Source organism: Cetorhinus maximus, chromosome 4, assembly GCF_964194155.1.
Source record: "Cetorhinus maximus chromosome 4, sCetMax3.hap1.1, whole genome shotgun sequence".
NCBI classification, from domain to species: domain Eukaryota; kingdom Metazoa; phylum Chordata; class Chondrichthyes; order Lamniformes; family Cetorhinidae; genus Cetorhinus; species Cetorhinus maximus.
In genome coordinates, this window is record NC_135882.1 from 90,911,514 (window position 1) to 91,044,601 (window position 133,088).

A 133,088-nucleotide genomic window follows, 5' to 3' on the forward strand; every position below is an offset into this window, starting at 1 on the left:
CTATCCCTGATCAAACCTTGCCTCTCCAACTGGAGATAGATTCTCTCCTTCAGAATTTTCTCCAATAGTTTCCCTACCACTGACATGAGACTCACTGGTCTGTAGTTTCCTGGCTTATCTCTACAGCCCTTCTTAAATAGCGGAACCACATGAGCTGTTCTCCAGTCCTCTGGCACCTCCCTCGTGGCCAGAGAAGAATTAAAAATTTGGGTCAGAGCCCCTGCGATCTCCTCCCTTGCCTCCCTCAGCAGTCTGGGGCACAAATCATCTGGATCTGGAGATTTGTCCACTTTTAAACCTGCCAACACCTCCAGTACCTTGTTACTCCCTATATCAATTTGCTCAAGAACCTCGCAGTATCTCTCCCCGAGTTCCATACCTTCATCCTCATTCTCTTGAGTGAAGACGAATGTGAAGTATTCATTCAACACTCTACTGATGTCCTCTGGCTCCACCCATAGATTGCCCCCTTGGTCCCTAATGGGCCCTACTCTTTCCTTGGTTATCCTCTTCCCATTGATATACTTATAGAATATCTTAAGATTTTCCCTACTTTTACCAGCCGGAGCTTTCTCATATCCCCTCTTTGCTCTCCTGATTGATTCCTTAAGCTCCACCCTGCACTTTCTGTGTTCCGCTAATGCCTCCGCTGATTTGCTCCCCTTATACCTGCTAAAAGCCTCTCTTTTCCTTCTCCTCGTATCCTGAATATCTCTGGTTATCCATGGTTCTCTGGGCTTGTTACTCCTTCCTATCACCCTAGAGGGAACATGTTGAGCCTGTACCCTCCCCATTTCCTTTTTGAACACCCCCCACTGCTCCTCTGTAGATTTCTCCACAAGTAGCTGTTCCCAGTCTACCTTGGCCAGATCCTGCCTTATTTTACTAAAATCTGCTCTCCCCCAATTCAAAACATCATGACTTCAAATATACCATCATTACTTCATTGTCACTGGGTCAATGTATGACAATTCCCCACCTAACAGCATTGTTGCAACAATATCACCATAAGAACTCAAGTGGATCAAAGAGAAGTCTCACCATTGTCTCAGGGTTGGGCGATGGATGGACATTGCCTTTCCACACTGCCCAAGTCCCATAAACAAATAAAAGCAAATCCTGACAATGACAGAAACAGTTCATTGACTGACTGCTTTAAGACTAACATTCCTCCCCTTGGAACTACTGCTATTGACCTCTCAATTCCTAGCTCCTTCTTCTACTCAAGGCCTGAGGTTCCAAGTGGCTACCTGGTGTTTTGTAGCAGGGCTCTTATGGGATTGGCATGATGATCTTTAACTTTGTTGTTATTTCCTCTTTAATTAGAAAGGGAAGAGCTCAAAGGCACTCTGCATGCCGTTGTATACAAGACAGTTATGTTTAGAAGCCACACTTAATGCAGTTATGAACAGAAACTGACAAGGAAGTAAATTTCATCATGTTTCCCTTCATATTCAGTTGTGCATAAAGGAACAATTGCAGGAAAAGAAAATGAACATGGACGGAAGCGTGCCAGATTGCCATCTTGAAGGGGTTTATGCATGCACACCTAACTATCATCAGCAGCATGAAGAGCAGGCATATTATGCTGTCATTCATTGTGAAATGCTGATTCATGCCAGTGCTACCACTCTCGAGCACCATAATCCCCCTCTATGTCCTCTCATAACCCTACACAGTTGAAGAACATGAAGGAACTCCCAACCACTGCTACTGAAAGGGATTATGAACTACTTATGGTTAGTTGGTGGATTATTTCTTCAAGCTGCTGGTGCAACAAAACATATTGGAACTTTTCTAAAGTGGCCTAAAGTTTTAGTCTTCAGGGAGTGGTCTGGTTGGTGATGAAGTACTTTATGGGTGATTTAAAAGCTTGTGCTGAAACAGTTGCTTCCAGACATTGGTGGTCTGGTAGGACTTCCTTTTGGAACTGAGCATGAATGGGAGAATGAACAGTGGCCACACAGAGCAGGACAAGCTGCTGGAAGTTCTTGGGTATCCAAAATGAAAAAGGAACAAGGTAGGGTTGTGGTGAAGGGAGGGGGGAAAGTGACAAGTGTGAGCTTACACACTCAGCAGCTTCTCAGTTAAAATGAATTGGGGAATTAGGGAGAAGCAGGATGATAAGAAGAGGATTAGCCATGCAGATACCTTCATTATTAATCTCTTCACTGCTGCAGTGGTCATGGCTTGAGTGATGCCCTTCCAATGACACCTCCTCCAAGGGTGTTTAAAAAAAAGCAATCATACTATTCCTGCTCCAGTTTATTGCTGCTGTTTGCTGTTATGTGCCACCTCCTCCTGCAAAAAAGAAGATAGTATGTCAAAGAGTACGTGAATTTTGTTTTGATGATCTGGCTGTTATGGATGAATAGCTACCAGTGTATGTGAACTGTGAATTGTAGGTGCTAGGCTTGGAACAGTGTGAAATGTGTGACAGTGTGACAAAGCATATGAATTGTAGGGTTGAGTACTGATTGAGAGAGTTTGTTGATAGGTAGATGATGGGAGTTTAGTGAATTGAGCACTGGATGAGCCCATTGGTGCAGTTGTAGGAAGTGCCACTTAATGATGAACTCATTTACTTTGACCACTTGTGTGAGATAGTTAAACGTTTTGCTGCACTGCATCCAAATTCTTGGACCAACACTCCTGGCAATGACTTCTGTGATTCTTGTTCCCACCCCCACCTGAGTATGTCTGGAGAGCCTCTTGCCCCTTTGTAAATACAGGATATCTCTCCTTCTTTCTACCTCTTCCATCAAGACTTCCAGTGTAATATCTGAAAAACCTGGTGCATGATGTCTCACATGTTCAGCCATTGTTTAAGGTAATAGAGCACAGATTCTGTTTACAGAGGACTAGTACCATTTCTTGCAACCATGATGCACCTCCCCTTTAAGAGCTGCACTCCATTTTTCAGTAGCACTGACCACTTGTGATATTAGGCCACCAGTTGATTCATGGAGTCAATGAACAGAGCATCACGTAAATCAGCAGGCAACACAGAATTACTATGTTTCCTGCAATGCAATCTACTGATGTGTGTTAATCATGTACCATAATTCCTGTGCCCATTTTTGGAGGTTAGCCAATTTCTCCCCCTATGGCTATTACAACATGCTGAGTAGAAATTTTCACTCGGCGGGCGGGCATGCGCCCAACCCACTCAAGCGTGAAATGAAGCGCATTGACATTGGCCAAGTGTGCCGACGTCAACTCGTAGTCGCGCGATAGTTCAGTCGGCGGGCATGCGCCAGAGATGGTAGCGCACCCGCCAACAATTAAAAGGCCTGTTAAGGACATTAAGTAATAAATTAACGTAAATTACGGCCTTTGCAATTTTTTGGAAACCTCATTTCCAAAAGCAAATAAAAATAAAAACTTTAATTTTTCGTTAATAACTTGTCCCTGTTCATGTGACAGAGTCACGAGGGGACAAGTTTTATTACATTTTCATTTTCTTTATTACATTTTTATATCTCTTCATCTCCCTGAGGCAGCTCCGTGCCTCAGAGAGATTATGAATCGCTCACTTGCACGCATGCGCGAAGTTCACGCTCGGCACACTTGCACGCCTCCCACCCCACCCCCCCCCCCCCGCCCCTCCCCCGCACACGTTTCACGTTGGGCGGGCCTTAATTGTCTTGCCAACATGAAATCGTGGTGCAGTGCCGATCGCAGGCGGCGGTCATCTTCCCAACTGCCCCCACTAAACCCGCCCACCAAGGGCAAAATTCTGCCCGCTGTTGCAAGATATGACTACTTCCTATCACTATGGCTCCCCTGGACCAGTTAGTAACCTTCGTTTGGTATTTAGCAGTTGTGCACAAGTTCCTGAAATTGGAATTCACTGAGAAGACCACCTTGTCCATGGCACAATATCATGACCATTGTGAGTCTCCATGCCTCAGGATCAAAAGCTAGGTCCTCCTTTGCTAGGTGACAGACAATAATCCTTCAGCTGGTGAATCTTTAAATTTGTGGGCAGGTGAGATGAATATGCACCATTTTCAGCCATTACAGTAAAATTGTTAGAAAACAGCTGCCGTGGCCAATTTAAGCTGCTGCAAGTGTCATATTCTTGTCCCCCTCTGTTGCCACTGCAGGGTTGCCTATAGAGGGCACTAACGGTCCACTATGAATATATCATTAATGTGTACAAAGAAAATTGGGCTGGTTTTGGTAGAAATCATACAGATATGTGTTATTCTGGTGCACATCCACCATTGAGGAAAACTTTCCTTCAGTCTCCCCTGCATAATATTCTTTATACTGTAACATTTTTCATATCTTTTGGGTCATTTCATATTGTTATGTTTAAATATTTGCAGACTTGACTAAAAAAGTTATAAAGCTGATTAATATTTCTACCAAATTGTGGGTTTCTGCGTGTCAAATGATGCTACATTCTGGTTTTAGAAGTTATTTTCATACTAAGGGAGTTCATTGGTTGTAATGCAATGTTGTTATTTTAACCAAAACTTGCTCCAACGATTCATCAATGGCATCAGTGATTAATATCAAATTCAAGAACTGTGCGATTTGATTTTTGTCTTTCCCAATAATTGACACCCCATTCAAAACACAACAGTGCAGCTCTCCATTCATCATTAATTGATCAATAGAGACAGTTCTTTTAAAGCAGCAGATATTGGGAAACCAAAGCACTGGTTTCCAAGGAAGGCAAAGAGAAAGATTATTTTCCTCAATGCTCTAATATGAATCAATCTTTTCTAATGAATATATCCTGCAATATTTACCAGATTGCTTGTAGTGAATTGCCTATGTATTAAAGTAAAAAACTAGCAACAACTAGATTTAAGAAAGCTTATATAGCATCCGACAGTTTGGAAATATCTTATGATGTAGTAGGCCTTATGACACATAAAAGATTACAAGATAGATTGTTCCTGATCAGAAGCATGCTCCACTGAACCCCAATTTTGCACCCTAGTTTTGCTTTGGAGCTAACTTTCATGATGTGCCCACACCTATAGTGCCACATTATTGGGCACATGTCACAAGGAAGAAGAAATCCAAATATCAATGGGGCCTCAAAGTTTGCAGCTTCCTTTATGGAGCAGGTCCAGAAGTGAGTGGAACAAGTGCTTTGACCAAATGTATTAATTATTAGTAGGGTTTAATCAGTATTAGTAAGGTTTATTAATAGCAATAAGGTTTATTAGCATTGGTAAGGTTTATCACCAGTAGTAAAGTTTATTAGTGGTAACAAGGTTATACATTAACAAATAATGAAATGACAAGGCTACTTCCTGGATAACCATTTATGCAGGAAGTCTCATCAGTTGCAGCAGTTGAACTCTGGGTGTTAAGAACTTGAGCAGCAGCTGGTGTCACTGCAGTACATCCATGAGGTTGAGAGCTTCGTGGATAGCACGTTTATAGATGCGGTCACCCCGTAGCTTAACAATAAGCAGAGAGAGAGGGAATCGGTAACCACAGACAGTCAAAAAGGAACAGGCAAGTAGTACAGAAGTCCCCTGAGTGCATCCCGCTCTCCAATAAGTATTCAGTTCTGAATACTGATGAGAGTGATGATTCATCTGTGGAGTTCAGCCACAGCCAAGTCCATGGCACCACAGATGTGTTGCCTCCCTGGTGCCAAAGTCAAGGGTGTCACTGAGTGGCTGCAGAGCACCCGGGGGTGGGGGGGAGGGTGAACAGCCAGCAGTCATACTCCACATTGATACAAATGACATAGGCAGAAAGAGGGATGTGATCCTACAGTCAGAATTTAGGGAGCTAGGTAGGAAATTAGCAATTAGGTCCTTAAAAGTAGTAATCTCTAGATTACTCCAGTAGCACGTGCAAGTGAGTACAGAAATAGTAGGATACATATGGGCCCATTACAGGCAGAGATTGGAGAATTTATAATGGGATTAAGGAAATGGCAGAGAAACTAAACAAATATTTTTTGTCTGTCTTCATGGAGGAAGAAACAAAATATCTCCCAGAAATACTAGAGAACCAAGTGACTAGTGGGAATTAGGAACTGAAAGAAATTATTAGTAAAAAAGTAGTACTGGAGAAATTAATGGGACTGAAAGTTGATAAATCCTGGCCCTGATGATCTACATCCCAGAGTGTTGAAAGAGGTGGCTGTAGAGATACTAGATGGATTGGTGGTCATCTTCCAAAATTCTAAAGATACTGGAATGGTTCCTGCAGATTGGAAGGTAGCAAATGTAATCCCACTTTAAGAAAAAAGGGAGAGATAAAACAGGGAACTACATACATGTTAGCCTGACATCAGTAGGGAAAATGCTAGAATCTATTCTAAAGGATTTGATAACTGAATGCTTGGAAAATAATGGGAGGATTGGGCAATGTCAACATGGATTTGTGAAAGGGAAATCATATTTGACAAAGCTGTTGGAGTTTTTTGAGGATGTAACAAATAGAATAGATAAGGGGGAAGCAGTTTGGATTTTCAGAAGGCTTTCAAAAAGTTCCCACACAAGGGGCAGAATTTTGACCTTGATGGGCGGGCGGGCCTCACCGGCTTGGCAGCGGGCAGGCAGCCAATCGCCGCCGCCGAAACGGGCCCCGCTGACATTTTGAGTGGGCGGGCCAATTAAGGCCCACCCAGCGGGCCACCCGACAGGAAGCACTAGAAAACTAAAAAAATTATTAACATGTCCCCCTCATGTGACAATGTCACATGAGATGGGACATGTTAACAAATATCACATAAAGTTTATTACTAAGTTTTTTAAAACAGACATGAAACCTCATCCCGCCGATGGATGAGGTTTCATGCTTTTCAGAAGCCCACAGTGGGGGGGGGGTGCAGTCTAAAACCAGGGGACATGGTGTCAGAATAAGGACTAGGCCATTTAGGACAGAGATGAGGAGGAATTTCTTCACCATAAATCTTTGGAATTCTCTACACCAGAGGGCTGTGGAAGCTGAGTAATTGAATGTGTTCAAGACAGGGATCGATAGATTTCTAGATAAAGATATCAAGGGATATGGGGAAGTGTAGGAAATGGCACTGCGATAGATCATCCATGATTTAATTGAATGGCAGAGCAAGCTCAAGGGGCTGAATGGCCCACTCCTGGTCCTATGTGGGAGTATGAAAAGGCACTAGAAGCCAACGTAAAAGGGAATCCCAAAGTCGTCTGTAGGCATATTAATAGTAAAAGGATGGTGAAAGGAGGAGTAGGGCCAATTAAGGACCAAAAAGAGGATTTACACAAAGAAGCAGAGGGCATAGCTGAGGTATTAAATAAATACTTTGCATTTGACTTTACCAAGGAATAAGATGCTAGAAGATGGTGAAACAGGAGGCAATTCAGAAACTAGGAAAGTTTAAAATTGATAAGGAGGTCTTTTTTTTAATATTTGCTCATGGGATGTGAGCATTGCTGGCTAGGCCAGGATTTATTGCCCCATCCCTAATGACCCTTGTTCACAGGGCATTTATGAGTCAACCACATTGCTGTGGGTCTGAAATCACATGTAGGCCAGACCAGCAGATTTCCTTCCCTAAAGGACATTAGCGAACCAGATGGGCTTTTATGACAATCGGCAATGGTTTTTGTGGTCATTATCAGACTTTTAACAGAGTCAAATTTAACCATCTGCCATGGTGGAATTTGAACCCAGGTCCCCAGAGCATTACGCTGGGTCTCTGGAATACTACACTAGTGACAATACCACTACACCACTGCCACCGCCACCCCATAGAATGGATAGGCTATCTCCACTTAAAATTGATACTCTTTCGAGTTATCAACAGTCACAGATTGCAACTATTTTCGAGTACAATCACAGTTCTTGGTTTCCAGGAGTGGGACATGAACCCACAACCCTCTGATTCAAAGGCGAAGGTGCTATGAACTGAGCCACAGCTGACACCTCCCACTTAAAATTGATAAGGCACCAAGATCTGATGACAGTTAATTAAGGTGACCCAGCATGGATTTCTTAAGGAAAAATCATGTTTAATTAACTTGGAGATTTTTGATGAGGTAACCAAGAGGGTTGGTGAGAGTAATGCTGTTGATGTGGTGTACATGGACCTCCAAAAGGCATTTGATACAGTGCCGCACAGACTTGTGAGCAAAGCTATAACTCATGGAATAAAAGGGACATTAACAACATGGGTACAAAATGGGCTGAGTGACAGGAAAGAGTGAGTAGTGGTTAATGGATGTTCTTCCAGACTAAAGGAATGTACATAGTGGAGTTCCCCAGGGGTCAGTGTTGGGACCATTGCTTTTCCAGATATAAACTGATGACCTAGATCTTGGTATACAGAGCACAATTTCAAAGTTTGTGAATGATACAAAACTTGGAAGCATTGTGAACTATGAGGAGGATAGTGTAGAACTTCAAAAGGGCATAGACAAGTTGATGGAATAGGCGGACAGGTGGCAGATGAAGTTCAATGCAGAGAAATGTGAACTGATTGATTTTGGTAGGAAGAACATGGAGACATCATACAAAATAAGGGTACATTTCTAAAAGGGCTGCAAGAGCAGAGGGACCCAAGTGTATATGTACATAAGTAACTGCCCTTGACATCAAGGCAGCATTTGACAGAGTGTGGCATCAAGGAGCCTCAGCAAAACTGGAGTCAATGGGAATCAGGGGGAAACCTCCCCGCTGGTTGGAGTCATAACCAGTACAACCAGCTGGTTGTGCTTGTTAGAGGTCAGTCATCTCAGCTCCAAGACATCACTGCAGGAGTTCTTCAGGGTAGTGTCCTCGGCCCAACCATCTTCAGCTGCTTCATCAATGATCTTCCTTCCAACATAAGGTCAGAAGTGGGGATGTTTGCTGATGATTGCACAATGTTCAGCACCATTCGCGACTCCTCAGATACTGGAGCAGTCTATGTCCAAATGCAGCAAGACCTGGATGATATCTAGGCTTAGGCTGACAAGTGGCAAGTAACATATGCACCACACAAGTGTCAGGCAATGACCATCTCCAACAAGAGAGAATCCAACCATTACCCTTTGATGTTCAATGGCATTACCATCACTTCTTCCCCCACTATCAACATCCTGGGGATTACAGTTGACCAGAAACTGAACTGGACTAGCCATATAAATACTGTGGCTACAAGGGCAGGTCAGAGGCTATGAGTAGCACGACGAGTAACCCACCTCCTGGCTCCCCAAGGTCTGTCCACTATCTACAAGGCACAAGTCAGGCATGCAATGGAATACTCCACACTTGTCTGGATGAGTGCAGCTACCACAACACTCAAGAAGCTTGACACCATCCAGGACAAAGCAGCCTGCTTGATTGGCATCACATCCACAAACATTCGCTCCCTTCACCACCAACACACATAAGCAGCAGTGTGTACCACTTACAAGATGCACTGCAGGAATTCACCAAGGCTCCTTCGACAGCACCTTCCAAACTCACAACCAGCACCATCTAGAAGGACAAGGACAGCAGATAGATGGGAACACCACCACCTGGAAGTTCCCCTCCAAGTCACTCACCATCCTGACTTGGAAATATATTGCCCTTCCTTCACTGTCGCTGGGTCAAAATCCTGGAACTCCCTTCTGAACAGCACTGTGGGTGTACCCACAACACGTGGACTGCAGCAGTTCAAGAAGGCAGCTCATCACCACCTTCTCAAGGGCAACTAGGGATGGGCAATATATGCTGGCCCAGCCAGTGAAGCCCACATCCCATGAATGAATAAAAAAAACGTTGTTGAGGGTGGCAGGACAGGTTGCGAGAGCAATTAATATAGTATTATCATTACCACATAAAGGTACTTCCTCAAAGTGGTCCGTGAACTGAGAATTTGTGTGTGTATATGTAGCCCCCTTTTAATTTGGGAATGATTCAGATTAAAAACAACCAGCACAAAGCTTTATTCTTAAACAGAATAAAAGTTAGTTTATTACAAAAACACTGCTGTAAGTTACTTAAGTAAAAGTGATAAAGTTATTAACTAGAATACAAAGACAGAGATCAAAATACAGGTAAAGGGGAAAAAAGATACTTAAAGGTGAGATTTCAAATGAGTCTCCGAGATATCATTGATGGCGCATTGCTTGAATTCCTTCTTTCCAAATTGAAGGAGTTGAAATTAGCAGCTGCAATGGCTTCTACAGTGAACAAATCAGTGTTTGCCTTTTTCAGGTGGACTCAGCAGGTTTTAGGCAAAGTAGAAGGTTTCTTGTGGTTATGACACAAAGTCTAGATTATTCTCAGCAGAACAACTGTTGATTTCTAGGTAACATTCCTCTTTGATTCCTGGTGACAGAGAAAATACCCCACTGATGACGTCCCTCAAGAGTTCTTCCTGGGGGTTCTGCACATATAGGGTGGAATTTTACAGCCCCGCTATGACAGGGTGGAGCCGTAAAATGCAGCAGGACGTTCAAAAGTCCATTGACTTTGACAGGACCGGAAAATCCTGTTGACAGGAGAGGCCATAAAATTCCACCCATAATGGTTGTTCTCAGTCATATTTTATACAGTTTGTGAAGGGATGCAGCTATAAAGAGAGTTGTAAGATTTTTAAAAAGAGTGATTCTCCTATGAAGTAAGAATTAAAAATTAAAAGCAGAGTTCATCTGCTGGATGAAGGTTCAGAAGCTTATAAAGATGCCTGGGCATAACTGTTTGCTCAAGGGCACTAACATCCTGTGGCATAGGATGTAGTATATCCTCTAACACAAGATGATCCCTAAGAAACAGGAACTGTCCTCTACATCACCTCAGCAAGGCATTAATAAATTATAAAATACCACAATCAATAATAGATAACCTTAAGGATGCCCTAAATCATTTGTCAACTGAATCCTAGAAACTGAGTATAGCAAGGAAGTGACCACCATCTGCAACTCTAGGGCCAGGATTTTCCCCTTGGCGATTTTGGGGTGGGACCCACTCGCCGAGGGGAAAATGACGTCGGGAGGAACCCCCATTGGCCCGCCCACTCAAAATGGCGGCGGGCCCTGTTTCGGCGGCAGGGGTCGGCTGCCCATCCACCGTCGAGCCGGTGGGGCCCGCTCGCCCACCAAGAGCAAAATTCTGCCCAAGGTATCTTGTTTGCTCAAAGGATGTTGACTAAAAGAAGGATGTTGTCCAGCATGTGTGCTTACATGCTTCCTGCTGGTTCAGCTTTTTTATGGCATAAATATTGGAACCACACAGTAGGAATTTTAGATTTGTTGGATTCACTCCATCATCTCTCATGGTAAAGGTATAGCTACTGTAATATAGCAACCTTAGTTCTCCCCTCAATTGGGATAGAGATATCTTGCTAGACTCTGTAGCTTTCTACTCTGTGATTTAAGGTTAGTACTACTTTAAATATTGATGGATATCTTAAAAATATCTCTATAACATTGGCCAGGATTTTCCCCTCAGCGATTTAGGGGCGGGGCCAGGTCGCCGAGGGGAAAATGACGCGGGATGACGTCGGGAGGAATCCCCGGCGTCATCCCGGTCCCTTTAAATTTTTAGGAAGGCGAGCGGACAGTGAAATCAGCTGTCCGCCCGCCGACCTGTCAATGGCTAATTGAGGCCATTGACAGGCTAGTTAAGATAATTAAAGACCTGCCCGTCGAAGCTTAAGGCTGGCGGGCAGGCCAGGAGCCCCAGCAGGCTCCAGATTATTCATGAAACTTCATCCACTGGCGGGATGAAGTTTCATGTCCGTTTTTTAAAAATGTAATAAATTTTAAGTGTTTATTATTAACATGTCCCATCTTCTGTGACATTGTCACATGAGGGGGACATGTTAATAATTTTAATATTTTTCTATTTTTAGACTTTACTTACCTGTCATGAATCTCCCTGAGACAGGATTTTGCCCCAGGGAGCAGTGCGCTCTTTCGCCCACATGCGTGAAAGAGTGCACGTTGACAGATGGGGATTCCCTCCCCCCCGGAACAGGAAGCGCAAAGTACTTCCTGTTGGGCAGGCCGCTGGGCGAGCCTTAATTGGCCCGCCCACTCAAAATGGCGGCGGGCCCCGTTTCTGTGGCGGGGGTCGACTGCCCATCCGTCGCCGAGCTGGTGGGGCCTGCACGCCATCCGAGGGCAAAATTCTGCCCATTATTTAGACAGAAGACTTGGATTCTCTAATAGAAACAAGCTTATACTATCTTTTCATAGAACTATCAATGTTGCAATCGACTTAACATCAAATGTGAATTGCACGTTCAATTCTTCAATAAACTTTTATATTATTTATATATGTTGTCTCATATAGCCTTCTGTATCCAAACTCAAGAACCCATCTCCATACACTCTTCAGTGGAGAGGTACAATGAGGACAGATGCCCGGATGCTTATAATATCCACATTGTTATAATGTGACTAAAACACACTAAGAGCCTATCTGGGGGATGATAATATTCCCTGGTGGTTCCTTTCCTTCAGGGGGGTGTTAGATCAGTTCTTCAGATCCATTTCAGTGCCAGTGAAGCCTGCCTTTTTCAACCTTAAGGGAGAGTGATCATCGATTGGAGTGATTTGGAATAATCCCAAAAAGGGGATAGGATTATAATTCACTTCAAGTTCAAAACTTAGACCAGAATTTTTCCCGGTCGGGTGGGCTCAGTGGGAGCGAGCGGGGGCGGTTGCAGAGCCAACCGCCGCCCACGATCAGCTCTGTGCCACCATTTTATGCGGATGGGCCAATTAAGGCCCACCCAGTGTAAGACATGAGAGGTAGCGCTCAGCGCAACCTGTGCAGGCGGAGGGTAGAGGGAGAGTAGGGCCAGTACTGTTTCACGCATGCGCGCGAAAGAGCACTTCAATCTCCCTGAGGCATGGAGCTGCCTCAGGGAGATTGAAGTGGTTTGTAAAAACATTTTAACAGACATTAAAAATTTAATGAGACATGTCCCCTCATGCGACTTTGTCACATGAGATGGGACATGTTTTCATTTTTCATATAAAATTTTTATTTTAGCAGTAAAAGCTTTAGGAAATCGTGGATGAGGTTTCCTAAAAAACGTGAAGGCTACTTGGCCTTTTCACCTGCCTGCCAACCTTAAGGTTGGGCGGGCAGCGTAAACAATGATATTAATTAATTCATTAATGGCCTTAATAGGCCTATCAGTTATTGGCAGGCGCGCAGCCAACTCTGGCGCACGCCTGCCAAACTAAACATCTGGATGCATGCCTGATGTCATCACGCGTCATTTTACACACCAGCATGTTGGACCCGCCTGTGTGTGTGTGTGTGTGTGTGCGTGTGCATGTGTGTCCACAATTAATTAAACTGGGGGGAAGGTTCATAGAGACAGCTTGTCTGTAGGAGTTGAGCGATAAAAGGGTAAAGGTGTTAGATGCTTGCATTTGTAATGAGAGGCTCTGGTGAAGTGGATTTACAAGTAAATAGGCTGGGTTTTAAAATTTGCATTAGATGATAGGTAGGGACTTAACTTTTCAGCTGTTAAATTTCAAAGGGGGGTTAGAAGTGATAAGGGACTTTTACAACATACAAAAGGTTCATAAGTAAACAAGGGAAGGTTATTAAATTTTATTTGACCCAAAAGTGGAGGCAATAGGATAACATGAAAGATTTTTATATTTTGGAAAAGTTGAAAAGAGGTGCTGAGAACAATGAAATCTAAGATGAAAGGAGGAGAAGATATTGTGAAGATGGACGTTATTTTTTCTAAATATTTTTGGGAATATGGTGGTATTCTATAAGGGGGTTTTGAGTGTGCATGTGTGTAATTAAACTGGGGGAAGATTAGTAAAGACAGTTTGTCTGTGGGAGCAGAGAGATGAAAGGTCAAGGTGCTAAATGTATGTATTTGTAATTGGAGGCTATTGTGAAGTGGAATGAACAAGTAAACAGATAAAAGCAAAATACTGCAGATGTTGGAAATATGAAATAAAAATAGAAAAGGCTGGAAAAACTCAGCAGGTCTGGCAGCATTTGTGGAAAGAGAAACAGAGTTAATATTTTGAATTCGTATGACTCTTCTTCAGAGCTCGGAAGAGTCATACAGACTTGAAACGTTAACTCTGTTTCTCTCTCCACAAATGCTGCCAGACCTGCTGAGTTTTTCCAGCATTTTCTGTTTTTAGTACAAGTAAATAAGTTGGGTTTGAAATTTTCATTATAAGATAAGTAGGAACTTGACTTTTCAGATATTAAATTTCAAAGAGAATTTAGAAGTGGCAAGGGACTTTTACAACTTACAAAGGTTTCATAGGTAAACAAGGGAAGGTTATTAAATTTTGTGTTGCCCAAAAATGGAGGCAGTAGGAAGACATGAAAGATTTTTATATTTTGGGAAAATTCACTTCAAAGAGGTGCTTAAAACAATGGAGTTTAAGATCAAAGGAGAAAAGGATATTTAAGGAAAGATGTTTAATTGAGTTGTGTTGGCTCTGTGGCTGTCCTAAGACCAGCTCTGTGCTGAGAAAAGTTGTGAATTTGAGCAGCCATCCAATTCCAAGCAAGAGAAGTCTTTGGATTCAGATAACAGTCTGTTCCTTTGGTTCCCTTCCACAGCAGAGTGGAAAAGAGTGAGAAGTCGTGTGGTATACCTTTACTAAGGTAAAAACAGTTTTTGCCTTGGCTCATATTACTGAATTTTTATGGTTAAAAATCTGTAAGGGAGCTGTTGACAAGTAGTTTACTTGTGTGTTTTGACCAAGTGGGTTTGTTGGGTTAATGTTTTGTAAGACTGTTAAATTTTAATCTTGTGTGCTTATGTTTTTTTTTTCTTCTTGTTAATAAATCTTCTAATTTTAAAATCCTAAATGTGTTACTGGGATTCTATGCTTCTGGGATTAGTAGTTATCCCCTGATTTTCCAAATTCAAAACAAAAAAGTTATGATCAGTAAGACAAGTTTCCCTCTGAGATTTGGCTTGCTCAGCAAATAACATCGGCTGCGGTCGTAACAATGTTTAAGGAAAGATGTTAAGTTCAGTTGTGGTGGCTGTGTTGGGGAGATGACCTGAGACCAGCTCTGCGCTGAGAAAAGGTGTGAAATCTGAAACAGCCATCCCGTGGGACCAGAAAATTCTTTGTCTCAGTCCATTTTCTTGGATTTCCACAGCAGAGTGGAAGACAGTGAGAAATCATGTATACCTCTACTAAAGTGACAGCAGTTTTTGCCTTGGGTCATATTACTGGATTTTTATGGTTAAAAATCTGGAAGGGAGCTGTTGACAAGTAGTTTACTTGTGTATTCTAACCGAGGGGTTATTTTGGGTGGGGGGGATTTTTTGTAAGACTGTTTTAACTGTGTAACTTTAATCTTGTGTGCTTAAGTTTTTTTTCTTCTTGTTAATAAAACTTTTAATTTTTAAATCCTACAAGTGTTATTGGGATTCTATGCTTCTGGGATCAGTAGTTCCCTACCTCTGTTTTTTTCAATTTGAAAATGTTATGATCAGTAAGACTTTTCCCTTTGGGATTTGGCTTGCTCAACAAATAATATTGACTGTGGTTGTAACACCTGAGAAGTAAAAAGGTTTTTCACAGCTTTTAGAAGATTCAATAGATATGGATATTCAATGGAGGAGTCTTTGCATTTTTAAAGACTCTTCATAGCCAGCTCTAGCAGCACGAGTCTGACAAGGTTTGAATAAACACAGAAAGGTGCCCTGTTGTCTGTCCATACTTCCATTTTAAAAAGGCTTTTAAACTCAATGGCCAAAATTTTCCCCCCGTCGGAGGGGGAAGTGCAGGTGCGGGCATGGGTGGGCAGCCCTTCGATTGGCATCTCCAATCGGGGCGGTGCTGCCATTTTTAGTGGGCGGGCCAATTAAGCCCTATGCGCTTCCTGTGCGGGGGGGGTGGTGGGGACGGGGGATTCCTAAAATTGGAAGTGCGATCCTTCGCGCACGTGCATGAAGGAGCGCTCCGATCTCCCTGAGACTAAGTGCTGCCTCAGGGAGATCGGTTCCCAAAGTAAAAAAGTTACTGCAGTGAAAATTTCATTCAGAATCCATGTCCCCTCATGTGACAATGTCACATGAGTTGGGACATGGATGTAATGTTAATTAAAAGTGTCTCTTAATTTTTAGATTCAGCAAACCTCATCCCGCCCGTGAATGAGGTTTCATGCTTTTTCATGTGGCTGCCAGCGCTCCCAACCTGCCCGCCAACCTTAAGATTGGACGGGCAGGTCCACTAATGAGCTTAATTGATTTTTAAATGGCCTAAATAGGCCCTTGACAGGTCGGTGGGCGCACAGCTGACTCGGCTGTGCCCCCCTCCGCCTACCTGAAAATGCAAATGACACGGGATGACATTGGGAGTTCTGCCCGACATCATTCCACATCATTTTACATGTCGGCAAACGGGCCCCGCCCCCGCTCGCCGACGGGAAATTTCTTGCCAATGTAAAGGTTTGAAAACAGAAATGTGCCTTTAAAACAGTTGTTCTTAAAATCTATAATATCATAATTACATGTTCATGACACTATCGTGGGCTTTATTAATAGGGGCATCTTCTTCTTAGGCTGTCCTTCGGCGTTGAGGATGACTTGCTTCAACACTAAAAATGAGTTCTCAGATGACGAAAGAGTCCAATGCATGACGTACAGTCTCTGTCATAGGTGGGGCAGATGGTGGTGGGGGGAAAACAGGTGGATGGGGTGCCAGGGTTCGCCAGGCTGCTGATGTTTGGTTTCAGCTAGCCCTTGGCAATGAGACTAGAGGTGTACAACTCCTTCCTGAATGCTTTCCCTCCACTTCGGGCGGTCTTGGGCCAGGGATTCCCAGATGTTGGTGGGGATGTTGCACTTTTTCAGGGAGGCTTTGAGGGTGTCCTTGAAGCATTTCATCTGCCCTCCTGAGGCTCACTTGCCGTGGCGAAGTTCTGAGTAGACCGCTTGTTTTGGGAGTCTCATGTCAGGCATGCAGACGATGTGGCCTGCCTAGCAGAGCTATCGAGCGTGCTCAATGCTTCGATGCTGGGGATGTTGGCCTGAGCGAGAACTCTGATGTTGGTGCGCCTATCCTGTCAATGGATATGCAAGATCTTGCAGAGGCAACATTGGTGGTACTTCTCCAGAGTTTTGAGGTGCCTGCTGTATGTAGTCCACGTCTCTGAGCCATATAGAAGGCTGGGTATCACTACTGCTCTATAGACCATGAGCTTGGTGCTGGATTTGAGGTCCTGGTGTCTTCAAACACTCTCTTCCTCAGGCAGCCAAAGGCTACACTGGCACACTGTTCTGTTGAAGGGTCGTGTGGACCCGAAACGTCAACTCTTTTCTTCTCCACCGATGCTGCCAGACCTGCTGAGTTTTTCCAGGTAATTCTGTTTTTGTTTTGGATTTCCAGCATCCGCAGTAGTTCTTTGTTTTTAACACTGAAGGCAGTGTTGAACCTCATCGATATCTGCCCTTGTTGACAGTAGGTTTCCAAAGTTCGGAAAGTGGTCCACATTATCCAAGCCCTCATCTTTTGATAACCAGGTTGGGGGGGGGCGGGGGGGGGGGGGGGGGGGGGGGGCGGCTGGAGAAAGGGGTGGGGGCAGTGCAGTGTGGAGGGAGCAGGTTGGTAAAGGATCCTTGTGTTACAGATGTTTGGCATAAGGCCCATGCCCTCGTATGCCTTGGGGAAGGTGTTGATGATGGCTTGGAGCTCGGCCTCCGAATGTGCGCAGATGCAAGCATCGTCGGAATACTGTAGTTCAATGACAGAGGATGGGACGACTTTGGATCTGGCCTGCAGGCGGCGGAGGTTGAACAGGTTCCTGTTTGTTCTGTAGTTTAGCTCCAATCAACTGAAGGTGAGAAGGAGCATTGCGACAAGGAAGATTGAGAAGAGTGTCGGTGCGATGACACAGCCTTGCTTGACCCCGGTCCGAATGTGGATTGGGTCTGTGGTGGATCCATTGGTCAGGATCACAGCTTGCATGTCATCATGGAGCAGGTGGAGGATGGTGACAAACTTTTAGAGGCAGCCAAAACAGAGCAGAATTCTCCATAACCCTTTGAGGTTGACAGTGCTAAATGCTATTGTGAGGTCAAAGAAGGCCATGTATAAGGGTTGCTGCTGTTCCCTGCATTTCTCTTGCCTGCCTGTTGTGTCCCTTGCTGGGCGAAATCCACATTGCAACTCTGGGAGGAGCTCTTCAACCACTGGGAGAAAGTCAATTGAAGAGGATTCTTGCAATGACCTTCCCTGTGGCCGACAGCAGGGAGATTCCTCTATAGTTACCGCAGTCAGGCTTGTCACCTTTCTTGAAATTGGTCACGATTATGGCCTCTCTGAGATTTCCTGGCATGCTCTCCTCCTCCCAGATAAGGGAGATGAGGCCAAGTATTCATACCAATAGTGCTTCTCTGCCATGCTTTAGTGCTTCGGCGGGGATTCCATCTATTCCTGATGCCTTGTGACTCTTTAGCTGTCAAATGGCCTTTTCTACCTCGTGCTGGGTTGGGGTTGTGCTGTGATGATGGCAGGTAGCATGCTGTGGGATGGAGTCAAGGCACTCACATTGTAGACAGAGTCTGTCAAAAAGATCTTCAAAGTGCACCTTCCAGCGGTTGCTAACTGCCTCTCTGTCCTTGATGAGCACCTCTCCATTCTTAGCCAGCAGTGAAGTGGGGTCTTGGGTGCCTGGACCATAGGTGGTCTTGACTGCGCTTAAAAAACCTCGCATGTCATGGTTGCTAGCTAACTGCTGGATCTCCTGCGCTTTCTCCATCCTCCATCTGTTCTTTAGATTGTAGATTTTTAGCTGGACCTCAGCCTTCAGCCGTCTGTAGAGCTGCTTATTTGCTCTCGAATTGGGTTGCTGTTTCAGATTCAGAAATGTCTTGCACTTGTGGCTTATCAGCTCCTGGATCTCCTGGTCGTTCTCATCAAACCAGTCTTGGTATTTCCTGGTTGAGTGACCAAGCGTCTCTTCGCAGGTGCTGATGATGGAGGCCTTGAGGGCAGACCAGGTGCTGTGGACGCTCTGCGTCTCTGGGTCACCGAGAGTCGCCAGGTTGGCAGTGAGGCGCTGGCTGAATAGGGCTCTCTTATCAGGGTCCTTGAGTGCCTCAGTGTTGATTTTCTTGCGGCATTGTTTCCATTGCCATCGCTGCTTTGGGGCCACATTGATGTTGATACAGCGAATTAGGCAGTGGTCCATCCAGCAGTTGTCAGCTCCTGTCATGGCACAGGTGATACACACATCCTTGCAGCCCCTCACTTGGGCAATGACATAGTGGAGCAAGGCCTTGTACTTGTCTCTCTGACAGAACGGGGTGTTGGTTATGACAAGGCTGTGTTCTAGGCATTTTGTCAGGAGTAGGGTACCGTTGGTGTTCGATTTTCCTACCCCTTCTCTGCCATAATAGGGGCATAGAGTACATAAGAAAGGAGGTTATGTTGAATTTGTATTGGACACTAGTTCTGCCTCAGCTGGTGTATTGTATCTAGTTCTGGGTGCCACACTTCTGGAAGGATGTAAAGGCACTGGAGGAGTTCAGAAAAGATTCATGAGAATGATTCCAGAGATGAGGAACTTCAATTATGAAGATAGATTAGAGAAGTTGGATCTGTTTTCCTCAGAGAAAAGAAGTTTGAGAGGGGGCTTGATAGAGGGATTCAAAATTATGAGGGATCCGGACAGAGTAGATAGGGAGAAACTGTTCCCACTTGTGAAAGGATTGAGAATGAGAAGGCACAGATTTAAAATAATTAGCAAAAGTGATACAAGAAAAAACTTTTTTATGCAGCGAGTGGTTAAGGTCTGGAATGCGCTGCCCGTGAGTTTGGTGGAGGCAGGTTCAATTAAAGCTTCTAAAAGGGAATTAGACTTATCTAAAAAGGAACAAAGTGCAGGGCTACAGGAAGAAGGCGGGAGAATGGCACTAAACTAATTGCTCATTTGGAGAACTAGTGCAGACGTTGGATTGAAAGGCCTCCTTCTGTGCTGTAACAATTCTGTGATGAGAATGTAGGAACTCACTGCAATGAGAAATGATTGAAGCTGATGGCATGAAACATTTAAGAGGAGGTTTGATGCACAAGAGGTAATTATGAATAATGGGATAGGATATTCTACTTACTTCTCCCCCTATTATATTATTACCTGTCAGCAAACTTGATCATAAAACCTTCATGTCACTGCTGCTGAAAGTGACAGATTTTGCAGCAACCTATTCTAACCTTACATTTTTCCCTCTAGATATGCCTGGAGAAGAAGAAGCAGAGCACCAAAATGAAGAACCAGGCTCCTCTGTTTTCTCCTATGTCAACACTTTTTTCACAAAAGCAATTGCTCTCTCCCTCAAGCACCAGCAAAGACATCCACCTAAGGAGAGCCAGAGAGAAATCCATGGAACACAAGCATACAAGAACAGCTGGGGTTGGAATGTAAGAAAAATATTGCAGTACGGAGGCTCTGGAGAGATTATTCTCTGCTGAAGAGTTTGGGGATTCAGATTTCATAGGCCTTGCTTTTAAGAGAAAGTTCTTGCAGAACAGCAAACATGTGCCTAAGCACTGGGGATGATCTTCAACTGTGGCCATCAGATGGCAGGTCAATTGAAGTATCCCATTATTCACTTTTCTAGTATCCTGATGGGTGACTTCTCAGGATTACAATCTGTCCTGGACTATGTGGCAGTTCCAGGCAGATTTACAGCATAGATCCTCATGACAGAAGTCCTAATGGCAATCTGTCCTTCATCTTTAGATGTTCAGATTGCTACCTTAGAGATCTGCATTATCAGATTGGAGAGGATTTCACATCCAGCCTTCTTGTTTTTGAGGCTGGAATACAGACCAGTATCAAATAATGCTTCACTGATATCATTAATATTATTAAGGCTGCTTTCCTACAGATAGGTAGCTATGCAGAGCCAGTGCCTGCTAATGATGGCATGGTAGAAATGTGTTCAGGTGATGGAACTGTCATTCAGATCAGATGTACATACATGCTCTTCTACCACCCGCCAAGGGTGATGCATATATAACACAAAGAAGGCAAGGCCAGACCAGCCATGCAGCAAACAACACAAGAGATGTTAGGACTTAGCTGCTACAAGGCAAGAGCCACATCAATCCAAAGAGGCTCATATCAACACCAGGCAGCTAGTCATCCCACAATCTCCTGCCCCTCATGCACCTAAGAGGAACATTCAGTTAGCACTAGGTACATATACATTGAGCTCTGATTAAAATTTCTCTAAAGTTGTGCACACATGTTATTACTAGCAAGATTTGAAGTGACTTTGAATAGGTAATGTAACTTGAAATTGTGTGAATTGACGCACATCAAAAGGATTCTGTAGATGTTATGTTAGTGATGGGAAGGGGGAAGATGTACATGGCAAAGTGGCTAAATGTGATATTCAAGGGAATAGCTGTATCAGTATGGCCTAACTGTTACTTGCAACCAAGAAAAGGTTGTATTCCACATCTTCAAGCTGTTACTGCTGCTCCTCTGACAAATATAGGTCGAAATACTTTTACCTGTGAAGATACCAGCTGGATGACATCTTTCTCCAATACAACCTCAACATTTTGGCTCAGGAGTCTGCAACCTCCAGCTCAGGATAATTTGAATTCAACATTACCCTTCTTTTAATATCCTTTCCACCATTTCCCATTCTGGCATGTTTTTAACCCGATTATTTAGTCTATACATGAAATTTTCAATATAAGCTACACTGCAATTCAGCCTTCCAGCCCTGAATATTTCTTGAAAAAAAAACATAACTCATCATGCTCTAAATCAACCTGCTCAAGTGGTATACCTGCACCATGGTTATAGATAATGCCTTTGGTTGGAGGTACAGGTTTCACGGTTAAGAACCATTATTACTTTTAATATAGCGGAGATGGTAAATGATTCCGAACGCGGTATTCGAAGCTCTTTTTGTACCAGAATCAGGAACCGAAAAAAAGTCTTAATTCCACGCATCTGAAGTCCGTTTTAAAGGTGATGTTAGTAGCAAAGTTGGAGTTAAAAAAAGCAAGTCAAAAAAGAAAATTCAGAGTTAGGTCTATTTTAATTTCTCTTTTTTTTTCTATTGATACATTCAATGCATACACATTATATATGCAAATTATGCATTCTAGAAGAGCTACTTGGCAATTTGCCAACTGTTTGGTTTATGGATGCCGAACTTTCGTTTTGTGGTTCTCTTATTTTACGATAAAATAAAGCGTTTTATTTTAGCCATTTCTTTTTAAAAAAAGGCTCTCCAGGTTAAAAAAAAGTTTGAGACCTCTCCCTACCTCTCTGTTCCCTTTCTTATTATTCCAAGAAACCGGGGGATGGGAGAAAGAAATCCCCAATTTGAAACCCATATCGTGTACTGTTTGGAGATTAAAGGAATCCCTCAGCAAACGGCAGAAAGGCAAATATTAAATGAGCCGTCGGAAATTTAAAAAAAATTAAACTAGTGGACCACAAAGTTTAAAATAGTTGGTTCGCTCTTAATATTGATTTCTGCCTTATCCAACAATATAAGCACGTTTGCCGCTGAGAGGAAAAGAGGCGACGCTGAAAGAATTATTAGCTTTATTTCAGTTTATTTAAATACACACCCATTTAATGATAGGAACTTCTATTGTCTGTTGGAGAGAAAGTTAAAAAAGGTGGGTACTAAAATGGATGGGAATCTGGGTCGCAGATCACCCACCAAAAATCAAACAGCATAGGGAGAAAATACTATAGGGATCCAAATCTGAAGTATAGTTTGAATTATCCACACTTTCATGGAGTTACTGTAAACGGGGATGGGTATTTAACCATTTCAATTATTTAATTAACTAAAAACGCATTATATTTTCAGACCTTTATGGTCATTCGATGTTTTTTGAATATCACTTATTTAAATGTGTTGCTAATTAACCAGCAGTTTGCTCTGAACGAAGAATGACCCGAGATGTACTGGTTCGAAATAAAACGTTTAATTGCAACTGGTCTCTACTACTGAGTCCTACCTGTTCGTTTTTGGACTTAGCCAATTCCCTGGATGTGTTCAACGAGCGCCTGACTTTGCTAACAATCTGCAGATGTAACTCGTTGACACATCAATTAATGGTCAGCAATAAAAGATGCTGCACCTTTCAGTGTATACTACGGGGAAATAATGCCGTCGCCTATCCCAATTCACCGGATTTTACCGAGAGGATTTTCGCCTGCTGTAACTCTAAGGCCTTGCAGCAGCCCCAACCAACTCCCAGGAAAGGGTCAACAGTTCTCTTTCACAAAGCCATATAAGGCGTTAGTGCGATGTTCTTGGTACACGGTAATCTGGGATGAACTAAAGTTACTTGATCTTTTGGGTTCAGGAGGTTTCGGGTGGGTTTATAGAGGCACTTATTATGGTCAAACTGTAGCAATAAAGAAAGTGAGAAAATGTACTAAGAACAAACTGGCTGCTAGGCAGAGTTTCTGGGCAGAGCTGAATGTCGCTCACCTGATCCATGAGAACATTGTGAAAGTTGTAGCAGCCACTACATCTGTCCCCACAGATCCAGAGGTTGAGGATAGTGTGGGCACGATCATCATGGAATATGCCGGAGGAACAAGCCTGGACCACAGGATTTATAACTGTACAGACCCGCTAGATATGAGAGGGTGTTTAACATTTTCTAATGACATCATGAGTGGATTGACTTTCCTCCACTCGCATCACATTGTTCACCTGGATCTAAAACCAGCTAACGTCTTGATTACAGAGGCGGGACGGTGTAAAATTGGAGATTTTGGATGTTCTCTCAAACTGACGACTGGCAATGACTTTACTCCCAATGTCCAATTGCGGCACCTTGCTGGGACCTACACTCACCGGGCGCCCGAACTGCTGAGGGGTTGTAGTGCTACTTTAAAGGCGGATATTTACTCTTTTGCGATCACACTGTGGCAGATGATGAGCAGAGATCAGCCTTATTCTGGCGATCGCCAATGTGTAATGTATGCAGTAGTGGCTTACAACCGACGTCCGTCTTTTTCAGCTATTTTCAATGAATCCCCGATGGGCCGGAAAATTCGATCAATCATCAACCACTGCTGGGAAGTTAAACCAAATGATAGACCTAGTGCAAAACAATTATTGGAAAGTATTAATTTCCTTAAAGCACAGTTATAGCATTAAGTTAATACATATGTTTTCTTTAAAATATAAATATATTGTAGTTTTTTTTCAGTAAAGGGCGACATTTTAAAAAGAACTGACAATGTCTAAATAAAGAAAAGCCTAAAGTCCTAATGTCCCATTCTGTTCAACTCATTGTTTTATATTAGCCGAGTAACGGCAATTGGGCGTGAAGTAGGAACTTAGTATCAGTATTATTCGTTTTTTTTTTGTGTGTCTGTTTATTCTATAGAAAAACAAGTCTATGTACCCTGTTAATGAAATTTCTTGGCTTTCGGTATGGGCTCCTCTGCCCATACAGAAATTTGTGCTGATTTTCCAATTGCCTGAAGTGTCTTTATCTGAACTAAAGCTGTAATAAAGAATGCAGTTATACTGATGCTATACATTTTACTAGTGCCATATTTACAACTGCTATGATCTGTGTCTGAACATAATGCTTAAAAAGTTAAATTTGTAAATTTTGAGCTTGGATGGAAATGTATTTTGGCTGTAGTTTGAGGAGTGTTGTGAAACTGCTCCCTCCATTGTAAGGGATGGAGTGTCTTGCCTCATTCAGTATGGTAAAGCTAATGCTGAATGGATTGGTTTCTTAGGCCTTGGGAAACCTGACGGCTAAAAGGTGGTAGTGACTGTAGCAGTCAAGTCGTGCAGAGTATTCTTTGTGGGACAGTAGGAGTAGTCTCTCTTGGATCCTTAGTAAATCTTTTGCCCTGAGTGTCCTACCCTCTGCTTCAAAACTGTAACCCTTAGCATTCCTGTGATCTATCTCTTTTTTGCTCTGGCTTGGTTTTGTTATCACTCCCTGGTTGCTGGGAATCTCCCCCGATCTTGTTGGCTGGGAAATTGAACTTCAAGGTCCTGATAAAGGCAGCATTGGCAGAGAACAAGAGCAGGGGAACAGTGCAGACCTAAGATGTTTTTTTTTCAAGGAGTGACATAACGGCAGCAGGTGATTGGGTAGATTTTTTACACTCAACTAGGCAGTGGTTTAAGCTAAGACTGGGAAACTATAAAGTAGTCAGTTGGTAGTACAGAACTTAGTATTGCTGAAACAGAGAGATGTCAAAGCTTTTTGTCTTGCACTCACCAGGACACTTCACAAGAATACCAATATAAGGGAAAAACAGCCATGCCCCTGGCCTTGGATAATGTTAGGGTCAGCTTCTAAATTTTTTCCTTGCAAAGTCTGTGCCACCTTAATATCCTTCAATAGTCCCTCTGCTTTGTCAGCCCTCCAATTCTTGACACTTTCCTCCTGTTGAGCCTGACGCTCCTTTTACTCTGACCTGATGTTGCAGATATTCTATCACATTCCTGGAAGTTTCCTCCTGTGCTTTCTTCTCCTGCCTTTCATCAGCCAACTCACTACAGCCTTTCTGTCACTTGCCCTGATTTCTAATTCCCTTTTTTCTTCTAATCTCTTGACTCTGAGAATCTCTATTTGTTTCTGCATATACCATAACCAAATTCCCTTTCTTTTGATTTCCTATGTAGGCTACTACCTGCCCATTCTGCCACCCTCTCCTGGGGACTGTCAGAGTACATCATTCCCAGCACCCACTATATGGAAATATTTACCTTGCCCAATGCATATGAGGATATCCTATCCTCCATTGAGGGGTTTCTTGCCCTTGACCCTGTCCAGCTTTTTGTTAACTTTAATATCAGTTATCATTGTATGAACAACTCTCCTATTTGAGGTAACACAGTAATAGCACCTGGATCCAGGGCTGATAAAGGTTTGAATGATCCTATTCCTCTTGGGAGGAACCAATCGTAGTTGCAATGCTAGATTCCAGTACTATATTGTGGTGCAGACCTCAGTGGCATTATCATTCCTTGTGCCATAGTATTGATAATCAGTCTCTTAATTGCTTGAGGTAATGGCATTTCCCTGGTACCATAAACACTGATAGCAACCAGTCAACGTCCAAACCATTTTGATGAACCACTGTTTTTACCAAATGTCTGAATTAACTCCTGCTGCCCGACCCTGTGCTGCTGACTGCAGCTGGGCTTTTGTATTTTATAGTTCTAAACACGAGGTCAAAACCTCTGTGGGTTTGGATTATTTTATTCCACAAATATCCCAGTTGGAGGGGATTCTGATCTTCCAATGCAAAGAGTGCTGATTGGTTAGCAAGGGGAATTGCCATAGAGAATGCACTAATTATGGTGGCTGACAGTTAACTGCCAAGCATTGTTTGAAATTTAAACTAGGCAGATTGACCTTGATTGATCAAGGCATTCCCCTGAGGAATGAGTTGCTGGTTAATGAGGTATTCAATGCACTATCACATTGTTTCTAGATGAAACAGGTGGAATGTATGTACATGTTCTTTGTCTGCAAAGAACAGGGCCCTGTGTATTAATATATGTAGCTTCCAGTACACACATGTGCCACACTGAGCTCGAATGATCTTAAATTGGTTGTCAGCATAATTCTTAGCACACTGAGGGATTATTAGCAAATGTTATACGTTCGTGGAATCACATCTAATGTTGGACACTTTTGAGCTTTGCAAGCACGGGCTGGTTGGGTAAGGTTTGCACCCTGCTTGTTGCAAACAGCGGCTGGGACATGCTGTTTGATATGATCTGCCAGTCTTTGGGATGTATGCCTACATACCCAGCATTACACTGGCACTGAATTTCCTATACCACATTACTTATTTGTGTGATAGGCAGAATGTCTTTTAGGCTTGACAGTAGCATCCAGTTAACGGTGAATACCACTCGTGAAACAGCTAGCTTCACCTGTTGCTCAAATTTTTGAGATACCTTGCCCTTCTAGGATAATTGGAGGTAGACTGGGCACTTTTCAGGGCTGAAAGTGATGGCCTGAGGCCTGTTCATGAGCTTATGTAATATACAGCGTGAAATGATCTGATCAGGGTAGCCATTATACTGCAGAGTGCCTTTGATGCATACTTTTTTCAGCAATAAAGTACTGTTACATTTATAGCATACCCTGGTTATTAGTTTAACCAGTTAAGTGAATTAGCATTGGAGTATTAACACAACAGGTCTAGAGGCATCAAGAATAATTTGTGAACTAGATCCTATAAGAAGGGATAGATTTCTAAGATCATGAATGGACTGCAAATCAAAGTAGGAGGGAGAGGGGAGCTTGGTGAAATTGAAATCACTTGGGGGAAATGGTACTGAGCGGCGGGCGGGCAAGTCTCGGTCTCAATGGACTACATCCTAGGGTCTTAAAAGAGGTGGCTAATGAGGTATTCAATTAGGTACTAATTTTCGAAAATTCGCTAGACTCTGGAAAGGTTCCATCAGACTGGAAAGTAGCAAATAACCCTCTATTCAAGAAGGGAGGGAGGTGGGAAACTATAGGCCAGTTATCTTGACATCTGTCGTGGGGTAATTCTTAGAATCTATCATGAAGTTATAGCTGAGCACTTAGTGTTTGAGGCAATCAGGAAGAGTCAGCATGGTTTTGTGAAAGGAAAATCATGTTTAACCAATTTATCAGAGTTTGAAGAAGTAACATGCGTGGTGGATAAAGGGAAGCCTATAGACATACTGTACTTGGATTTCTAGAAGGCACCTGAAAGTGCCACATCAAAGTTTTTTACAGAAAATAAAAGCGCATGGAGTCGGGGTAACATATTAGCATGGATAGAAGATTGGCTGGCAGAAAGCAGAGTATGCATAAATTGGTCTTTTTCAGATTGGCAGGCTGTGATGAGTGGAGACCCACAGGGGTCTGTGCTGGGGCCTCCTTTTTGATTTGCATCAATAACTTGGATATGGGGAGTGAAGACATGGTAGCTAAATTTGCAGATGAGACAAAGATAGGTAGGAAAGTATGTTGTGAAGAGGACATGAGGCTGCAGATGGATATAGATGGTTGAGTGAGTGGGCAAAGATCTGGCAAATGGAGTTTAATGTGGGGAAAATGTGAAGCTCTTCACTTTGGCAGGAAGAACAAAAAAGGGTATTACTTAAATGGAGAACAGTTGGATAATTCAGAGGTGCAAAGGGGTCTAGGTGTTCTAGTACATGAGTCACAGTTAGTATCTAGGTACAGAAAGTAATTAAGAAGGATCATGGAACCCTTTATTACGAGAGGGATTGAACACAAGTAAAGATGTTATGCTTCAGTTCTACAGGGCATTGAGGAGACTGCACTTCGAAAACTATGTGTAGTTTTGGCCTCCTTAATTAGGGAAGGATGTATGCATTGGAGGCAGTTCAAAGGAGGTTTACTGGATTGATACCTGGAATGAGTGGGTTGTCTTATGAGGAAAGGTTGGGCAGACTGGGCTTGTTTCCACTGGAGTTTAGAAGAGTGTGGGGTGATTTGATTGAAGTATACAAGATCCTGAAAGGCCTTGACAAGGTGGACATCAAAAGGATGTTTTCTTTTATGGGTGGGTCCAGGACTAAGGGGCACTGTTTTAAAATTGAAGGTTGCCCTTTTAGGATAGAGATGAGTAGAAATCTTTTGAGGGTTGAGACTTTGGAACTCTCTGCCAGATGGCAGTGGAGGTGGGGTCATTGAATATTTTTAAGGCAGAGGTAGATAGATCTGGTTATGCAAGGGAATCAAAGGTTATCGGGGGTAGATGGGAATGTGGAAATTGGAACGACCAGCCATGATCTTTATTGAATGGTGGAGCAGGCTCGAAGGGCCGAATGGTCTACTCCTGTTCCTATTTCTTATGTTAATCTGAGACCTGTTTGCCATTTTTGTGCCATGTGGGAACTTAAACACTTCATATCTTTGGGGTCCACAGGTGGGAATTATCTCCAGGTCATGATTTCAGAACTTGAGCAGCTGAAGCTACTGTAGAGCATCAGGGAGGATGAGAGTTTCCTGGATGATAGGAGCTGCTTACCCCACAGGCAGTGTTCAGGATAGGACATGGGTGGTCATCTGGAAGCGGGACCACATGGAAGAGGTAGGAAGTGCAGCAGTCTTTGGGGTATGCAGTACTTCACGCAGACTGCTAGATATGATGACACCTTGGCATATGGTTCAGACCACGATATCAATGGGCATGGGAGAGAATAACTAAGAATAGAAATGCAGGTCTGAATTTCTGTAGAGACAGGGAACCTCCTTCATTAGGAAAATGATAGTAGATGCCAGAATCTGAAGTCCTGCCCCTGAACTGGACACCTACCTTTTGGTGGGGAGAGAGGAAGGAAGGAAATGGGGGCAGATCGTAGTTTGTGCATCTGTGGTTAACGGAGGCAACTACACGTTAAAGTACAGCTGCCCCAGGCTGATCTGTTTTTTTTTTTTGCTATTGGGATGTCTTTATTTTCCAAAATATGACTTCTACACTTTTAGACTTGGAAGAAGGGTTTAAAGCTGCTGGAATTCTTTGGAGAGATGGGGTATCCTTTTGGATATGGTCTCAGGACACATTTGGGGAATGTCATGTGTTCTTTGGGAGAGTTAAAATGAAACATGAATATGTGTAAAACCAGCATAAACTCAATGGAATTGTCAAGGCATTAAAGCTCTTGCCCTTATAAATATTTGGGGGAAAAAACTCAGTGTTTTAAAACAAATCATTGCTTGCTATTTCACTTGGCTGGCAAAAGCCTGAGAGTTATCATTACAGGATTAGTGCTGCATTACTGATTTCACAGCCTTTCATTATCACCAGTGGGGTGCCTGTTGGTTCAATTTGATTTACAGCTCCAAGTGATTGTTAAAGTCTTTGAAGTGGGACTGCTCAATTCTTGTTTTTTTTTTAAGGGATTAAAGGAAGTTAAATGTAATGAAATGGGTTTTTAATCAAGTGAGCTTTATTTTGAAATAGTGAATTCAGCATTACATACCAAAGAACTTAATTTAAGAACTTAATCTCAGCATCGGTCCTGATGTCTGCCTATGGATATTGGGTGAGTTGACATTTTTGGTATAAAAGCAAAGGATGGTGGGTGGAGTGTTTGGTTGTCATGAGTTGGCACTAAGTTGGCATAGGGGTTATAAAAGGCCATGGGGGTGCACAAAGGTGCATAGGTTGGAATGGTGGGGGGAGGGCATGACGTGACATGAATGGGGAGTGTGTGGGAGAAGTGAGGGCTTTTTGTTTCATTGCTTTGGCAAAGTGCTGGTGCACTGAAACATGCTTTCCACCCACCCCACTTCTGCACCTGGCAGCCTCGATGCTGATTCTGGGTCACCCAACAAACGCCCATAAACCCAGCCTCCTGGAATGAAGATCCAAAGTTCCGGGGCACTTTTCCCATGTCGGGTTTGTGGAGCTGGGAATTGTCTTGACTTATCAAAAGTTCAGGCCACGATCGTTATAGGAATTTCAATAGTTGGGGGGATGAGATGGGCATTTCTGTAATGTCAGATCTGCATGATGTGTGCCACATAGCTGATGGTACAAGGACTAAGGGACACAAATATAAGGTTTTGGGCAAGAGATGCAGGGGGAATGTGAAGAATTTTGTTCACACAGCTTGTGATAATGACCTAGAACTCACTGGCAAGGAGGCTGGTAGTCCATTTATAGGTGCACCTACACAAAACTGACTGCAGTAGTTCAGAAAGTTGGCTCTTGGCTCACCACTACCTTCCCCAAGGGCAATTTGGAAAGAACAAATGTTGGCCTTTCCATCAACGCCCCTATCCCATGAAAGAATCAAAAAGCAGAGATGATGATTTCAAAAGGAAATCGGATCGGCATTTCAGGGAAATAAATTTGTGGGCCACAGGTATAGGGGCAAGTGACTGACTGAATTGTTCTGCAGTGTCAGCATAGATTTGATGGGCTGAAAGGCCTCCTTTTCTCTGATTCTGACATTAAATTCAGCAGGACCTCTCCATTTCTTGCTTTACACCTATTCCATGTAAATCAGAGCATAAATCTTTGTTTATTATACTACAATATTTTTAGTGAATTGGTTAATCACCATCTGACAATTGAGGGGCTGTATAAATACTGCCTTGTAATCATTTATACTACATTTCTAGGTATGACTTCAAAGGGAAAAAGGCCACAGGGGAGAAATTACTTAGCTTGACTTGTAACCTCCATTGAAAGCTATTTTCAAATCCTAGGCAGGAATTTTACGCCCCGTCGAGGCTGGGATGGGGCCGTAAAATGTGTTGAGCGATTCTAAACTCCATTGACTTCAGCAGGACTAAAATCCTGCTGGTGTAAAGTTTCTGCCCCTAGAAAGAGCACAAGCATTAAGAAGCCTTCATGCGTTTTTGAAGGATGGAGAATAGGTTCGGTATCAAAAGTTTGTGTGACCAGAAATCAGTGAATTACATGCCTTGCTCAATGAAGCATGAGGCTCATTTGATTATTCTGTTGTAGAGGATGCCTGCTGTAGAATGTGCCTGTGAAGCTTGACGTAATGCTTATATGAAGAAACTGAAGCAGTGAATAAACTGAATTCAAGATTGCAACGAGCAAAGAAAGGTTGATATAAAAAGCAAGTAAATCCCTTTGGATCCATGCACTTTTGATGAAAGGTAAATCTATTTCTCCCTTAAGTAAGGTTGAACAAAAGCTCTACTTGTCCCACCCTCCCCTTAAACCAGCTTATATTTCACCCCTTTTCTATTTTTACTTAGTTCTGTTGAAGGGTCATTCGGGCTCAAAACGTTAACTGTGCTCCTCTCCGCAGATGCTGCCAGACCTATTGAATTTTTCCAGGTATTTTTGTTTTTGTTTTGGATTTCCAGCATCTGCAGTTTTTTGCTTTTACCTTTGAGTTACATTTATGTAGCACTTTTCACGACTACTGGACATCTCAAAGTACAATTCAGCCAATTACATAAGAATATAAGAAATAGGAGTGGGCCATTTGGCCCCTCAAGCCTGCCCAGCCATTCAATAAGATCATGTCTGATCATTTTTTTAATTCATTCAAGAGATGTGGCTTCACTGGCTGGGCCAGCATTTATTGCCCATCCCTAGTTGTCCTTGAGGAGGTGGTGCTGAGCTGCCTTTTGAACTGCTGCAGTCCATGTGGTGTAGGTACACCCACAGTGCTGTTAGGAAGGGAGTTCCAGGATTTTGACCCAGCGACAGTGAAGGAACGGTGATATATTTCCAAGCCAGGATGGTGAGTGGCTTGGAGGAGAACTTCCAGGTGGTGGTGTTCCCATCTATCTGCTGTCCTTGTCCTTCTAGTGGTCATGGGTTTGCAAGGTGCTGTTGAAGGAGCTTTGGTAAATTCCTGCAGTGCATCTTGTAGATGGTACACACTGCTGCTACTGTGCATCAGTGGTGGAGGGAGTGATTGTTTGTGGATGTGGTGCCGGTCAAGAAGGCTGCTTTGACCTGGATTGTGTCAAGCTTCTTGTGTTGTAGTAGCTGCACTCATCCAGGCAAATGGGAGTATTCCATCACATGCCTGACTTGGGCCTTGTAGATGGTGGACAAACCTTGTAGATGGTGGATATTGTCTACATCTTGCTGCATTTGGACATGGACTGCTTCAGTATCTAAGGAGTTGCAAATGGTGCTGAATATTGTGCAATCATCAGTGAACATTCCCACTTCTGACATTATGATGGAAGGAAGGTCATTGGTAAAGCAGCTGAAGATGGTTGGGCTGAGGACATTACCCTGAGGAACTCCTGCAGTGATGTCCTGGAGCTGAGATGACTGATCTCCAACAACCACAACCATCTGCCTTTGTGCTAGGTATGACTCCAACCAGCGGAGAGATTTCCCCCTGATTCCCATTGACCCCTGTTTTGCTAGGGCTCCTTGATGCCACACTCTGTCAAATGTTGCCTTGATGTCAAGGGCAGTTACTCTCACCTTAACTCAGAAGTTCAGCTCTTTTGTCTGTTTTTGAACCAAGGCTGTAATGGGGTCAGGAGCTGAGTGGCCCTGGCAGAACCCAAACTCGGCATCAGTGAGCAGGTTATTGCTAAGCAAGTGCCACTTGATAACACTGTTGATGACCCCTTCCATTACTTTACTGATGATGGAGAAGAGACTGATGGGGTGGTAATTGGCTGGGTTGGATTTGTCCTGCTTTTTGAGTACAGGACATACCTGTACCACATAGCCAAGTAGATGCTAGTGTTGTAGCTGTACTGGAATAGCCTGGCTAGGGGTGTGGCCAGTTCTGGCACCCAAGTCTTCAGTACTATACCAGAATATTGTCAGGACCTATAGTCTTTTGCAGTATCCAGTGCCTTCAGCCGTTTCTTGATATCACGGAGTGAAGCGAATTGGCTAAAGACTGGCATCTGTGATGCTGGGGATGTCCGGAGGAGCCCGAGATGGATCATCCACTCGGCACTGGCTGAAGATTGTAGCAAATGCTTCAGCCTTATCTTTTGCACTGATGTGCTGGGCTCCTCCATCATTGAGGATGGGGATATTTGTGGAGTCTTCTCCAGTGAGTTGTTTAATTGTCCACCACCATTCACGACAGGATGTGACAGGACTGCGGAGCTTAGATCTGATCCGCTGGTTGTGGGATCACTTAGCCCTGTATCAGTTGCTGCTTATGCTGTTTGGAATGCAAGTAGTCCTGTGTTATAGCTTCACCAGGTTGATAACTCCATTTTTAGGTATGCCTGGCACTGCTCCTGGCATACCCTCCTGTACTCTTCTTTGAACCAGGGTTGATCTCCTGGCTTGATGGTAATGGTAGAGTGGGGGATATGCTGGGCCATGAGGTTACAGATTGTGTTTGAGTACAATTCTGCTGCTGCGGATGGCCCACAGTGCCTCATGGATGCCCAGTCTCGAGTTACTAGATCTGTTCGAAATCTATCCCATTAGCATGGTGGTAGTGCCACACAACATGTTTGGGGGTATCCTCAATGTGAAGCTGGGACTTCGTCTCCACAATAACAGTATCGGTAGGAGTGACCACTACAGTCATTAGACAAATGCATCTGCAGCAGATAGGTTGGTGAGGATGAGGTCAAGTATGGCTTCCCTCTTGTTGGCTCCCTCACCACTTGCCACAGACCCAGTCTAGCAGCTATGTCCTTTGGGACTCGGTCAGTAGTGGTGCTACTGAGACACTCTTGGTGATGGTCATTGACGTCCCCACCCAGAGTACATTCTGGGCTCTTGCCACCCTCAGTGCTTCTTCCCAGTGGCGTTCAACATGGAGCACTGATTAATTTGCTGAGGGAGGGTGGTACTTGGTAATCAGCAGGAGATTTCCTTGCCCATGTTTGACCTGATGCTATGAGACTTCATGGAGTCTGGAGTCAATTGTTGAGGACTCCCAGGGCAACTCCCTTCTGACTGGTGGGACAGGACATACCCAGGGATGGTGATGGCAGTGTTTGGGACATTATCTGTAAGGTATGATTCCATGAGGCTGGTGCTTGACTAGTCTGTGACAGCTCTCCCAATTTTGGCACCAGCCCCCAGATGTTAGTAAGGAGGACTTTGCAGGGTTGACAGGGCTGAGATTGCCATTGTCGTTTCAGGTGCCTAGGTCGATGCCGGGTGGTCTGTTGTAGCGGTTTGTTACAACTGAGAAGCTTGTTAGGCCGTTTCAGAGGGTATTTAAGAGTCAACCACGTCACTGTGGGCCTGGAGTCACACATAGGCTAGACCAGGTAAGGACAACAGATTTCTTTCCCTAAAGGGGCATGAGTGAACCAGATGGCTTTTTACAACAATCAACAATGGTTTCATTGTCATCATTAGACTTTTAGTTCCAGCATCTGCCGTGGCGGGCTTTGAACCCAGGTCCCCAGGCATTATCCTGGGTCCCTGGATCACTAGACCAGCGACAATACCACTACGCCATTGCCTCAGCTCCTCATAGCCCTCAACTCCCCGATATTTCAAAAATCTATCTACCTCCACAATTTCAATGATCTAGCCTCCACAACTGAGGCAGAGAATTCCAGACATTCACTACCCTCAGGAAATTTCTTCGCATCTCAGTTTTAAATCAGTATCCCCTTATTCTGTAACTCTGTCCCCTAGTTGGAGATTCCCTCACTAGTGGAAACATCTTCTCAACATCTACCCTGTCAAGCCCCTTCAATCTTGTACGTCTCAATAAGATCACCCCTCATTCTTCTAAACTCTAATGAATAAAGACCTAACCTGTTTAGCTGTTCTTGATAAGTCAACCCCTTCATCGCAGGAATCAACCTAGTGAATCTCTTGAACTACTTCCAATGCCAGTATATCCTTTCTTAAATATGGGTACCAAAATTGTGCATTGTACTCCAGGTGCAGCCTCTCCAACACCCTGTACAGTTGTAACAAGACTACCCTATTTTTAAACTCCAACCCTCTAGCAATACAGGCCAAAATTCCATTTGCCTTCTTAATTACTTACTGCACTTGCTTACTAACTTTGTTTAATGCACAAGAATACTCAGATCCCTCTCTGCTGTACTTCTTTGGAGTCTCCATTTAAATAATAGTCTGCTTTTTTTATTTTTCCTGCCAAAGTGCATGACCTCTCTCTTTCTGACATTAAACTCCATCTGCCAAGATTTTGCTCACTCACTCAACCTATCTATATCCCTTTGCAGATTCCTTATGTCCTCATCATAACATGCCCTCCCACCTATTTTTGTATCATCAGCAAATTTGGATACATTACACTCTGCCCCTTCCTCCAAGTCATTAATATAGATAGTAAATAATTGAGGCCCTAGGACTGATCCTTATGGCAATCCACTAGTTACCTCTTTCCAACCTGAAAAAGACCCATTAATTCCGACCCTGTCTTCTGTGTGTTAACCAATCCTCAATCCATGCTAATACGTTATCCCCAATACCATGAGCTCTCATCTTGTGCAACAACCTTTTATGTGGTACCTTATCGAATGCCTTCTGGAAATCCAAAAACACCACCTACCAGTTTCTCTTTATCAACTCTGCTTGTTATATCCTTAAAGAACTCGAGCAAATTTGTCAAACATGATTTCCCTTTCACAAAAACATGTTGACTCTGTTTGATTACGTTAAGCTTTTCTAAATGTCGTGCTATTTCTTCCTTAATAATGAACTCTAGCATTTTCCCAACAACAGACGTTAGGCTGACTGGCCTATAGTTTCCTGTTTTTTGACTCCCTCCCTCCTTGAACAGGGGCATCAGATTAGCAGTTTTCCAATCTGCTGGGAACGTCCTGGAATCCAATTAGTTCTGGAATATTTCCACCAATGCCTCCACTATCTCTGCAGCCACTTCCTTTAGAACCCTTGGATGCAGGCCATCAGGTCCTGGCGACTTGTCTGTGTTTAGTTCCATTAGTTTGTCAAATACTATGTCCCTGGTGATAGAGACTATTACAAGATCTTTCCTCCCATTACCTCCTTGCTTATCTGATATCTTTGGGATGTTTATAGTGTCCTCCACCATGAAGACTGATGCAAAATATTGGTTTAAATTATCTGCCATTTCCCTGTTCCTTGTTATCAATTCTCTAGTCGCATCCTCCAAGGGTCCCACGCTCACTTTAGCTACTCATTTTTTTAATATACCCATAGAAGCTCTTGCTGTTTGTTTTTATTTCTTGCCAATTTACTTTCATAATCAATTTTCTCCTTTATTAGCTTTTTAGTCATCCGCTGTTAGTTCCTAAACAAAAAAAAATCCTCTGGCCTACCACTAGTTTTCGCCACTTTGTATGCCTTAGTTTTTGACTGGATATTCTCCCTGACTGCCTTTGTTAACCATGGTAATTCATCTTTCTCATCAAGTCCTTCTTTTTGGCTGGGATAAATTTTGCTGAGCATTATGAAATATCTGCTTAAATGTCTGCCACTGCTCATCCACTGACCTTCCCCTTAGTCTATTTTCCCAACCTGCTTTAGACAACTCATTCTTAATACCTCTAATTGCCCTTATTTAAGTTGAGGACACTGGTTTGAGATCTGAGTTGCTTGCCCTCAAACTGAATTTTAAATTTTACCATGTTGTGATCGTTACTCCCTAGAGGATCTGTTATTAATCCTACCTCATTACTAGATCTAAAATAGCCTGTTCCTGGGTAGGTTCTACAATGTATTGCTCTAAGAAACAATCCCTAATGCACTCTACAAATTCGTCTTCCATGTTACCCCTGCCAATCTTATTTGTCTAGCCAATATGCAGACTAAAATCACTCATAACAATTGTAGCGCCCTTCTTACATGCCTCCATTATTTCCAGATTTATACTTTGTCCTATGGTGAGGCAACTCTTTGGGGGCCTATAGGCAACTCCCACCTGCGACTTCTTCCCCTTGCCATTCCTTATTTTCAGCCAAACTGATTCCATGTCACAATCTATTGCATCTGTATCATGACTCACCACTGCACTGATGCCTTCCTTTATTAACAAAGCTACCCTTGAACATCGAGTTCCCAGTCTTGGTCACCCTGCAACCACGTCTCTGTAATAGCTATCAAGTCATGTTCATTTATTTCTTGTTCTGCCTTTAAATCTATCTTGTTACAAGTGCTGCGTTCATTCAGATAAAGAGCGTTAAGCTTTGACTTTTTACCATTATTACTCATTCTGGTTCTAATTTCTGCTGCACTCCTCTTCTGCTTATATTTTCTGCCCCTTCCTGTCACACTGATTATCATTCACCTCTTCACTACCCTGCACCTCTACTCTCATTTTTGGTTTTCTAAACTTCCCTTCAATTGAACCCAACCCTCCCCACCCCACCACTTATTAGTTTAAAGTCCTATCAACCACCCTACTTATACAATTCACCAGGACACTGATCCCAGCATGGTTCAAATGAAGCTCGTCCCAATGGAACAGTTCTCTCCTTCCCCATCACTGGTGCCAGAGCCCCATTAATCAGAACCCATTTCTCCCATACCAGTCTTGAGAATGCATTTACCTCTCTAATTTTATTTACCTTATGCCAATTTGCATGCAGCTCAGGTAGTAATCCAGAGATTATTACCTTTGTGGTTCTGCTTTTTAATTTAGCCCCAAGCTGCTGGTAGTCCCTCAGCGGAACCTCTTTCCTAGTCCTACCTATGTCATTGGTACCTATGTGGACCATGACAACTGGATCCTTCCCCTCCCACTTCAAGTTCCACTCCAGCCCAGAAGAGATTCTTAACCTTGGCACCAGGTAGTTAACACAGCTTCAGGACTCTGCCTTTGCTGCAGAGAACAGTATCTATTCCCCTAACTATGCTGTCCCCTATTACTACTACATTTCTCTTTTCTCCCCCCACTTGATTGGCACTCTGTACCACAATGCTATGGTCAGTTCACTCATCCTCCCTGAAGCCTGTGCCCTCGTCCACACTGGGACCAAGAATCTTGTACCTACTGGATAAGGGCACTGGCTGAGGCTAAATTCTGGATCCCCTTGCCTGCCTCACTCAGTCACACCCTCCTGTCCTTGGCCACAGACCAAATTTTATGTAATTAATCCAAGGGGCGTGACTGCCTCCTGAAACAGTGTCCAGGTAACACTTTTTTCCTACCCCCCCCACCTCCCTGCAGCTCAGACTTCAGCTCATCAACTCTTAGCCAAAGTTCCTCAAGCAGCCAACGCTTGCTGCAGATGTAGTCACCGCAGATTGCACCGGTGTCCACCAGCACCCACACATTACAGCTGCAACACATCACCTGCCCAGCCATCTCTATATTCTATTTAATTGATTTAATTTAGATGTTAAATTTTATAAAAGTGAATTTCTTAACTGTACTTTATAGCTGTAATAACATCTCCTGATTTAAACCATTTGGCCAATAAAAAAGACATGGAAGAGATACCCACCAATCAATCACCTACCTGTTTTCTTGTGACATCATACATTGGCTCCGATAGGTTGAAGGGGCTCTCGCTGCCAGTTATCTCCTGGTTCCGCTGCCCTTCTCATGCAGGTCTTCTCTCGGAGTGCTCCCAGCTCTCGTTTCACTGTTTTAAACTGTGAAAATCCTGGCTCTTGTCTCGCTGTTTTAAACTAAGTATTTTTGAAGTGTAGTAACTGTCCTAATGTAGTAAACACAGCAGCCAAATTATGCGCAACAATTTCTCTCAAGCAGCAAAGTGATAATCTGTTTTTGTGATGTTGATGGGGGGGATAAATGTTGGCCAGGACTACACTGAAATAGTGCCATGATCTCTTTTGCATCTATCTGAGGGAACTGGCAGATCCTCGGTTAACGTGTCATCAGGAAAATGGTGCCTTAGCGTGCAGCACTCCTTCAGTACTGAAATGGAATGACAGCCTTGATGTTTGTGCTCCAGTTTTGGAGTGAGATTTGAACCCGGAACCTTGTGACTCAGGCGAGGGTAGTACAAACTGAGGCAAAAGAGATGGTGGTGTGAATTGAAGGACACGGGGAACTGGAAAGGAGATCTGCTTGTGATATGGTTGTCTTTTAAAGGAAAAAAATCACTTGGGAGTGCTAACATTACAAAAGAGAAACAAAGTCAATGGGACTCAAGAAGCAGTAAAATCAAAAGGTGCAAATAGGACAAACAAATGCAGGTAGTATCTGATAAAATTAAGATGGAGGTTATGAAGTGTCCTTGTTTTGCAATGTTTATGAACAAAAAACAAAAGCCAGACACGTAAGCTCTTCTAGCCCTGGAAGGGACAAGGACAGACACTCAGTTATCAATACTAATAACTACAGATCCATTACTCTAGAATTCTATGTATTAAAAAGTAAATCAGGAATAAATTTGTATCTGTATAATAACCTACTAATAAACAGCAGTCACCTCCTTTAGGTGGGAAGATTTTACCTGACCATTCTCACTGATTTCTTGAAGTGATAACACATTGTCTGTGGAAAAATCCCAGGCTGTGTACTTGGAATTCAAAAGGTGTTTGATAAAGTTCCACATAAAAAAATTAAGGAAGGTCAAAATAGTGGAGACAAAAGTTGGATGTAGATTTTGAAGAAGTGCCAAAGGGGTTTTGAAAACAAAAAAAAAAGCAGTAGAGGACTCCTGTGGGGATGTAAGAATGAGAATAGATCATTAAACCCCTCAAGCAATTCAATTAAATTATGACTCATCTGTGCCTTACCTCAATTTGCCTGCCTTGGCTCCAAGTGCCTTAACTTTGCTCAACGAAAATCTATCTGTAAATCAGGAGGTGGAAGGGAGACAGGAACTTCATGAAATTACAATTGCTAGGGAAGTGGTACTGAGCAAACTGATGGAGCTGTGGCCTGACAAGTCTCTGGGTTCTGATGGACTTCATCCTGGGGCCTTAAAAGAGGTGGTTAATGAGGTAGTAGATGTGTTGGTGTTAATTTTCCAAAATTTGCTAGATTCTTAAAGTTCCATCAAACTGGAAAGTATCAAATACAACTCCTCCCTTCAAGAAGGGAGGGAGGCAGAAAACAGGAAACCATAGGCCAGTTAGCTTGACGTCTGTCATGGGGAAGATCTTAGAATTGATCGTTAAGGAGGTTATAGCTGGGCATTTGGAAAAACTCAAGGTAATCAGAAAGAGTCAGCATGGTTTTGTGAAAGGAAAATCATGTTTAACCAATTTCTTGGAGTTCTTTGAAGGAATAACATGCGCTGTGGATAAAAAGGGAGCCTGTAGATGTGCTGTACTTGGATTTCCAGAAGAGATTTGATAAGATACCACATCAAAGGTTATTGCAGAAAAGCTCATGGTGTAGGAGGTAACATATTAGTGTGGATAGAAGATTGATTGGCTGAAAAAATACAGTATGCATAAATGGGTCTTTTTTCTGATTGGCAGGATGTGATGAGTGCAGTCCTGCAGGGGTCTGTGCTGGGGCCTCAACTTTTTACAATTTATATTAATGACTTGGATGAGATGAGTGAAGACATGATAGCTAAATTTGCAGATGACACAAAGACAGGTAGGAAAGTAGGTTGTGAAGAGGACATAAGGAGGTTGCAGACGAATCTAGATAGGTTGAGTGAGTGGGCAAAAGTCTGGCAGCTGGAGTATAATGTGGTAAAATGTGAAGATTAAAAATGCAGAGTATTACTTAAATAGAGAACAACTGCAGAATTCTGAGGTGCAGAGGGATCCAGGTATTCTAGTGCATGAGTCACAAAGTTAGTATACAGGTACAGCAAGTAATTAAGAATGCTAATGGATGCTATACTTTATTATGAAAGGAACTGAACATAAAAGTAAGAATGTGTTTCAGTTATACAGGGAATTTGTGAGTCCACATCTCAAATACTATGTGCAGTTTTGATCTCCTTATTTAAAGGAAGGTCATTGTTGGTGAATCTGCACTGTACTCCCTCCAAGGCTAATATGTTTTGGACCCTGGTTTTAAAATTGAGTGTAGTTTTCCCAAATGGAGTATGACCAAGGCTCTGAACAACAGGAGCATCCCCATCCTCACTTACGCATTTCAACTTCTCTAGATGTTAAATTTCAACATTCCATTAACCTATTTGATTATTTTTTGTGCTTGAGAACTAGCTTTTGATAATTTGTGTAGCTGGGCAATCCCTTTTCTCTTGCACAGCTCCCAGCCATTAAAAACAATCTGACTTATTTCTCCTCCAATGGATGACCTAATTTCCACACATTGCACTCCATCTTCTATAGCTTTGTTAAATCAATTAGTCAGTCTATGGCCCTTGCTCCTTTAACTTTTTTCTCCCATTTATACAACTATTTGCACTTTCCAGCTTAATGTATTGCAATCTTGGATAATTTGACTTCCTTCATTCAAATCATTACAAATATGCTGAAAAGCTGAAGACCCAGTCTTCAGATCTTTAGGAAGCATGACATGTCATATGCTGCCACTTGTATAGTTGATTTATTCTACTCTCTCCTACCTTCCAGCCAATGACTGCCCCATGTTAGAAAATTTACCTCTAATTCTGTGCACTTTCATTTTTGCTATATTTTTTTGTGGAGTCATATCCAATGCAATCTAGAAGTCCATAAATAACATCCATTACATTTGCCTATGCTAGTGCCTTCCTCAAAAGATTCAACTAGTTATTCGGGCAAGACCTATATTTTACAAATCCAAGCAGTTTTGTTGATCTACTGATATTTGTCTCCATGCTCAGTCACTCTTGTTAATGTTAAATTCTAGAAACATCCCCACAATTGATGTTAAATTGATGGGTCTATGGTTGTCTGGTTTCTCCCTCCTCTCTTTTAAAATAGTTGTCTAATTCCGTACTAATGGAAGGAAGAAACTCCATTAAGGACCCAATCCTCAATGATGGTCGAGGCCAGCATACAAATGTAAAAGATGAGGCTGAAACATTTGCGACCACCTTTAGCTATAAAAGTCAGATGGATGATACATCTCGACCTACTTCTGATATTCATACCATCATAAAAGCCAGTCTTCAGCCAATTCAATTCACTCCGTGTGACATTAAGAAATGGCTGAAAGGACAGGATAATCAAGCCAAGCTATTCCAGTACAGCTACAACACTGGCATCTACCCAACAATATGCAAAATTGCACAGGCATGTCCAGTCCACTAAATGTAGGACAAATCCAATCCAGCCAATTGCTGCCTCATAATCTCAATCATAAGCAGTATTGGCTAGTGTGATGGTACCTGTGCTTTTGGGGGAGAACCCATGTTTTGTGTTGGGGTGATAATCCCTTAAGAACTAGCTTTCTCTAGGATATGATTTCGGGTAAAGCACCTGGCTTCCAGTTACTAATCATGTGACCAAGTTGCCTGGGAGGTGAACAATAGAAAAAGGGTCAACAAGAAGTTAATTATAGGGGTGAGTAGATTAATGGTGTGACTCTGGTTTTAAGCAAGGTTTTAGTTTTTAAACTTAGAACAAGCTACCTACTATCAAAGAAAAGAATTATGTTTTGCTTTGTACTTCACCATTTAGCACAAATCCATTTAACACTGAATATGTATATGCATCTGTACATTCATTATCATCTGGGTCCATTCATTCATAAATTAGAGCCTTTAAAGAAATAAATTTAAGAATTCTTGCTTTGATGTTCTCAGAAAAAGACCTAATGTGAAACTGTTGCTAGTTCCATTACATACAAACTATCTGGAAGCAAAAATATAGTTTTAATTCAATGTGTTCACCTTGAAATATAAAACTTTTAAAAAGTTAAGGCTTTAGAGGAATGGCTGGTACATCTCTTTTCCCAATTGCTGTTATTTTCCCCTTTGTTTATTTCTGTGTATATGGATTTAAAGAGGCATTTCATACAATGACACACAACAGACTTGTGAGAAAAATTCTAACTCATGGAATAAAATGGAAAATAGGCATTTCGTTACGATTTTGGCTGAGTGATAGGAAACAGTAGTGATAAATGGCTGTTTTTCAGATTGGAGGAAGATTTGACATGGAGTTCCCCAGGGGTCAGTGAAGGGACCCTTGCTCTTCCTGATATGTATTAATGATTCAGACTGGTGTTCAGGGCATGATTTCAGAATTTGTAGATGATATGAAGGTTGGAAATGTCAACTGTGATGAGGATGGTCTTGAACTTCAGAAGGACATAGACATGTTAGTGGATTGGCAGACAAGTGGCAGATGAAGTTCAATGCAGAGAAGTATGAGGTTATTCATTTTGGCAGGAAGAATATGATGAGACAGTATAAAATAAAGGGAGAAACTCTAAAGGAGATACAGGAACAGAGGGACCTTGGTGTATATGTACATAAGTCATTGAAGATGGCAAGGCATGTTGAGAGAGCAGTTAATAAAGCATATAGTATCTTAGGCTTTATTAATAGGGACATTGAGTACAAGAGTAAGGAGGTCAGGTTGAACTTGATTTAGACACTAGTTAGGCCTCAGCTGGAGTTCTGCGTCCAGTTCTGGGCACCACACTTGAAGGATGTGAAGGCATTGGGGTGAGTACAGAGGAGATTCACAAGAATGATTCTAGGAATGAAGAATTGTAGCTATGAGGATAGATTGGAGAGGTTGGACTGTTTCCCTTGGAGAAAAGAAAGCTGATAGGAGATTTGATAGAGGTATTCAAGATCCTGAGGGGTATGGATAGAGTAAATAGTGAGAAACTGTTCCCACTCAAGAGAACATCAATAACTAGAGGGCACAGATTTAAAATAATTAGCAAAAGGAGTAAAAGTGATGAGGAAAATATTTTTCACCCAGAGGGTGGTTGGAGGTTGGAACGAACTTCCTGTGAGGGTGGTGGAGGCAGGTTCAATCGAGGTATTCAAAAGAGAAAATGTGAAAGGTTACGGGATAAGGCAGCGGAGTGGGGCTAGGTAGAATGCTCTTTCAGAGAGCCAGCGCAGACTCAATGGGCCAAATGGCTCCTGCACTGTAAAGATTCTGTGATTCTTCCTCTGATTCTGTCTCTTTATGGTCTAAATACTACATGGCCAATCTTCTGTCAATGCCACTGTAATTACCACTTGAGGTGAATGAGAGTGAATTAAATTCATTTGCCTAATAGCTGTTCATCCATTCTCCATTTAGGGAAATCTTCTGCTTGTACTATCTTGCTTGATGCCAATATGTAAGATAATACTGCCCACTCACAGAATGGAAGGATAGCACCATTAGTGCACAATCTGGGAAATTCACAGTTACACACAGTCACGGCATTGTTCAGTTTGGTAACATATAGGAGAACAAAACTATGCATGGCAACAGCTATATGGAAGACATAAGGTGGGCAGAGTTATGGAAACTTTTGTTTTGTCCTTGAAAAATCAAGTATTATTAATTGTAATTTTTTTCTCTCCTTAATGTGTCACACTTTGATCTTATGAGACTGTTGTACAGATTCCAATTGTTAATGTAATTTGCATTAAAAATGTACAAGCTATAAGTCTATTTCAATAAGCCTGTGGCCTATTATATTATTCAGCAATGGGTGCATGCATATGTAGGTCTGCTGTCACTATGCATTATTTCCTGATTCTACAGAAGTTGAATTAATTGTAACTTGTAACAACTAATCTACTTAATAATTTAGATATTTCAAACTCCTGCATGGGGTTATTTTTGCCTTGAAAGATAGAACTACAATGTTTCCAGTCCAATGAGAAAGGAGGTACTGCTTCACCAGGTTCTTGGGAATGAGGTGGGCCAAGTGGATCAAGTGTTAGTAGCAGAACATTTAGGGGACAGTGATCATTGTATCATAAGGTTTAGGCTGACATTGGAAAAGGACAGAACAATCCAAAATAAGAATAAATAACTGAGGGAAGGCCAACTTCAATGGGTTAAAAACAGATCTGGGCTGAATAAATTTGAGTCAAAGGCTGGCAGGAAAAACAGGCTGACTAATGAGCTACCTTCAAAGAAGTGATAGTTCAGGCACAGTCTAGATATATTCCCTTGAAAGGGAAATGTAGGGCAGGTAAGAGTTCCCTGGATGACGAGATAGAAATTAAGGTAAAGAAGAAAAAGTGTGCTTATGACCGGTGTCAGGTAGAAAATACAATTGAGAACCAGGCTGAATATACAAGTTTCAGAGGAAAGGTGAAAAAGCAAATAAGAGAAGCAAAGGGGGAGTATGAAAAAAGACTGGCAGCCAACATAAAAAGGAATCCCAAAGTCTTCTATAGACATATAAATGGTAAAAGGAGGAGTAGGGCCAATTAGGGACCAAAAAGGGGATTTACACATGGAAGCAGAGGGCATAGCTGAGGTATCAAATGAATACTTTGCAAATGTATTTACCAAGGAAGATGATGTTACCCAGGCCATGATGAAAGAGGAGGTAATTCAGACACCAGAAGAGTTTAAAATTGATGAGGTGGTATTGGATAGGCTGTTTTTACTTTAAAGTTGATAAGGCACCAGGGCCGGATGAGAATCATCTAAGGGTACTGAGGGTGGAAAATACGGAAGCACTGGCCATAATTTTTCAGTCTTCCTTAGACTCGGGTGGTATCAGAGGACTGGAGATTTGTAAACATTACACTTTTTTTTTTTGAACAAGGTTGGAAAGATAAGCCCAGCAACTACAGACCAGTCAGTTTAACTTGGTGGTGGGGAAATTATAAACAATTTGGCACAAAATTAATAGCCACATAGACATATGCGGTTTAGTTAAGGAAAGCCAACATAGATTTCTTATGGGAAAATTGTGTTTAACTAACCTGGAGTTTTTTTGAATAGGTAACAGAGGATTGAACGGGGCAAGAACAAAGAAAAGTACAGCACAGGAACAGGCCCTTTGGCCCTCCAAGCCTGCGCCAATCATATTGCCCATCAACTAAAACATTTTGAGCTTCCGGGGTCCGTATCCCTCTATTCCCATCCTATTCATGTATTTGTCAAGCTGCCTCTTAAACACCACTATTGTACCTGCTTCCACCACCTCCTCTGGCAGCGAATTCCAGACACTCACTACCCTCAGCGTAAAAAAAACTTGCCCCGCACATCTCCTCTATAGTTTTCTCCTCTCACCTTAAATATGTCCCCTAGTAATTGACTCTTCCACCCTGGGGAAAAAGCTTCTGACTATCTACTGTCTATGCCACTCATAATTTTGTAAACTTCTATCAAGTCGCCCCTCAATCTCCGTCGCTCTAGTGAGAACAATCCAAGTTTCTCCAACCTCTCCTCATAGCTAATAACCTCCAGACCAGGCAGCATCCTGGTAAACCTCCTCTGCACCCTCTCCAACGCCCCCATATCCTTCTGGCAATGTGGCGACCAGAATTGCACGCAATATTCCAAGTGTGGCCTAACCAAGGTTCTATACAGCTGCAGCATGACTTCCCAGCTTTTATACTCAATACCCCTGCCAATGAAGGCAAGCATGCCAATTGCCTTCCTGACTACCTTATCCACCTGCGTTGCCACTTTCAGTGACCTGTGGACCTGTACACCCAGATCCCTCTGCCTGTCAATGCACTTAAGGGTTCTGCCATTTACTGTATAATTCCTGCCTGTATTATACCTTCCAAAATGCATTACCTCACATTTGTCCAGATTAAACTCCATCTGCCATTTCTCCACCCAAGTCTCCAACCGATCTATATCCTGTTGTATCCTTTGACAACCCTCTTCACTATCTGCAACTCCTCCAACCTTAGTGTTGTCTGCAAACTTACTAATTAGTCCAGTTACATTTTCCTCCAAATCATTTATGTATACTACAAACAGCAAAGGTCCCAGCACTGATCCCTGCGGAACTCCACTAGTCACAGCTCTCCATTCAGAAAAGCACCCTTCTACTGCTACTCTGTCTTCTATGACCAAGCCACCTCTGATCCTGTGCGACTTTACCTTCTGTACCAGTCTGCCATGAGGGACCTTGTCAAAGGCCTTACTGAAATCCATGTAGATAACATCCACTGCCCTTCCATCGTCGATCATCTTTCTCACTTCTTCGAAAAACTCGATCAAGTTAGTGAGACACGACCTCCCCTTCACAAAACCATGCTGCTTCTCACTAATACGCCCATTTGCTTCCAAATGGTAGTAAACCCTGTCACGAAGAATCTTCTCCAATAATTTCCCTACCACTGACGTAAGGTTCACTGGCCTGTAATTTCCTGGATTATCCCTGCTACCCTTCTTAAACAATGGAACAACATTGGCCATTCTCCAGTCCTCTGGGACCTCACTCGTAGCCAGTGAGGATGCAAAGATTTCTGTCAAGGCCCCAGCAATCTCCTCCCTTGCCTCCCTCAGTACTCTGGGGTAGATCCCATCTGGCCCAGGGGACTTATCCACCTTAATATTCTTCAAGACGCCTAACATCTCTTTTTGGATCTCAACATGATCCAGGCTATCTACACACTCTTCCCTAGACAAATCGACCGCTAAGTCCTTCTCTTTGGTGAATACTGATGAGAAGTATTCATTTAGTATCTCTCCCATTTCTTCCGGCTCCACACGCACATTCCCACCTCTGTCCCTGAGTGGGCTTATCCTTTCCCTGGCTAACCTCTTGCTTTTACATATGTATAAAAGGCCTTGGGATTTTCCTTAATCCTGGTTGCCAGTGACTTTTCATGATCCCTTTTAGCCCTCCTGACTCCTTGCTTAAGTTTCTTCCTACTTTCTTTATATTCTCCACGGGCTTCTTCTGTTCCCAGCCTTCTAGCCCTTATGAATGCTTCCCTTTTCTCTTTGACTAATCTCGCAATATCCTTCGTTATCCAAGGTTCCTGAAACTTGCCATGCTTATCCTTCATCCTAGCAGGAACATGCCGGTCCTGAATACTGTTGATTGTATCAAATTCTCACATACACTACAGTGCCACACGACACTTATGAGCAAAGTTATAGCTCATGGAATAAAAGGGACACTAACAACATGGCTACAAAATGGCTGACTGACAAGAAACAGAGTAGTGGTTAATGAATGTCTTTCAGGCTGGAGGAGTATTTGTAGTGGAGTTTCCCAGGGGTCAGTGTTTGGGACCCTTGATTTTCCTGATATATATTAATGACCTAGACCTTGGTGTACAAGACACAATTTGCAAATAAGAAACTTGGGAAGCATTATGAACTGTGAGGAGGATAGCGTAGAACTTCAAAAGGGCACAGAGAAGTTGGTGGAATGGGTGGACAGGTGGCAGATGAAGTTCAATGTGGAGAAACATGAAGTAATTAATTTTGGTAGGAAGAACGTGGAGGGACAATATAAAATAAAGGGTACGTGCAAAAGGGGGTGCAGGAGCAGAGGGACCTGTATGTATGTGTGCATAAGTCATTGAAGGTGGGAGGGCAGATTGAGGACATGGTTAATAAAGTGTACAGTATCCTAGGCTTTAATAGGGGCATAGAGTACAAGAGCAAAGAGGTTATGTTGAACTTGCATAGGACACTAGTTTGTCCTCAGCTGGAGCATTGTGTCCAGTTCTGAGTGCTGCGCTTTGTAAAGGATGTGAAGGCATTGGACAGAGTGTAGAAAAGATCTATGAGAGTGATACCTGGGATGGGGAACTTCAGTTATGAAGACAGATTGGAGCAGTTGGAACTGTGTTTCTTTGAGAAAAGAAGGCAGAGAGGAGATTTGAGGGGTCTGGGCTGAGTTGATAGGGAGAAACTGTTCTCACTCATAAAAGGATCGAGAACAAGAGGGCACAGGTTGAAGATGATTTGCAAAGAAAGCAAAAGCAATATGAGAAAAAGCTTTCACAGCGAGTGGTTAATGTCTGGAATGCACTGCTTGAGAGTGTGGTGGAAGCGGGTTCAATCAAAGCATTCAAAAGGAAATTAGACTGTTATCTGAAAAGGAATAAATTGCAGGGTAACAGGAAGAAGGCAGGAGAATGGCACAAGGTAAATTGCTCATTTGGTGAGCCGGTGACTTCTTTCTGTGTTGTAGCGTTTAAGATTCTGTGCGACCATTAGGAGAGGTAATTTTGTAGCTATGGGTCCTCCGACTGTCAGAGGGTGCTCCAGTCCTTCCCTTGCTAACTTTAGTCTATATGCAGGCCGGGCACCGGCAAGGTGCGGCACTGGAGTAAATTCCCTCACACTCCAGGAAGCTGCGGCACTAGAATAAAAACAGAAAATGTGGGACAAACTCAACAGGTCTGGCAGCATCTGTAGAGAGAGAGAAACAGAGTTAATGTTTCGAGTCCAATAAGACTCTTCTTCGGAACTGGCCTGGGTTGACTCACAGTCGACACTGGACTCAGTCCACTTCAATTCCGCTCCGGGTTTTCCGTTCTATCAATGACGGCTCCACCTCCGCCGCCCCTCCCCGGGAAGTTGTCTCCATCCGGGAGGGAGGGCCGTCTCTGGATTTAAGGGCCGACGAAGCTCCGCCACTTCCTCTTCAGCTGTGACTGCGGTCCGACTGGAGGTTGGTCGGGTCCGTGCGCTCCTGGCTCACCGCTGTTCGTTCACTTTCAAAGTCTCAAGCGAAGAAGTCGACGGATAAGTCGGTCAGGAGGTTACCATGGTGAGAGTGGGGGGAGGGGATGGCGGGGGGCAGTTGCGCGGGTTTGAGGGAGCGGGAGGGTGGCGCGCGCGCGCCCCAGGCCCGGGGGCCCGCGCCGGATTTGCCCACGTGTTGCGCTCCCCCCCTACCTCGCGCTGTAGCTCTAGGAGCTAGCGAGCTAGCTAGCTGCTGGGGGCTTTGCTGACCAGCTTTTGGTACATTGAATCCAACCGGACTTAGCTTCAGTGGCTCCGGGTAGCTGATGCAATTCTTGTGCAGGGTAGAAGAAACACTGATCTAACACGATGCACTAGATAAAACAAAAAAAATACTGCAAGTATTTAGTAACTGGGAGGATCTGAGAGAACCAATCTCTACGTTTCAGGTCGATCATCTTTCCAGGAGCTAATTGTGTTCGCTCTGGATTTAATTTAATTTAATTTGTCCTATTTAAAACAAATAAACCCCCACGCCCATTTATGCAAGTTATTTTGACCTGTTTTGATGTGTGGTTCGTTTTGGGTGCTTCAAATTGGGTCACCGGATGTGTTTCATGGGAGATACATTTTAATGGAGAAGTTACTCATTCAGACAATGCGGGCCTGGTATATTATAAAATGCCAAATTGCCCCTTTAGATAAATGCAGTTGATGAAATGAAAGCTCAAGTTGTTTGGTCACACTTTCAAATTTTTGTGGGTACTTTTTAAGGAAAAATATTGGTTATAAGCTCATCCAGGGGTTTCCCCATAGCACGCTGAAGTTTTCCAGGTTATTAAATTGTAAGTGAACTGTACGTGTGTAAACAGTTTAGATGGGCATTAAGTTTTTAACTTAAAAACTGGTGGTAATATGAACAGGTACGTTTCCAGATTGGCTTCTTCACCTTGGGGCGAAAAGTTACATAACTTTTGAGAATTTTGTTTAGTTTACATCTGATTTTTTTTTGAGCAGGCATTTAAAGATCCTGGCAAAGCACCTGTAGAACAGGAGGTTGCAATTCACCGCATTAGAATTACCTTGACCAGCCGGAATGTAAAATCACTTGAGAAAGGTAAGTATAACTTAATATAATGGGGGTGTGTGGAAGAAAGTGTGTCATTAATTAGTTTTTACCAACCTATAATAAATGCCCACATCCTATGAAAGAATAAAAATGAATCAGTAAACATTTGAGGAAATTGATTGTTATGTTTTCTTATCAAAAGCCTGGTCTGTGGCATCAGCAGAAACATGTTGTGTACCATGCTTTGTCATGGATGCAGCACACACAAATTAGCACTTTTCAGTAGGGAGAAAATGGAGGCTGTGCAATTGGATTTTTAAAGCAACCTAGATGATGTCTATTTGGAGTTTGATTCAAAATGTAAAGTCTTTTTTCTCCATTTTACTTGGGGTCCAGTTATTTTTCACTGATGTTTTGTCCACAAGAAAACCTCAGAATTTTAAATTGGCAAAACAAATTGATTCTGACTCGTGCAACTGGATGAAGTAGTAAACTTGCCCTGGAGATGCGATACCTTTGGGAAAAGTTTTTTTTAAATAAAGAGAAACAAAGTTTTTGTGCCTTAAAATTAAGCATCTAGGAGCTATAGGACAAAAATTTTGTAAAGCACAACCCTGTAATGAACTACTGGGTTTTGCATTTGCTGGCAAGGAGGATATTATTGTAAATGAAACAGCATGATTGCTTCATACGCTATTCTGAGCCAGCTTTGGTGCTGATAGCATAAATTATGATGATGGATGCTTTCTACTCTAATAATTTTACTTTTCTCCAGTTTGTGCTGATCTAATTCGTGGTGCCAAAGAGAAGAATCTGAAGGTCAAGGGACCTGTTCGCATGCCCACCAAGGTAAGGTCTTCTCCAGAGAAAGGGCTGGTGGGAAGTCAGGTGTTTTCAGCAACATTTTATTTTATAACATTGCATTTTCCTAAAGAAGTTATTGGAAAGTAAGAGCATTGATGAAAGTTTGTTGTGGGGGGATATGGGAAAGGTTGCAATTGCATTGGAGGCTGTGAAAGATTGTCTATCAGTTGATCAGCTTTTCCATTCAATCTTGGCTCGGTGGTAGAACATGCTTGTGTCAGAATGTCCCTTTCCAGAGACTTGTGCAGATTATCTAGGTATTTTGGTGTTGTAATGGCAGCAATGTAATCTGCAAGAGATCTCGTGGCGATGTTAAAAGAGCAGGCCCAGCCCAGCCAACCTTTATTCCTCCCCAATATTGTTTAAACTTATCTGGTCATTTATTATCTCATTGCTGTACTCTGTGTGGATTGTCATGCACACTTGCCTGCATTACAGAATGGTGTTTACTTGGTGAGGGGAGAGAATGTATCCCAAGGTGCTGGGGGTGTTAAAAGATGCTAAATCAACGTCTTTGTATGGGTTGGTTTTTGTTTATTCTAGTCTTTGACAATCTAGAAAATGGTGGTTCTTGGAAGCACATTTTAGCAGTGAAGTGATGTGACTTGCATTTAAAGCTGGTGTGGCAAGAGTGGATGTAGGTGAAGCGATTCAACAGTAGGCTGGTGGCTGGACTTTGAAAAGTCTGCCTAAGGAATTTAAAGACTTCAATTTGCTATGGAGCTCAGGATGATTCTACCATCCTGAGGTTAATGCATTGAGGAATTGCAATCAGAAAGATGTAGGTATAGAAACTTAAGCAGGTGCAATAAGCACTTAGGAAGGTAAGAGAGATGTTACTTTTACCACGGGGAGCTTGTGATTTAGGAGTAACGACGTCTTGCTGCAATTTTATATAGGGCTTTGGTGAGAACACAGCTGGAGAAATATGTACAGCTTTGGTGGCCTTTCCTAAGGAAGATTACGTTTGCCTTAGAGGAGATGCAATGAAGGTTTGCTAGATTGATCCTTCGGGTGAGGGATGTCCTGTGAAGAGAGGTTGTGTAGAATTGCCCTGTACTTTGTAGTTTAAAATAAACAATCTTGATAAAACAATTCTTGGAGGCCCTGCAGGATAGATGCTTGAGAGGTTTTAACCTCTCGCTGAAGTCTAGAACTGGTGTTATTGTCTCAGGATAAGGGCCATTTAGAAGTTTCTTCACTTGAGGGTTGTGAATTCTCAACCCAAGAGGGCTGTGAATGCTCAGCTACTGCCTTTATTCAAGACATTGAACGGTTTTGGGCATTAAGGGATATGGCAAGAAAGTGAAGTTGAAGTTCAGCTGTGATCTTGCTGATGGAGAAGGTGAGAAGGACTGTATGGCCTATGTTTTTTCTTGGCAAAAGTAGAATTGGTAGACAAATACCATGACTGACATTACAATAATGACTAATTTTTAAAAGTTTTACTGTAATGAGCTTTGGGACATCCTGAGGTTGTGAAGGTGCTATATAATGCATTTCTTTTGATGTGGAGGAATTGAATTACATTAGGTTGAGCCTTGAAAGTCAATAGAAAAGGCTAATGGATCAGCTATAATATTTATGATTTTAAAATCTGGGTTGCAGGAATATGTAGCTTTGGTGAAATGTCATTCATTTGTTCAGCAGAGTACTGTGCCTGACTGCAAACCCTAAAAAAGGCATTGGCAATTTCTGATCTCCGGCATATTCAATGTTTAAGAAACCTTGCATAGGGAGTGATTCAACTGTGCTGACATAACTATTTTTGAAGTGCTGTGTGGTTTTTTTTTTGTTTAGTGTTCAAACTTGTGTTCTCTCGTGTTTAAGTAACTTGCTATGTAAATTGTGCTAATTATGGGTGTCCCCTGGTTAGATGCTATTGTGTTGGTCACTTTAAGGGTTGGTCACCATTATCCTTTTTGGTTTTGCGCATTAAAATTAATTTGACATTACACCTCTGGTATTTAAGTGCTAATGTTTGACTCCAATTGATTTTTTGTCAACTGGGGGATAAAATGAGAAACTTAGCTGTAATGAGAAGTTGAGTGTCTCCAGAATTGAGGATTGGAACCCAACCTTGCCTCCAATTTGAAGCCCTGTTGGGAGATGTTAAACTACTGTTATATACATATGATAATTAACTGCTAATTATTGGTTGGGTTGTAGCATTACTGTTGTGCAGTGATGACAGCCATTCTTTTTATCAACAAGGTCCCAATAGTAGTGTGGCAATGGAAACACCTTTTGGTGAGCAATAAAATCAGATCTTGTCACTCTGTAGAAATTGCCAGTACAGAATTGAAATATCTGACAGCACTTGAGGTTGTCTGAACTTTGTTGTGTAAAATAATTCTACGGGAGAACATGTTGATCAGTCACCAGCCTGATGTAGCTTTGCTTTGCTTTTCTTTTCTGCCCCTGCCACTTCACTTGGATGTTCCTCCTTCAGATGATGTAATCACTGCATAATCTGTTATATATTTTATTTCAGACTCTGCGTATCACAACAAGAAAGACTCCATGTGGTGAAGGTTCCAAAACCTGGGATCGCTTCCAAATGAGGATCCACAAACGTCTAATTGATTTACACAGTCCATCTGAAATTGTGAAACAGATCACCTCCATCAGTATCGAGCCTGGTGTTGAAGTGGAGGTTACAATTGCCGATGCTTAAATGTCTATGGAAATAAGTACAATAAAAGAAATTTAAAATCCTATGATTTTTCTAGTCTAAATTCATTAATCTTACAAGGGTATTCAAATCCAAATTAAGGTAATTGGTAAAAGAAACAAAGATGATGTGAGGGAAAACTTTTTTTATTCAGCAAGTGGTTAGGATCTGGAATGCACTGCCTGAGTGGTGGAAGCGGATTCAAACAAGATTTCAGAAGATAATTGGATAATTGAGTGGAGAATTTGAATGGCTATAGGGAAAATGCTGGGGATGGGCCTAGATGAGTTGCTATAGCAGAGCTGGCACAGACGACATGGGCTGGATGTTTTTTCAATGCTGTAACTATTCTGATTCTATAAATATGTTTTTCTTTTATCAGTGAAACCTCCCTTCTGGTGACAGTTTCATCCCTCAAGTATTATATACTGTGGGTTTCATTCAGCAACAATATCAGAACTGTATTAGATTTGCTCATGTACTATTGTAAAACGCATTCAATGCATTGTAGCCTCAAGACCTAAAATGTCAGGTGCAGTGTAGCCACCCAAATGTTGAAGGTGAGGGGGAAAAACTCCCCTTGAATTAAGTCCAGATACAGTACTTAATGAGTGAATGAGGTAAAAGATCTATTTCTAAGTTGCTCTGAAACCATGTTCTTTTCCCCCATATTTATTGCATGTTGTCAATCATACCAATTGCTTTGGGGTAAAAACCAAAGTTTGTGTTCATAAATAAAAACCTTTCCTAGCCTTGGATGTAGTTGAATATAACTACAAAATTCAGTTCTGTTGTAGGTTTACTTTTCCCATCAATTCTTAACTACCCATTTGTGATAATGTGCCATGAAGGTAAACCAATGAAATATTTGCTGGAGAAACTCTGTAGGTCTGGCAGCATCCGTGGAGAGAGAAACAGACTGAATAGGAGTTATACGGACTCGGTGTTTACTGTTTCTCTCCACATGCTGCCAGACCTGCTGAGTTTCTCCAGCATTCGCTGTTTTTATTTCAGATTTCCAGTAACTACGCAAATAGTGGATGCACTGGTAGTAATCTTCCAAGAATCCTTAGATTCTGAAAGTCCCAGAACATTGGCATTTTCCAATGTAATACCCTTATTCAAAAAGGGAGGGAGACAAGAAAACAGGTTAGGCCAGTTAGCTTAACACCTGTAATTGGAAAAATGTTAGTCTATTATAGAGGATGCAATACAGCATTTAGAAATGCATAATATAATCAAGCAGTCAACCTGGCTTCGTGAAGGGGAAATCATGCCTGACGTTTATTAGAATTCTTGAGGAGGTAATGAGCAGACCTAATATATTTGGGTTTCTAAAAGGTGTTCAATATGGTACCGCCTATATGGCTACTTAAGATAAGAGCCCATGGTGTTGGGGGTAGTATGTTAGCATGGAAGACAGTTGGGATAAGGGGCATTTTCAGGATAGCAACCTGTAACTAATAGGGTGTCATAGGGATCAGTGTTGGGGCCAGAATTATTTACAATATATATTAATAACTTAGATGAGGGAAGTGAATGTATTATTGCCAAGTTTGCAGATGACACAAAAATAAGTGGGAAGCCAAGTGGTGAGGATGACAGACTCTACAGGGGGATATAGACAGGTTGTGAGTGGGCAAAAACTTGGCAGATGGAATACAATGTGGGAAAATATGAGGTTGTGCATTTTGGCAGGAAGAATAGAGGATCTGAATATTTATGTAAATGGGGAAAGACTGCAGAGAGCTACAGCACAGGGATTTGGGAGTCCTCATGCATGAAAACCAAAAAGCTACCATGCAAGTTCAATGGGTAGTAAGCAAGGCAAATGGAATGCTGGCCTTTATTTCAAAGGGAATAGTGTATAAAAATAGGGAAGTCTTGCCACAACTATACAAGGCACTAGTTAGACCACACCTAGAATACTGTGAACAGCTTTGCTCTTATCTAGGAAAAGATATACTGGCATTGGAGGCAGGCCAGAGAAGGTTCACTAGGTTGATCCTGGGGATGGAGGGATTTCCTTATGAGGGAAGGCTGAGTAGGTTGGGCCTGTACTCCAATATTGGAGTTTAGACAAATGAGAGATGACCTTATTGAAACACAAAATTCTTGGGGGCTTGACAGGATAGATGCTGTGAGGTTGTTTCTCCTTGTGGGAGAGTCTAGCACCGGCGGGCATAATCTCAAGAGTAAGGGGTCACCCAAATTAAACATAGGAGGAATTTCTCTCCAAGGGTAGTGACTCTGTGGAATTCTCACTGTAGAGGCTGGGTCCTTAAGTATATTCAAGGCTGAGATAGACAGATTTTTAATTAGTAAGGGAATCAAGGGTTATGCAGAAAAGGCAGGAAAGTGGAGTTGAGGATTATCAGATGATCCATGATCTTATTGGTGGAGCAGACTTGATGGGCCGAATGGCCTACTGCTCTTATGTCTTATGATCTTATCTGCAGTATTTTGCTTTTGGCTTAAACTAATGGGATTTTTGTTTGAACATTCTTCTGCCACAACCAGTGTGCTCATGTACAGCTCACAAAGTTGTTGTTAGGTCCATTTCTGTTGTATTCTTGGTGTTTGTATAAGCTTTGGTGCCTTACTATCTTGCATCACATTAAGTTACATTATCCTTACATTTAATAAGCACCTAGTAAAGTCATATTCATAGCTTGCATTCCTCAAGGCCAGCACTGCTCAATGCCACAATACATTTGATTAAAATAACATTGTGTCCCAGTTTTTTTTTGTGGAGATCTTAAATAAATCAAGCTGCATATTGGATTCCAATAATTTCAACTGCTGGAACTTGTCAGAAATGAGGAATAACTTCTTATACAACCCTATGCTAATCCAATCAAGATTGAGAATTGATGTTGCAAAGACCAGGAGGCTTTTTTGGTTTGCTGTTATTTATTGGCAATTAGTATTTAGACGTTCAAATCCAGTAAGGCATAAATTCTAGAGGACAACATTGCAATTTGAGATAAAAACAAAAAGCTAAAAGCTACTGCGGATGCTGGAAATCCAAAACAAAAACAGAATTACCTGGAAAAACTCAGCAGGTCTGGCAGCATCGGAGGAGAAGAAATCAGTTAACGTTTCGAGCCTTTATGGCCCTTCGGCAGAACTGAAGCATAGTTAGGAGAAAGGAGAATAATATAAACTGGTTTAAGGTGGTGGGGCGGGAGGGGAAAGAGAGAAGTTGAGGGTGTGGTGATTGTGGAGATAAGCAAGCCGTGATAGGAGCAGATAATCAAAAGATGTCACAGACAAAAGGATCAAAGAGGTGTTGAAGGTGGTGATATTTGTCTAAGAAAAGTGCTAATTAAGAATGGAAGACAGGATACTCGAGGTACAGCTCTAGTGGGGGTGGGGTGGAAAGACTAACAAGGTTTTAGTTTTAGATTTAAAAATAATGGAAATAGGTGGGGAAAGAAGAATCTATATAAATTATTGAAAAAAAAAGTGGGGGGGGGGGGAGAAACGGGGTGGGGATGGGGGGAGGGGGAGTTTAAGATCTAAAGTTGTTGAATTCAATATTCAGCCGGGAAGGCTGTAAAGTGCCTAGTCGGAAGATGAGGTGCTGTTCCTCCAGTTTGCGTTGGGCTTCACTGGAACAATGTAGCAAGCCAAGGACAGACATGTGGGCAAGAGAACAGGGTGGAGTGTTAAAATGGCAAGCGACAGGGAGGTTCAGGTCTTTCTTGCGGACAGACCGCAGGTGTTCCGCAAAATGGTCGCCCAGTTTGCGTTTGGTCTCTCCAATGTAGAGGAGACCGCATTGGGAGCAACGAATGCAGTAGACTAAGTTAGGGGAAATGCAAGTGAAATGCTGCTTCACTTGAAAGGAGTGTTTGGGCCCTTGGACGGTGAGGAGAGAGGAAGTGAAGGGGCAGGTGTTGCATCTTCTGCATGGGCATGGGGAGGTGCCATAAGTGGGGGTTGAGGAGTAGGGGGTGATGGAGGAGTGGACCAGGGTGTCCCGGAGGGAACGATCCCTACGGAATGCCGTCAGGGGGGGTGAAGGGAAGATGTGTTTGGTGGTGGCATCATGCTGGAGTTGGCGGAAATGGCGGAGGATGATCCTTTGAATGCGGAGGCTGGTGGGGTGATAAGTGAGGACAAGGGGGACCCTATCATGTTTCTGGGAAGGAGGAGAAGGCGTGAGGGAGGATGCGCGGGATATGGGCCGGACACGGTTGAGGGCCCTGTCAACGACCGTGGTTGGAAAACCTCGGTTAAGGAAGAAGGAGGACATGTCAGCGGAGCTGTTTTTGAAGGTAGCGTCATCAGAACAGATGCGACGGAGGCGAAGGAACTGAGAGAATGGGATGGAGTCTTTACAGGAAGCGGGGTGTGAGGAGCTGTAGTCGAGGTAGCTGTGGGAGTCGGTAGGCTTGTAATGGATATTGGTGGACAGTCTATCAATGCAATTTGAGTCTGGTCAGGATAGATGCATAGTGTTAGTTTATTCTGTAATTAGTACCCCTTTGATTTGCATAAAGCCTCAATACAATGTTACTGCAACTAAAGTCGAAATTGCCCCTAGCCAGCAGTTACAACCCTACACATTTCTTTTTTGGCATATAGGTATATATGAAACCACTTCATTGTGGTCCATCATCCTCCATCCAATTCATTTTGGTACAATTAATGTGTGATTTCCCCCCTTCATCCTTTGATTCACTGGAGCACTTTGCCTCTATGCCTACAGGTAGTGAAGATTCTATATAGAACCATAGAAACGTTACAGCACAGAAGGAGGCCATTCGGCCCATCTTGTCCATGCCAGCCCGAGGTCACCCAGGTGCCCTTTCTAATCCCACCTTCCTGCACCTGGCCCATAGCCCTGCAGCTTACAGCACTTAAGGTGCAAATCCAGGTACCTACCTCTACCTCTACCACCAACTTGAGCAGCGAATTCCAGACACCCACTACCCTCTGCGTAAAAAAGTTCTTCCTCATGTCCCCCCTACACCCTCTGTCACTTATCTTGAATCTATGTCCCCTGGTTCTAGAATTCTCCACCAAGGGAACCAAATTTATCCTGTCCACTCTATCTATTCCCCTCATAATTTTGTACACCTCAATAAAGTCACCTCTCAGCTTTCTTTGTTCTAAGGAAAATAACCCCCAACCTATCCAATCTCTTCTCATAGCTACACTTTTATAACCCTGGCAACATTCTTGTAATCCTCCTCTGCACTCTCTCCAGAGCTATTATGTCCTTCCTGTAATGTGACCAGAACTGCACACAATACTCCAGTTGTGGCCTCACCAATGTTTTATACAATTCCAACATTATATCCTTACTTATACATTCTATACCTTTGCCAATGAAGGAGAGCATTCCATATGCCTTCTTTACAACCTTGTCTACTTGAACTGCTGCCTTCAGGGACCTGTGTGCTTGTACGCCAAGATCTCTCATTTCATCTACCCCTCTTAGTATATTCCCATTTATTGTGTAACATCTCAGTCTTTAAAAAAACTCTGAGAGAGTGTGAATGTGTGTACCTTAGAAGCAGGCTGCAAGAAAAAGACTCTCTCTCTTTACCTCTCTATGCCCCACCTTGCGTTAAACCTTCCTCAGAAAAGTCTCATCAGGATAACGTCAACATGGATATTTCATAGTCCTTAAAAGCTTTGACTTCATGTCAACTAATTAACAGCATCTGGTACCCAACCTTCTGATTCACTGGTGTCATTACACAACCTATGTGTGCAATGGTATTATGGATAGTTTAGGTGTAAAAAAATGATAGCATATCAGGCTTCCATCTTTTGACATTCATTCCTTTCAAGCAGATTCTTGATGAATTAAATACTTAAACTGTGTCCAATTCCATATTTTTAACTCCTAAACTTTAAAGTCACATAACAATTCTGGAGCTGGTAGAAATAATTTCATGGAATTTCCTGCATCTCTTCTGTTTTTGTTCTTAAATTCAGATTTAAAGAACTTTAGCATTATACCTGGCATCACAATTTTGCCTACTATGGATTCTGTAGTGATATTTGAAGTACAAATAAAAAAGTTCATAATGAAAAAGAACCCTTTTCTAACAGAAGTTACCAAGGAATTGCAGGTGAGGGGGATGGAGGGTGGGTGGCTGCTGGTAGCTGCCCTCAACTTTGAGGCAGCACCTGACTGAAGAGTATTAGCAAAACAGGCCAGTAGAAAAACATAAGTGGCTGGTATTATGCCTGACATAGGAATATGCTTCTTGTTCTTGGAGACCAAGCAGTACAATGTCCAGGACATGATTGGCAGAATTCCTCTAGATAGCATCTTTGACCTAATCATCAAAGCTGTTTTGACTCATGACCGTGTCTGTTCTAATGTCAGGAGTGGGCTGTTCGGTAACGATGCCAGAATGTTCAGTTCCATTCACAATTTTATAATTAAGCAATCCAAATGCCAGTCTACAAGTCCTGGACAACATCCAGGCTTGGGCTCACAAGATGCAGAGAGAACCTGCGGCACATATCAAGCTTGTTTTTCAAATAGGCTTTTAATTTAGTAACATATTCCAACTGCCTCTCAGCAGTGTAATCAAATAATGTGCCAAAAAATAAAGGCAAAATACTGCAGATGCTGGAAATCTGAAAAGAAAACAAAAAATGCGGAAAAACTCAGCAAGTCTGACAGCATCTGTAGAGAGAGAGAGAGACAAAGATAACGTTTCAAGTCCGTATGACTTCTTCAGATCTGAAGAAGAGTCATACGGACTCGAAACGTTATCTCTGTCTCTCTCTCTCCTCATATGCTGTCAGACCTGCTGAGTTTTTCCAGCATTTTTTGTTTTCGAATGTGCCAAAGAAGATGATTTAGAAACTTCAACTAGAAACTTGGTCTAAAGCTGGAGAGACAGATGGAAGGGTTGAGGATATGAATTGCAGAGAATGGGGACTAGGTGGTTGAAGGCACAGCAGTTAATGCTGGGGGTGCTACAAAAAATATAGGTGCCAGAGGAATGGAGAGTGGATTGTAGGGCTGGATGAGTTTAGTGATATAGGTAGGGGTTCGGCAATGAAATAATTTAAACATAGTAATGAAAATTAAATTTGCGGCATGAGAACTGGAAACCAGTGTTGGTCAGTGAGGGCAGCAATGATGAGTGTAGGATTTGTTGTACAATAGGATATGGGAATCAGGATTTTGGAGGAGCTGAAATTTATGGAAGATCGGAGAGCATTGAAACAGTTATGTAGAGTTGAAAAAGGCATGGATGAGGATTTTAGCAGTAAATTGGCTGAGTTAGGTGCTGTATAGATTTGGGAGCAGGTGATTTGAATGATGGAGAGGATATGGGGTCAGAAGCTCAGCTTGGGTTAGAAGCGACTGTCAAGGTTGTAAACAGTCTTGTTCAGCCTGAGACAATAGCAAGGGAAGTGTCAAGGATATAGGGTTTGTGTCGGGATCAAAGTCAATGCTTAGCTGGTGGAACTGAAAGGTTGACAGTTAAAAGGTGCAGCCAATGACCATCTCTAACGGGAAAAGACCCAACCACCTTGTGCTGACTATCAATGACATCACAATTGCCAAGTCCCCTCGGGGTACCTGGGGGTTAACTGGACCAGTAACTATGAGCAGGGCAAAGACTGAGCACTCTATAATGATATTCTTTTAAATAATAAGTCCCACAACATTCTCAGGACAACTAAGGTAGGAAGAACTGCAATCTTTTCAGTGTTGCCCACACCCTGAAAACAAATTTTAAAAAGTGTGGGTTTTTAATATAAACTTCCAGGTAGATGAATTTTATTTCACAAAATGATATCTTTACTTTTTTCTTGAGATTGGATTTGCATAACAAAAATCAAATTTTTGATATTCGTGTTTCCAATGTTATTTTAACCTGAGAAATTGCTTTGATTTTAGGTTCAGTCTTGCCTCTGGACATTAGTAATCTTCGGAAGAAATTTAATCCTAATTTTAGTCTGTCTTTTACTCCAAAATTAGCATCATATTTTAGTTTTAGTTCTGCAACATGTTAAAAAAGTATATATTTTTGCTTTCCATATATTTGTTCTAATATTTTCAGATACATTTTTATAAGATATATTTTAAAGAAATAGTTGCTGTTTAATGTCTCACAAATATCACAAGGCTATAAACCATGTTGAAGGAAAATTAAGCTTGAAGTAAGATGCTGTTAGTCCAGTTAAATTTCCAATGCAAGTCCAATAAAATTAGATATGCTTCCTGGTTTTACTACGATATATATTTTGACCATAGTAAACCAGTTTTCAGAATGTCAGCTGATGCAATTTCAGCTACAGAAAAATTCATAAATTAAAGTTACTTTGAATCAGATGTGAATTAAATGGACCGTAATTTGCTGAGATAGGGCATCTGCTGTTGGTTTGAATGTACTTGCACTTTAAGGATTTTTGACTTTTTTTTTGCATGGCAAGTTGCTGGAAGTGTGAGCTGATAATAAGGGAGTGAGGGAAACAGGGCAGCTGGTATCTAAATGAAGAGGGCAATCAACTATATATCACCTTAAATAATAATATTGAAGGATTGTGAAATAAACTGTGCAAGGATTGAGAAGGAAGTGTAAATTACAGTGAGAGCCAAATCAGGCACAGAAAAATCAATAGAGTGAAAGAAGAAAAAAAGACACAAAAAGTTTAAAAAGTCAGAATTTTAAATTTCACATTTTAAAAATCTCAACAATTGGTACCTGAAGGAATGAGACTTCACACTTGCAATAGTTATTTTTTAAATGGCACGGAGGTTGATTGGCAGAAATTAACACTTACTATAGCATTGAAAGATCACCAAATCACCTATCTGGTGGGCTTGCTTTGTATCTTCCATGCAAATATAGCAACTTCACACCATTCAATATATTTTAATGGTGAGGTACATGGGAAGTAGCCATTTTCATAAAGTTGACAGCATAGCAGCGCACTTGGACAGCAACATTTGGTATCCATATTCAACTGTACATCTGTCCCTTAACCTGAAACTGCTGTACCATTTGTGCAAAAATAATGTGATGTCATCAACTTTACTGTTATTTTGATAGCAAATTCTGGCTTAACATCTCTAACATCAAATTCAGATGATATAGGTTTGAAAGAACCCATGTGGTCATTTTCCTGATCCTGTGTTTAAAAGTTGAAATTATCGCTGAAAATAACATTTATCATTAGAATACTGAAATAATGATTTAACCTTCTGGTCTGTGATATGTATGGTTGGTTGTGGTTGTTCCTCTTTTGAGGCAAAGATGTCCATGTTCATCATCATTTGGTAGGGTTCTGGTAGGTGATTGCTAAGGACAATCTGCATCTGGAAAGTTCTGCTGCAAGTAGGGAGGATACTGCAGACGATTACGTTTGGACAGGTTGCTAGCTTGGGATTTCCTCTCCTTGCGTTTTCTCTCTGCCTCTGATATGCGCATATACACTAACTTTCGAAGGATGCCACACCGTTTTTTATTTGGTTGTGCCAGGTGCAGTGATCCTGGATAAGCTTCACCCAGGACTCAGAGGTCAATATCAAAAATCCTAAGCGAAACCTTCAGAGACATACAAGAATTGCCAAAGCGAGTGTTGTCTTCAGCAGACTTCAGACAACAGTCTGGGAACTGTCTACCAAACTGAAATTCTAAAGAGCAATAGTCCTGCCCACTTCTGTACACATTGAGAATGGACTGTACCAGCATCATGCCAACTCAACTACTTCCACTTGAACTGCCTTCAGAAGCCCCCAAATATCAGATGGCAGGTCAAAATACCAGACACTAAGGTGCTCACCTGAGCTGGCATGAGTAGTGCTTCATTTGATTGGCATGAAAGCACACCCCAGACTCAAGCTCTCCATAGAAGATTTGCTTTGGTAAGCGAGTGTCAAGCAGTCTGGCTACATGATCAGCACCATCCAGTTGTGACTGTCTTAATATGGTGTGGATGCTTGGCATGCCAGTTCAGGTGAGCACCTCAGTGTCTGGTATTTTGACCTGCTATCTGATATTCGGGGGCTTCTGAAGGCAGTTCAAGTGAAAGTAGTTGAGTTGGCATGATTCTGGTACAGTCCGAGTCTCGATGCGTGCAAAAGTGGGCAGGACTATAGCTCTATAGACTTTCAGTTTGGTAGACAGTTCCCAGACTGTTGTCTGAAGTCTGCTGAAGACAACACTTACTTTGGCAATTCATGTATGTCTCTCATTGATATAGACAGATTAAGAGAATGTGCTGCTGAGGTAAGTGAACTTATCCACTGCTGACAGGTTCTAGTCATGGCCTGAAACCTTGGGCTCAAGATGGGGCTTTCCTGGAGCTACATTATTGCCATTTTCTTCATGCTGATCGTAAGGCTGAAGTTGTCGCATGCTTTAGAGAACAGGTCCATGCTACATTGCATGCCCCACTCTGAACGGACCGCTAGTGCACAGTCATCAGCAAACAGGAAATCGTGAAATGTGTCCTTGGAGATCTTGGTCTTTGCCTGGAGTTGTCTCAGATTGAGCAGCTTCCTGTCAATGCGCTATCTGATTTTGATGCCAGGATGGAAGGTATCAGAGAACATGGTGGAGAAAAACATGCTGAAGAGGATTGGTGCTACCATGCAGCCCTGCTTAACTCCGTTAGTGACTGGGAAGGGGTCAGGAGACTCAACATCATTCAGGACACATGTGAGTGTGCTGTCATGGAACTGTCGAACCATTGCTATGAATTTCTCAAGGCAGCCAAATTTCTCCATTTCTTTCCAAAGACCCTCCCAGCTGACTGTGTCAAAGGTCTTGGTCAGGTCAACAAATGTGGTGTACAGGTCCATGTTCTGTTCTTGGCATTTCTCCAGGAGCTGACTAACTGCACTTGCCATATCAGTGGTTCCTCAACCTTTCCTGAAATTGCACTGACTCTGGCAGCAGATCCTGGTCGAGATGTTGCACCAGGTGGTTCAGGAGGATTTTGGCAAAGATTTTCATGGTGATGGAGAGAAGTGAGATCCCTCTATGATTGCTGCAAGATTGGTGAGTTCCTTTCCGCTTGTACAGGTGGACAATGGAGGCATCTTTGTATTCTTGCGGGATGGTTCCTTGCTTCCACATTGACTGAAAGAGTTCAGTGCGCTTTTTGACCAGGCATTGACCTCTAGTCTAGTAAACCTCACTTTGGGTAGTATCAGCCCTTGTAGCTTTGCCGCTGAACAGAAGTTTGATAGCTTTTGTCGTTTCTGAAAGTGTTGGAGGATCATCAGGAGAACAGTTCATGGAAACCTATGGCAGCTTATTGATTGCCTCTTCATTGATGGGTGAAGGCTGATTGAGGATGTGGTTAAAGTGCTCTGCCCATCTTTCTAGAATTTAGGTCTTTTCTGTGAGCAGTGTTGACCCATTGGCACTGGAGATTGGTGATGAACCAGTAAACTGTGGTCTTGGACAGATTTCAGAGCATCACAGAATCTCTTCCAGTCTTTGTGGTCTGCATATGACTGACATTTTACTGCTTTCTGATTTGGCCAAGTTTGTTGCATCTCTAAGCTTGCACTGGATAATCCTGTGGTTATTTTGGTAGGCATCGTGCTTGGACTGTGATGACTTGTCATTCAGGTAAGTCCTATGGAGGCAATGTTTCTCCTCCAGAAATTTCTGGATCATTTCACTTTTTGTCAAACTAATTTTGATGCTTACAAGAGGTATGGCCAAGGGCCTCTAGAGCATTGGAGTACAGCATATCCCTAAAGGTCACCCAGTCATCCTCAATGCAGTGAGTGTCCATTTATGCTCTACACAGGCAAATCTTGAGTTTCTCTGAGAGAAATTCCTTCATGGCTGCCTCTTTGAACCTTGAGAGATTAAGACACTTCAGGACTTTCATACCCTGGAGTTGTCTAGGGAGATACATCTTGATGTTTAGCTTTGAAATGATAGAATGGGTGGCCAGTCCAGCAGTCACTGCTGCACATGGCTTTTGTTACCTGCACATCCTGCCTGATCCTCTGTTGGTGATGACATAGTCAATTAGATGCCAATGCATAGAATGAAGGTGCGTTCAAGACATCTTGTTGCTCTTTGGGAGGCAGAAAACTGTGTTGGTGATTAAGAGTTCATGCTCAGCACACATCTTCAGCAAGAGGAGACCACTGCTGCTACAACTGCCAACCCCATTTTGCTAATGACCTCTTCCACACCTCGTGATCTGCACCAATACTTGCGTTGAAGTCACCAGAATGATTAGTTTGTCTGACTTTGGCACAGCAGTAATCAAGGAGTGGAGGTCATCATTGAATTTATCCTTGACTTCATCAGGGTTCGTCATGGTAGGGGCGTATATGCTGATGAGAGTTGCTTGCCTGTTGCCGTACAAGGGGAGTTTATGCACCATCAGATGATCATTCACACCCTTGGAAGGGCACGTCAGCTTACTGACAAAATGGTGCATGACAGCAGAACCTACACCAGCTTATCACTGTTTTTCTTTTCCTCAACCACTCCAAAAGAATCTGTAACCGGCACCCATTTCCTAGAGCTGACCCTCCTCAGGTAGATGAGTCTCGCTGAGGGCAGTGATCTGGGCATTGTACCTAGCCACCTTTCTACTGACAAGAGTAGTTATTTTCTCAGGTCTGTCGGCTGTCCATGAGGATACACATGTTCCATGCACCAGTAGTAACTGGTGTCACCTTTACTTTCTTTTCTGAAATTGACTTATGACCATGTTAATGGGCTCCCCGCCATCTGCGGTCTGCTGGCCAGGGAGGTGAAGCAGACAATGTTTAGGGCTCTAGATCCTTCCTCATTCTACAGAGTGAGCAGTGTGATCCTGAAAAGGGCTGCTCGGTCACTCAGGGGGACTGCTGAGTTTCACTTCTGCTTCCTTCCAGTGAAAAAAGACCCAATGGCTTGGCTCGTGTGCAGGTTCACAGCTAGAGCTGTCAGTGAATCCACATCTGCTGCTACATCACTTGCCCATCACCACAGGACTTGTGACATATAGATGATAGATGACAGGTGATAGAAAGATGATGAACATGACTTGTGCATGAATTGGATTATAGTGAGGGAGAGTTGTGCATCGTCAGCCTCACTCTCTCATCTGACCTATCTTGGCCTGGTGGCAAGATGAGTCAAGACAGCTGGAAATAGATCTGGATGCAGTGAGTGACCAGAATGTCTTCTTTGTCTTATCGAGCTCTACGCGTTCCACAACACAATGCTGACCCATCTTAAAAACCCTTGAACCTTAGATTGGCCTTATCTGCCCAATCCATTGGAATCACTCTTCAGATGCCAAGGTAGACAAATCCCTAAGTTGGTAAGGATAGGAGACCCGACAGCTACCTTTACCTGGTTTGATTTCTCTGTCAAAGTGTCTTCCTGGAGTGTGGCCACTGTCGCATGCTAACAACTACTTGGAGTCACAGGTGAAAGCTGGATGAAGCTGAGGACAAATACAGGATGAGCCACTCCATAGAGTGTGGTGAGCCCGCCTGTGAGAGGTGCTATCCCTCCCTTCCATCCTGATATGTATAGACTGCAACCCAGTCATCAAGGATGTTTACTGCATCTAACATTAACATTGAGTCAAATTCACATCTTTGAAACTAATACTGAAAAACTGGTAAAAAGCAACAATGTACTGACCAGTTTAATCTTTCAATTGGTAATTGTAGTGTTTTGTACCACATAGATATGCAGAGATGACACCAGTTTCTATGTCTGAACAGGAGCTTTAATTACAGTTCTTTTAAAATGCCTGCAGTACAAGCTTCCAGCTTACTTTTAGTTTCTCTCTCTCTCCGTAATCACGCCCAGGCTTGACTAACAGCACACAGAAGAGTCAACAGACACACATAATCAAATACCAAACAATTGAATAATTAAATACTACAGTAATTCCAAGGGTTGTTCACTAATGAAACAAGGGGCTATGCACATCATTGTAGATTAATGGCACCTTCCAGTATCACCATATATCCTTAGTTGTCTTCTATATTTCTAAGTTGATTTATATTCTAAGTTTCTTTTAGCATTTGGCTTCTTGATCTATTTTACAATGAGGATCTTTCAGTTTCTTGGAGAAGAACGGCCCCTTTAAGAATAAATTAATGTGACATCAACACTGGTGCCATTGGTTCCCAATTTAAAGAAAACAAATCTTTTTTAAAGAAGCTAATTATCTAGAAAGACGGTGGCAGAATGTTATTGTTTTAATTTATTCTGTATCGTGACTACAGGCTAATTGTATTTTTTCTTTTTGTGTCTTTGAGGGAAATTGTCTTTTAAAGCGTCATTTTTTTGCTTTGGGGTAAATGTTTTACACGCGACCGTTCTGAATTCTTGTTATTCGTTTTTTGTTGAACTAATTTCAAAACTTTACCCGTTTTGACAGATTAATTCCGGGTATTTGGCTGCTTGTGACCTGCCATTGGTTTTCGTGCTAAGACAATGTGAGTATGAACTTCAACTAAACGTGTGTCAGCACAGCCACAAATTAATGGATGTATTTGGTCATCCTTCATCCTATTGAGTTGGTGTTAAATACTTCGACTTCATTGGCAATGTAGACGCTCAATTGTGAAACTAAAGTACTTTGCTCTAGATTTACCCGTTCTTTGGACTCAATTTTCCTGTAATTCTGATTGGATATGTTTCAGAGGGAAGGGGTGGGGTCTTGGGATGTGTGTTAAATTGAGTTCCAATTCTTTCGTACGTTTTCTCAAAATATAGGGTGGGGGAAGTTCGGGTGTCTGGGAACAGTGACTTGAATTAAACCCACCCTAAACAGAATTGAATTGAGTTTGTATTTTACCTGTTTTAACAATTTGCCCCCCCTCCCCTCCCTCTAATACAGAAATCATGTTTTCCCTATCTGAAGAGCCAAGTTCCATATTTCCTGAACTACAAGAAACAGAAAATCAAGAGCAGCTCCCATGTGATGTATTAGATGAGTTCTTTACTCCACAACGTTTGAAGGTTGGTCCTTCACCATTTTGGTTTAGGATATTGTTCAACCCGAACTGCCGCCAGTTGTCTGACCTGTTTTGATCTTGTGCTTTATTCATTCAGGCCCATAGTAGGGTAAAAAGCAGTTTACCCGTTGCTGAGGAACAACATCTGAAGGTGTATCTGAGAGTGAGACCATTTTTAAAAGCAGAATTGGCAAATAACGAATCCAAGGTTAGCAAATGAAATCGACATGTGACATGGCTTATTTCGCGATTGTGATTTATCTTTCACTTATTTTGGATTGATATTGGCTATTCATTAATTTGTGATTTTTTTTGGAGGGAGTGTATAGCTATCCGAGAATTCTGAAGCTGATCAGAATGTCCTGGGGCGGAATTTTACGGCTCCTCCCACCAAATTTAATGGAGCTTTGACAGGCTCGTCGCACTTTCCAGTCCCCACCGCAACCATAGAACACTATAGCACAGAAAACAGGCCATTCGGCCCTTCTAGTCTGTGCCGAAATATTATTCCGCTAGTCCCTTTGACCTGCACCTAGTCCATAACCCTCCAGACCTCTCCCATCCATGTATCTATCTAATTTATTCTTAAAACTTAAGAGTGAGCCCGCATTTACCAGGTCAGATGGTAGCTGGTTCCACACTCTCACCACTCTCTGAGTGAAGAAGTTCCCCCTAATGTTCCCCCTAAACCTTTCCCCTTTCACCCTACAGCCATGTCCTCTCGTGTTTATTTCTCCTAATCTAAGTGGAAAGAGCCTACTCGCATTTACTCTGTCTATACCCCTCACAATTTTGTAAACTTCTATCAAATCTCCCCTCATTCTTCTACGCTCCAAGGAATAAAGTCCTAACCTGTTTAATCTTTCCCTGTAACTCAACTCCTTAAGACCCGGCAATATCCTAGTAAATCTTCTCTGCACTCTCTCAATCTTACTGATATCCTTCCTGTAGTTAGGCGACCAGAACTGCACACAATACTCCAAAGTTGGCCTCACCAACGGGGCTGCAAAATTCCACCTGTGGATTCCAGGCTTGCTCCGGGATTGCAATACACACTCTAAGCTTCCTTCTTGCCTCGTCGAGTGTCTGTAAAGATCCCATGGCATCTGCCGCCAATGTTGTCTGTGTTAAATTGGCTGCTGTCTTTGCTTGCAAAACAAGTACTACGCTTCAAAAGTACTATTTTCCTGTGATAACTTGTGGGAAGCTGAATAATCTTCAGGAGCTTCATGGAAACTTTCCATTCTCTGGCCTTCTCCTTTAAGATGCTCCTTAAAACCTACCTCTTTGTCCAAGCTTTGGTGATCTAACCTAATGCTCCTTACGTGGTTTGTGCCATTTTGTTTTACATTGCTCCTGTAAAGTGTTTAGAGATATTTTCTGTTAATAGTGCTATAAGTTTTCCAATTTTCTAAATTTAAATGGCATTTAACTCTTCATTTTGGCAATCCTGAAATATCTGAACATCTTGGGTTATAATCAGATTAAACAAGTTTAAAAACTGGGGAGAATTGAGGGAAGCCAAATGGGTCCTTTTTTTTCCTGGAAGAGATAATGGAGGGATTTAGAAATGAGGATGAGAATTTTTCAAACCAAGACCATACTTTACCAGAAACCAATGCAGTGCTGCGCTCGTTATGCCATGGTCTATAAACAAACACTATAACACTATAAACAATACACAACAGGGCAGAAAGTTAGCTATTGGTGCATGGTGGGGTTATGCTTTGGGCCTTAAAGATACGGGAAAATCATTGTGCTCCATGGCTTTTGAGCATCTGTGTAAAATGAGCATTAAGCCTTTGTATTGGGCCTCATTGACACATACCTGTTTTAGTACCTGGGCGAGGGGTTGGCGGGGAAATGTCTTGCTCGGAGTGCTTGGGTTTTTGTTGGCCTAGCAAGCGCTGCCACCAAATTATTTTCTCTGTCTCCATGCAGTTTCCCAACCCCAGTGCCTGGAGTTACTGAGGCCACTGTAAGGCAATGGCCCAATGTTTGGACCTGCTTCGGGCAGCTTGTTTTCAGCATTTCTACTCCAATTTGTTTAACATAGAACAAGTAAATGAACATTACGGTATTTGTCCAAATAATAGACTTTGTTTCCCTGAGCTGACTTTTTCAGGATATATTAAAACTTGACATGTGTTTAGTTCTTTCCATGGCAGTGTTTTGTTAGGCCATCTGCTGGCTTCAAACTGTGCAGTGACTTCAGAGGTAAATTTACCTACAAAAGTATATCATGCTAAATCTTTTGAAAATATGTTGATCTGTATTTACTAAAATATTGAATAGTTAGCCTTTCTCATGAAAGTTTTATGCTTCACTTCCCACCCCTCCAGTTCAAAATATTTTATAATCAGAAGTTAACACTTTGCCCATCCGTTCACAGTAGCTTAAGCTAAGCTTCTGCATTCATTAACAATAACATTTTAAAAAAATTGACCAAAAAAACTAGATCCAGTTGACCTTTACCTTCCTGGGTAACTTGTGTTTTCTGTACCCTGGTGAAAAGACTCCTAACTATTTGTGGTAATGAGACCTTCAAATTGATCATACAGATAAATAACTTTCTCACAAATGTGAAAAGGTAGATTAGGTGGAAATCTACAGTTTATTGTGGAAATTTATAACTTGGAAATACAGCAACCCCATTGGCATCTGAAAAGACTGAAGGTATGTTAATGTTTTATGTAGAGACTGTGCAATAATGTAATTTCCTAAGCATTCAGAAAATGTACTAAAGCTACAAATAGAAGCTTTGAAGTATTAAAACAATATTTTTAAAAGGCAGGATCCTTTTCACACAAATATTCATTAGAGTTGGACTCTTGTTTTGGATCGAAACATCCATTGAATCTATTTTGAATTCAAAACAAACAATGATGGGTGCACAGATTATATTTTCATCTGTGTAAAGAAATACAAAGGGACAGAACCCAATGTTAATAGGTATTAATGAGCTGGGATATTCCATTGTATGTTTGCATTTTGCATTAGTGGCTCTAATGAATTTTCATCCACCCACTTATTACAACTATATTAGAAAGGCCCAGCCAATTGGATGCAAGCAAGTTGTACTTCTATTCCTTGCACTGAGATCATTTCTGACATCTCCCTTAATGCTGATGCTGTTTCGTGAGCTTGACATAAACTTTATTGACTTTGCAATCTTCATGTGTGGTTTAGGACTGTGTAATTATAGAGGATTCAGAAACTCTTGTGTTGGAAGCACCTAAGCATTCGACCACTATGAAGAATAGTGAAAGAGGCATTGGACAAGCTGTACATAAGTTTACGTTTTCCCAGGTAACTTTTTTATTGTATTTAAGTAAGGGTGAGTGCTGAAAACTGGTCCTGATCACTTCTGAGCCATAATTGGTGTTTGTATCCTGTCCTGTTTCATTTTGAAAATGATTGACAATTTACAAAAGTTACTTTTGACTTTAAAAACCATTCAGTAACATGCCTTATCCCCTCTTTCCCCTTAAGTATTGTACTCCACAGTGGTCTTGAAAATTTGTATTTTCTTAATTGTCCAGAATTAAATCTCTTTCTTCATCTGAAGATAAACTTTTGGCTGTATTGGATTTTTGGCTTGGGTTTTTCAATCCAAGAATTTGTTCATCAATATATGGCCCATAATTACTATTTATAGCTACAAATTTGTCAACTTTTAGTTTTTCTTTTGTATTTTGTTCAAGCAGCAACAGGTTTGAACAATGAAGTATTTTTCTACTCAATATGCTTTGGTTGTAAATTAGTGCCTTTGCATAATATGAAGGAGAGAATAAAATTACTATGACATGAATTTATAATGGAGCAACAGGCCATTTGGTCTTATGGGTATATACTGGTGTTTATGTTCCAAATGAGCCTCCTCCCAAATTGCTTCATCTAACCCCACCAATGTATCCTTCTACCCCCTTCTCATGTACTTGTACTTGTATTTATACCAGGTTGGGGGGGAAAACAGACCAGAAACATTTTTCTCTCCACAGGTAATTGACTGGGAGATGAGCCTAGCAGGAAAGACAGTGGAACGGCAATGGCAGGAGTTTCTGGGAGTAATTTGGGAGACACAGCAAAAATTCATCCCTAGGAAGAAGAAGCATACTTAAAGGAGGATGAGGCAACCATGGCTGCCAAGCGAAGTCAGGGACAGCATAAAAACTAAAGAGAAAGCATACAATGTGGCAAAGAGCAGTGGGAAGCCAGGGGATTGGGAAGCCTACAAAGACCAACAGAGGACAACTAAAAAAAGAAATAAGGAGGAAGAAGTTTAAATATGAAGGTAAACTAGCCAGTAATATAAAAGAAGATTGCAAGAGATTTTTTAGATATATAAAGGATAAGAGAGATGCAAAAGTGGACATTGGGCAGCTGGAAAATGACGCTGGAGAAGTAGTAGTGGGGAACAAAGAAATGGCGGAGGAACTGAATAGGTACTTTGCGTCAGTCTTCACGATGGAAGACACGAGTAACATCCCCAAAGTTCAAGAGAGTCGGGGGGCAGAGGTGAGTATGGTGGCCATTATCAAGGAGAAGGTGCTAGGAAAACTGAAATGTCTGAAGGTGGATAAATCACCTGGACCAGATGGATTATACCCCAGAGTTCTGAAGGAGATAGCTGAAGAGATAGTGGAGGCGTTAGTGGTGATCTTTCAGGAATCACTCGAGTCAGGGAGGGTCCCAGAGGACTGGAAAATCACTAATTTAACCCCTCTGTTTGAGAAGGGAGTGAGGCAATTATAGGGAAATTACAGGCCGATTAGCCTGACCTCAGTTGTTGGTAAGATTTTAGAGTCCATTATTACGGATGAGATTTCAGAATACTTGGAAGTGCATGGTAAAATAGGGCAAAGTCAGCATGGTTTCATCAAGGGGCGGTCATGCCTGACAAATCTGTTAGAATTCTTTGAGGAGGTAACGAGTAGGCTAGACAAAGGAGAGCCAATGGATGTTATCTACTTGGACTTCCAGAAGGTCTTTGCCAAGGTGCCGCACAGGAGGCTGCTCAGTAAGATAAGAGCCCATGGTGTTAGAGGCAAGATACTAGCATGGATAGAAGATTGGCTGTCTGGCAGGAGGCAGAGAGTGGGGATAAGGGGGTCCTTCTCAGGATGGCGGCAAGTGACTAGTGGAGTTCCGCAGGGGTCCGTGTTGGGACCACAACTTTTCACTTTATACATTTAATGATCTAGATGAAGGAACTGAGGGCATTCTGACTAAGTTTGCAGATGATACAAAGATAGGTGGAGGGACAGGTAGTATTGAGGAGGCGGCGAGGCTGCAGAAGGATTTGGACAGGTTAGGAGAATGGGCAAAGAAGTGGCAGATGGAACACAACATGGGGAAGTGTGAGGTCATGCACCTTGGTAGGAAGAATAGAGGCATGGACTATTTTCTAAATGGGGTGAGAATTCAGAAATCTGGAGTGCAAAGGGACTTGGGAGTCCTAGTCCAGGATTCTCTTAAGGTTAACTTGCAGGTTGAGTCGGTAGTTAGGAAGGCATATGCAATGTTGGCATTTATTTCGAGAGGACTAGAATATAAAAGCAGGGATGTGCTGCCGAGGCTTTATAAGGCTCTGGTCAGACCACATTTAGAATATTGTGAACAATTTTAGGCCCAGTATCTCAGGAAGGATGTGCTGGCCCTGGAGACGGTCCAGAGGAGGTTCACGAGAACGATCCCAGGAATGAAAGGCTTAACATATGAGGAACGTTTGAGGACTCTGGGTCTATACTCGATGGAGTTTAGAAGGATGAGGGAGGATCTGATCGAAACTTACAGAATACTGAAAGGCCTGGATAGAGTGGATGTGGGGAAGATGTTTCCATTAGTAGGAGAGACTAGGACCCGAGGGCACAGCCTCAGAGTAAAGGGAAGACCTTTTAGAACAGATGAGGAGAAACTTCTTTAGCCAGAGTGGTGAATCTATGGAATTCATTGCCACAGAAGGCTGTGGAGGCCAGGCCATTGAGTGTATTTAAGACCGAGATAGATAGGTTCTTGATTGGTAAGGGGATCAAAGGTTGCGGGGAGAAGGCGGGAGAATGGGGTTGAGAAACTTATCAGCCATGATTGAATAGCGGAGCAGACTCGATGGGCCGAATGGCCTAATTTCTGCTCCTACGTCTTATGGTCTTAGGTACTGCCTGAACTGAGTATTTCCAGCATTTTCTCTTGTTACCTCAGTTGGCTAGACGGCTAGCACGTAGATCAGATTAGTGCAAACAGTACGGGGTTTTTTCCCCTTCTGGCTGAGGTAGATTTGGGGCCTGCCACCTTGTTCTACCCTTGGTAAAAATCAAGGCACTTTGCAGTGATTTGGTGAATAATTACTAACGACTTGTCTTCAAGCCGAAAACTCAATAAGGAATGCATCAATGCAATTCACTTCAGTCATTTCATGTTTTTGCCAGAGTAAGTAATCTTCTGAATTCCTGGAGTTGATTTATTAATGACTACCTTATATTTATCTACTCGATCAAGCACCTTCACATTTTTAAAGATATCTAACCTGATCACCTGAGTCTGCTCTTTTCTAAAGAGAAGAACCCTGGTCAGTTGTGTTTTCCTGGAATTCGGTAGATTGATGGGTGATTTGATCGATGTTTACAAGATACTATCAGGAACATATGGAGTAGATCAGAGTGAACTATTTCTGCTGGTTAGAGTCTAGGACTATGGAGCATGGTCCAAAAATTGGAACTAGACGTTTTCATGAGGGAAATTAGGCAACACCTCTACACCTGCAGAGGGTGTAGAAGTTCGGAAATCTTATGCTCACACAAATTGATTCTAGAACAATGGCTAAAAACATCTATCAAAGTTAATTTTAATAAGGGGCAAAGGCAGATATATGATGCTAGGTTGCAGGGCAGCCATAATCTCATTGAATAGCAGAACAGACTTAAGGAACTGATTGGCCTATTCTGATCATCTGGATTTTTTTTTTGACATTTGGATTTTGTTCCTAATTCTAGATTATATTCAATATCATTCAATGAGACACTTCTTCCCAGTTCTTTTTATTGTCTGTTGTTAGATCTTTGGGCAGGAAACCAGTCAAAAAGAATTCTTTGATGACACAGTAAAGGATCTGGTTAAACAATATCTCCAAGGGCAAAACTGTTTGGTGTTTACCTACGGAGTTACCAATGCTGGAAAGACCTACACTATTCAAGGTATGGTAATAGAGGGAGAAGAAAGAGATAAAACTAGATGCCAAACAAAAATTGCTGTTGAGCTGCTTGTTCAAAAGACCATGCACAATTTGCCCTATTGATTATTTGCAGCTCAAACCATGGGTAAAACTTTGCAGATAAAATTCCCCCATGACTATTGTAGTGTGATAAATGTTTAGGCTATGTTGTATGTAGATTGCAATCAAAGATTTCCTCCTTTTCAAAGACTTTAGCATTGAAACCTGGGGCTCTTGTTGAATTAAGTTGCCATTACATTTTTGGATTCTGTACTTAATATCCTACTCTGGTTCAACATCTAACCATTTCTGTGAAAAGACCTTGTGTCCATTATGATCTAGAATTCGCTTACCAGTAAGTATCTTGTGTAACAACATCCTTACACTTGCTTTCAATAGGCACAAATGGTAAACTGCAGGTGACCAAAATCAGTATACCTCAATGGTGTTGAGGTCTATCTTGTAAACTATAATATTGAAGCCTTAAGTGCTCAATTATTAAATGCAAGTGTTCAGTAGTTTAATTTCTGTAACCAATAATTCAATATTTAAAAGCTATTTCTTTAAGATTTTCAGAAATTGATGTTTTGACTTGCCCATCTCTCTGTAAAATGTGGATATTATTGCCCCCTTCAGATACTTATCCTCTTGGTCAACCACAGGTACTGCTAAAGATGCTGGTATCTTGCCAAGAGCACTGGGCATGCTCTTTGATCACATAAAAGGCAGACAATATCAAAAGATGGATTTAAAGCCACATATCGGTGATGAGGTGTTAAAACTGGACAGCCACCAAACCTGGCAAGAAAAAACTATCAAGGCTGCAATCTTTTCCATGCTGAGAGAGGTGATGTGATTCTGAAAATTATATGTAACCTAATCTGTTGTGAATTTTTTACTTTTGTGAAGTAGTAGTATTCGTTCTGTGGAGGTGGGTGTGGGTAATGGTGGTGCTTGGCTGGCTAGTGTGTGGTTCAGAATAAAGCCAACGGCTTGGGGTTCTATCCCCATTTTCTGGCTGAGGTAGATTTGGGCCTGCTTGCTCACCCTGCCCCATGGTAAAATCATGGTGTTAGCTGTGGTTCGGTGCTCCTCGAATAATCAAGAATGCTATCTGAAGAAATAGTAGTATTTAGAGTTTCCTTTCAAATCAAATGCTTTGATATTGTGCCCTATGGAAATGTTCAATAATTAAAGCACAATGCTGGAAATTTTAATTGACCCAATTTTCATGAAATCGGGTCTTTTTCAGATGGCCTGAAATTCAAATTAGAGCTGATTTTTTTTTTGATATTGCGAGCACCTATAGTATAGCATTTGCATTCGACAAACAGAAATAACCATAACTCCTATTTTACTCGAGTGGCCTGCTTATTATAAAATTCCTGTAGAACTGAGAGATTTTAATTAATATGTTGCCTTTATTGGTAAAATGAGTGTTTGTTTAGTTTTTTAATGCTGAGAGATTTAGCAATGTCTGTTTCCATTTTATGCAGAGTTGCTTTTCTTATGATTTTTAAATTCACTGGAGAAAAGATTATTTGAAAACACAAATGGATGTACTTCTCAATACTGATTCTAGTGTCAATGTTACAATAGATAGGGTGAACATGTGCTTTCAAGGCCACTTCTTTGATAGGAAGTTCAATATTGCTCTATACTGTGCTAATCCTGTAATGATGTTTGTCCAATTTAGGTTAAATTTTTAAGTTGATTGCTACTGATGCACTACGTGAATCCTGCAATTTAGGTTAGATATACTGGGTTAGTCACGATTATTGAAACAGTCCAGTCATTCTGTCCAATGTCGTTTGCACTACATATTTCAGAACAGGAATACAAATGGACATTGGAATGATATTTTAAGAGTTTGACAATCCTTCCTTCCTAGGAGACAGAATATCACCCTTTGAAGATGCCAACCAGCAAGAGCAGCCAAAAGGACCTGGCACAGCCTAGTTCCACCTCTCTGGCAGTCCCTGTATCCTCGGATCATCTAGGTATCTTCTTGTTAACTTTTTCTATTTGCAACGTTTTGATGTATGTTCATACAACCATTTTCAAAAGGATTCATTTTGCACAGTTAGAACTAAATTATATTTGTTCTGGCTCATAGCCATCATTGACTACAGAATTTGGAGGTAGAAAAAGATGAAAATATAATATGGTGGTTAATGAAAAGGCAGCGTTATGTGATGAGTGCTTTTTTAAATCTTTCATGGGATGCAAGCATTGCTGGTTTACAGGAGGATAGTTAAGGGTTAAGTCTTCCAAAAGCTTATGGTTGAGGAGGTAGAAAGGCAATAAATTAATGTATACCTCAAGAAATGTTGTTGAGGGACAGAATTAAAAATTAAAAAAAATTAAGGTGGGACCAAATGGTACTTGCCCTAGAGTTCAGGAATCATTATTTTAATAAAAGAATAATTAGTGACAGGAGCTATAGCACAGGACTGGAGGTTATCAAAATCTTTAAAAAGCTGAGCCAAATGATTTTTATTTTCTTGATTTAACCTTGTGTCATTTGCAGGAAATGACAAAAGATTATAATTGGAGATGAAATAAATGCTTAAAGGGCATAGACAGAATAGAGATGGCTCAAGGATTGGTGAAGCATAAAACTTGAAAAGTAGAGGAACTGATGGTGTTCAGATACACTTTTTTTTAAAACTGGATATGTTGATAAAATTGTACATTTACAATGAGTGAGTCCTAAGGTTTTTACTGTTGGGAGCATTGAGTAAAAATGAAGTTATGAGCCTAAATGTAGACAGTTTTGTGTTGCTGAGTTTTAATGAGGTTTTCCTGTTAAAGTCATCTTGTCTTTCCATACCTAAGCGATGCTTTGCTTCTCCTATAACAGACTTGAGATAGTTTGTACAGTTTAACTTCAACAATTTATTAAGAACTATTTGCAAAGACCTCAGGGTAAGTGCGTCATATTCCAGACATGGCGATGGCGTGGTGGTATTGTTGCTGGACTACTAAGCAGAGACCCAGGGTAATGCTCTGGGGACTTGGGTTCGAATCCCATCATGGCAGATGGTGGAATTTGAATCCAATAGAAATCTGGGACCATTGTCGGTCCTTACTTGGCCAAACATGGGCAAGGAAACCTCCTGCTGATTACCACATAACATCCTCTCTCAGCTGATGAACACCACTTGGAGGAAGCACTGAGGGTGTGGGGGACTTCAATGACCATCACCCAGAGTGGCTCGGTAGTACCACTACTTACCAAGCTGGCTGAGTCCTAAATGACATAGCTGCTAGACTGGGTCTGCGACAGGTGTTGAGGGAACCAACAAGAGGGAAAAACACACTTGACCTCATCCTCACCAACCTGCCTGCCACAGATGCATCTGTCCATGACAGTATCGGATACCCTCCATCGCATTGTGAGACACTACCATACTAAATTTCAAACGGATCTCAAGACTGGGCATCCATGAGGCACTGTGGGCAGCAGAATTGTACTCGAACACAATCTGTAACCTCATGGCCCGGCATATCCCCCACTCTATCATTACTGTCAAGCCAGGGATCAACCTGGCTTCAATGAAGAGTGCAGGAGGGCATGCCAGGAGCAGCACCAGGCATACCTAAAAATGAGGGGTCAACCTGGTGAAGCTACTTGTGTGCCAAACAGCATAAACAGCAAGTGACAGAGCTGAGTGATCCCACAACCAATGGAACAGCTCTGCAGTCCTGCCACATCCAGTGATGAATGGTAGTGGACAATTAAACAACTCAACTGGAGGAGGAGGCTACACAAGTATCCCCACCCTCAATTATGGAGGAGCCCAGCACATCAGTGTAAAACATAAGGCATTGGCTACAATCTTCAGCCAAAAGTGCTGAGTGAACGATCCATCTCGACCTCCTCCAGAGGTTCCCAGAATCACAGATGCCAGTTTTCAGCCAATTCAATTCACTCCACGTGATATCAAGAAACAGCTGAAGGCACTGGATACTGCAAAGGCTATTGGCCCTGACAATCTGGCAATAGTACTGAAGACATGTACTCCAAAACTTGCTGCACCCCTAGCCAAGCGCTTCCAGTACAGCTACAACACTGGCATCTACCTGGCTATGTGGAAAATTGCCCATTATGTCCTGTGTACATAAAAAGCAGGACAAATCCAACCCGACCCACCAGTCTACTCTCAATCATCAGTAAAGTAATGGAAGGGGTTATCAACAGTGCTATCAAGCAGCACTTGCTTAGCAATAACCCACTCACTGACGCCCAGTTTGGATGCTGCCAGGGCCACTCAGCTCCTGACCTCATTACAGCCTTGATTCAAACATTGACAAAAGAACTAAACTCCTGAGGTAAGGTGAGTGTGACCACGCTTGGCATCAAGGAGCCCTAACAAAACTGGAGTCAATGGGAATCGGAGGGGGGTGGTGGGGAAAACTTTCTGCTGATTGGAGTCATGCCTAGCACAAAGGAAGATAACTGTGGTTGTTGTAGGTCTATCATCTCTGCTCCAGGACATCACTGCAGGAGTTCCTCAGGGTAGTGTCCTAGGCCCTACCACCTTCAGCTGCTTCTTCAATGACTTTCCTTGCATCATAAGGTCAGATGTGGGGATGTTTGCTGATTGCACAAGGTTCAGCAGCATTCACGACAACTCAGATACTGAAGCAGTCCATGTCCAAATACAGCAAGACCTGGACAATATCCATGCTTGGGCTGACAAGTGGCAAGTAATGTTCGTGCCACACAAGTCAGACAATAACAATCTCCAACAAGAGAGAATCTAACCATCACCCTTGATGTTCAATGGCATTACCATTGCTGAATCCCCCACTATCAACATCCTGGGGGTTACCATTGACCAGAAACTGAACTGGACTAACCATGTAAATACTGTGGCTACAAGAGCAGGTCAGAGGCTAGGAATCTTGTGACGAGTAACTCGTCTCCTTGACTCCCTAAAACATGTCCACCATCTACAAGGCACAAGTCAAGAGTGTGATGGAATACTCCCCACTTGCCTGGATGAGCATAGCTCACACAACACTCAAGAAGCTTGACACTGTCCAGGACACAGCAGTCATTTGGTTGATTTTATTGTATATGCTTCCTCAACCACTGCCCCAACTCAGTGTCAAGGACTGCAGACAGGATGAGGAGGGAAAGTTTTCTATGTAATTTGTGATTTTGATAAGAGACAGGGAATGAATTTGGGAGGTGGCAACAACATGTTCAAGGACTTTGTAAAGAAAAGGCAGATGGGATGGTACTTTTCAAGGGCAGTGGGGTCAAAATTTTTTTGAGAAGAGGGATAATGATGGCAGATTTGAAAAGGACAACACCAGAAGAGAGAATGGTTTACAAGACCAGAAGGGGAAGTTGGGTAATCAAGTAGCTGGGAATAGGATTGAAGGAATAAGAGGTGGGTATTGTGGACAAGATGAATTTGGAGAGGACATGAGGAAAGATAGAAGGGAAACTTGTAGAAAAGGAGTTCAGGTCTAGGGTAGTAGTACGTTTGTTCCAGCGGGCTAGTGGAAGGGAGGGTTATAGCTGAGACAACTGAATGAATGGTCTTGATCTTGGTTTCAGTAATCCATGAGCTTCTCCCACTTATTGGAGGTGATGGGGAATGGTTTAAGTAAAAAGTAAACTTTACAGTAAAGGAAAGAAGCCAGGGACTGTCTTTGCATTTCAGCATGGTCCTGGAATAGCGGGTATTTTTTGGCAGACAAGAACAGGACCCAATAGTGTTTAAGTGATCCAGTTAGATCTGGCAGTGATGGCCAAGTCCGTTGGTCTTCGGGGAACTGAGATGAGGGCAGTAATGGGGGCACTACCTCCAGGTTGCATGCTATCCTGACTTGGAAATGTATTGCCATTCCTTCACCTTTGTCAAAATCCTGGAACTTCCTACCTAACAGCACTGTGGGAGCACCTTCACTGCATGGACTGCAGTTGATAAGACAGCTCATCACTCCCTTCTTGAGGAAAATAGGGGATGGATAATAAAAACTAGCCTTGCCAGCAATGCTCGCATCCTATGAATGAATTAAAAGAAAAATACAATTTGAGAACAAGAATTTAGATTTACCATTTAAAATAAATTTTCAATGTTTTGAGGAGTGAGGCTGATGGTAGAAATGGGGTGAAGCTGGTGATAGAAACAGTGCAGTAAAGGGGTTATGTTAGAAAATGCAGAAACACATTTGTTATGGTGCGGTAGGAGACTATTCAGTCCATCCTGTCTGCACTGGCAAGGAGTATACAGCTATTTTTAACCCTAAAAATGTATTAAGGAGGCAAATTGAATTTTGGGATTTGTAGTGAGTAATTGTATGTTGAGATCACGACTGCATAATACAACTGAACAGCATTTTAAATATTGCCTGCTGTTTCCAATTCCTCTGTGCATGCAGCTAGAATAGCCATGGAGTTGCAATTTACCAGGGTGATAGTGTCTGAAGGGTATGAGGGATAAGTGAAACTAACTGAGGCTGTATTCTCCTTTTTTTCTTGAACTGAGAAAATTGAGACTTTCATTGGGTTTTTCCAAAATGATAACAGAATAGACACAAATAAATAAATTGGTAGGAAAATTAAATAAAAAGGCTAGAACCTTAACGTTAAAGATTAGAATGACTTCCAGATTTTTGATGTGTTTTTAACAAGTAGTGATCAATGTTACCTTTATTCTTAAATATGATAATTGATGTATGATGAGATAGCAAAAAAAAAAAAATTCAGCACCAGATGAGACTGGTAAGAATTAAATGTTTTTTTTCTACGCTAATGCATATCTGGAGATGATGCATCACTTCACAATTGCATGAAGTGGTGTTGCACTTAAAATCTATACAGGGCCATCCCTGGGACTTCTAACTAAAATCATTGTTGAGAAATCAAAAGGGGTTGACTGGAGCTGGAGGCTCCCCAACTGCCATGTATTTTGTTCAAACTTTTCCACCTGCAGATGTTCCAAGGTTATAGGGCCAACAAAAGTAATTAATACATTGGGCACACTAGAATATACTTGCTTCTCTTTACCAATTTGATAGTGCATTAATCAGCAAATATTGATAAGTTATCTGCACGAGTTAATATCTCCTCCTGCCATGTCCAATACTCGCAATGGCGAATAATATCTTCAGCTGGGAGCATTTTGCTTTTAGATGAACAGATTACTACAAATGAAAAATAGTACTTTATCTTCCTCCACCATGTCCTAGAAAGACTAGCAACACTATCCCTGTCTTCTCCATTGGAACTTGCATTTATGACTGACTTTGAAAGATAAAGCCACAACACCCTTTACTATAAGGTTATTGGTGGTAGCTGCCTAATCTGCTGTAATATTTAATGTAGTAGCTGACTTGAGTATTTGAAGTTTTAAATTATTTAATCTTTGTTTCAAATTTTTTTATGACACGTCATTCTAAACTCCTCTTGACAGCATCTGATATGGGTCTCGCTGATCAAAGACCACCGAAATATTCAGTATGGGTTTCATTTTGTGAGATTTACAATGAATATGTGTATGATCTATTGGATGCAGTACCAACTTTAAAAAGCCAGAAACGTCAAAACCTGCGAGTCTGTGAAGATCAAAAAGGAAATAGCTATGTTAAAGGTATAGCCTAATAATTTAGTGTTTATATTAAAAAAAAATGCTAAGATTTAACATGAAATGTGAGTAAAGACCATTCTATATAGTGGTAAACCAAAAATTATCCAAGTCTTGATTCCTGCTCGGGTTACTACTTATTAACATTTGGCAAACAATGTAGACATTTTTTTTCTGTCCTGTTAGCAGCATTTAATGTGAATGAAATAAAAAATACTGGAAATGTTAGTCAGGGTCTGTGGAGAGAAACAGTTAACATTTCAAGTCATGATGACCTTTTCATTAGAACCAAAGAAACATAGAAATGTAAAAGTTTTCAGCCAATGGAAGGGGAGGAGGGACAGGAAGAACAAAAGAAAAACTCTTATAGGGTGGAGGGTGCGAGAGTTTAAATAATATTTCATGATACAAAAAAGAGTGGCAATGGATACAGTAAAGAGACAAAAGATGTTTCCAGATGGAGTGTTAATGGTTATGTAACAGCCATCTGATTGCAATGTGAAGGGATGAAGAAATAAATGAGACCAGATTGAACCAGCCAAAACAAAAACACGCAAGATGAAGGCAGAGGTTATGATCTAAAATTGTAGTGAGTCCAATGTTGAAGGCTGTAAGATTGCTGAGTCAAAAGATGAGGTGCTTTTCATGAAGTTTGCACTGAGTCTCACTGGAATACTGTAGCAGGCCATACAGGTCAGAGTGGGGGCAAGATGGAGAATTAAAATGACAAGTGACAGGAAGCTTGGACATACTTCCTGCAGAGTCAGCTTTTATACCATGAAATATTTTGTTGTTTAATCTCTTGCACCCCCTATCACTGACCTTCCCTTTTATTTTTGCTCTTTTTGTAAGTAGTTCAGAGACCAGACAATAAATTTTGGACATGGAGACACTTGATATCATGGTATCAGGGCAATTTATTAAGCAATGCTTAAACAAAGGCAGTTGATACGCTCTAGTTCAGATGGTTCTGGTTTCCCACTGACTTTTGTGGCTAGATGGCTCATGATGCTGTTTCTTTTGCTGCTTCCGATGTCATCTTCAAATTGATGCAACAAGCTCTCAAGTCCGTTCCGTTCTTTCTTTTTGTCCCTTGTAGCTGTGAGCTCTTGTGTTATTGTGTCCTGTTGTGGTGTTGTCCAGATCTTATCTTTCCGTCAATGTTTACGTTAACTCATCAATTGTGACCATGAACCATGGTCACGACCTGTAGCCGTTACCGAACAGCATATCCTTAACCGCATGCGTGGATGGATTGTGTTCTGATTTTAACTTGACCCATGCAGGTTGTACTTCCTGATGCATCTAATGTTAATCCTTCATCTGCCAGGAACTCCTACAAAATGCACATAAAAAGGAATTCATAATGCACCATAGTATTTTTTTTTTAAATACAAAAAAGGTATAAAAGGTTCACATTCCGCTGGCTTAAAACCTACTAGATTTCTTTCTTCTGTTCTGATGAAAGGTAATCTTGACCTGAAATGTTAACATTTTTTCCTCTCAGCAGATGCTGCCTGACTTTGCTGAGTATTTAGAGCAGTTTTTACTTTTATTTGATTTACAGCATTAGCAACATTTTGCTTTTTTATTAACGTGAACAATTTGTTTATGGTGGCACTGCCTGAGAGGTGGATGTTGATTTAAGACACTGGAAGAAATTTGTTCTCTTCAAATAGTCAGGATGGGGCCTTTATTTAGCACCTACAGCAATGGGACATCATCTCTGGTTCTCAGTAGACACCCAGAATTTGAGCAAGTAGTCCTTTTGACACAGAATTGACCAGCTAAGTCAACCTGACATCAGGACTGAGAAAGGAAAATTAGATAGGGTTCTTGCTCTGAATTATTATTTGACTCTTGTTGGAAAGTGTACTGGTTTTGAATGTCTAGTAATTTTTGGGGACGATGCTTGCTAATCCTTTTTATAGTTTAATGACACTGGCTATCTGGATCATAAATTTAAAAATACCTGCTTTGCTGGGATACTGGAGGTCTGATAATCAGGAAAAGGATAGAAAAAGTGTGTTTTTGTTTTTAGCTGATTTCTATTCAAATGTATGAATTCCTAACTGTTTCCAGAAGTTGAATGCCCGTGTAATTTGTTTTATCATGGCTAAAATGTTAGTGATTCAATTGTTTGAAATATTTTAGATCTAAAGTGGATCAACATTACCAGCTCAGATGAAGCTTTCAAATTCCTGAAAATAGGAAATAAAAATCGAAGTTTGGCTTGCACCAAAATAAATCAACAATCAAGCAGAAGGTATATGTATAATTCTTACTGTTACTACTTTAAATTGAAATCGTTTTAAACTCTAATTTTTAACCTGTTAATCAATTAAGATTTTTGATGATTTGTCAAAACTAATTCCATGATTTAAAATTTTGAATCTTACCATTAGATAAAATCTAATTGGTCAAATTACCTTTTTACAGTCACAGTATATTCTCCATTCGACTGATAGAAATAATTGGTGAAGACAAGCCCTATGTAATAAGGACTTCTGAGTGAGTTAACTTTTTTAAATTAACAATTATTCAATTTTTGCATCTTATTGCAATTGGACATTTTTTTTTGTATATTGAAGCTGAAACAAAACCTGTCTTGAATCTGTATGCTGTTCTGTACCAAGGCAACATATTAGAATGTTTTATTTGATGAAAAGCTAAAGAATGATTTGTTTTCACCGACACAAAATTGGAATTTTTTTCTTTCATGGGATGTGGGTGTCACTAGCTGGGCCAGCATTTATTTCCCATCACCTAATTGCCCTTGAGGAATGTAGCAATCAGTATCTTGGCACAGAAGGGAGGCATGCAACCCATCACGCTTGTGCTGGCTTTGAAAGAGCTGTTCAGTTAAGAACGACTTCCAAGCTTTTACCCCAGAACACTGCAGATTATTCTCTTCAAATACATATCCAATTGTGGAGGTGTTGTGGCGCAGTGGGTAACATCCTTACCTCCTGAGTCAGAAGCCCTGGGTTTGTGTTCTATCCCAGGACTCTATGGTCAGGGAAAGCGGATTCGTAACATGGCCAAACAGGTTGATAAGCAACCTTCAAATCCTCCAATGGCAGGCAGTAGAAGCAGGAGTGATTCCTGGTGGGCCATGTGATTTGAAAAAAGGTTGGAGCCTCTACTACCACTATCCATCACTCTGGAATGCAACTTGCATATTGGCACAGCAACCCAGACTCTAAGTGATTTTTAACACACCACCATCGCATGTGCAATTGTTCTTTTGAAAGTATCTGTGGAATCTGCTCCCATCACACCGCCCTTTTCAGTTAATATATTCTAGATCTCAACTCTCTAGCAGGTTGTGGTGGAATTCTCCCCACTTCCCCGCTAGTTCTTTAAAATCATCGCCTGCTTTTCAACCCACTTGCCTGAGGAAACACTTTTTTTCTTCTCCGTAGTTTGAAATAGAGAGAAAATGCTGGGAACGCTCCTCTGTTCGAGTAGACCAAGGTAGGCAGCCAATTAAAGCCCAGGAAGATGCCCGTCACTGAGGCAGGGGAGTGGGATGGAGTGGCAATTGGAGCCAGAAGCACCAAAGCCCAAGGAGGGCACCTGGATATCAAAGGCTGCACCCCTAGCCCTTTGCTGCCCCCAGAGTTGTGAAACCATCCTCCCCACCTATCCAATCGCCTACATCTGGTAGAAAGTAAAGGTAGCCAACCTGCCATCTTAATTATGCTGCTGCTGGGCCAGCCATCCATTAAGAGGCTGCCTCCAGAAGGATTGCTTGCACGGTTCTGCTGTCTGCCCATGTAAGCTCAGGACCCACATATGGTCTGGATGTTGGAACTTGCCCCTTTCTGAGAAAATCCCAGCCAATGTTTCAGGTCAGTCTTCTAAAAGAACATTGACCTGAAAGTTAACTCTGTTTCTGTCCCCACAGAACCTGGCTAACCTGCTGAACATTTCCAAAATTTTTTGTTTTTACTTTAGAATTCTAGCATTCCTAGTATTGAATAACTTTATTAGGTTTCCTCTTAACTACCTCTACTCTCAAAAGAATAATCCAAATTGACCTTTTTCACTAAAAAAACTGAAAACAAGGTTTTTAAAAAAAAAAAATCTTGTGTTTGCATAGTGCCATTCAGAAAGTGCTGTTCAGAATGTCCCAAAGTGCTTTGACAATGAAGTATGTGAAGTACTTGAGTGCGTGGTTTTTGTTTGTAGACTCTCAATCGCATCTTTCCAGTTTCTTGATTCTATAGCTGTCACACATTGTTGCAACACCTGATCTTCTATTGCTGCTCTGTCAGTTGGTTTTAGTGGCTTTGGCACCACATTTTAGGCTTACTAAAATGTTATTTGGCAGCTGTTTTTTTTTAAAAGGACTAGTAGGACTGATTGTCGGCAACGGATGTTGTGAAAGATAGTCCGCTGGGTTGAGCTTGCCTGGCTGATACTCGTCATGGAATTTATATACTCTCTTGTAGATCGAATATCCAATGCTCTATTCAAGTGGGTGTTTGCTATGTAGATTGTTGAACAAGCTTACTTATATTGTGCGATCAGTTATTACTTGCATCTATACAAGTAGAAAAGAAAGTGTAAGATACCCTCTGATTTAGTGCTTCTCGTTCTGTTTGCAAATAACATTGCTCCACAGGCATTGGCAACCTGCTTGCCATCGCAATGATTGATGGGTCACCCGTCATGTCTTTCTGCACCGAAGTGAATTGAGCTTGCCATCCATGACTGGTTGGGTGATTTTTTTTTTTTCTCCAGGATTAATGTAGGGATTTGTGACTTTCTGACGACTGTTTGATCTGATGTACAGCCTGTTTGTGTGATTTGGTCCACTCCCACTTGGGGTGTCTCGTCAGATTGCATAGTAGGGGGAAGATAACAGTGAGGTCAGGAATGAAGTGACTACAGTACCTGATGAATTTAAGTAGACTCCAGAATTCCTACACATTGTAGAATCTGCAGCATTTGTGATGGCTTCAACTTTCCATGGATCAAGTGATTCTCCTTCACCACTGAACATATGATCAAAGAATTCAAATTTTTCATTGAATGGGCACTTATAACCTTACCTTGAACAAAGACAATTTCTAAGATAAAGGAAAAATACTGCAGATGCTGGAAATCTGAAACAAAAACAAAAAATGCTGGAAAAACTCAGCAGGTCTGACCGCATCTGTGGAGAGAAAGACCGAGTTAACGTTTCGAGTCCGTATGACGACACTTCAGAGCTAAAGGGCAGTAGAAATGTGGTGAAATATATACTGCTTTTAAGGGGGGTGAAACAGGTGAAGCTGGATAGAAGGCCAGCGATAGGTGGAGATTGCAAAAGATGTCATAAACAAAGGGTTAATAGTGGTGGTACTGACTAAAGGAGTAGCCAATGGTGACATTGAGTGGAAAACAATGTGATAATGGCCGGACCAGGGTAAGCACTCTGGAAAGTGACACATGCCTCTAGTGGGGTTGGGGTGGGTGGAGGGGACAATGGTGGGGAAAAAAGATCAAAAAGGCTGAGGGTAAAACAATGAATAAAAATGGAAATAAATTTTAAATTAATAATGAAAACAAGTGGGGAAAAAAATATAGAAATAAGGGGGGGGATCAAAAAAGCTTGGGGATGGAGGAGAGAGTTCACGGTCTGAAGTTGTTGAACTCGATGTTAAGTCCGCAGACTCAAATTCCTTTACGTTCGTAGAATCTGCAGCATTTGTGATGGTGTCTGGAGTTCACTTTGTGTGACTGTAGAGGAGAACATCATCACTGATGTTCAGTGTCCTTTCAAGCCCAGAAGTGCAGATTGAATCATGTGCTGAAATACCACAGCTGCTGAATTGACTCAATTGAGCCTCCTGTATCAAATGTCCAATCTACATATAAACCAGGAGTAGGCCGCTTGGTCCTCAAGCCTGCTCTGTCATTCAATAAAATCATGGCGGATCTGATTGTAACCTCCTGCCTACCCCTGATAACCTTTTACCCCTTACTTATCAAGAACCTCCTTACTTAACAAGAACTTACCTAGTTCTGCCTTCAAAATATTCAAAGACCCTGCTTCCACTACCTTTTGAGGAAGAGAATTCCAAAGACTCACGACCTTCAGAAAATTTCTCCTCATCTGTCTTAAATGAGCAACCCCTTATTTTTAAACGGTGACCCCCTAGCTCTAGATTCTCCCACAACAGGAAACATCCACCCTGTCAAGACCCCTCAAGATCTTAAAGGTTTTGATCAAGTCATCTTACTCTTCTAAACTCCAGTGGATACAAACCTAACCTGTCCAACCTTTCCTCATAAGACAACCTGCCTATTCCTGTTAGCCTAGTAAATATTCTCTGAACTGCTAATGCTTTCACATCTTTCCTTTAAATAAGGAGACCAATACTGTACGCAATACTCCAGATGTGGTCTCACCAATGCCCTGTACAAGTGAAGCATAACCTCCCTACTTTTGTATTCAATTCCCCTCTTAATAAAAGGTAACATTCTATTAGCTTTCCTAATTCGTTGCTGTACCTGCATACTAATCTTTTGTGATTCATGCACTAGGATACGCAGATCCCTATGAATCTGAGCTTTGTGATCTCTCACCATTTTAGATAATATGCCTTTTTATTTTTCCTGCCAAAATAGACAATTTCACATTTACCCAGACTATACTCCATTTACCAGGTCTTTGCCCACTCACTTAACCTATTTGTCACTTTGTAGCCTCCTTATTGTCCTCTTCACAACTTGCTCTCCTAACTATCTTGGTGTCATCGGCGTATTGTGCAACCGTACCATCTGTCCCTTCATCCAAGTCACTTCTATAAATTGCAAAAAGTTGAGGCCCCAGCCCTGATCCAGTCGTTGCATCCTACCAACCGGAAAAAGATCCATTTATGTCTACCCTCACTAGCTGAGTGGAGAATACTGCAACATTGTTCTGCAAGCTCAATTTGATGGTAGCCCACATTGAGGTCAAGTTTAGCACCATTTACTTCCTCTCTGATATCATTGAATGTCAAGTGTCTTTCACGTTCATATAAACACAAATTCTAATTTTGGTTCTTGCTCTTGGGTTTCTTGGTGACTTATATGGATGAGACCCAAGGAATATGTTTTTCCCCCAACTTCCTCAATGTCTAGTCAAGTGTCTGCTTTCTGATATGAAAGTGTTTGTTGATGTATGACTGAGGGCACTTATGCATGTAACACCTTTCAGTTTGCTGGTACCAGTGAAGTGATCACTATACAATTCAAGGATGTTATGCATTGGAATCACACATGTGACTGCAATCATGTGCTGATCTGTTGCTGTGCTGGAACATTTGCCAGATATGACACAACAAACAGCATTTGTTCCAGTGTCCTGCGAACTTTCGGTGGTTTGTCACAGTTGTAAACAGAAACTTTCGTATTGCCTGGTTTGCAGAGACTGGGGCAATCCTACATTTTTGAATGTTTTGACTCCTGTGACGTGGACTGATGCTCCTGTATCTATGCAAGCATCTATGTCTAAACTACTAATGGTCACTGTCGCATGTCGCTGGTTGCTGTGTCCAAAGAACACAAAATTGTTTTGGGATCGTGCTCCTCTACATGGGATATGTTCCCTCACCCTCTTGCTATGGTATGTGCACATTGCATGTGGCATCCTTCTGATGGTATTGGTCTTAATTATTTAGCTAGCAAAAAATTTTCCACAAGAGCAGGATGCTCTGTCCATTGTGGATAAGCACAACAGTGTAAATGTGCTTTGCATTCAATGTCATTACCATGATTCCCCACTATCAGCATCCTGGGGGTTACCATTGACCAGAAACGGAACTGGACCAGCCATATAAATACTGTGGTTACAAGAGCAGGTCAGAGGCTTGGAATTCTGCAGCAAGTAACTCGCCTCACCACCTGAGTCCCCACTCTGTCCACCTACAAGGCACAAGTCAGCAGTGCGATGGAATAATCTCCACTTGCCTGGACGAATGCAGCTCAACAATGCTCAAAGCTCAACAACATCCAAGACAAAGCCGGCCTAATTGGCACACCATCCTCCACTTTAAAATTCACTAACTCCACTATCGACTCAGTGGTAGCAGGGTGCACCATCTACATGATGTACTGCAGCAACTCATCAAGGCTCCTTCCAAATCCATGACCACCTCCACCTAGAAGAAAAACGGTGGCAGATGTATGGGAACTTCCCCACCAAACCACACATCATACTGACTTGGAACTATATCGCTGTTCCTTCACTGTCACTGGGTCAAAGTCTTGGAACTCCCCTCCTCACAGCACTGTGGGTGTATGGCCATGACATGGGCTGCAGCGGTTCAAGAAGGTGGCTCACCAGTATCTCTCAATGGCAATTAGGGATGGGCATTAAATGCTGATCTTGCCATCGACGCCCCTATCCCACAAAAGAATAAATTTTTTAAAAAGTTGTAAGTCTGAGATGGCTGTTGTTGCTTTACAGATGATCTCCATGAACAGAGTTGCAAGATTTGAGCTTGGAATAAGGTAGTTACTGTTGACAGCCTCAACTTCGGTAGCTCTGGATTCTGGTGAATAATGATCTTGCTAACTCCCAGCTTGCTTTCTTGAGTTCTTTTTGACGTAGTTGATGAGACAAAATTTGATTTTATTTGTTTTGATTTTGACACACTCAATATCGCCAAAGTTGCACTTGGTTGCTATCGTGTGCAATATTGGTCAATCTTCTAATTTTTGCTCCTTAGTACACAAGACAATTGCCTCATATTGCATTTTTCTTGGGTGTGAAATAAGTTTAATCATTTTTCTTGAGTCGTAGCCTGGGCAAGATAAAAATATCTAAATATCTCAAAAATACCTTCCAATTCATCATCTCTATAATGGAGAAGTAAGGCCTTTTCCCTTTGTCATATCAGCAACACAGTACATGACCAAGGATCTGGGATCCTTCATCTCTAAGGATCAGATTATTCCTGCAGGTTTTTGCATACTGTGTAGACCTTCCCCTTGCTTTTCCTGAGTGGAGTGCCTCCATTTTTGTCTGGCAATAGCTTACAGCCTCATTGTTCCTATAATCTCCAACTAAAATGCTGTCTGCAGAATGCTGGCAAACTGTTTCCAGAAGTTTCATACCTGAAAGCAATGTTTCCTATATTTTACCCTCTTCATCACCACCAGTAAGAAGCAGGTAAGATTCAGTAGGAAGCATTCCTCCTACACCACCTGCTTATTCTCTCTTCCCAGACTCCCTCTGCTAGTATATGGGTATGGTACCTTAAGCAGACAGAACACACACACTGCGATTTTCAATAAACTACAAAATACTTTTGAAATGTAGTCAAGTGTAACACTGCAAACAAACATATAACAGAAATGATCAGAATCTGCTTGAGGGATAATTATTGACCAAGATACAGGTGAGAACTGCCCTGCTCTTCAAAATCAAATCATGGGATATTTTGACACTCAATTAAGTGGGCAAAAGGGGCCTCTATTTAATGCCTCCATCCAAATATGGTACCTCCAACAGTGCTGCACTCCTCCATTATTGCCTGAAGTCTTTGCCTGAAGCCATAGCCTGGAGCGCACAATTTCAGGCAGGGGTTTGAACCTGCAAGTTTCTTGCCCTTGAGGCAAGAGTCTTAACACTGAGCCACAGCTGACACCTAGCAAATGGGTTGATAGCTTTGACAATATTTGGCTTTGAAGGGGAAATTTACTTTTGTCAGTGGCTAAGAATTTTTGTTTTTACTGAGCACAGGCTTGCCTTATGCGATTTGGCTGGGTCAGAGCGGTGTGACAAAGCACAATCTTTTGGCGATCGACTGAAGGAAGCAGGAAACATTAATACATCTCTCCTTATCCTTGGCAAATGTATTTCTGCTCTCAGACAGAAGCAGCAGAATAAGTAAGTATGGAAATAAATTAGATCTCTTGGATGAAGTTAGTAAGTGGAAACATTGGAGTTAAGTTATTGTATTGTGAAACCTAGTTGTGTTTTTAATCAAAACAGTGGGTTAATTATTTTTAAATGTAGGGCAAACTGAATATCCCGCAGCTTGTTTTCCAAGAAAAAAATCAATATTCATTTTTTTTAGAAAGGCATTTTTAAAAACAGATTTCAGTTATTTACCTTGTGCAAAAGTATATATATTTTAATATATTAAAAACTGGAGGATCCAGCTTGTCTCTTAATTTCCTGATTTTATGTGGGTGACCTTCAAAGAGGAAAAAGTTCAGGTACAACCATACGAACATGGAGCAGGATTAGGCCCCTCGAGCCTGCCTCGCCATTTAATAAGATAATGACCTGATCTGATAGCCTCAACCTCAAATCTGTAGCCTGCCTACCCTGATAAACTTTCACTTCCTTGCTTACCAAGAATCTATCCACCTTTTCCTTTAAAAATATTCAGACTCTGCTCCCACCGCCTTTTTCAGGAAGAGTTCCAAAGACTCACGACCCTCAGAAAATTTCGTCTCCTCTCCATTTTAAATGGGTGACCCCCTAGTTCTAGATTCTCCATGAGAGGAAACATCCTCTCCACATCCACCCAGTAAAGACACCTTTGGGATCTTATGTTTCAATCAAACCGCCTCTTACTCTTAACTCCAGCGAATACAAGCCTAGCCTGTCCAATCTTTCCTCATAACCGTCCAGTTCAGGTATCAATCTGGTAAACCTTCTCTAAATTGCTTCCAACGCATTTACATCCTTCCTTACAAAAGGTGACCAATACTGTACACAGTACTCCAGGTGTGGTTTCACTAGTGTTCTGTATAACTGAAGCATAACTTCCCCACTTTTGTATTCAATTCCCCTTGCAATAAATGATACACATTCTATTAGCTTTCCTAATTACTTGGTGTACCTGCATAGTAGCCTTTTGTAATTCACGCACTAAGACACCCAGAATCCTCTGCATCTCAGCTCTGCAATCTCTCACCGTTTAGATAATATGCCTCTTTTGTTCTACCTACCGAAATGGATAATTTCATATTTTCCCACGTTGTACTCCATTTGCCAGATCTTTCCCCACCCATTTAACCTATCTATACCTTTTTGTAGCCTCCTTATGTCCTCTTTTCAGCTTACTTTCCTACCTATCTTTTGTCATCAAGTTTGGTAACCATCCCTTCTATCCCTTCATTCGTCATTAATATAAATTGTAAACAGTTGGCATCCCAGCATTGATCCCTGTGGCACACTACTCATTACATCTTGCCAACCTGAAGAAGACCCATTTATGCCTACTCTCTGGCTGGCTATTAGGAAGCAATCCTCTATCCATGTCAATGTGTTATCCCCTATATCATGAGCTTTTATTTTCCACAATAACCTTTGGCACTTTATCAATACCTTCTGGAAATCTAAGTACAGTACATCTGCTGGTTCCCATGTTGACTCTGCCTGATTACCTTGAACTTATCCAAATGCTCTGCTATAACTTTTAATAATAGCTTCTAACATTTTCCCTACGACAGACGTTAAGCTAACTGGCCTGTAGTTTCCTGCTTTCTGTCTCCTCCTCTTTGAATAATGGAGTTGCATTTACTATCTTCCAACCTAATGAACCTTCCCTGAATCTAGGGAGTTTTGGAAAATTAAAACCAATGCATCAACTATCTCACTAGCCACCTCTTTTAAGATCCTAGGATGAAGTCCATCAGGATTCAGGCGCTTATCAGCCCAGCTCCAACAACTGACTCAGTACCACTTCTCTGGTGATTGTAATTTTCCTGAGTTCCTCCCTCCTTTCCATTTCCTGATTTATAGCTACTTCTGTGATGTTACTTGTATCCTCTATAATGAAGACTGATGCAAAATGCCTGTTCAATTCATCTGCTGCTTCCTTGTTTTCCATTATCATTTCTCCAGACTGACTTTCTATAGGACCAATGCTCATTTTGTGAACTAGTTTCTTTTTAAAAATATTTATAAAAATGCTTACTATCCGTCTTTATATTACTAGCTAGCTTTTTCTTGTACTCTAATTTTTCCCTCCTTATTAATCTTTTAGTCCTCCTTTGCTGTTCCTTTTTATATTCTGTCCAATCTTCTGGCTTTTCTCCTATCTTGCACAATTATATGCTTTTTTTTTAAAGTTTGATACTATCTTTAAGCTTTCTTGTTAACCACAGATGGTGTGTATGTCCCTTGGACTTTTTGTTACTTGTTGGGATGTACCTACTGTATATTCTGAAATATCCCCTTTTAAATGTTTGCCACTGCATCTCTATTGACCTATCCCTTAACCTAACTTGCCAATTTACTTTAGCCAGCTCTGCTTTCATGCCCTCATAATTGCCCTTATTTAAGTTTGAAAACATAGTCTTGGACCTACTCCCCTCCCTCAAACTGAATGTAAAATTCAATGATATTATGGTCACAAAACAAAAACAAAATTACCTGGATAAACTCCGCAGGTCTGGCAGCATCGGCGGAGAAGAAAAGAGTTGACGTTTCGAGTCCTCACGACCCTTCAACAGAACTGAGTATAATTAGGAGAGGGGTGAAATATAAGCTGGTTTAAGGTGGGAGGAGGGGGGGGGGGGGAAAGAGAGAAGTTGAGGGGGTGGGGGGGGTGGTTGTAGGGACAAGCAAGCAGTGATAGGAGCAGATAATCAAAAGATGTCACAGACAAAAGGATCAAAGAGGTGTTAAAGGTGGTGATATCTAAGGAAATGTGCTAATTAAGAATGGATGGCAGGACACTCGAGGTACAGCTCTAGTGGGGAAGACTAGTGGAAAGACTGACAAGGTGTTAGTTGTAGATTTAAAAATAATGGAAATAGGTGGGAAAAGAAAAATCTATATAAATTATTGAAAAAAACAAAAGAGGGGGAAGAAACGGGGTGGGGATGGGGGGAGGGAGTTTAAGATCTAAAGTTGTTGAATTCAATATTCAGCCCGGAAGGCTGTAAAGTGCCTAGTCGGAAGATGAGGTGCTGTTCCTCCAGTTTGCGTTGGGCTTCACTGGAACGATGCAGCAAGCCAAGGACAGACATGTGGGCAAGAGAGCAGGGTGGAGTGTTAAAATGGCAAGTGACAGGGAGGTTTGGGTCTTTCTTGCGGACAGACCGCAGGTGTTCTGCAAAGCGGTCGCCCGGTTTGCGTTTGGCCTCTCCAATGTAGAGGAGACCGCATTGGGAGCAACGAATGCAGTAGACTAAGTTAGGGGAAATGCAAGTGAAATGATGCTTCACTTGAAAGGAGTGTTTGGGCCCTTGGACGGTGAGGAGAGAGGAAGTGAAGGGGCAGGTGTTGCATCTTCTGCGTGGGTATGGGGAGGTGCCATAGGTGGGGGTTGAGGAGTAGGGTGTGATGGAGGAGTGGACCAGGGTGTCCCGGAGGGAACGATCCCTACGGAATGCCGCCGGGGGGGGGTGATGGGAAGATGTGTTTGGTGGTGGCATCGTGCTGGAGTTGACGGAAATGGCGGAAACTGCTACCTAGGGATGCCTTTGCAATGAGATCATTAATTAATCTCATCTCGTTGCACAATACCAGATCTAGTATAGCCGGCTCTCTGCTGTTCTAAGAAACTATCCCAGAACTCCTCATCTAGGTTACCTTTGCCCATCTGACTTTTCCAGTCTATATGTATATTAAAATCTCCCATGATTATCGTTGTGGCTTTCTGACAAGCTACCTTTATTCCCCATTCTGCTATGTGGTTACTATTAAGGGACCTGTACATGGCTCCCATAAGTGACTTCTTGCCTTTACCGTTTCGTGTCTCTAGCCAAACTGTTTCCACATCCTGGTTTCCTGAACTCTGGTCATCCTTCTGTATTGTGCTAATAACATCATTAACTAATAGTCACCCCTCCACCTTTTCCTTGCTTCCTAAAATGTCATTTACCCTTTAATATTCGGGTCCCAATCCATGTCCTCTTGCAGCCATGTTTCTGTAATGGCTATCAAATCATACTTATTTCTATGTGTGCTCTCAGTTCATCTGTTTTGTTTCAAATGCTTCAAGCATTCTGATACAGAGCCTTTAGTTTGATTCCTTTTATATATAACCTCTAGTCTCATCTGTTGATTTACTGCTATATTTGTGTACGCTATCCCTTCCTGTCACCATCTGTTTTCATAGTCAGAGGTCTACACAGAAAAATGCCCTTCGGCCCATTGAGTCTACGCCGGTCAAACAAGTACCTAACTATTCTAATCACATTTTCCAGCACTAGGCCCATAGCCTTGTATGCCATGGCATCGCAAGTGCACATCTAAATACTTCTTAAATGTTATGAGGGTTTCTGCCTCTACCACCCTTTCAGGCAGTGAGTTCCAGATTCCCACCACCCTCTGGGTGAAAAAATTCTTCCTCCTGCCCCTTACCTTAATGCCCCCTGGTTATTGATCCCTCCACCAAGGGGAAAAGTTCCTTCCTGTCTACCCTATCTATGCCCTTCATAATTTTATACACCTCAATTATGTCCCCCCTCAATCTCCTCTGCTCCAGGGGAAAAAACCCAATCTATCCAATCTCTCCTGATAGCTAAAACTCCCCAGCCCAGGCAACATCCTGGTAAATCTCCTCTGCACTCTCTCCAGTGCAATCACATCCTTCCTATAATGCGGATTCCAGAACTGCACACAGTACTCTAGCTGTGGCCTAACGAGCATTTTATACAGTTCCAGCATAACCTCCTTGCTCTTATATTCTATGCCTCAGCTAATAAAGGCAAGGATCCCATATGCCTTCTTAACAACCTTTTATCAACCTGTCCTGCTACCTGAAGGAACCAGTGGACATGCACACCAAGGTCCCTCTGATCCTCGGTACTTCCCAGGGTCCTACCATTCATGGTATATTCCCATGCCTTTTGTCCTGCCCAAATGCATCACCTCACACTTATCCGGATTAAATTCCATTTGCCTCTGACCAGCCCGTCTATACCCTCCTGTAATCTAAGGCTGCTATCCTCACTACTTACCACCCCACCAATTTTCATGTCATTTGCCAACTTAATGATCAACCCTCCTACATTCAAGTCTAAATCATGTGTGTGTGTATATATAGCACAAGCAGCAAGGGACCCAATACTGATCCCTATGGAACCCCACTGGACACAGGCATCCCGTCACAAAAACACCCCTCGACCATCACCCTCTGCTTCCTGCCACTCAGCCAATTCTGGATCCAAATTGCCTCAGATCCCATGGGCTCTTACCTTCATTATCGGTCTCCTATGCGGGACCTTATCAAAAGCCTTGCTGAAGTCCAAGTAGACTACATCAAATGCATTGCCTTAATCTACACACCTGGTCACTTCTTTAAAAAATTTAATCAAATTGGTCAGACATGACCTCCCCTTAACAAAACCATGCTGACTGTCCTTGATTAATCCCTGCCTCTCCAAATGTAGATTAATTCTGTCCCTCAGAATTGCTTCCAATCGTTTCCCCACCACTGAGGTTAGACTGACTGGCCTGTAGTTCCCTGCCTTATCCCTTACATAGAAACATAGAAAATAGGAGCAGGAGTAGGCTATTTGGCCCTTCGAGCCTGCTCCACCATCCATCTTGATCATGGCTGATCATCCAACTCAGTAGCCTGCTCCCACTTTCTCCCCATAACAGTCTGCTCCTGCTTTCTTCCCATGTCCTTTGATCCCTTTTGCCCCAAGAGCTCCTTGAAAACATGTAATGTTTTGGCCTCAACTACTTTGTGGTAGAGAATTTCATAGGCTCACCACTCTCTCTGGGTGAAGAAACTTCTCCTCATCTCAGTCCTAAATGGTCTAACTCGTATCCTCAGACTATGACCCCTGGTTCTGGACACCCCCACCATTGGGAACACCCTGTCAAGTCCTGTTAGAATTTTATTGGATTTCTGAGATTCCCACCGCCCCCTAATTCTTCTGAACTCCAGCGAATATAATCCAAACCAACTCAACCTCTCCTCATGTCAGTCCTGCCATCCTAGGAACCAGTCTGGTAAACCTTCATTGCACTCCCTCTATAGCAAGAACATATCTTCTCAGATATGGAGACCAAAACTGCGCACAATATTCGAGGTGTGGTCTCACCAAGGCCCTGTAGAATTACAGCAAGGCATCCCTGCTCCTGTATTCGAATCCTCTTGCTATAAAGGCCAACATAACATTTGCTGCCTTTACCGCCTGCGGCACCTGCATGCTTACCTTTAGCGACTGGTGTACGAGGACACCCAGGTCTTGTTGCGCATTCCCCCCTCCCGATTTATAGCCATTCAGATAATCTGCCTTCCTCTTTTTGCTACCAACGTGGATAACCTCACATTTATCCACGTTAAAAGGCATCTGCCATGCATTTGCCCACTCAGCTCGTCTAAATCACACTGAAGCATCTCTGCATCCTCCTCACAGTTCACCCTCCCACCCAGCTTTGTCATCTATAAATTTGGAGATATTACATTTAGTTCCTTCATCTAAATCATTAAATATTGTGAAGAACTGGGGCACTGGCACCGACCCCTGCGGTACCCCATTAGTCACTGCCTGCCATTTGGAAAAAGACCCGTTTATTCCTACTGTTTCCTGTCTGCCAACCAGTTTTCTATCCATCTCACTACACTGCCCCCAATCCCATTCACTTTAATTTTATATGCTAATCTCCAATGTGGGACTTTGTCGAAAGCCTTCTGAAAATCCAAAGAAACCATATCCACTGGCTCCCCCTCATCAACTCTGCTAGTTACATTCTCGAAAAATTCCAGTAGATTTGTCAAGCATGATTTCCCTTTCGTAGATCCATGCTTACTCAGTCCAACTCTGCCAAAGTAGGTTGGTGGTGCACAAAGTAGAATGCTGTTTTCTGCTTTTTCCCAGTGAAGTTATCTCAAAGTAATGCTACGTTTTTACTTTTAAAAAATTGTCTTTTTTGTTTTTGGAAAAGGCCTGTTATTTGCAATGGAAGGAATTGTATTCTGAAATCTCCATTTGTGTACTGTTTTTAACGACCTATTCTTTTTGCTGCTAGACTGAAATCAATTGTTGTCCCTTTCCGAGAGTGCAAGTTGACGCGTCTCTTTCAAGCTTTCTTTTGTGGCAAAGGCAAAGCTTGTATGATTATTAATATAAACCAGTGTGCTTCCATGTATGATGAGACTCTCCATGTCCTGAAATTTGCAGCAATTGCTAAGCAGGTAAGGTGTCCTTTATTGATTTTTGTCTTGCCTCTTGAAGGCAATGTCCTGCATTTTAAAAGGATGACATTTTTGTTCTTTTGGAAACTTTCTTGAACACTTAAGGTCAAAAGCTACATACAAATGTACGTAACATTTTTCAATTCAAATGCATACCTGTATAAATTATTGAAATTCTCTATTTGCTCATTTCCGTACTTTTGGTCAAAGACTTTGCAAATGAAACACTGACTATTAAAGGCAAAAAAATTGCACATTCAGCCAAGTTTCAAAACTCGGAAGTTTGTACTATTTAAATCTTTAAACTGTGAAGAGCTGTACAATATTTTGCTTGTTTCCAATTTTGATTGGTTTATAGATTTTTTTCATGAAGGCACTTCTGGTAATGGAAGGGGTCACCAGCAGTGCTATCAAGGGGCACTTGCTTAGCAATAACCTGCTCACTGATGCCCAGTTTGGGTTCTGCCAGGGCCACTCAGCTCCTGACCTCATTAAACCTTGGCTCAACCATGGACACAAGAGCGGAACTCCCGAGGTGAGAGTGACTGCCCTTGACATCAAGGCATCATTTGACCAAATGTGGCATCAAGGAGCAATAGCAAAACTAGAATCCATGGGAGTCGGGGGCGGGGGAGGGGGGAAGTGCTCTGCTGGTTGGACTCATACCTAGCACAAAAGAAGATGGTTGTGGTTGTTGGTCAGTCATCTTAACTCTAGGACGTTACAGCAGGTGTTCCTTAGGGTAGTGTCCTTGGCCCAACCATCTTCAGCTGCTTCATCAATGACTTTCCTTCCATCATAAAGTCAGAAGTGGGGATGTTTGCTGCTGATTGCACCATGTTCACCATTTGTAACAACTCAGATACTGAAACAGTCCATGTCCAAATGCAGCAAGACCTGGACAATATCCAGACTTGGGCTGACAAGTGGCAAGTAACATTCGCACCCCACAAACGCTGGGCAATGACCATCTCCGATGAGAGAGAGTCCAATCATCGCTGCTTGATGTTCAATGACATTACCATCACTGAATCCCCCACTATCAATATCCTGGGGGTTACCATTGACCAGAAACTAAACTGGACTAGCCATTTAAATACTGTGGCTACAAGAGCAGGTCAGGTCAGAACTAGGAATCGTGCAATGAGTAACCCACTTCCTGACTCCTCAAAGCCTGTCCACCATCTACAAGGCATAAATTAGGAGTGTGATGGAATACTCCCCACTTGACTGGATGAGTGCAGCTCCCACAACACTCAAGAAGCTTGACACCGTCTGGGACAAAGCTCACTTGATTGGAACCCCATCCACAAATATTCACTTCCCCCACCACCGACGCACAGTAGCAGCAGTGTGCACCATCTACAAGATGCACTGCAGGAATTCACCAAGGCTCCTTAGACAGCACCTTCCAAACCCACAACCACTACCACCTAGAAGGACAAGGGCAGCAGATAGATGGGAACACCACTGCCTGCAAGTTCCCCTCCAAGTCACTCACCATCCTGACTTAGAAATATATTACCGTTGCTTCACTGTCGCTGGGTCAAAATCCTGGAACGCTCTTCCTAACAGCACTGTGGGTGTACCTACACAACATGGACTGCAACGCTTCAAGAAGGCAATTTGCTACCACCTTCTCAATGGCAGTTGGTGATGGGCAATAAATGCTGGCCCAGCCAGCAAAGCCCACATCCCATGAATGAATTTTTAAAATATATATCACTTTTGCCAAGAGTAAGTTGTGAAGGTTAGTTACTGCATACATCTTCATGTAAGCTGTTTATAGACACTCTCTTGGTTTTCAGATAGTTCAGATCATTCACCCAAAAGTAGACTTGCAACTTATTGATCCAATGAAGGGGAGTGATGCCAGTATGATGGTATGCACTGATCTCTGTGAAGCGCTCTCTGCTGAAAATTTCTTTTCTGAAGATCCATTAATTAAAGGTGAAGAGGAACGGGAAAATGAAGAGATGGATGTTACCACCTTGGGCCATGAAGTAACATTTAAAAAATTTCCTTGGCTCCACTTGAGTTTGCGCATATAAAACTAGCTGTACTAACTGTAGTCAACGTTTAATTGTTCAGCATTTGAAGGATATTGAGGATTATTGACTAATGTTGCCTGCAACATGTTAATGGCGTAACCTTGGGAAAAAAATTGAGCATGAACTTGAATATTTAGTGGAGGAATAAACAGAGCAATTAAGTAAAAGATAACTTGTATTCATAACACCTTTTCACAGCCTCAGGATATCCTAATGAACTTTGCAACCAATTAAGCACTTCTGAAGTGTAATCACTAAAGTAACAGGTAGTTGTTTTAGGCTTGAGCTTGCAATTGACCTATTAAATAAACCAGGCATCAAAATTGAATTTAATGTACCAAGGGAAAGACCCAAGTAAGATGAAAACTAAAACTGAAGAGGGAAGATGTTATTACTTGAGGATTCATTTAGTAATTGGTCATTAAATTTTAAATGTGCACAGGAGGATAAAGAGCATCGATAATTGTACAATTTCTTAAAATTCCAGTTTTATTGCGGGAGTTTTATTAAAAGAAATAGACCCTAGATCAGAGGGAGATGAGGGAAGCAAAGCGATTCTGAAACAAGAATTTTAAATTATGTAAAACCTGATCATGTACTTGGGATATTTTCAAGTGCTTTATATGTATGAATTACTTTGAGATTTATTTAGAAACTATAGTGCATTAGCTTAATGATTCTGTTGTATGTTGATCTCCACCTTGACACCCGTTGATTATAATGGGTTTTTCTATCCTTTGCTCAGGAATTATTGGCCTTGATAGAAAACGTAAAACAAAAACTGATTGCTGAAAGACAGCACAAACTGGTTTTGGAAATTCGGGTTCGTAAAGAGATGGGAGAAGCCATGTTTCAGCAACTACTGCATACAGAAGAGGTGTGGAGGTAATTTTAATGTTTTTAGATTGGTTAGGATAAAATTAACCAAAAATGTTGCTCGACAAATAAGATTCTTTTGAGAAAATACAAGGATTGGCTACTTTGACTTTTTAAGTTGGTAGCTGTTTGACATGGATGCCACAGTTACTGAAGCAGTAGCATTTATGCATTGATGGGACTGCTTCAGTTGATAGGAATGGGAAATTTACTCATTTCTATGTATTGTTATTGATTTTAGAGAAAGTTCTTCCAAGGGACTTGGGTGACTGAACAGACAAACCAAAAACAATCCTTCACAAATTGGTTCAAAGTTTTGTCAAAACTGGGGTCAACCTCTGGCTGTTGCTGCTTATTTCTATGAAATAAATGGCCAAATCTGTTTGGTAGACAATCATTCCTGCCCTTTTTTTAAAAAAAAAGTGAAGTACTTAAAAGAAAAGCCTCAGCATTTTATATCTAATGGCCTTGCATTATGTCATCCTTAAGTTTAATTCAAGGAATGCCAGCTTTTGCTGCATTTTCTTAGAATATTTAGTTGTCCTGCAATAATTTCCTTGCTTGGGTTTTTCTTTCTATTTTATCTAGTTTGGCTTTTTTTCCCCCTCGAAATTTGCTTCCCTCTGCCAATTAGTTTATTTTAAGGAGGAAATGAGCAGAGTATTTATATTGAGCCTAATTGCTTTGTCACTATTTTGTGGATGTTCCTTAAAGCTCTTTACATGCTGCACTTCATTTCCTAGAACTAGATAGAATCATAGAATAGTTACAGCACAGAGAGGGGCCTTTTGACATGTTATGTTCATGCTGGCTCTCTGCAAAGCACCTTGGCTAGTCCCTTTTCCCCATAGCCCTGAAAGTTGTTTTCCTCTTCTGGTTCTATTGAGTGAATCTGCCTCAACCACAGATGTACCTCAGTGCATTCCAAATCCTTGTGTTGCCATTGGCTCTTTGCCATTCTTTAAATTGAAAGGCTCTGGTTCTTGAGCTTTCTGCCAATGGGAACAGTTTATGATGTTGAACACCTCTGTGAAATCTCCTCTTATTCTCCAGTCTATCCATGTAACTGAAATACCTTAAGCTGGTACCCATTTTTGGGAATCCTTCGCTGTATCTTTTACATCTGTTCTAAAGTGTGATGCCCAGAGTTGGACACAGTTGAGGCTGAAACAACTGTGTTTTATAAAGATTCATCATAAAACTTGTATTTTATGGCACTATTTATAAAACTCAGGGTCTCTTCTTTATAACCACTCTCTCAACCTTCAACAGTGTGTGCTCATATATGCCCAGGTCTCTCTCCCTGTGCATCGTTAATTTTGTTGCCTCACCTTGTCAAAGTGTATCAGTTCACACCTTTTTCTGCATTAAATTTCATCTATGACATCATTCATCTACTGCAGAAGTGAGGTGAGAGTAACTGCCCTTGACACCAAGGCAGCATTTGACCGAGTGTGGCATCAAGGAGCCCTAGCAAAACTGGAGTCAATGGGAATCAGGGGGAAAACTCTCCACTGGTTGGATTCATACCTAGCACAAAGGAAGATGGTTCTGGTTGCTGGAGGTCAATCATCTCAGTTCCAGGACATCACTGCAGGAGTTCCTCAGGGTAGTGCCTAGGCCCAACCATCTTCAGCTGCTTCATCAATGACCTTCCATCATAAGGTCAGAAGTGGGGATATTCGCTGATAATTGCACAATGTTCACCATTTGCAGCGACTCAGGTACTAAAGCAGTCAATATCCAAATACTGTGGCAACAAGAGCAGGTCAGAGGCTAAGAATCCTGTGGCAACTCACCACCTGACTCCCCAAAGCATGCCCACCACCTACAAGGCACAAATCAGGAGTGTGATGGAATACTCCCCATTTTCCTGGATGAGTGCAGCTCCAACAACACTCAAGAAGCTTGACACCATCCAGGACAAAGCAGCCCACTTGATTGACACTCCATCCGCAAACAATCACTCCCTCCACCACCGACACAGTAGCAGCAGTGTGTATCATTTACTAGATGCACTGCAGGAACTCATCAAGGCTCTTTCAGACAGCCCCTTCCAAATCCACAACTACCATCTAGAAGGACAAGGGCAGCAGACAGATGGGAACACACCACCTGGAAGTTCCCCATCAAGCTTCTCTCCATCCTGATTTGGAAATACATCGCTGTTCCTTCACTGCCGTTGGATCAAAATCCTGGAACTCCCTTCCTAACAGCACTGTTTGGTGTACCTACACCACAGGGACTGCAGTGGTTTAAGAAGGCAGCTCACCACCATCTTAAGGGCAATTAGGGACAGGTAATAAATGCTGGCCCAGCCAGTGATGCCCATATCCTGTAAAGGAATAAAAAAAAATCTGCTCATAACCACCAGTCTGTCAGTGTCTCCTCATTCTTGCAATCAAGATGTATTGCCTCACATTTTCCTCTTTCCTGTGCTGAATTCTGTCTGCCATCTTGCATGTTTATCAATCTCTCAAATAAGATTTTGCATGTTGTTTTACTCGTCCATTACAGTGAGCGGTTTGAAGAACTAAAGGAGATTTATGAAGAACAATTGGAAAATAAACTCCACATGTACAAAGAATCAATCAGGCGACATGCATATAAATGTGCTTTGGTAGAAGTTCAAGATAAATATCTTGCAAAAGAAGAGTTCATTGCTGAGCAACACAAATTGAAGGTAATATTTAAAGCAAGATTACCGCATTTTGAGGAGCAATGAGAGAGGGAGGATAGTTAACTTTATTGTTTGTAATCTAATAGTTTACTTGTATAATCAGTGCAAGGTATAAAAGCAAAATGCTGCAGATACCGAAAGTGTTGGAAATACACAGGTCTGTGGCGAGAGGAAACCATTAATGTTTCAGGTCAATGACTTTTCATCAGATCTGAAGTTAGAGATATAATCAGTTTAAGGCAATTGTAAAGGCAGGAAAGGGGGTGGAAAGAACAAAATTCTGGTAGGGTGGAAGACAGCTATTAAATGACAAAATGAAGGTGCAAGACAAGATGTGGAGGAGGAGTGTAATCACAGAATTTTAACGTCACAGAAGGAGGCTATTTGGCCCGTCGTGTCTGCACCAGCTCTCAAAATGAGCATTATGACCCATTGCCCTGCCTTTTCCCTGTACCCCTGCACATTGTTTATATTCAAATAATCATCTAATGCCTCTTGAATGCCTCAGTTGAACCTGCCTCCACCACACTTCCAGGCAGTGCATTCCAGATCCGAACCACTTGCTGTGAGTTTTTTCTCATGTCACATTTGCTTCTTTTGCAAATCACTTTAAACCTCTGCCCTCTTGATCCTTTTTATGAGAGGAAACAGCTTCTTATCTACTTTGACCAGCCCCTCATGATTTTGAACATCTCTATCAAATTTCCTCTTAGCTGCCTTCTCTCCAAGGAGAACAGTTCCAACCCCTCCAATCTATCTTCATAGCTGAAGTTTCTCATCCCTGGAACCATTCTTGTAAACTTCTTCTGCACTCTCTCCAATGTGTTCACACCCTTCCTATAATATGGTGCCCAGAACTGTACACACTACTTCAGCTGAGGTCTAATGAGTGTCTTATATAAACTCAGCATAACCTCCTTGCTCTTGTACTCCATGCCCTTATTAATATAGCCCAGGATACTAATGCTTTATTAACTGCTCTCTCCACCTGTCTGCCATCTTCAATGATCTATGCACACCTACACCTGGGTCTTTCTGCTCCGGCAACCCCTTCAAAATTTCACCCCTTATTTTATATTGCCTGTCCATTTTCTTCCTACCAAAATGCATCACCTCACACTGCTCTGCATTGAACTTAAGATAAAAGCAAAAAACTGCGGATGCTGGAAATCCAAAACAACAACAAAAATACCTGGAAAAACTCAGCAGGTCTGGCAGCATCTGCGGAGAGGAACACAGTTGACGTTTCAAGTCCGAATGACCCTTCAACAGAACTAAGGAAAATTAGAAAAGAGGTGAAATATTTCACCCCTTTTCTATTTCTCCTTAGTTCTGTTGAAGAGTCATGCGGACTTGAAACGTTAACTGTGCTCCTCTCCACAGATGCTGCCAGACCTGCTGAGTTTTTCCAGGTATTTTTGTTTTTGTTCTGCATTGAATTTTGTCTGCCAACTTCAACTTGTCTATGTCCTTTTGAAGTTTTACACTGTCCACCTCACAGTTTACAACACTCCCAAGCTTCGTATCATCCACAAACTTTGAAATTGCCTCCTGCACACCAAGATCTAGATCATTAATATATATCAGGAAAAGTAAGGGTCCCAATACTGACCCCTGGGGAACTCCACTACAAACCTTCCTCCAGCCTGAAAAATACCCATTAACTATTACTGTCTGCTTCCTATTTTTCAGCCAATTTTGTATCCATATTGCTGCTGTCCCTTTTATTGCATGGGCAATAACTTTAAGTCTGTGTGGCACTGTATCAAATGCCTTTTAAAAGTCCACCGCATCAACAGCATTACCCTCATCGATCTTTTCTGTTAGCTCTTCAAAAAAAACTCCAAGTTAGTTAAACACGATTTTCCCTTTAGAAAACCATGTTGGCTATTCCTTATCAACCCATATTTTTCCATAATTTTATCCCAAATAATTGCTTCTAGAAACTTGCCCATCACTGAAGTTAAACTAACTGGTCTGTAATTGTTGGGCTTATACTTACAACCTTTTTCGAACAAGGGCGTAATGTTTGCAATTCTCCAGTCTTCTGGCACCTCCCCTGAGTCTAGCTAAGACTAAAAGAGATTATGGCCAGTGCCCTGCAATTTCTACACTCTTCCTTCGATATCCTTGGGTTCATCTCGTTCGGTCCAGGTGCCTTGTCAACTTTAAGTACCGGACAGTCTATTCAACACTTCCCCCTTTATTAATTTTGAGCCCTTCTAGTGACAGTGACAGTTTCCTCATCTGTCACCATGGCCTGGGTAGCAGCTACCTCCTTGGTAAAGACAGATGCAAAGTATTCATTTAATACCTCAGCCATGGCCCCTTCATCCATGTGTAAAATTCCTTTTAGGTCCCTAATCAGCCCTACTCCTTTTATCACCCTTTTTACTAATTATATACCTATAGAAGACTTTGAGATTCCCCTTTATGTTGGCTGCCAGTCTTTTCTCATAATCCCTTTCACTTTTCTCTATGCTTTTTTCACCTCCCCTCTGACCCTTCTGTATTCCTCTTGGTTCTCAATTGTATTTTCTACCTGACACCTGTCATAAGTGCACTTTTTCTTCTTTATCTTAATTTCTATCTCCTTTTTCATTCAAGGAACTCTGGATTTTTTTGCCCTACCTTTCCCTTTGATGAAATATACCTTGACTGTGCCTGAACCCATTTATTTATTTTTTGAAGGTAGCCCATTGTTCAGCTAGTTTTTCCTGCCAATCTTTTGTTCCAGTCTATCTGGCCCAGCTCCGTTCTTGCCCCATCAAAGTCCACTATCGTCCAGTTAATTATTCTTGCTCTGGATTTCCTATCATCCTTTTCTATCATCATCCTAATATGTAAATTACAATGATCACTGTCTCCTAAATGTTCCCCCCACTGACACTTGATCTTCTCGGCCCACCTCATTTCTAACAACCAGGTCCAACAGTGCATCTTTTCTTGTTGGATTGGACACACAGTGCAGAAAATTCTCCTGAGCGCAATCTAGGAACTTTTGCCCCCCCTCCACCTTTGCACTACCACTGTCCCAGTCTACATCCAGGTAATTAAAGTCCCCCATTATAACTACTTTACAATGCCTGCATCTCTCTGTAATTTCCCTGCAGATTTGTTCTTCTACGTCCTTCTCACTAGTTGGTGGCTTATAGACTACACTGAGCAATGTAATTGCACCCTTTTTGTTCCTTGGCTCTAGTCAAATTGATTCTGTCCTTGAACCCTCTGGGACATCCTTTTTCTCCAGCACTGCAATGCTCTCCTTAACTAATACCACCATCCCTCCCTCCTTTCCTCCTTTTCCTATCTTCTCTGAACAGCTTGTACCCAGGGACATTTAACACCCAGTTCTGCCCTTTTCTTGAGCCAGGCGTCTGTTATCGCCACAACATCGTATTTCCACATGGCAATCTGCGCCGGTAACCCAATCTTACTTGCTATTCTCCGTTCACTTACATACATGCATAGTAATCCTGATTTAGGTTTTGTTACTTTCTCCATTACCCCGACTTTACCTATTAACTTGCTATTCTCTATACTAGTGCTATCTGTCCCCATCAGTATTTTGTACACCCTGGTATTCCCCTCTAATATTTTCCTCTTGGTTCCCAAATCCCTGCCGAGTTAGTTTAAAGCCACCTCAACAGCATTAGCAAAACGCCCCACAAGGAACCTAGTCCCAGCTCTGCTCAGGTGCAATCCGTCCAGCTTGTACAGGTGCAGTTTCCCCCAGAGCTTGTCCCAGGAATCTAAAGCCTCCCTCCTGCACCATCTTTCCAGCCATGCATTTATATGCCTTATTTCTATACTCACTGGCACGTGGCACTGGGAGCAATCCAGAGATTACTACATTAGAGGTTCTGCTTGCTGATTTTCAATTTTCTACGTAACTCCCTAAGTTCTGATTGCAGTCATTGGTACCAATGTGGACCACGACCTCTGGCTGTTTACCTGCCCCTTGCACCCCCCCCCGGATGAATGTCCTGTAGCCACTCTGACATCCTTGACCCTGGCACCAAGGAGGCAACATACCACCCTGGAGTCACATCTACAGCCACAGAAATGCCTCTGTTCCCCTAACCAATGAATCCCTAGCACAATTGCTCTTCCTTTCTTCTTCCTCCCCTGCTCCACAGCCGAGCTGCTCATAGTGCCACAAACTTGGCTCTGATTGCACTCCTATAAAGAACCAACACTCTCACCAGCTTTCAAAATGGAAAACTGATTTATGAGCAGGACCCCAGGGCACTCCTGCACTACCAGCCTACTTCTCTTGGACTGCCTGGTGGTTACCCATTCCCTCTGCCTCCAGGCCCTTAAACTGCGGTGTGACCACCTCTCTGAACGTGCTATCCACGTAGCCCTCAGCCTCACGGAGGCGCCACTGTGACTCCAGCTGCTGTTTGAGCTTTGAAACCTAGAGCTCAAGTTTCTGCAGTTGGCAGCACTTCCTGCACACGTGGTCACCTAGGACACCGGTAGCATCCATGACTTAGCACATATTACAGGACACGCATCCCACTTGACTGAGCTGCCCTGCTATGTCTTAACTCTACTTCCCTTACGTTAACTGTATTCTAGATGCAGAATAATTACCAACAGGTGCCATCCAAAAATAGATGGAGGTTAAAATCTGAAATTGATTACTCAGTCTGAAAGGCTATAGAGTGCCTAATCAAAAGATTAGGTGCTGTACCTTGAGCTTGCTTTGAACATGGCTGAGGATAGAGGGGTCTGAATGGGAGTCCCTCGTAGAATTAAAATACTAGCAACTAGAAACTGTCATGCTTGCAAGCTGAGTGTGGAGGTGTTCTGCAAAGCGGTCATCCAATCTGCATTTGCTCTCCCCAGTGTAAAGGAGACTGCATAGTGAGTAGTGAATGCCGTATACTAAACTGAAAGAAGTACAAATAAGTTACTGTTTCACCTGGAAGGAGAATTTGGGTCTTTGGACAATGAGAATGGAGGCAGTTAAAAAGTCAGGTACAGCATCCCCTCCTGCCCTTACATGGGAAGGTGCATTAGGAGGGGGTGTTGGGATGATAAAGGAGTGGACCAGAATGAGTTGGGAACAGTCTCCTTGGAATGCTGAAAGGATGGGGGGTGGGGTTGTTGTGGGGAGATGTTAGAGGTGGCAGAAATAGTGGAGAATTGTGTAATGATGTGTTCAATGTGGAGGTCAAAGGTGAGGACAAGGAGTGGTGAGAGCAGAAGTGTGTGACATGGAACCAACATGGTCAAGGGCTGTGTTCACTATGGGGGTGGGGAATTCTTGGTTGAGGGAAAGGGCATTTTGGAAACATTGGGTATGGAAGTTTTGCATTGTTGAAACAGAAATTGGCAGAGTGGAGTAGTCCTATATAAGAAGTGAAGTGGCTTGTTCCAATGACTTTAGATCAGCCCGGTTTACTGTGGTCAATTTATTACTCATCCCTTAAGATTTACTTGCTTTTCAACTCTTATATTGAATATCAAACTTGAAAGGAAGAAACAAATGTATTGTGATCAATATTTACAAGATGCTTCCTTACTATCAGAGCTATCATTAAACTGAGTGTGGCCATGTTCTCTCATCAGTTCTTAAAGCTTTCTGAAAAATTCTTGAATTCTGTGCAATACCAACTCCATTATTTTAGGAGATGCCAATGTTTACAAGGCACAAGTCAGGAGTCTGATGGAATACTTTTCCACTTGTCTGGATGAATGCAGCTCCAACAACACTCAAGAAGCTCAACACCATTTAGGAAAAAGCAACCCGCTTCATTGGCACCACATCCACAAACATTCATTCTCTCCATCACTGATAAACAGTGTGTACCATCTACAAGATGCTCTGCAGAAACTCAAGGCTCCTTAGGCAGCACCTTCCAAACCCAAGACCATTACCATCTAGAAGGTCAAGGGCAGCAGATAAGATGGGGACACCACCACCTGGAAGTTCCCCTCCAAGCCACTCACTATCCTGACTTGGAAATAATCACTGTTCCTTCACTGTCGCTGGGTGAAAATCCTGGAACTCCTCCATTCCAAACAGCACTGGGTGTACCTACACCACGGACTGCAGCGGTTCAAGAGGGCAGCTCACCACCTTCTCAGCAATTAAGGATGGGCAATAAACGCTGGCCTAGCCAGGGAAGCCCACATCCTGTAAAATGAATGAAAAATAATTCAGCTGTAATTTCAGATTCCACCATGGTAGTTTTAAGGATTTGAATTCAGTTTATAATAACTGGTAATATCAGCAAAGTGACCATGTGACTACTGGATTGTTATAGAAGCCAACTGGTTCATTAATGGCCTGCAGAGAAGGAAATCTGCCATTCTTTCTTGGTCTTGCTATATGTGGCTCCAACCTTACAAAAACATAGGTGACTCTTAACTGCCCTTGGAGCAAGGCACACAGTTGCATCAATTACGAGTGAGCATTGATGGTTCAAAATGAAGATCCACAATCGACTTGGGGCAATCATGGATGGGTAATAAATGTTGGCCATGCCAACAATGTCTACATTCTGAAAACGAATTTAATTAAAAAGTGCAGTGGCAGAGCAGGTTGCGCAGTTTCATCACACTCTTGTGGCCACTGTTAATATTCTACAAACTTCAAAAAAAGTCTAATACTGTTCTATCTCTAACATTTAAATGATGGAGGAACAGCACCTCATCTTCCGACTAGGCACTTTACAGCCTTCCGGACTGAATATTGAGTTCAACAATTTTAGATCGTGAACTCTCTCCTCCATCCCCACCCCCTTTCTGATTTCTCCCCCCCACCCGCCCCCCCCCCCCCCCTTTTTTTTTCCAATAATTTATATAGATTTTTCTTTTCCCACCTATTTCCATTATTTTTAAATGTATTTCCATCCATTGTTTTATCTTTACCTTTTAGCCTTTTTCGATTCCTTCACTCCACCCCACCCCCACTAGGGCTATCTGTACCTTGCTTGTCCTGCTTTCTACCCTTAATTAGCACGTTCCTCAGATAATATCACCACCTTCAACACCTCTTTGTCCTTTTGTCTGTGACATCTTTTGGTTATCTCCACCTATCACTGGCCCTTTATCCAGCTCTACCCCCCACCCTCCTTAAACCAGTTTATATTTCACTTCTTTTCTATTTTTACTTAGTTCTGTTGAAGGGTCATTCAGACTCGAAACGTTAACTGTGTTCCTCTCCGCAGATGCTGCCAGACCTGCTGAGTTTTTCCAGGTATTTTTGTTTTTTTGGATTTCCAGCACCCACAGTTTTTTGTTTTTACTTAAATGATAGTGTTTTGTGTAAAGGTGGTAATCTCCTGTGCTATTGTGTACAGTAAGTTGGTACGGTCACGTTTGTACCCATCTCATCTTTTTATTGCTACCTCTGTGACAATTTTGTGCATACTCTCCCTCTTATCTTTTTCGTAGCTCCTATATAAATTTAACCTCCAAATTGCTACTTGTGCTCTTTTTCTTTGAATATTTTTTAAAAAGCATTAACTAAGTAGAAAGGGCAAGAAATTAAAGAAATATTCCCAGCAGTATAGCTGGCTGGTACTAATGGTGGGAGGGAGGAAATTAGAGAGAATGCAAATGCTCAAACTGTAAAATATGAATATAGCTCAAGTCATGCCATGAGCAAAAATATGTGCAAGCCCAGGCTTATGGGTATGGATGAGGTCTTCAAATAAGAACTTTTTTGAAATAAAAACATTTAAAAAGTAGAAATTTAATTATAAATAATGAAATTACATTATGAATAGGTAAAATTTTAAGTTTTAAAAAGGAAAGCAGTTTTGTGGGAACCTATTGGTGGATCAGGAAGTGATGCACTAAAAATAGTAGCTATTTTATATCATTTTTTAGCATTGAGCAGGGCTATCAACACACCACCAACTAGCATAGCACATGAGTTTTTAATTTAAAGTGCTCCCTGCATACTAAGTCTGGGGTATAATAGTTTTCTGGACCTCTTAATGTGAAAATTCTGTTGAACTATGAAATGCTAGCATGTACACTTTTGAAAGTTGTATGTAGAAGCCTATAAAGATCAGCATTAGAAGCTCAATTAAATGGTTATTATCTACCCCTCTCCAAGGTGAGGGATTCAAAAGTGGAGGAGCTGGCAACCACATTCAGTAATTACCAAAGACAAGCTGCTATTGCTGAAAATTCTGAATCTTTAACTCGATTGCTGGAGGAGTTGACATGGTACAAAGAAGAAGTTTCAAAAACACAATCTCAGCTGGAGAGTCTTCAGCTCGAAGCTGCTATAAATGACAGTGGTAAAGGATGCACATTTGATCTGAAACACCGCCTTTTTTTTCTGTGTCAAGTAGAACAATATTTAGTGTTGTACGAAACCTAATTGCATGATTTTTATTAATAGCTAAATTTATCATATTTTGATTCACATTATTTTTACCTCCTAAGTTCTTTTGATTTATCAGTACAGTTTCATGGTGTTAGGGACATATTTTCTCTCTTGCGGTTATTGTCCTGGCACACATTTTTTAGTATTTACGTGGAAGGGTGCAGAAATAATCCAGGAAATGGCACCAATTACCCTCAACAGTTGTAGGTGAACTACTTAAAGGCTTTCATTGATGTGGCATCTTGCCTAATCTTGAAAGGCTTCATGTACTGCAAATTACTTCTCAACAGCAATCACTTTGTACACAATGCTGCAGCCTTCACTAAGGGATAATTGTGAGCACTTAGGCTTGAGGTAGATGGCTAACACAGATTTGTTAAAGGTTCTAGTTGACTAGATTGTTGAATATATGGATAAAAGGAATGCAGTAGTTGTGATATATTTGCACTTTCAAAAATACTTGATGGTATTTGCTGGAACGATTTGAGGCAGATGATGGTTAAGATGCAGCATAGATATGTGATTAACGAACACAAATATAATAAATAGATGTTTCTTAGATTGACCATGAACCACTTCTCCATATTGACAGAGCTAGGGAATTGTATCAAAATTCACTAACCGTACCAAATTAGGGACATGAGAAGCCGAGTGCATGAGGTGGTTGAAGGACCTAAGTTGGAGTGGACAAAAATTTGACACATTTATGTAAAGATGAGGTATCTTTATGGAAAGAAGCAGAGCATGGAAATGTATCCTGAACAGTAAAATGGAGCTATCCGGAGGTATAAATCCAAATGATAAACAGGATTGTTGCTGGTAAAAGTCATAAAAAGGACAAATGGATTCAGAATTTTTATTTATGGAGTGTTGTTTCAAAAACCAAGATGGTGGTGAAGACCCTGCACAAGATATTGATTTACTCTGCAGGTTTTGTATGCTATTATGGAATGGATATTTGAAACATTGGTAAAGGGTTTACTAGCTTGATGCCAAGAATGAAAGATGTAGTTATGGTATTTACTAAGACTGTATTCAATGTAAAAGAGGGAATCTTGTAGAAATGTTCAACATTTTGTTTGATTAACGTTGACCAAGCAGTGAAAATAAGGAGAAACAATTTCTTTTGGATTAGTGCTGGAATCATAATTCCTTTACACCTTTGAACTTTTTTATTTCAGGCGATAGAATGTAGAACACTTCTACAGCTAGCTATAGTTAAGAATTTAACAGCAGAAGAGAGAGAAATTGTAAGGTTACGGAGATAATTTTGAGGTAACCAGATGACCATCACCAGTATAGGCATTGTGGGATCAAATAGCCTCCCTCTGTACCAACATTTGAAATGAAGTTTTTATTTCTTTCAAATCTTTGATTTCAAAAGCTGTAAACTGCTAGTACATGAGCTAGTTGCGTGCTTCCCTTTATTTTCTTGAAAATTAAAATTTAAGTTCCTAACTATACTGGTACACTAATGCAACCATCATCTGGTCAGTCTTGAGAACTTTTCATATCTCTTTCCCATCTTTTTTCTGGTAAGGAACTGGAAGCATATGAGGTTATGATCTGTACAATAGATTTGCATAATTTCTAACTCTGGATTCTGTTGCTAGAGCCCACAATTTGGAGATTTTTCAGTGAAACCCTCTGATTAAATGAGTATTTAAGATTTAATTTATCAGCACTTTATCTTCAAACCTATCTATTGGGAAGATTCAAATTATTTAAATGTTTTTATGTTCCAAACGTGTGTTGGGTATTAGAATTTGGAAGTATCTAATGGTGTGTTTTTTTTTCCACTTTGTTTTCATTTAGACTTTTTAAATTTTCCTAATGTACATCTAGAATTAGATACTTTAGTTGAGAATGATTTGATTATGTGAAAAAAGAACTAAAAGCATATTTTTCCACAGAGTTAAACCGATATAAAGAATTATATAGGAACAAAGTTGTATCTGAAGAACAGAATGCAAAACTGCTGAAGGAAAAGGATCAGGTATTATGTACTACAATGAATGTTTTCAATTCAATTTGCTAAAATCTTATGACTTGGTACCAAGGGCAAAGATTCATAACAGTAACTTTCTGGGGGGAAAAAAATCTCTCTGAATCATCTAACTAGACCCTAATATTTTATCTGATTGCAAGGTCCCTTTGATTAAATCTTTAACCAAATATATGCATAGATAAAATATACATAACTCTGAATTTGAAACTGCCACTCATTAACTGTTAGGTGAGCAAGTCCTTGATGAGGGAGATGAAGGAGATGCAAATAGCTTTGCAGAAGGCAGAGAAAAATTCTCAAGAGAGTAATGAAGAGGTGAAGAAACTTAATTGGACTATAACAGAGCAGGTATACTTTTTAATATTAGTACTTTTATTCCTTGTTTCTTAAATGCATTGAATCTTTGCATAACTACATTTAATTGTATTACTAAAATTAAATGAATCTAATTTTTTATCTTTTCATAATTTAGATGTGGATCACACTTAAATGTGTGATTATTATTTGAAGAAAATGCTTTGGGTTTTTTGTTCCCCAAGGGTCAGTATTAGGACCATTGCTCTTTTCTATATATGATGAGCTGAGCTTGAGTATGCAGGGCATAAATTCAAAGTTTTGGTTTCATGGCATCAGTAATGTAATAAATAATGAGGATAGTGATAGTAAAAAGCAAAACACATTGGCAGATTAAATTTAATGTAAAGAGAGGCACAATTTCAAAATTGGTGCAGAAACAAAGACCCTAAGGGTGTATATGCCCAAATCTTTGAAGATGGTACGACAAATAAGATGGCAACTATGAATGCATATGGGACCCTTGGCTTTATTTATGGATACAGAGTGCAAAAGTAAGGAAGTTATAAATCTTTCATAAAACACTGGGCCTCATCTGGAGTATTGTGTTCAAATATGAGCACCACACTTGAAGAATGTAAATAACTTGGAGGGTGTAGAAGACACTTACTAGATTGCACCAAAAATAAATGACTGCAGTTATATGGAGAAACTAGAGAAACTGGGGTTGCTCTATAAGCAGAGGAAGTTAAGAGGAGATTTGATGGAGTATTCAAAGTCATAACTAGTTTTGATAGAGCAAATGAGAAACACCTTGCAGTGGAAGGAGGATCATTAATCAGAGGACACAGGTTCAAAATGAGTACAATATGCGGAATATCATTTTTTGACTCCAGGAGATTGCGAACTGGAACACACTGCCTAAAGGGGTTAATGAAGCTGATTCACAAATAACTTTTAAAAAGGAAATTGGATAAATACGAGAGGGGAAAAAAAAATTGCAGGACCATAGGGAAAGAATAGTAGAAAGGGGCTAGCTGGATAGCCTTTCCAAGGAGCTGAGGCATGGTGGGCCTCATAGTACTGGATCGCTCTACCAAGGAGCTGAGGTGCAATAGGCCTCATTGGCTGCCCTCGATTTTTGAAGATGACAGCTAATCATTTGCAATTTTCTGCCATGGCCAGTCTTGTGACTGGGTCTATTCTCTACCCACAGATCTTTGGGAAGATGGGGCTGGAGATCCCAAGAGTTAGTGAGATCTGGAGCGCAAGATTCCTTTTCTTTCCTTCTCTGCTGCTGCTCTGCTCCATTAGTAAGGCTTTGACTCGAGCATGATGCAGCTTAATGGACAAATTGTCACTATTCTGAACAATTGGTAGCAAGCCCCTCCCAGTCATTAATGTCAATGCTGTTGTACTTCAGTGTTGTTGAGGTGTTTTCTTTGTCTCCCTTGGAACATTGGCCCTCAGTTGAACAAACAGAACCTGGTGGGGGAGGCAGTTATCTGCCATCCAGACAGTCCATTGATTTTGCAGGAGTTTTACCTGAATGCTTGTGGAGCTGGCTTCAAGGACACTAGCATTTGTTCAACAGTCCTCCCATTGAATTCAGAGAATAAAGTGAAGGTATTGCTGATGGAATTTCTCAAGCACACTCTTGTGTTACTGATGCACAGTCCAGGTCTTCTCTGCAGTACAGAAGTGTGGTGATGACCACTGCTCTTTGCAAATCAACAAAGTCTTTGTGTAAAAGTCTTTGGTTATCGAACTCTGCTGCTGTAGAAGGCTGAGCTCAGGCAGTTGTTCTGGTGCTGGACCTCCTTCTCAAAAGGTGACCTTTTGAGAGAGATGGCTGCCAAGGCTGGAAAAGTGTTTGCAATATATTCCAGAGTCTCCCCTTCATATATAGAAGATGGAATATAAAGGAGGTGGAATATTTTGGCTGACCCAGGTGTGGGTTGGTATGAGTTTTTGTTTGGCAACATTCAAGAACAGGTGGTGTTTCTTCTATGCAGAATTGAAGAGATCAGGAGTGAGTTGCAAATCTGGTGCAGAGTGGGCAATGACATGGCAGTTATTTGCAAACTTGGGTCATGTATATCTATGATGGTCAGTTTAATTTTGGCACAGAGTGATTTGAGGTTAGAGCTTTCCATTTAAACACCAGAGGACAGTTGATCTTTGGGGTAAATAGCCACTGTTCAGGTATGGGGACTATCTCACAGCCTTGCTTGATTCTGGTCTGGATTCTGAAAGTCTCTGTTTCAGATCTCCCACTCACGACCATTGAATCCTATCATCATGAAACAGTTGTAGGGTTGTGATGAAGTTTCTTGGACATCCAAATCTTTGGAGCACAATCCACTGATTTTTTTTTTAATCCATTCATGGGATGTGGGCATCAGTGGCTAGGCCAGCATTTATTGCCCATCCCTAATTGCCCTTGTTCAGAGGGCATTTAAGAGTCAACCACATTGCTGTGGGTTTGGAGGCACATGTAGGCCAGACCAGGTAAAGACAGCAGATTTCCTTCCCTAAGGGACATTAGTGAACCAGATGGATTTACTGAGTAAAATATTTTGGCCAAGTTAATGAATGCAATGAAGGGTTTCTGGTGTTCTCGACATTTTTCCTGTATTTGTCTGGCAACAAAGACCATGTCGGAGGTTCCTCTGGAAGGTCTAAAGCCACATTCTGCCTCTGGGAGGATTTCTTCAGCCATAGGAAGTAGGCAGTTTGGGAGAATGCATATCTGGATTTTCCCTGCTATGGACAAGAGAAAATTCCTCCAGTAGTACCTCTTTTTTCTCTGGATGGTACTGTTTTGAGTAATTAAACATAATATAGATGCAGATGCAATCAGGGTATTTGACTTGATCAAGGATATAAGCATAAAATCATTTGAACTCCAACTGTTTTGCATGAAAATTATCCAATTCTAATGGATTCAAGACTGAAGTACTGTATTTAAGAATTAATCTACTGATGCCATTGGAAAAAGTCATTTTTCCAGAATGTAGATGATAGTATGATATAAATTGTTTATAGATATCCTGTAGCTCTAGTGAATCAACTTCTTAGCATGTGCATTTGGAGAAATTTCAACTGTGTCCATTTGGGTGGTGCAGTTAGTGGATATGTTGTCTCATCTCTGAACACCCATTAGACTGGAGTTCATGCTTAATGGCTTGTTTTCCGAGATTTCTATTCCTTTCGATAAGAATGGTCCATTTTGAGGAAATGCTGTAGTTACAATTTGAGCAAATCTCTCTTGCATGCTTTTTTAAAGTTGCTGCCTGTAGGTAAAATACTGGTATATAGATTACTTCTGGTATTTCAAACTGTCAAATTATCAAACACTAGCCTAAGCAGTTATTTTAAGCAATAATTCTATGCAATAGATCTGAATAAATTTGAGTACTGTCTGAATTCTGCATCATTCTAGAACTGTTAAGGTACTAAATTATTTTGCATAATACTTCATAAGAAATTCTTTTTTTTATTCTGTCCACACACAAGGAGAAGATGTTTGAGGATATTGAAGAAGAGCATGCTGAGCAAATCCAGCAACTACAAAATGTGGTGTCCAAACTCCAGGAAGAACTTGCTCTCTCTACAAAGCTATCTCAGGCTGAAAAACCACCACAAACAAATAAAAGGCTGTTTGCAAATTTAACTGGATCCAAACTGGCAGTTGGCTCACCTTCAAAAAACAGTTTGTTTAAATCCAGGGAGCTGATTCCCCGGCTGAAAGTTAAAAAGAACATAGTTTCTGGTAAACTGCCATCGATACCAAGTAAAACTAATGAATAATTCATTGTCAACTTGTTTAGTCTAATTATGTTTTTATACTTGTTTTTAAATGTAAACAAATAAAATTTGAACTTTTTAATAAATAACAGGCACAAGATTTTAGTACTTTTATTTAGTCCTAATATTGCAGCATTTCTCAGCACTACTGTAGTGAGGGCTGAAAGCTTATGAGGTCAGTTAAGGACAACCAAAGTATTTAAAAATAAGAAAATAGAAAAGTGGGCTATAGAGAGCAAGATGGATTCAAGGAAATGTTTACTGGTAGATGAATGCTGAAAGATCAAATAAACCTTTTCGACTAATCATCAGATGTTGGTATTGGGCCACAATCTCGAGCAATGACTTGTTAAAGTATAGCTCTTGTAAACTTTTTTTTTTTGAAGGAGCCTGAAATCAGGGCAGCTAATATTAAATAAATCTTTGTACATGTACACACAACTCAATGTCACATCTAAGCGTTGATTCGTGCCAAAAACGCTAACTTAGTTTTAACTTGTTATAGGAGACAGCTTGGGCTATATTTTATACTTGGTTGGCTGCCCTTTTTTTGCTGCTAATAAAAACAATGCTAGAAATATTCAGATCTGGCAGCATCAGTGGTGAGAGTGAATTAACATTTCAGCTTGATAAGCTTGCATCTATTTTTCCCAATTCTGATTAAAAGGATTTTAAGTAACCACAGAGGCAGGGGAAAAAAAGAGGAAGGGAAGGAAAGAATAAAAGGACACGTTGATCCTGGAGTGGAAGGTTGGAATAATTAAATGACAAAAAGGATAATGGTGCAGGTGGTAATGGAACAGTTAAAGAAATCAGATTTACCTAGCGGTGGTGTAAATGGGGGGGAAACAAACTACTAATATGGGGATCCTGTCAGCTACATCAAGATGCCCTGGCAGCAACTTCCCAGGGGAATATTCCTCTTCTGAAGCTCCATCGCCCATGATAGGACCTGCCAATGCCAATACCCCATTCTATCACGCCCCACCCAAACCCTGCACCCCACCCCCCAAATGCTGCTGCAGGGTTCACCCCTACAATTGATAGGGCCTGCCTGCTTGACCTCAGCACATTAAAACATTTATGTTTTGCCTGTGCTGCCTCTCCTTGCAACCTCAGCAGCAGCAACAACCTTTACCTGTTTGGGCTGGCAACTTGGGAGCAGGCTGCCACTCTTAATTGGCAGTCTGGCTGGTGGCCGCCTAGTTGGCTGGTGCTGGTAAAATCCCCCCTCCTAGTTAGTATGAAGGCGGTGGTGCGCTGCCTTTTATTGAATTGCTGCAATCCTTGTGGTGAATATGCTCTTTTGTAATGATTTGATGTAGGTGAGTAGTTGGCTAGACCTCTTCAAAGCATTGTTGAGAATCAGCCATGTTAATGTAGGACTAAAGTTGCATTTTGGCTAGACTAGATGAAGGCAGCAGGTTTTCTTCCTCTTAAAGGATGTAAATCAGTTTAGGTTTTTCAACATCCTGATAGATTTGCATTTATAAAGCACTTTTCATGACCACCAGACATTTCAAAGCACTTTACAGCCAATGAATTACTTTTGACGTTACAGCAGTGACTACATTTCAGAAACACAATAGCTAGTTTGCACTCTACAAACTGATAATGACCAACTAATCTGTTTTTGTGATAATTGGATGAATAAATTTGGCCAGGAGCCTGGTGATAACTCCCCTACTCTAGATAGGGCCACTATCACCTCAGTACCGTGCTGGAGTGTTGGTGTTGATTTGTGTGCTCCAGTCCTGGAGTAGGACTTGAATCTAAAACCTTGTGATTCAGAGGCTAGTGTGCTACCAATTGACCACAGCTGGGAATCATAAGACTGGTACCAGTAGAATTGAGCTGAACTAGTTTCATATTCCCTGAAATGGAATTCCAATAGTACTGGTTTTTGACTACTTTGAACTGGTCTGAACTGATTTTTTTTCCCTTCTAGCATAACCATCTTTTGTGGTCAGCTGCCAGCTTTAAATTTCCAGAATTAAAAAAACTGAACTAAAATTCCCACATTGCCATTGTGGGATATGAATCTCTAGATTATTAGTCAATGCCTCTGGAATTTGGAATGGTACAGCACAGAAATCATGCCTGTGCTGCCTGTTTGGTAGCATGATCCAATTTGTCCCACTGCCCTGCTCTTTTCCCATAGCCATTGTCATAAGCATTCACGTTTTAAGAAAATGTTTACATATGTCTCATGTTCTTTTGTCAATTAGCTTTAAATCTCTCTGCTGGTCATCAACTCATCTGCCACTGGAAACAGTTTCTCCAGCTGAGGGCTAACATGTTTATGAAAGTTTTGCATAATTTGCTTGCCTTACTATTTTATACCTCTATTAAAAGAAACCTATGCGCTTTAAGGCATTCTCTCAACTGTCATTGCCTTCAAAGATTTGTGTATACCGCCATGTCTTCCTACTCGTGGTTTATGTTGTCTCTCATTACTCTTCCTACCAAAATGTATCCCTTCTCAAGTCTCTACATTAAATTTTGTCTATCCATTTCACCAGACTGTCATCCTGAAGTCTGACTGTCCTCCTCCATATTGTTACATTTGTTTTATCAGCTGTAAACTTTGGAATTATACCCTGTACCCATGTCCAAATCATTAATATATTTTTAAAAAAGCAGTGGTCAACAGCAGCCCCTGGGGCCACTACTGTATACTTCTCTCCAGTCTGAAAAAACCATTCACATCTCTATTTTCTGTCCCTTACCCAATATTTTTATATCTACTGTCCCTTTAATCTCGGACTTGATTATGCCAACCGTTCCATTTGATTCTGTGGTACTTTATCAAATGCTTTTTGAATGTCCATTTCCAAGTATTGAAGACTGCTTCAGTATCTGATGTATGTCCATACACAGCAAGACCTGGACAACATTAGAGCTTGAGCTGATAAGGGGCAAGCAACATTTGTGTCAGACAATGACCATCTTCAACAAGAGAAAATCTAACCATCTCCTCTGGACATTCAATGGCATTACTGTCGCTGAATCCCCCACACTCAACATCTTGGGGGTTACCATTGACCAGAAACTAAACTGGACTAGCATTTAAAAACTTGTGGTTGCAACAGCAGGTCAGAAGCTGAGAATTCTGTGGTGAGTAACTCACCTCCTGGCTCCCCAAGGCCTGTCCACTGTCTGCAAGGCACAATTCAGGAATGTGATGGAATGCTTTCCACTTGCCTGGGTGAATGCAGCTCCTACAACAGTCAAGAAGCTCAACACCATCCAGGACAAAGCAGCCCACTTGATTGGTATCCCGTGCACCACCTTCAGCATTCACTCCCTCAACCATTGACCCACAGTGGCAGCAGTGTATACCATCTACATGATGCACTACAGCAATCCACCAAGGCTCCTTCAACAGCACTTTCCAAACCTGTGACTGCTACTAGCTAAAAGGACAAGGACAGCAGATGCTTGGGAACACCACCACCTGTAAGTTCTTCTCCAAGTCACAGACCATCCTGACTTGGAACTACACTGCCGTTTCTTCACTGTCACTGGGTAAAGATTCTGGAACTCCCTTCAAATAGCACTGTGGGTATACCAATATCACATAAACGGCAGCGGTTCAAGAAGGTGGCTCACCACCACCACCACCTCAGGCAATTGGGGATGGTCAATAAATGTTGGCCTAGTCACCAAGCCCCTATCCCATGAAAAGAAACTTTAAAAAAATACTACACACGTCAACTCTCATCGTTATTTCATCAAAAAAAAACTCAATCATGGTCAAACAAATTTGCCTTTAACAAACCTGTGCTGACTTTCATTCATTAGCCTGTAATTTTCCTAGTGTCAGTTCATGTCCTGGATTGTTGTCTCTGCAATTTTCCCCACTGCTGATGTTAGGCTGTCTGGCCTGTTACTATTGGGTTTATTTCCTCCTTTTTTGAACAGGGGGGTAACATTTATAATCCAATAGTCTTCTGGCACCATGCTCGTTCCGAAGGGTTTGAAGATTTTGGCCAGAGCCCCTGCAATGTCCACCCTACCTTCCCTCAATGGCCTCAGGTGCATCCCATCCTAACTGGATAATTTTTTTTCACGGAGATTAGTTAACATTTTTAGTTCCTTCTCTTATATCTTATTAGTCCAGTAACATCAGTACATACTGAGAAAAACGTATCTAAACTTACATAAATGTAAATGTATGCCAGCTAGATTGTCAGCCTTGAGACTCTTATGTCCACTGGTTTTCATAGGTTAGAAATTATCACGTTTTAGACTCAAAATGCTGCAGCTTCATCAATTGTATTTCTTACAGCTCTCCATGTGACTGGTGGAGTGATAGATTGGATTACAGTGCAGCAGTAAATGTGGCACCCCAGATGTACAATTCATTCCCATTCCTTTACGAATAATGTAACAATCTCAAATCCCTCTTTATTTAACAAAGTATATATAATGCCTCTATCAATATAACTTCCAATCCTTAAACTAAAGTTTAACAAAAAAAAGTTAACAATCAACATTTATAAAATAAACTGAACACCTTGAGAGTCTTTTATAGCTTGTTTGTTTCTAAAAATATTATTCAGGGTATCACTGGTAGGATGTTGTACTCCCAACTGTAGACTTGGCATGCTGCACAGGTGATGTGCATGGCGCTCTTGATGTAGGAGTTGTGCTTGATGTTGCTATTGTTGTATCACTTGCTGGTGATGTCACGTTACTTATTAGTGATGCTGTTGATGTTATCTTGCTGGTTATTGGCAGTGCTGGTATTGTTAATGATTTTTTTCTGCTTTTCCAGCTTAGGTGCAGATTGAAAATGGAATCTGTTCCTTCTCGATTGCTTACCGGTTTTGGTCTCAATGATGTATGACCTTGGAGTCTCGGCTTCACTGACGTTTGCTGGGTTTCATGTTTTCATGATTGGTTCCTGTACATGTATAGTTTGTCCTTTCAAAATCTCAGGTATGAATTTGTCATGCTTGTTGAAGTGTTGACCTCCTTCCTACCTGTGCATCAGTGAGTTGTCTGCCTTCCTCCTGGTCATTTGGAGGGAGTATGTTGCTTTGCAAATTTGTTGTCGTCTTCCATTCAACAGCACTGCAGGCGATTTCATCTCCGCCTTGAGAGGTATAGATCAAAGTGACAATGCAAAGTTTGGGTCTCTCTTTTGTGTCTCAGCATATTGTGAAAAGTTCTCTTGACCATTTGGACATCTCTTTCTGTAAACCCCTGTGCACTTGAGTAATGCGGTGGTAATGTTGACCCCATACTGTTCAGCAAATCCCTTAAATTCTCTGGAGGTGAATTGGGTTCCATTGTCACAGATTATTTTTTCAGGAATCCCTTGCTCTGAACAGAAGTTGCACTGCTGAGATGACTTGTAGCTCTCAAATCTTTTCAGCTCTCAAATCTTTCATCTTTTAGACGTTTATCTTATTGGAGTTTTAAGTAGTAGTCTACAAATATGAGATACCATTCTTGATTGTGAGAATAAACCTGCTCCCACAGATCTGGGTGGTACCTCCAGTAGCTGCTATCATCTCTTTTTTCTGCTGTGTTTTTCTGTACTTCTGGCATACATTGCACATAGAAGCCATTCTTTCTGATGTCTTTGTAGGTGCCTATCCAGTACACAGCTGATCTGGCTTTGATCTTATATTTCTCCATTCCCATGTGGCCTTCATGTATCCTCTGGAGAAATTCTTCATACATTGTTTTGGGTACGATTATTCTGGATCCGGCTAGCAGAACACCATCTTCTAACACTATCATTTCTTGATAGACCAATACTGCTGTATTGCTGGCTGCTTACTGTCTTATCAGGCCATCCCTAGATCACTTAAGAGAGCATCTGTAATACTTCATCTTTGCTTGGCTCATCTCTAATTTGACTCGGTTTCGATGGTGTTACGTTCACAGATCTTTTATTTTATGTTTTTCCTGTGGCAACAACCGAGATAGAGCATCTGCTAGCACCATTTCCCTTTCTGGCTTGTATTTTAGAGTGAAATTGTAACTCTGAAGCCTCGAGTAACCTCGGTAGTCTTGCTGGTGTTCTGCACAGATTTTTCTTTTAGATCTGCTCCAGTAGGCAATGACCACTCTCCGTTATGATCTTTCTCCTAGAAATATGTATGGAATTTCTCTCATCCACACATGACTGCCAAAAGCACTCTATGTTGATATATCTGATGTTAGAGCTTTGGATGCAAATGCCATCAGTCTTCCCTCTTGTACCAGGGTTGCTCCCAGTCTTTTTGCAGAAACATCTACTTGCAGATAGGTTTCTCCCTGTTTTAGTATGGCAGATTTGCCTCTTTGCATAGTACTTTGAGTTTGTTGAAACTCCTTTCATGTGACTCTGACCACTGCAGTCAGCATCTTCTCTCATTAGCTCTCGTAGGTTTGCTGTGTGTTCTGACATAAGGTATGAAAGAACCCATGAAGCCAAGGAAACTTCTCAACTCTTTCTTGTCATTTGGAGCTTCCATCTCAGAAATGGCTGTGACTCTTTTAGGATTCAGTTTGACTCTATCAGGTGTGTACACCATTCCAAAGCACTGGCATTTTGACACCAGCACAAGCATTTGCTGGATTTAGTTTGATCCCAGCCTTTCTGGTTCTCTACATGGCTTCACGTAGAGGTGGTCATGATCCATTTCATCAACAGCATAGGTCTGAATATCATCACCTATGCCAACTCTTCCTTTGCACCCTCTATGTCTTGGTTTGCTGGAATACATACATCCTGGCTCACTTTAAGGCCAAAAGATAGATGCAGGAATTTGTACTGACCAAAGGGTGTGCTGAATGTTGAGCAAAGATTCCTCATCAAGCTTCACAGTTCAGCCATTTCTGACCTCGAGCTTGCTGAAAACTTCTGTCGCTGCAATGCTGGTACGGTCGCTTCCAGTGTTGGAATAGGTTATGATTCTGCTTTGTTCCTTGAGTTTGACCTTTTGGGATCCAAGCAAATTCTTAGCCATCTATTTGGCCTCTTTTACCACAATGGAAATTACCCAACCCGTAGGTTCTATGACTCTGGTGACCAGCTTTTTTTTTCTTCCTTCTCTTGGAGCTGTCTTTCAAACTTTCCTTTTAGTTCTATAGGTACTTTACTTGGGGGGATGAATCACTGGTTTCATCACTGGGTCAATATAAACATGATACTCAAAATCTTCAAAGCATGCAACGTCTCATTAAACCACTCTGGGTACATTTGTACCAGATCTTCCTTGCTTCTGATTGGATGGCACTTTTCAATACGTGTACTACCTTCAACCCTCAATGTCACCTCCTCCATCTTACAGTTTACTGAGATCGGCTGCCACTTTTCACAACTGTTCAACCATAGGATAGCATATGACATAGAACATAGAGTTAACAACTTTTCCTTTGTGTTTCCCTCTGACTTGGGTTGTTCCTAGCTGTCGAACCTCGGGTCTCCCGTGTCTTGTTTTCTGTTTTAATGATGCACACAGGCCGTTTACATTATAGCTGAGCTAACTTTATTGATGATAACAAATTTTCCTAATATAAATGCACATCTGCAGTAACTGAATTCTATCAAGACAGGCTCCAACATGTGCCATCTGACCTTCAACTCTCGGCTCAGGTGACACCCCTATTTATACAGAGTACCATATAGTATCTAGTACTAGAGTCCACTACCACAATCAACTATTATCATGACATTTCCTTTTTTAAAAAAAAACTTTTATATAATTCAAGTACACAAAGTCTCTTATTCTTTCTCACTTTGTTTTGATCAGTCCATTTTGTCTTTTACTCATCTCTGTATCTCTGTTTTTTTCACAATTCTTCCACTGGATGTTCTGAATGGTGACAGGTGATTTTGAAGGACATGGGATCTTCTCTAAACAAAAACAAAAATACCTGGAAAAACTCAGCAGGTCTGGCAGCATCTGCGGAGAGGAACACAGTTAACGTTTCGAGTCCGAATGACCCTTCAACAGAACTAAGTAAAAATAGAAGAGAGGTGAAATATAAGCTGGTTTAAGAGGTGGGGGGGAGGTGGGACAAGTAGAGCTGGATAGAGGGCCAGTGATAGGTGGAGATAACCAAAAGATGTCACAGACAAAAGGACAAAGAGGTGTTGAAGGTGGTGATATTATCTGAGGAATGTGCTAATTAAGGGTAGAAAGCAGGACAAGCAAGGTACAGATAGCCCTAGTGGGGGTGGGGTGGGGTGAAGGAATCAAAAAAGGCTAAAAGGTAGAGACAAAACAATGGATGGAAATACATTTAAAAATAATGGAAATAGGTGGGAAAAGAAAAATCTATATAAATTATTGGAAAAGAAAGGGGGGTAGGGGGAATCGGAAAGGGGGTGGGGATGGAGGAGAGAGTTCATGATCTAAAATTGTTGAACTCAATATTCAGTCCGGAAGGCTGTAAAGTGCCTAGTCGGAAGATGAAGTGCTGTTCCTCCAGTTTGCGTTGAGCTTCACTGGAACAATGCAGCAAGCCAAGGACGGATATGTGGGCATGAGAGCAGGGTGGAGTGTTGAAATGGCGAGCAACAGGGAGGTCTGGGTAATGCTTGTGGACAGACCGAAGGTGGGATCTTCCCTAGCTCTGTTACTATCACCCTTTGGATAGTTATCAGTATTGTCGGGCTTTGTCTGGTTACCTGTTGCTTCACTGGTGCATTCTGGATTTTGATCTTCAGCTACACTTTCTGGTTCAGAGCAGGGTTGTATTTCATTTGTTTTCCTAAGAATTTCTGGTTTCTCCTGTATTGTTGTCCGTTTGGAGTCTGCACTATGTAAGACCTTGGTTCTCCTGTGATTCTTGTGACAACAGCAGGATTCCAAATCCCTTCATGCTGAATCCTCACTGTCTCTCCCATGTTCAAGTCAGGCAGAGGTCAGCACCTTGATCAAAGTGCCGTTTCTGTTTCTGCTGTCTCAGTTTGAGCAGGTCCTGCACGCGGTAGCTCATTGGCTGTGGAAGTAACAGTTGGGGTGCAGTTGGAAGCTTAGTTCTTAGTCTTCTCCCCATTAGGAGCTGTGCTGGAGATGATCCAATGCCCTCCAATGGAGTATTCCTGAAATTCAGCAGAGCCAGGTAGAAGTCTCTTCCATCTACCACTGCCTTCTTCAAAAGGTGTTTTAAGGTCTGCACAGTATGTCCTACCATTCCATTGGATTGTGGATATTTGGGACTTGACGTAGTGTAGCAAAACTCCCAGTCATGTGTGAAACTCAGAGCTTGAGAATTGTGGACTGTTATCTGAGATGAGCATTTTCAGGTATGCTGTGGCGAGCAAAGATTGATTTTAGATGATTTAAAGTGATACTGTTACTATCATTTCTCAGCAGCACAGACTCAAAAAGCTTTCAGTAATAATCTTCTGCTAGTAGGTACTCACTGTTGTCAAATATGAATAAGTCCACTCCAATTTTCTGCCAGGGCCTCTCTGGGACACAGGTTGAAGTGGCTCTTTTTGTTGTAATTTACAGAATTTTTGGCACACTGCACATGCATTCACAATTTCCCCAATTTGTCCTCCTATTCCAGGCCAATACATTACATCATGAGCTTTCTCCTGCATGTTTCTATGCCGAGGTGACTTTCGTGTATGTGTTGCAGCATTTCTTTCCTCGAGTTGCAGGAATTATGATCTTTTCTCTCTTGAAAAGTATTCCTTCTGCTACATGAAGTTCCTCATGAAAGTTCCAGTACTCTTGTACAGCAAAAGGGGCTCCAATCCGATGTATGGGCCAGCCAGTTTGCACAATCTGCTGCAGTTTTCTCAGGCTGACATACTTTTTGGTCACTTCCCTGATCTCATCCAGTTTGGTTACAGCCACCGGTAAGTTCTTTGTCAGCATGTGAACCTGTGCTTCCGTTCCTTTATCCTTTTCCTCCGTGATGGGTAGGTATGCACGTGAGTAGGTATGCATGTGACTGTGTGTTTGCGATATACATTTCCTTGCCCGGTTTGCATTAACCCTGACCTGATATCTCTGCAGACGCATTAGTAATCTTTGGATTCTTGATGGTGTACAGTTGGGAGCTGAGGAGCGCCAATAAATAAAGCCCGGGGATTCGAGTGAGGCCTACCTTGCTGGGAGTGGGAGCTGACCTGCCCACCATTCCAGCTGCCGTGAGCCAGCAGTGAAAAAGACAGCTGTGACATCACAGGAAACTAGTAAGTTGATTGGCAACTATGTGTTCAGTGTAAAGGACAGCGTGTTAATAGCAAATTTAGGATGTGGGGGTTAAGGTAGATCCATAAATAAAAAGAACAAAAACTTTCAAACTTCAAAATTAAAATGACAATAAAAAAGTAAAATAATAAACATTTAAAAAACATACCTGTGTAATTAAGAAGCATATAACTTTTAGTTCAGTGGGGCTAGCATTTAATAGGAACAGTAAATTGTAACTGTGGAATGTGGGAACTTTGGATGCCAAGGCGATTCAAGGCAAACACGTCTGCAGAAAGTGTAAGCAGCTAGAGGAGTTCTGGATCAGGGTTATTGATCTAGAAACCGAACTGCAGACACTGCACAGCATAAGGGAGGGGGAGAAATGCTTGGACACTTTGTTCTAGAAGGCGGTCACTTAGAATAGGGTCATCTGTTTTGGTCAGCAGTGAGGGACAGGAGGATGTGACCGTGAGTAAGGCAGGTAATGGGACAGAGCAGATAGTGGTAGAGGAGCATCAGACTTTGTAATTGTTAAACAGGTTTGAGGTGTTCACAACCTGTGTGGATGAAAGCAAGTTTTGCAAGGTGGATGAGCAGGCTCACCATGGCACAGGAAGCCGTTCAAGTGGGGGGAGCAAACAGGAATATAGTGGAAGTAGGGGGCAGTATAGTAAGGGGATGACACTCTTCTCTGCAGCGAAGAGTGAGAATCCAGAAGGCTGTGTTGCCTGCCTGGTGCCAGGGTCCAGGACATCTGCTCAGGGCTGGAGAGGAACTTGCAGTGCGAGCAGAAGGATCCAGTTGTCATGATCAATGTAAGTAACAACAACATAGGCAGGACAAGGAAAAAAGCCCTTCATAGTCAGTATGAGAAGCTAGGCACAAAATTGAAAAGCAGAACCACAAGGGTAATAATCTCTTTATTGGCAAATTGGCATAGGGCAAATGAGATTAGAGAGATGAATGCATGGCTCAAAGACTGATGTTGGAAAAGTGGGTCTCAGTTCATGGGGCACTGGCATCGGCACTGGGGAAAGTAGGGGCTGTACTGTTGCGACGTTCCACAGCTGAATCTCGCTGGGACCAGCGTTCTAGTGAGTTGCATGATTAGGAAAATAGGGCATTAAACAAAAAAAAGGGGAATGAGGGATCAAGCTTGGGTAGATGTAACAAATCAAAGGGTAGAGTCGAAGCAGAAGAGAAAAATAGTAATATGGGAAATGAGGGTCAGGGAAAGGCAGGAAGGGACAGAGAGAAAAAACCTTAGAATACACCAACAGTCAAGACTAGATGTTACAAAGATAACAAAGACTAAGGCTCTGTATCTGAATGCGTGTAGCATTCATAGCAAAGTAAGTGAATAGATAGCGCATGTCTGAGCAAATAAATGTGATCTGGTGGCCATTACGGAGATGTGGCTGCAGGATGATGACAATTGAGTCCTGAATGTTGAGGGTTATATGACATTCAAGAAGAATAGGAAGCTAGGTAAAGGTGGAGGGGTAGCACTGTTAATCAAGGATGGCATTGGTGCAATAGTTAGAGATGACCTTCACAGAATCACAGTGCAGAAGAGGCCCTTCAGCCCATCGAGTCTGCACCGACACATGAGAAACACCTGACCTACCTACCTAATCCCATTTACCATCACCTGGCCCATAGCCTTGAATGTTATGACG

General features: G+C 41.7%; 3 protein-coding genes and 1 non-coding gene across 4 annotated transcripts; all 4 read left to right on the plus strand.

Moving 5' to 3' along the window:
• The first annotated feature begins 22,247 nt into the window (after positions 1-22,247).
• On the plus strand, positions 22,248-24,366 carry mos (v-mos Moloney murine sarcoma viral oncogene homolog). Its single transcript, XM_078540474.1, has one exon. The coding sequence runs from the start codon at positions 23,045-23,047 to the stop codon at positions 24,044-24,046; it is 1,002 nt and encodes a 333-aa protein (XP_078396600.1). The 5' UTR covers positions 22,248-23,044; the 3' UTR covers positions 24,047-24,366.
• Positions 24,367-49,597: 25,231 nt separating this feature from the next.
• Positions 49,598-54,363, plus strand: rps20 (ribosomal protein S20). The gene is made up of 4 exons (XM_078540475.1): positions 49,598-49,795; positions 50,728-50,827; positions 51,555-51,628; positions 54,138-54,363. The coding sequence occupies exons 1-4, from the start codon at positions 49,793-49,795 to the stop codon at positions 54,318-54,320; spliced, it is 360 nt and encodes a 119-aa protein (XP_078396601.1). The 5' UTR covers positions 49,598-49,792; the 3' UTR covers positions 54,321-54,363.
• LOC144680148 (small nucleolar RNA U54) lies at positions 51,424-51,488 on the plus strand. Its single transcript, XR_013576508.1, has one exon. It is a non-coding gene; the product is annotated as a small nucleolar RNA U54 (small nucleolar RNA).
• A 15,003-nt stretch (positions 54,364-69,366) lies between the features above and the next one.
• On the plus strand, positions 69,367-121,280 carry LOC144679333 (kinesin-like protein KIF20A). The gene is made up of 17 exons (XM_078539698.1): positions 69,367-69,463; positions 72,445-72,564; positions 76,310-76,448; positions 77,128-77,312; positions 78,357-78,465; positions 83,902-84,078; positions 86,227-86,338; positions 86,512-86,583; positions 93,797-93,943; positions 101,009-101,174; positions 102,983-103,177; positions 103,971-104,110; positions 106,619-106,784; positions 114,862-115,048; positions 117,051-117,133; positions 117,374-117,493; positions 120,959-121,280. Exons 2-17 carry the CDS (start codon positions 72,508-72,510, stop codon positions 121,250-121,252), a joined length of 2,349 nt encoding a protein of 782 aa, XP_078395824.1. The 5' UTR covers positions 69,367-69,463; positions 72,445-72,507; the 3' UTR covers positions 121,253-121,280.
• Positions 121,281-133,088: the final 11,808 nt, after the last annotated feature.

Coding starts and splice junctions, on each gene's coding strand:
- mos (XM_078540474.1), top strand. CDS start 23,045: ATGCCGTCGCCTATCCCAATTCACCGGATTTTACCGAGAGGATTTTCG.
- rps20 (XM_078540475.1), top strand. Junction 50,828..51,554: donor TGTAAAATCACTTGAGAAAG/GTAAGTATAACT, acceptor ACTTTTCTCCAG/TTTGTGCTGATCTAATTCGT. Junction 51,629..54,137: donor CTGTTCGCATGCCCACCAAG/GTAAGGTCTTCT, acceptor ATTTTATTTCAG/ACTCTGCGTATCACAACAAG.
- LOC144679333 (XM_078539698.1), top strand. CDS start 72,508: ATGAAGAATAGTGAAAGAGGCATTGGACAAGCTGTACATAAGTTTACG. Junction 93,944..101,008: donor AGACAGAAGCAGCAGAATAA/GTAAGTATGGAA, acceptor TTTTGCTGCTAG/ACTGAAATCAATTGTTGTCC. Junction 104,111..106,618: donor CATACAGAAGAGGTGTGGAG/GTAATTTTAATG, acceptor CGTCCATTACAG/TGAGCGGTTTGAAGAACTAA.